We start from the raw sequence: 144,179 nt of genomic DNA, 5'->3' as shown, positions 1-144,179 counted from the left end.
CGCTATCTTTGGACAGCCTTCATCAATCCTTCCGAATAATACGTCTATATTGTAGGTTTCAGAGAGAATATCTTTGTCTGCCATTCCAGCGATTAGAAGAAAAAGGTTAAATATTACGACCAAACGTGTCTTTGTTTTATTGATATCAATTCCGAATCTTAAATTGAAATTATAATTAAGTCAAGATATGTTTCCTATCACATATGAAATGCAATAAGTTTGCGTTTTTGTTTTTGTTTTTATTCTTTGTTTACTTTTTACATTCAATATTATTGATTGAATACTGAATGAAAGCATGCCAACGCTGAACCTTTTCAAATATTGTAGAAAAGACACACATCTTAATACCAGGAACTTTTAATACAGGTTTAAAGTTTGATACTTTAGGCTCAAACAATAAATTAAATGTGCTTCCGGGACGAGTCAGTGATATAATGGGTTTAATTTTTGAAGCCTATGGGGCGACCGAGTTATCGAACCAAGCGTCAAAACCTAAATTGAGTGTTGTACTAACCGGATTTTTCAATTAATTTTGTGATTTTCATATAATTTTTGAACTTCAAGTGCATATGTATCTCCTGAACCGTGCCTATATTAGAAATAAGCAAAATATTTAGTAAAGTTGACTCTTTCGACTTTGAAGTCTGCGGATAAAACCAGATTTTTGTAAGATCCTAATTCGCAGACACAGTATTTAACATAGATCCATCATCGTGTAGATTCAAAGCGCCTTAGATATCTAAATCACTGCCTGTTAAAGAAAAAAAAAAGCCTCAATCTTCTAGAAAAAAAACATATTATAATTAATTTGGTATCTCACAGCTTGTTCTGCATTGGAAAAATAGAAAAGGCAATCGAGCATAAAAAACATAACTGATGGTAAATATTGGATTGATAGCATCTTTTAGTGAATTTAATAAAACATCTCACCACATGTGGTTGACAACACTTCGAAAAATAGCGATTGCAAGATATGTTGAATGTAAAGTCAATATGTTTATGCTCATAGGGAACTAGGTTATCTTAAAAAATCGATACATTGATGGCAAATAATGGATACAGGAAATTTATCAAAACGTACAATAAGACAATTTCAAGATATTTCTAGAATAGTAACGACATTTTTTCGGGTAAATATGATATTGTACAATTGCCTCCTAATTTCAATACTTTAGACCCCAAGCATCAATGACAAGACCAAGAATGTCGTTTTTGAAAGCTTTATGGTGTGGTATAATTCATTTTAGCCATATGTTCGCTATACTTAATTCTATACTCATAGTTGAAGGGTCTATATTAGACTATGTCTCTTTCGTTCAAATCCCTGAGGAAAGCTCACGACATATAACGAATGGTATAGGAAACAGATTATCCATAATACCTCTGAATTCAAAAACAGGGGAGATCCTGATAACAAGAAACAAAGAAAATACCAATATGTAAATGTAACCTTTATCTAAACTGATATCCAATGAGAAAGTATGCTAAGAATAGAAACAAACAAACAATTACGCTGGAACTTCATAAAGGTGTCAGCAGAATAAGGCCATGTGTTCCAGAGGGTACGGGTACGTTAAAAACTTGTTTAACCCAAATAAGCATTGTCATGTTCCGAAATGGACACACTTTAAACGAGCATTTAAGAACTTCTTATTGTATAAGAATATTAACATCAACCTGCATCTCCCAAAACTCTGTGTAGTTCGTCTGTCAGTTACCGACATAAGGCATAAAAACCATGTTATGATAAGTTCCTCAATATATCCTTAGCTGCCACATGTACACACCATAGGTTGCGGATGCAGAAATGTCTCTCTCTAGAGTGAAACAATTTACAATAAGGAGTTGAAATCATCATGCTTATCATATAGCTTGGTAAAAAAATATCATCCCCGTTGATTCTTTGGGAGAAAATATCGAGAGAGGTGATTGATGTGCGAGAGACTGCCGCGTCCTTGGTTATCAATTCAGATGGGTATATACGACGGACACGGTCAGTCAACGTTTTTTTTTTTACTACCATTTGTCATGAAAAGATGTATATGAAACTAAATTACAGGGACATCGCAAGGTCTTTGAGTGCAAATTTGAGAAACTCTTCGCTAAATTCAGCCTCACAAGAGAAAGAAACTTCCCAAAGCTTTTTCAAAATGCGGGACTGATTCAGTGACAGAATGACATATCCACCGCAGATAGATTCATGTAACAGTGTACAATCGCCGCTAAGCTCATACTAGGTGCACGACTCGACGCTGTGGTGGTTCTGTCCTTGAGCAAAACACCTTCCAATAACTGCTTTGGGTGGCATGTGACGGCCTCTCTTTTGTTGTCCAGTCAGGTAACCATAGACTTATACAAAGAGACCCCCATCTTAAATGATCCTAACTGTTCACTGGGCGAAAAATCAAGTTTCCTGATTAAAAAAAAAAAAAAAAAGGGGGGGGGGGGGGTGTTTCTTCAATCACATTTTCTCACATAACTGACTTGTGGTGTCATGCCATTAGTATCCCAAGACACAAGTGTAATAACACTATTGCCATGTCGTAAATAAGCCACTTCTTGTCTATAATATAGAAATATACTGTCCGCGTCAAAACATGTTTATTTTAATGGTAAATTGATTTGAAATATTAACTTATTTTTCAGAAGAAAAAAAATGTTTATATGACAAATAGAAACATATTCCCACTTGCGTCAATGTAATATTGAATTTACAGCTGGAAAATTCAATTAAAAAAAAAATGTATATTAAAATGTTTATAAATCAAATCATTGAACTCGTATAATGAATTTCAAAATATATTGACACTCGTGCCAAAATTGTCTATATGTAGAAAGGCAATATTATCACTTTATATTTTTTCTACTGACGTATCAAATATCTCGATAACCCGGGACCTAATCATAACTCCAGGAGTACATTCAATTAAACAAAGGCACCTAAAAAATAAGGACAGGTGATATCTTGTTTTAAGCTATGTCCCTGTAAGTCGATTGGTCACATGACTGTGCTTATCGATCAAGAAAAGTGCATGTATTTCGTCTATCGGGCGCTTGGGTTTCATTGGTAAGATAACACGCGCAACCATTGCCGATATACGCTCCACTTACATCTGGCCAGATACCCGGACTAAGATAGCTGGTATTATGTACTACCATGTCCAATTCAACTTGTCACTCGTAAAGATTTGATTAAAACCGCTCAAAACTCCACTCTAAATAAAAGGCCGACATTGATTCTTCCGCGGCCATCGTGTTCCGATCTAGTCAGACGGGCGGAGCGGAGTGCTGATAGCGCTTCAGTAATTTACTAGCGCTTTCTCCGAATGTAAAGTGAAATGGGGAGGTCGAATATCGCTCACCATGTTTATTATGAACCTGTAACAATACGATAGTTGGCCTTGGATCTGTATCTTCCAAATTGAATTTTAGATCGTAATAATTTCCCGGGAAGTGATATTTAGGGACTAAATGTAGTGCCAGGTTTTCTCGTAGGTTCCTTAACAAGACTAAAAGAAGAGGATTTAAGATCGATCTGCACTGATAACATCTCTCTGTAAATACATTCAGAAGGTTAGAGGCTATGTCGGCCTTACTTAACCCATAGAATTCCCTTTTTTCTTTCGTCCTATCTTCATAGCTTAGCCAGGATTTCTTTAGTTGTTACGGGATTGCCGTGTTCCAGGATCAGCTCGTGTAATCTATCTCGTGACCGGAATCACCTGTACAATTCTAGGTTATATGCAGGCATAATTGGTCTTTAAAATCCCTCAAGGATACAAGAAGTGTGACATTTAATTAGACATTTGTCGATCGGTTTACTCCATATCTTTCCAAATATCTTAAACATCGCCTAATTGGATCACGGAATTACGATGCACGAATGCCTGACGTAAGAGAAATTATACAGTCCAGTCGTGTCTCCATCATTCCCAAACCACGTGTTATATAGCACTGCAATGTGAAAAAAACGTTGAAACGATTCGCTGAAAATATCATATTGATGTATACGCCTTTTTTGTTACAGAGGTGATAAGGCAATATATTGTGTTAAAACTATTTTTTTTGTTTACGATAATAACCTCACCTTTTCATACACGGAAACTGTATATCATTAAGATATGGTGTGAACTTCAGTTGGTGAAGTAAAAATATTTACATCAAACTACTACGTTTGATGATAATGTCTTTCTCATATATTGGATGCGAAAGTTAGAAATTGATTACATAAAATTTCGCATTAAAATGTTAAAAATTGTTTGAAGTTCAAACTTGATTACAGAACACACTGTTGCGATAGGCGATTGAGTCGTATTTTTACCTGTAGAAATATCGATGCTAGTGATATTTGATGTGTTCGTTGTGTAAAAACATTGGTTGAAATATAACTGATAAGTTCTTTGATCAATATATATAAAAACTTCACTCTTTTCATCAATTTGTTATTTCAAGTGATAATTAGAATTGCCCTGCTATTTTTCGAGCTAATAATAGTATCGTTATTGATAAATTTAATTTTCACGATCGCTGTGATAAGGGCACATTTTGAAAATAGACCCCCGTGAATATTTGTCGGTAACAGTATCATCTGAAGAACCGATATATACACTACTGATTAGTTTTCTGTTACCAAAATACACTTTTTTAAATGTCACTATTAGACAGAATATATATCACTGATACCTACTACATACTGTAGCTGTGATGTTCTACTTAATCCCAAAACGAGCACGAGAATATACGTGAAGCCGAAAATAGCCTACTCCAGACGAACACATGGATCGACCAAGGAATAGCTACTCGACGCCATCTTATTAATTACATCTGAACACCGTTAATTACACCATGGTGCGTATTGACGTATCAAGCATGAGACTTGCATGGCGTATGTAGTTCAACATGTATTCGGTAATTCTGGTTTCACAAATGGACATTATACAGTTTAGGAAACTAACGTTATTTTTTCAGGGGAGCTCTTTTCAGTTATTATTCTTATATAATACATCTATGTACTTCTATAACTACAAGAAGGAATACCGATATTTGAGCGTAATCATAATCCATTGAAGATTAAACCAAACAAGAGCAAGTAATGAATAAACGATAGATCTACAGAGAACTCTTAAAAGTATAATAACATATATGACCAGATGTTCTTAAAGAATAAGCGTCTTCTGCTTCATCAACGACATCCGCCATATACATTTTGTGAATCCAAATGAGCAACGTCATGAGAATGAGACAGTGAGAACAAAGTATACAACAACAGAACCAACAGGCAAGATAGAGCATCAAAGAAGTTCAATGTAATTTGTATGTTGATGTTATTTTAATCTGTTCTGATGTGTCTCATAGTAATGGCCATTAAAGTTAGTCCTTAGGAATTGCAACTTCTCTTTTCAAATGTTTTCCTCCATAATCTTTTGTTCTCAGCTTTTCTTACTTGATGTGTGTTGTAATAGTTGAATATTTCTTCTTTTTTATATAATAATACATTGCGGGGAATGTTATGCATTGTTCATAGAGACGGGTTCACTTAATATATGGATAAAACAGCGATTTGATAGGCATTGATTTTGCTGTTTTTTTTTTTTTTTTTTAATCTGATGTATATCAGCTGTTGATAGTCATTATACAAATAGGCACTACATCGACAACCAGGATAATACGGTCAAAGTCTATATTGATCAGAAGAAGTTTTTGCAACATTTGCATCAACTATTTTATTATACAAACGAATCACGTTATCTCGAACTAGATGGGACCACGGAAAAACTTCGAGAAAACAAAGTATTCGATTTGCGTGAGTTCGATTATTTTGCAGGAGCCGACGAAATGCTTCGAATTAACAGGGTTATTGGGGTTATACGAGTTCGAGGATCGACTGTTTTCTATTTCATTACTCTAGTGCCTATTTCGGTATTTGTCCATGCACATGATGATGCTGTTGAGAATACGTGTACCTTCTTAAATATTCTATCTATGTTACGGTACATATTCCATGGATATTGCATATTATAGAATATATATACTGTAAGTAAGCTGTACGAAAGGAGACTGTTGCTGGTAAAACATATATTGTTTGTAAACAATGTCTGTTGTTCACAAACAACGTGTCCTTTCGGAAAGTAACGTATATTGTTGATAATAATATTGCTGGCGCCCCTGCAATACTCCGGAGTTTCTTCGCAAGTCTTAATCTTGCTTTACTATTTAATTTGATTTCAGAACATAGAAAACTTAATTATAAGAAAAACAATAAATGAACGAGGGATAATACGGAAGGGTATATCTATTTGAGACAAAATGAATTATCTGCAACAACGATTCCCTAAAATGTTGAGACAAAATTGCAAATGCAAATTAAAAATTTAATATCCAGTGGGATAATTTGTTATTCTTAAACAAAAAAAGTTCACAGCTTCCATCACTAGACCACCACACATGAAACGGCAATATACTTTAGCATGTCTGCAGGACTTTTGAGTCTCTCATAAAACTAGTAGGGTTTACCTCGTTTCCGGATTCGGTTAGAACTAATTTACAAAACGTCCTGTTTTCTTACGACCAGCAAACGACAATAACCTACAGTGTGCCTTAACGATCAACCGAACCAGTCTCGCTGTTGTCTGCCGCTCCTTGTGTATCCAAAACGATAGCAAAGAAGTATAAGAGTTTGCAAAGTCCTGATATTACATTTTTTATGATTAGTGATATAAAAGGGTTTTAACAAGTATCATTCATGTTTTTTTCTTTAAATAGGATAATCATATTTTTATTCAATGTGTGCCGAAGATAGCGTACCTAAGTAAATGTAATTGTTCATTGTATAAATAAAGGAAATCAGATGTTAATACAAATTTATGGTCGGTACGACTAAGATAGGTTCAATTACAAAGACATGATTAAGACAGACGCAAAAACGTAGATGATAAGACTAAGAGTGGTTCAATCAAGTAGACGCTAAAAAGATAAGTTCAGTTACAGAGAAGGTCAGCATACGCTAAATTACATAGGTGTCAAGAAAAAGATAGACGTTATGACAAAGGTAGGCTCCCTTACATAGACGTTATGACAAAGGTAGGCTCACTTACATAGACGTTATGACAAAGGTAGGCTCACAAAGATAGACGTTATGACAAAGGTAGGCTCACCTACAAAGACGTTATGACAAAGGTAGGCTCACTTACACAGACGTTATGACAAAGGTAGGCTCACTTACACAGACGTTATGACAAAGGCAAGCTCACAAAGATAGACGTTATGACAAAGGTAGGCTCACTTACACAGACGTTATGACAAAGGTAGGCTCACTTACACAGACGTTATGACAAAGGTAGGCTCACTTACACAGACGTTATGACAAAGGTAAGCTCACAAAGATAGACGTTATGACAAAGGTGGGCTCACTTACATAAACGTTATGACAAAGGTAGGCTCATAAAGATAGACGTTATGACAAAGGTAGGCTCACTTACACAGACGTTATGACAAAGGTAGGCTCACTTACACAGACATTATGACAATGGTAAACTCAATTATATAGACGGCAAGACAAAACTAGGCTCACAAAGATAGACGTTATGACAAAGGTAAGCTCACAAAGATAGACGTTATGACAAAGGTGGGCTCACTTACATAAACGTTATGACAAAGGTAGGCTCACAAAGATAGACGTTATGACAAAGGTAGGCTCCCTTACACAGACGTTATGACAAAGGTAGGCTCACTTACACAGACATTATGACAATGGTAAACTCAATTATATAGACGGCAAGACAAAACTAGGCTCACAAAGATAGACGTTATGACAAAGGTAGGCTCACTTACACAGACGTTATGACAATGGTAAACTCAATTATATAGACAGCAAGACAAAACTAGACTCACAAAAATAGACGTTATGACAAAGGTAGGCTCCCTTACACAGACGTTATGACAAAGGTAGGTTCACTTACACAGACATTATGACAATGGTAAACTCAATTATATAGACGGCAAGACAAAACTAGGCTCACAAAGATAGACGTTATGACAAAGGTAGGCTCACTTACACAGACGTTATGACAATGGTAAACTCAATTATATAGACAGCAAGACAAAATTAGACTCACAAAAATAGACGTCATGACAAAGGTGGGCTCACTTACATAGACGTTATGACAAAGGTAGGCTCACAAAGATAGACGTTATGACAAAGGTAGGCTCCCTTACACAGACGTTATGACAAAGGTAGGCTCACTTACACAGACGTTATGACAATGGTAAACTCAATTATATAGACGGCAAGACAAAACTAGGCTCACACAGATACATAGACGTTATGACAAAGTTAGGCTCACTTACATAGACATTATGACAAAGGTAAGCTCACTTATATAGACGTTATCACAAGGTTAGACTCACTTACATAGACGTTATCACAAAGTTAATCTCACTTACATAGACGTTATAACAAAGGTAGGCTCACCTACACAGAGGTTATGATCATTGTGGATTCATTTACATAGACGTTATGACAAAATAGACTCATTTACAAAGACGTTATGACAAAGGTAGGCTTACCTACAAAGACGTTATGACAAAGGTAAGGCTTACTTACATAGATATTATGACAAGGGTAGGCTCACTTACACAGACGTAATGACAAATATAGGCTCACTTACAAAGACGTTATGACAAAGGTAGGCTCACCTACACAGACGTTATGATAATTGTAGATTCATTTACATAGACGTTATGACAAAGGTAGGCTTACTTACATAGATATTATGACAAAGGTAATATCATTTACACAGACGTTATGACAAAGGTATGCTCACTTACATAGACGTTATGACAAAGGTAGGCTTACTTACATAGATATTATGACAAAGATAGGGTCACTTACACAGACGTTATGACAAAGGTAGGCTCACTTACATAGAAGTTATGACAAAGGTAGGCTCACTTACATAGACGTTATGACAAAGGTAAGCTCACTTATATAGACGTTATCACAAAGTTGCGCTCACTTCCATAGACGTTATCACAAAGTTAAGCTCACTTACATAGACCTTATAACAAAGGTAGGCTCATTTACACAGACGTTATTATAAAGGTAAGCTCACTTACATAAACGTTATGACAAAGGTAAGCTAAATTACATAGACGTTATGACAAAAGTAGTCTCACTTACATAGACGTTATGACAAAGGTAAGCTAAATTACACAGACGTTATGACAAAAGTAGGCTCACTTACATAGACGTTATGACAAAGTTAAGCTCATTTACACAGACGTTATGACAAAGAAAGGTTCACTTACACAGACGTTATGACAAAGGTAAGCTCACTAACATAGACGGTATGACAAAATAGACTCATTTACATAGACGTTATGACAAAGGTAGGCTTACTTACATAGATATTATGACAAAGGTAATATCATTTACACAGACGTTATGACAAAGGTAGGCTCACTTACATAGACGTTATGACAAAAGTAGGCTTACTTACATAGATATTATGACAAAGGTAGGCTCACTTACACAGACGTTATGACAAAGGTAGGCTCACTTACATAGACGTTATGACAAAGGTAAGCTCACTTATATAGACGTTATCACAAAGTTGCGCTCACTTACATAGACGTTATCACAAAGTTAAGCTCACTTACATAGACCTTATAACAAAGGTAGGCTCATTTACACAGACGTTATTATAAAGGTAAGCTCACTTACATAAACGTTATGACAAAGGTAAGCTAAATTACATAGACGTTATGACAAAAGTAGTCTCACTTACATAGACGTTATGACAAAGGTAAGCTAAATTACACAGACGTTATGACAAAAGTAGGCTCACTTACATAGACGTTATGACAAAGGTAAGCTCATTTACACAGACGTTATGACAAAGATAGGTTCACTTACACAGACGTTATGACAAAGGTAAGCTCACTAACATAGACGGTATGACAAAATAGACTCATTTACATAGACGTTATGACAAAGGTAGGCTTACTTACATAGATATTATGACAAAGGTAATATCATTTACACAGACGTTATGACAAAGGTAGGCTCACTTACATAGACGTTATGACAAAGGTAGGCTTACTTACATAGATATTATGACAAAGGTAGGCTCACTTACACAGACGTTATGACAAAGGTAGGCTCACTTACATAGACGTTATGACAAAGGTAAGCTCACTTATATAGACGTTATCACAAAGTTGCGCTCACTTACATAGACGTTATCACAAAGTTAAGCTCACTTACATAGACCTTATAACAAAGGTAGGCTCATTTACACAGACGTTATTATAAAGGTAAGCTCACTTACATAAACGTTATGACAAAGGTAAGCTAAATTACATAGACGTTATGACAAAAGTAGTCTCACTTACATAGACGTTATGACAAAGGTAAGCTAAATTACACAGACGTTATGACAAAAGTAGGCTCACTTACATAGACGTTATGACAAAGGTAAGCTCATTTACACAGACGTTATGACAAAGATAGGTTCACTTACACAGACGTTATGACAAAGGTAAGCTCACTAACATAGACGGTATGACAAAATAGACTCATTTACATAGACGTTATGACAAAGGTAGGCTTACTTACATAGATATTATGACAAAGGTAATATCATTTACACAGACGTTATGACAAAGGTAGGCTCACTTACATAGACGTTATGACAAAGGTAGGCTTACTTACATAGATATTATGACAAAGGTAGGCTCACTTACACAGACGTTATGACAAAGGTAGGCTCACTTACATAGACGTTATGACAAAGGTAGGCTCACTTACATAGACGTTATCACAAAGTTATCACAAAGTTGCGCTCACTTACATAGACGTTATCACAAAGTTAAGCTCACTTACATAGACCTTATAACAAAGGTAGGCTCATTTACACAGACGTTATTATAAAGGTAAGCTCACTTACATAAACGTTATGACAAAGGTAAGCTAAATTACATAGACGTTATGACAAAAGTAGTCTCACTTACATAGACGTTATGACAAAGGTAAGCTAAATTACACAGACGTTATGACAAAAGTAGGCTCACTTACATAGACGTTATGACAAAGGTAAGCTCATTTACACAGACGTTATGACTAAGATAGGTTCACTTACACAGACGTTATGACAAAGGTAAGCTCACTAACATAGACGGTATGACAAAATAGACTCATTTACATAGACGTTATGACAAAGGTAGGCTTACCTACAAAGACGTTATGACAAAGGTAAGGCTTACTTACATAGATATTATGACAAAGGTAGGCTCACTTACACAGACGTTATGACAAAGGAAGGCTTACTTACATAGATATTATGACAAAGGAAGGCTCATTGACACAGACGTTATGACAAAGATAGGTTCACTTACACAGACGTTATTATAAAGGTAAGCTCACTTACATAAACGTTATGACAAAGGTAAGCTAAATTACATAGACGTTATGACAAAAGTAGTCTCACTTACATAGACGTTATGACAAAGGTAAGCTAAATTACACAGACGTTATGACAAAAGTAGGCTCACTTACATAGACGTTATGACAAAGGTAAGCTCATTTACACAGACGTTATGACAAAGTTAGGTTCACTTACACAGACGTTATAACAAAGGTAAGCTCACTAACATAGACGTTATGACAAAATAGACTCATTTACAAAGACGTTATGACAAAGCTAAGCTCACTTATATAGACGTTATCACAAAGTTGCGCTCACTTACATAGACGTTATCACAAAGTTAAGCTCACTTACATAGACCTGATAACAAAGGTAGGCTCATTTACACAGACGTTATGACAAAGATAGATTCACTTACACAGACGTTATTATAAAGGTAAGCTCACTTACGTAAACGTTATGACAAAGGTAAGCTAAATTACATAGACGTTATGACAAAAGTAGTCTCACTTACAAAGACGTTATGACAAAGGTAAGCTAAATTACACAGACGTTATGACAAAAGTAGGCTCACTTACATAGACGTTATGACAAAAGTAAGCTCACTAACATAGACGTTATGACAAAATAGACTCATTTACAAAGACGTTATGACAAAGGTAGGCTTACCTACAAAGACGTTATGACAAAGGGAAGGCTTACTTACATAGATATTATGACAAAGGTAGGCTCACTTAAACAGACGTTATGACAAAGGAAGGCTTACTTACATATATATTATGACAAATGAAGGCTCACTTACACAGACGTTATGACAAATATAGGCTCATTTACAAAGACGTTATGACAAAGGTACGCTTACTTACATTGATATTATGACAAAGGTAATATCATTTACACAGACGTTATGACAAAGGTAGGCTCACTTACATAGACGTTATGACAAAGGTAGGCTCACTTACACAGACGTTATGACAAAGGCAGGCTCACTTACATAGACGTTATGACAAAGGTAAGCTCATTTACACAGACGTTATGACAAAGATAGGTTCACTTACACAGACGTTATGACAAAGGTAAGCTCACTAACATAGACGGTATGACAAAATAGACTCATTTACATAGACGTTATGAGAAAGGTAGGCTTACTTACATAGATATTATGACAAAGGTAATATCATTTACACAGACGTTATGACAAAGGTAGGCTTACTTACATAGATATTATGACAAAGGTAGGCTCACTTACACAGACGTTATGACAAAGGTAGGCTCACTTACATAGACGTTATGACAAAGGTAAGCTCACTTATATAGACGTTATCACAAAGTTGCGCTCACTTACATAGACGTTATCACAAAGTTAAGCTCACTTACATAGACCTTATAACAAAGGTAGGCTCATTTACACAGACGTTATTATAAAGGTAAGCTCACTTACATAAACGTTATGACAAAGGTAAGCTAAATTACATAGACGTTATGACAAAAGTAGTCTCACTTACATAGACGTTATGACAAAGGTAAGCTAAATTACACAGACGTTATGACAAAAGTAGGCTCACTTACACAGACGTTATGACAAAGATAGGTTCACTTACACAGACGTTATGACAAAGGTAAGCTCACTAACATAGACGGTATGACAAAATAGACTCATTTACATAGACGTTATGACAAAGGTAGGCTTACTTACATAGATATTATGACAAAGGTAATATCATTTACACAGACGTTATGACAAAGGTAGGCTCACTTACATAGACGTTATGACAAAGGTAGGCTTACTTACATAGATATTATGACAAAGGTAGGCTCACTTACACAGACGTTATGACAAAGGTAGGCTCACTTACATAGACGTTATGACAAAGGTAGGCTCACTTACATAGACGTTATGACAAAGGTAAGCTCACTTATATAGACGTTATCACAAAGTTGCGCTCACTTACATAGACGTTATCACAAAGTTAAGCTCACTTACATAGACCTTATAACAAAGGTAGGCTCATTTACACAGACGTTATTATAAAGGTAAGCTCACTTACATAAACGTTATGACAAAGGTAAGCTAAATTACATAGACGTTATGACAAAAGTAGTCTCACTTACATAGACGTTATGACAAAGGTAAGCTAAATTACACAGACGTTATGACAAAAGTAGGCTCACTTACATAGACGTTATGACAAAGTTAAGCTCATTTACACAGACGTTATGACAAAGATGGGTTCACTTACATGGACGTTATGACAAAGGTAAGCTCACTTATATAGACGTTATCACAAAGTTGCACTCACTTACATAGACGTTATGACAAAGGTAGGCTCACTTACATAGACGTTATGACAAAGGTAGGCTCACTTACATGGACGTTATGACAAAGGTAAGCTCACTTATATAGACGTTATCACAAAGTTGCACTCACTTACATAGACGTTATCACAAAATTAAGCTCACTTACATAGACCTTATAACAAAGGTAGGCTCATTTACACAGACGTTATTATAAAGGTAAGCTCACTTACATCAACGTTATGACAAAGGTAAGCTAAATTACATAGACGTTATGACAAAAGTAGTCTCACTTACATAGACGTTATGACAAAGGTAAGCTAAATTACACAGACGTTATGACAAAAGTAGGCTCACTTACATAGACGTTATGACAAAGGTAAGCTCATTTACACAGACGTTATGACAAAGATAGGTTCACTTACACAGACGTTATGACAAAGGTAAGCTCACTAACATAGACGGTATGACAAAATAGACTCATTTACATAGACGTTATGACAAAGGTAGGCTTACCTACAAAGACGTTATGACAAAGGTAAGGCTTACTTACATAGATATTATGACAAAGGTAGGCTCACTTACACAGACGTTATGACAAAGGTAGGCTCACTTACATGGACGTTATGACAAAGGTAAGCTCAATTTCACTGACATTATGACAAAGGTAGGCTCAATTACACAGACGTTAGGACAAAGGTAGGCTCACATACAAAGACGTTCTGGTAAAGGTAGACTCACTTACACAGATGTTATGACAAATGTAGACTCACTTACATAGACGTTATCACAAAGGTAGGCTCACTTACATAGACGTTCTGGCAAAGGTAGGCTCACTTACACAGACATTATGACAAAAGTAGACTCATTTACACATACCGGATGACAAAGTTAGATTCACTTACACAGAGACTAAAGTAGGACCAGTTGAAGTTGCGTTAATATTCGGATGTGATCAATTAATGATATATCAAGACTAGGGCAATCCAAGCGAGTAGTTAAGAGTATGGTAGACTCAAATACTTTGACGAAGGTAGATTCAATGACAGGCGTTAAGACTAAGGTCATTGAGACTAATGTAGACTAGTGACATAAAGATCAATAACAAAGATGCTAAGATTTAGGTACGCTCCATTATATTATCTTTAAGACGATGCGAATCAAGTTGCTCGAACATACAGATCTGATAACTAAATAAGGTTCAAATACACAGACGCTAAGACTAACTTAGACATAGAAACAAGATATTTAGAGTCAATTCGATTCAAAAGACCAATCGTTAAGGCTAAAGTAAACCCAATTCAGCAAGCGTTAAGACTGATGTAGACTCATTTACATAGACATTCAGACTAAGATATGTTTAATTATACAGACGTTAAGACTAAGGTAGGCTCAATTACATAGACGTTATGACTAAGGTAGGCTCAATTATATAGACGTTATGACTAAGGTAGGCTCAATTATATAGACGTTAAGACTAAGACAGCTCTAATACACGGACATTGGGACTAAGCTTAATGCATAAATGTCAGTTTTGATTTTTGCAGATGGCAAGTATTTAGAGATGTAGTACATTATAAACAAATATCTTACTGTATCCATAACGAACTGGCCACGAACAGTCCCCATGAAGTAAGCTACAAATCGTCCCTTTGTCCAGCCAGGAGTGCTAAGTCTACATTATCCAGACGTGTGACAATCTGGTGATAATTGGAGGGAAACCAAAATCTTGTGAAATATAAACTGTTTTCCTCCAGACAACTTATTTTGCAAATCCGTAAAATTAGAACCTATGTAGCGAACCTTCTGGGATGTAAAAACCTTAATCGATGACGGACGGTATAACAGGCCGTCGCACGCGGTCGATAAGCGTATGTTAGGATGTCGTCATCAAGTTTCACCATCTAGTTTATATTACATAAATGGGTCACAATCCAATAGAAAATGGTAGGAGAAAATGAAGATAAATTCTTATTGCAATTTCATGAGGTAAGCCCTCACTTTAAACAAATTAAAAACAGAGGAAAATTGGCAAGCGTCGAGACAAGTATAGATGTATAAATAAATTGTACATTGAAACTCTTTTAGATCACTAATGAATTTTCAGTTGAAATGAAAATATAATCAGAGAGCGCAATTATTGAGCGTAATTCCGTAATTAGTTGGGCGAGAGTCCTCTATTCTATGGTATAAGTTTGAACGAATTATGAGAAACAAGATACCAATGTAACATAGCATTAAGGACATCAATTTTCATTATTCTTTTAAATCATTCCGTAAGACTGGGTATGAAATTGATTTTCTTATCCGCTGTTAGCATGAAACTTACACCTGATAAGGCAAGGCCCTAGTCACTTCATACAGATTTGCTTTGTACTTACATGACTAATATCCGATCATGGCAATTTACTATTGTACTGCTAAATTACTTCCTAAAGCGAAATTAGTGGAAGATTTAGATCATTATGAACTTGGAAAATATTCTGCTTATTAAGAATGCACAACGTTACAAAGCAGATAGGAAACACGCTAGAGATGCACTTTTAAACTTACATGAATAACACATTAAAGATGCAGTTATATAATTGTAAGCACAGACGAACCTCGCTATCTCGAACTCGTATAACACAAAGATCCCGTTTATTTCGAAGTATTTCGTCTGCCATTAGCAAATCTTTCACCAAACATTTGATCTTACATACTCTCGAAAAATCGGATATCTCGAGGTTTTCCAGTGGTCACCCCACCCGCCAACAAAACGTCCAGGTACGGACAAATACATGCACCGAGATAGCTATTTATTTATTTTCATTATTAATATATATAGCTCAATGTATCACCTGCAAATCGGATGTCCTCACTATTCAAACAGATACATGTTTTTGTATAAATGTACATTAAATTACTTATACTAATTAGGAATAAAATATTTAAACACGTAAACACACGTACTTGCCAGCCACTTTCAATATCAATATATACAGACACATATGTTTTAATTTCAGGCTAATTGGTCGTCATAACAAACCAATGTTACTTTTTCAAAGCTAGAGAATAATACACACTTGTTGTCAAACAAGTAACACAAACTATCTAGCACCATAAATCAAGTTTATCAACATCGTCTGCTAGATATACGCTGACCTGATAGCGCCAATGAATCCGATTCAAACTAAGTATCCTTGTGGTCGCTGGGATGTACATTTTATTAGACAACTTCCGCTAAGGAATTTCCGGTGTAATTTCAGATTCTGAAAATAACGTAAAGTGCTTGAGACGAAAATGCCAACTTTCCCGATGAAACACGTCGCTCTGTGCAATTTGACCACGAGCCGCATAACTTCTGAATGATACATGCATGTCATTACATATAAGATGTTTTAGAAAAATGAAATAAAATTATTTGTTATTTCTATCAATAAGATTTTTTGACACATTCATATTTTTATATATGAGATTTGAATTCATTTCAATGTAAATTCATGCTATTTGTGAGTGTCCGTGACACTTCATGGTTGATTTCAATACATTGTGGATAACAGACAAATTATTACATCGCCCGTATAATAACGTGTTTGAATAATACGGGAACTGTTCGTCACTTTTCATTAAACATCGGAATGCATGTTTGAAAGCTAGCATCCAGGGAAATACCAGCGAAAGTTAGAATGATGTTCTCCAATCTCTATATCCCGGGTCTATAAATTTCAATTTTATGTGATCTCTAGTAAACGGTACTTGTGTCTATCTCTTCTAATTTTCTATTCCTAACTTCATTTGAAATACTACTCTATTTATAGACATAATTGAGCAGATATAGTCTATTGTTCATAGAATCAGCAGCTACCGGAAAACTTGTTTATTCAGCCTAGCAATATCTTATACGAAACGTCAAAGGGATGTACTTAATTTGTAGAACTAGGATTGTAAATCCTTACGTTGAGATCAGCCATGCTGTTTACAGTTGTATTACCTAAACGAGAACAAGAAGGAAATATTGACACAAAGAGCGAAAAGGAGGTGAACTATTTTATGTTAATCAAGTAGTCCTCACCCTCTAAAAAGTAAAAAGAAAGACCCCCCCCCCCCTAATTCACGTTCAAGATATTTACTTTAAACTTTACAACTGTTAAGTTTTAAATTATCTTTTAAGGTTTTTCTTAACAACATTTGTTACAGTTTATTACGACCATGGTACTATGAAGTATGATAGTATTACAAATTTTACTTCCTCGTGGACCAAGAAACATCCAAAATGCACTGGTACACACTAACACTATTTCAGTGAGCCTGTCTGTCGGTGTTTCCTTTAAGATCCCGGATCTATTTGTCCTTCGGTAGTATACTTTAGATCGAAATCATTAATTTATAATAACTATCAGAATGAAATTCAGAATTAGATTGTCATTGATATTAAGCCTAACGGCCCATCCATGCACAAGTATAGCAGATAATGGAACGGAAATCAAGGTTAACGACGGCGATATGGGGATAGTGGCCATTATTTCATTAATGTTACTTAATTTGTAAGCACTAGCCATGTCTTGCCACTTATCATACGTGATTATGTTCCCGAAGCTACCTCACACGGCCGTTTCGTTTGAATCGCCAGATCAGTGGGGATTTTGATAATATTAAAATATAGGATCTTCTTTGAACATAATTCTTTACAAATACTTTACATATTTCATATGCCTATTTAGCGACGGAAAAGTGAATATACCTGTGGATGTAATTGCCAGTCAGTTGATCCTGTATAAACTCGGGTATATTTATCTTGTTCAAATAAGCATAATCCTAGGCATGTACAATTTATAAACCTGATTTGTAAATCAATTTATCCGAGTATTTTTTTAATCTAATACGTATAACATTTGTATGATATAGATACACATTGCATGCATGTCAATGTGTCTGCTTTTACCGGCCTTTGCACAGTTCAAGGTTACCAGCCGACGTCGGTTCCTTGTAAATAGCTGATGGCTCACTAAAGAAAATGTGATAAACTTGTAGCGTACTTTACAAGTCTACTGATGTATGTATAGTGTTGTTGTCAACGATACAACCATGACTGCGCAGAAGGTCCATGATTACAGCTCCCTGAGGAATGTGACACTCCCTGAGTAGGTATCAACACATCTTTCTACCTACTAAACTGTCACAGACTTCGGGAACAAACAAGCTATGTGTCCCTTTTGGTTATGATGTGATGTTTGAACGTGTTATAAATATTTTCATTACAATTCCATTAATAGACATAATTACATACAATTGTACAATAAGATATTTAACTTTGACGGACAATATTCAACTGGTGATTCGCCAATAAAACCACATGCTACAAAATGTACAAAGACATACCTGTGACATTAACGGCTTAAATTTGTCATCCATAGGCATTATACAATAAAGGACGTATTTAATGAGAAATGATAAGGTTTCAGTGCTCGTGGCAAGAAGTCCTACCAACTGTACAACGTTATATTCATTTCCGATATCATAGTGGTGCAAATGAGACTTAAAACAGCTATGTATGTATAAAAAGGAAGTGTATTAAAATTTGAAAAAGAAATAGAATGGAGTATGTTATATATGTAGTGTTTATAAATCAATAGTATTTTGAACTTCCTCTATAGTATGTATTTGTATATACATGTAACGATTATATTCATTTCAATTTATTTTATCTAACCATTTGAATTTTTTTCTTGTCGGATATTATTTGTCCTCAGAATCAGTATTTTAGTTAATACTAAATTTTAAAAAAGTTGTACTAGAATACATTTTGAAGGTGTAGACTGTAGCGACAAAGTGAACGGTTCCGTTCTGAGGCAGGCAGAAACAGCTGGTAGGATTTTTGACTTCCAGCTCTAAAAAATGATAAAAAAAAAAATCAAAACGAACTGGAAAAACTGTTATAGTCTATATTTATCTTCATCTTCACCAAAAGGAATCATTTCACAACAAATCATGAAACAATAATGTTTACTTCCATTCCAAAAGTACAATGAGAATAACTGTTTTAAATTTAATTTCGATATGTAGATTTTCAGTTTTCCAGTACAGAATATCAAAGCTTAAACAATGATTTACATGTTTGAACATAACACATGTTATAACACTTTCCAGTAGTCGAGATTGAAGTATTTTTAAATTGTTAAAGTAGCTGTTTCTCTGTGTGTTAACATTTCGACATAATTACAATCCAAACTCCATGTGAGTAATGTCACTTTCCCAACGATACCACAGTAATCAATAAGCGTACCACCAAGTAGATGTTTCCAAGGAAGAATGTAAAAATGTCTCCGTCATTTTCCTCAACTTTCCCCTCTCGAAATCCTATGTTGTAAGTTTGTCCGTCAGCTGCAGACATCGTGCACGAAAATCGGGACAACAGGGATAAGCAAATTAATCTCCTTTTCGTTTGGGAACGTGACATTACTAACGTGGCCACGATTTACAGCGCACGATGAAGAAGAAGACGCATTCCCTTCCGAGACACCTGTTCTTATTCTCCTTCAGCTTTTGCAGTGGTTTTCCTTGCAGGTTTGATAATCGAACTCTGTGATCTGCCTGCTTTCCATGATCGTAAATGGCGATTATATATGAACCAAGTATATAATATGTTGGTCTCTGAAAAGAAAACAAAATATTTTTTTAATGTCTCCATTAACACTGTGTCGCTTTTTACTTGACTAAACCGTTCACCCCTGTCCGGAAGTTTTTTTTTCTGCTCCCTGGCAGAGGCGTACTGTCAGAGACGCTGTGGATCAGTGTAGTAGCAATATAAAACCGCATTATCACAGAAAGTCTTGCACAAACACATGCACCCACCTCCCATAAGCGGAGAGTTCTTCTTCAAATAATTATAATGATATATATTTTCAGTGAACTCCGTGTTTTATCGACTTTCTGTATTGAGTTATTAAGATTATGCTAACAAGCCGATATTTTCTTTGTTTTGACTCTGTTATGCGCTCATATTTTCTTCCTTTTTATATAATCTTTATGGAGACCCTTTCTTTGTGTAGAGCTAAAGGCACTCTTGTGTTGCTATGAATAATACATTAAAATTCAAACGGAACAAGACTCATCATGAGTGTAATCTTTGAAAAAAACAACATACGAACATGCAATTTAAAATAATGAAATATGGTTTTCGATAGCTTTGATCACATCTTTCTAAATTAGACTTGATGTTAGTGATATACGCTGCGTCATCGGAAACTAGAGCATTTAAACAGGAACAGAATTAGAGTTACATTGTCTACTGCAAAGATTACGTAATATTTCATTTGTGTTTTGATAAGAGACCAATGATCGTTTCTTATTGAACAGTCGATATGCTTCGGAGAAATTCTGCACTGAAACATCAGCATCAAAGGGACGAATCTATGGCATCTCAAAAATACAATATTGTAATGCGTTGTTTATGATTTATGTCGAATACAATTCACTCGAGGGCATAGTGATTGATACATATAGAATGTCCCTGTAATACATCTTTCTCCAACATCAAAATTCTCGGACATTTCATGATTGTTGTAAATTCTTCTCATGCAAACTCACACTCTTCTATGCAAACTTTCTATAGACTGTCTCTCAGTATATTTGGCACGAATAACTATCATTAGATTATAAATCTCTCTTCAACATGTCACAAGGGTTGACTCCTGAAAAATCAGTAAATTCATTTCTAAAGATTTTTTTTTAATTAATCCTGTACTGCACAACCGAACATCCATGTCCTTCCAAGATTGTGCAAAAGGCACACAAATGACTAGCACCTTTTATTACAAATTTAGAATTAGATTAGTTCCGGATAATGAATTAAACTGCATAATACAGCTGTTTCTCGAGTCGAGGTTTCGTCAGTGATGCAGTGGTCATACGAGGAATTGACTGAGGGTAATCTAAATCGACCAAAAATGTTAAAATCTAGATGAGGAAGGTATAAAATGAATAACTATGTTCACTGCTAAGTAAATTCTCCTATAACAGAGATGAAAGATGTACATTATATGGTTCACAGATTGATTCTAACCTATATTAAATGTTTTGCGTTGCAGCTGATTGAGAGAAATTTCCAATCTTTTTTCTCAATGGTCCTTCCGGGTAGTGGTACTACCTAATGCCACGTGTTAGAGGTGAAAACAAATACTGATTGATGGAGTAATAGAGGTGATGTTCCGGTAAATGGGACCGCCTTTCACAACCATCTCAGTCACAGAATGGGCGGTCTCCTTCACTCGCTGAAGGTTCCAATTAACACAGAAACACATGTCAAAACACAAAAATAGCGTGGGAGTCCTATCAAATTTCCCGACAGGTTACGAGTCACTAACTTCATGATTGAATTACTTGAGGACTGATTAATATTTGGCCCAACCTTGATATGTTTAAAGTAAGAATGCCAGTAGTTACAAGAGACAATTTCGTGTTGTTAAGATAACTAACTCGTTAAAAGGCACACTCAAATCGGAAGCACGTGTTCCTAAATGCGTGACATTTGACTCCAATTAAAGATGAATATCCGATGCCATGGCCTTGGTAAAAGGCAGAGGATAGCAAAGAGGAGAAGGAGAAAAAAAAAACGAGGAAATACTATGGCCAACCGTAAGTAACTGAAGGCAATTTAACGATCTGCAATGCTGTTTATGACCTCTACAGCAACAAAATATATTGTGTGCATGGCGTTTACAGTGTACATGGCTCCTACAGAATCCTACAGTCCTATAGACAATGCTGAATACTACACTTGATTACTTACTCCCGTAAATGAAAGTGTGTACTGGCACGATAACTAATACTTCAGTCATTGACGAATGGGTGGAAAATAATCCAATTTATTATAAATAATATGATTGCAGAATGAAAAGACGCAAATGCAATCTACAATCACGCAGCGAAAAACTCGGTAGGTCGACATCGTGTTTGTAAGAAATTGGTGATAATTCCATCAGCGACTCTTCATTGGAGGGTCTCGAAATTACGGGCCAAATTACACGACCCGAGTCATTTGATGAATATCAATAGTTGTTATATAGCTGAATTCACCAAAGCTAGCTTGGCTTACAGCTCATCTTGACACGACCGTCAACAGTGATCCAATTTAGCACTAGAGGGAAAATAGAATCCTCCCGATTATGTATTACGTAAAAAAACACCCACGAACATTCATATCAAGAAGCTGTGGTATTGAATACATAACCCATGACCACTGACCTTTACTAGATCGTGCATTTAGTTTCGGTTTAAACACACGAATGATTATTGAAAATTGCACGCGTCTCGTATCTGTGCAGGTACGATCATTCTTAAAACATATTTTTCAAAGTTAATTATGACAACGGTATATATCGAGCCGCACAAATCAACAAATGACCACCAACCTAGTTTGTAATCTGGGAAGGGATAATTTTCCAGATTGGAAATGTTCTCATCAAAGTTACATAAACCACACAAACTGAAATAGATTGTTCGTCTCCCCAGTGTTCTGCCACTAATGGGCAGTGCTGATTGGTTACTTCGCCAGTCAGGCAACCGCCGGGGTCGTACAACTGTTGCATGTTGTCTGATAAGTAAAATGTTTTTGGTATACACTTTCAGCATGAGAATGGACAAATAATTGGTCAAAATGTATATCAGGTCCCATTGCGTCTTGAAATGCTGCTGTCATGTCATTCTCTCTCGATTTCAAAATCTTAAGTTTATAAAGACACATGAAATGTTCCCTCCCATCATCGCAAAACACCTTTTTATTAGTGTGATTTACCTGTGAAAAGCAGTCTCAGCTCTAATGGCAATGAAATGACAAACTAGTATCTCTGTATCAAAACGCTCTTCCATGACGTCTGAGGAAGGTATTGTGTAGCTGTGTCATTAGAGTAGCTTGGCTGTCACTGTAACAGGCGCTGACAGTATTGCAGACGATAAAGACAGGTGTGATATCATCGCCAATCATCGTTTTAACCTATATATCAAACGTCAAGAAATTTCCGCTCGAATTAGATCTGTGTGATAAACAGAAAGATATCAGCTCTTACAACTTGTGGATGGTTATATATAGTCTAAACGGCCCGTCCTGGACCGCGTGGCTGATACATACGTACAATACCAACGCTTAGCTCTCAGCTATACAGTCGATATTTGCAAATGAAAACTCCCTTTTCACGTTTGAACGCCCATATCCCATACATGCGTGAGGTATAGAAAACTGATGTTACAGTGTCGTGGCGTGGGCAAAATACAAGCGATAAGTCGGCACAGCTATTACATCTCCGATCAGCTTGGATTTACTCTCAAAAACAGGATTCCACTTTTTATCTTTTCTCAAGATTGGTATGACTTTTTAATCCTTGAAATCAACGACAAATATTGAAAATAGTATATATTTTGCTTGTAGAAAACTTATATAATGGCAAAACATGGATTCGCGTGTTTTTAATAGGGGACGACGGAAGATCGCGCTGTGTTGTGTGCTAGAACTACATGGATAATTATGTGATTATAAAGCATATGAAGTTGTTCTACGTTAATTTAAAATGACTGCGGAGTGGTGTGTGGAATTGAAGTTGCTGTCTGTCGCTTTCATCGGATTATTCTCATCTCTCATACTGGGGTTTCTGTCCAGTACAAGTGGTATGTAACAACTCACATTATTGTTTTTTTCTTTTGTTTTGTAGTTTTACTATAATTCTATTTAACTGCACCTACTGTAAATTGAATATCACATTTTCAACGTCTGTTAAAAGTCAAACCTCAGTAATCAGTAAAAGAATGCTATAATGTATTTGAGCGGAACAGATCGGCGAAGGAGATCTTAGTGCCTTATGCAAGAGACCAGAGTGCCGAGACACTTAAAACCAAGTATACTTTTGAATTTCTTAAAAGCAGCTTATCCTGGCCAAAACAAATTTGATTACAATCTACCAAAATAAGTGACCAATTACTTCTACACTGTGTATCACTGTCCATTGATAAAGGTAATGCTATTAACAGACATTACCACGAGTGACCAGTGACGTGTATTATGATGCCTTATCATTCCTTCTTATACTGACCACGCTTCACATGATTGAATACAATTTATTTTTTGTTACATACCTTTGCCAATGAGTTTAACACCGTTAATATAAAGAATTGTCGAGATTTACTATCTCCTTTTAAATTAATAAGGTAAAATTCCTTCACCTCCTCCGTTGTAACTCGCGTGGTTGGCCCTGTCTCCAGGATAGTAGACACAACGCAGTATCATTTCTAGTCCGCTTCCAGTCGTCATCCTAACATTATCACGCACAAAAATGAACATTCTATTATAAATCCCTTTTCAAGTACTGACGGAATTGTGCATTCAATTAATAAAATCAATGAATTAAGAAGACAAATAACTTATCAAATTTCTTTTTATTTAACTGTGAAAATAAAAATTGAAGATAATATACACGTACTCACAGACTGCTTTGTGATTTGTATGTTTAACAAAAATTTAATTGTTTAACAATGAAGCACTTGATATATGCTTTCGGAAATTGCCCAAATAAAGCCAGTTAAATCCTTGAGTGTTAATATAGAGTAAAATTCTAGTTGTTCCGATGGATTTTGCAGCAATCAACGCTAGATAAAACCTGAAGTTCAAGATAACTAACCATTGATAAAGACACATTCCTCTTGCCTGCCATCACATTGCAGTAGACAAAACAGTAACAGTACCGTACTTTTTGATAGTGTAATAAAACGGTGGGTGGTGATGTGAGTTTTTTTTATTGTTATGATACCAGGATCTCTTTGAACCAAACTGTAGAACAGACTTTCTTGACAACACCTTTTTTCGCCATTCTTTCATCAAAGAAACTATAACATGAGCAATTGTTTTGAGATAATTTATTGAGCTGTGTTAAATGAGACAAGTTGGTCTTAAATCGGGAACAGCACATTGGAATGATTCATGTGGAGTGTTTGTTTTGAGTGTTAACGCTGCTGTTTCACACCTTGAATGAATTAACTCTAACGTTTCTGGCTTTAAGTGTCCTCTGGAGATTCTGGGCGATATACGGATCGATGTTGTCGTGTCCGCGACCAGAGGACAAGTATGTTGAGTAGAACTTGTTCGTCCGTCTACAGATTCTGTGTGTCTTCATGATGTTGACAATAACATAAACACAGCTGTTCTACACTTAGCATACATGTACACAGTGCTGCTAGTCTGAGAATATATTATCGACAGCTGTGGCAGGCCTACTTAGGTTTTAATATAAACTTAGCAATATTTATCTCTAAACACTGATAAGATGGTTTTTTTTATTAGATCAGGTGACTAGTTGAATTATGATGAATATACATATATTTTTTTCAAAGATATGTTGTAATAACTAGTACTCAGTGTTGCAGGTGTGTCATTGAAAGCCGCGAAGTCCTGATGCATGAACCCTTGCTAAACATGTCGGATATTTTTTCCCCCTTGATTTTATTTTTGTATTGATAGATAAAATGCAGTAACAGTATAGTATCACTGATGACATGAAGGAAACTGATTTTAAACAAATTGTTAAAAAAATAAAAATAAATGAAATATATTTCAGGTTTTAGTAAATACTGTTTAATCACGTTTTTCGGAATAATTATAATGTAATATAATTACGTTAAGAAATACACCTAGCTACGTTAAGATTAGCTCGGCACAGTCGGAACTGGTTCAAGTCTTTTATTAATCAAGATTTTGCTTTCTATGTGAATCTGCTCTCCTCCGCCTTCGAGGCCATTAGACGGCGGGAGCTCGCGCTACGCCTAGCAGTCCCAGACTCCCATATCAATGATTCAACTCCAAATCAAATGTGGATACAAATAATTAATTTGACGTATCTTAGTCTCGAGGCTGAGGTCAAGTGGCCATCTGCTTAATTTCCTAACAATCGCGGTTTTCGCTGTGATTGTACAAAAAACACGTACGTGGATAGCTCGATACAATTTAGTATTTGACAGAGAAGAGATAAAGTTTATTGTTTTATTGATGATATCTTATTTTATTTAATTTTTTTTTTTTTCTATTTACCTGTCGTCATTGAGTAACCTATTTTTTTATCAAGCTGTTTCTATGTATTTTAATGAAATGCACGTTAGACGGACATTAAATCCACATCAAAGAGATTGTACTGATTAATTGTCCGTGTTCTCGTTCTGATACTACCCTTGACAGCCCTTTAAAGTCCATTTCGATTTTACTTTGTCTACTAATGTAATGAAAAAAACTGATATATAATATAACGGTTTTACATTCGTCTTTCGGGGGTATATTGTGAATATGATATGTCAAACAGAATATATTTACAAATATCTTGTCCTGGACTATCTAGATATAAATTAGGCTTCAGGACTAAAATTATAACTAAAAGTCCTAAAATCAAATAAAATTTATTTTCCAAGATTTTTTTTTATTTCATAAAGAAATGTAAGGCTAATTATGATAGATAATATCTAATAGACTTAACATTTAAAACAATGGTCTTTGGTCCAATATCACAAAGGAAGGTCATAGGAGTAAATGTAACAGATAAAGATGAAAGACTTCAAATTTTGGGACTGAAGGTTATAAATATTCTATTTTTTTTTTTGATCAATTAAGTTTTATTACAAGTGAACAATACATATCCTTTGACGTGATATTATGAACAAAAGTTTTTTTCCCTCAAGTAATGTCATCATTTTTAGGTTTTCTCTTATTTTACTTTATTAAACTAAAAATAAATGGAAACATATTTGGACTAAATGATTAAGATATGGATAATAAAAGCATTTTCCTGTACCGTTTCAGAATACATGGTTTGATTCTGCTTGTACGTTTTGCCGGATACCCAATGTAAATCAAAGTGTAAGGAAATCTATGTTACATATATATGACGATGTATGCAGATAAAGAGGCCAATATAACAACAAGATGTCAACAAAATACAAAGTCAAATTCAATAAAGTAGACCAAAATACTAGCATAAGAAAAAATACACAGAGACTCCTTAAAAAGGACAAAGTGAATAGGACCAATAGTTCCAGGAGGGTAAGCGTCTTCTGTTTCCTTGATTTATTTCATTGAGATCTTTATGAAAAACGTAAAATGCCCATAATGTTAATATAATTGCGTCTCTTGTGTTATGAGTTTGATTGTCACTTAACGACATGGGAACCAGGACCTTGGATATCATCGAATCCACCACAAATCGTAAAACACAGTAAGTTGGAGATGCAGGATGTTACTATTCAGAAGAAGAAAATTCACAATAGGGAAACTGAAAATTGAAACCAAAAGTCCTGCCACGCAACTTTGTGGCAATTTGTCGAAATTGAGACGTCAATAAAATGTAAGCACGGCGAAATTAAACACCTAAAAGATTTACGTTTTGAGAAGGTCAATCAGTCTGAATACTGTATATTTTATTTCCGTTAAGATGTCGATCTTCCTGATATTTCACAGTGAAGCCTAGCGGTAGAAGACAAACTACGGCAGGCTATCCAGTTAATGATGACAGGGTATGATAGATAAACGTTCAGTTCAATATGCATATTTTCAGTACTTTTCTTAGATGTTGAGTACACAAAAATCGAAATTTTGATATCTATTTCAACCCATTTTGATTTCCATCAGTTGTCCCCACATCACTGACGAGTCCTAGAATGACGAAACAGTGTATGATGCAAGTTCCATTAGAACATATACTGTATTCATAATTCTACATTCAAATTGAAAAGCGCTGTTCACATTGATTCATCGTTTTGTAAATCTCAAAACTATCTATATAACTATTGTGTTTAGAAAGAAATCACCCTATTATTTATTTATTTTCTCAATGAGATCTTTATGAGAAACCAATAACTCGGTGAATGTTGTCAAAATTGTTAGGTAGGCGCTATGACAAAGCTCTCCTTACCTGTCATTAGACTCGATATTCATATATTAAGAATGTGCATTCAATGAAAAAAAAAAACGATATTATATGAACTTTCCATAACTTTAATTATTTCATGAATGTGCTGATTTGTTTTATTAAGTCTAAACGCCAAAATTCCAGTTTATTATTACCTTAGTGTGATTAAGGAGTATTATTTCAAAGTGATATAGGAACGACATTTCAGTAAAATGTACACTGAGAACAGCACCACAGAGAGTACTAATAGAACATTGAAGAGTCTAAACCGGCTGTTTACTGGTTCAGTATTTGGTCAGTTAAATTTATTATATATCCGTTAGCACCATTTTATCTACCATGGACCCTGTATCCTGACTGTTTTGAGGGACCATTAAGTAAACAATAGTAACGGCAATAATTATATAGATTTTTGATATCGTTTAGAATAATATGGCTTTGTATTCTGACTATGCAGGAAACAACTTGACCAGTACTTCTATATATGAAGCTTTTCATATGGAGAGTTTACAAAGGCATTGATTTCACTGGAATTTCGCTGTAATTATTTCATTGTTGACATATTAGCATACTTATGAAACATTAACAAGAAGAAGATGTAGAAACGGATAACGTAGGGTGACAGAGATGTGTGAAGTTCTGTCCATAAATATTTAGGCTGGACATAACTGCCGAACTGATCGCCTTATCAGTAAGTGGTCTTGACTTTCGTGTATAAAAGATGACCATTAAGAAGTTCATACACAATAGTGCGCCATTCTGCTGTCGTGTTTCCCATAATCTCGTAGGACCACGTATGTTGCATCTCTCTGGACGTTATATACATCCAATTGGGCCCCTGGGAGCCAGACGATAAATTTGATTGGTTTAGTTTTATTGTCCGCAGACGTCGCCCTCTAGCCCTGCCCTCACGCGGTTCGCCCTTAGATCGAGGCTAGCAGCTCGTGTTGTTAGTTTATAAAGTGTTAGCGATGGCTGCACATATCTGTAAGCTGTCTAGGGATCTTGGGTCTATTTATAATGACAGTCTGTATAATAGAATACACCAACAAATTGGAAGCGAGACACAGCGTCATAGTGTTAAATGCGTTTGACCCTTACTGTCGTTTTAGGGCGACACTTGGGACATAATCATGATGAAAAGAAAGCTCCGTGTTATGTAAATAGCCATGCCTGTCACCAGTACCTGTGTGATATTGGTCTTTGCAGAATCTTGCTCAAATCCACTCATTGCATATAGCGTAAGCACGTCTATTATTCTATGAGGGCAGTGGTCTGTCTGGCAACTTGTGTTAATACAATTGTGCCGGTATCAGTGGTACAAATGGTCGGTGAAACGATAACTCCATGTACAGCACATAGCGAATTGCCGTAATTTGTTTGTCATTGCCATAAAGGATAAAGTAATAGTAAAGAATAAGAATATATTGACTTAGATAATTTTTGCATTCTTTAATGTGACCAGGCACATTATTTATTTCTAAAATAAAAGTGTACCGTCCCGCTAACATTTTCACAAACATGTTTTTATTTTATTAGATGTGAAAAATGTCTCTGAATTTGATGAAAATTTCAATTTTTTTTTCTTCTTTTTTTTTCATCCAACATATTCTAGTATTGGTGTCTATTCACCTTATTACGATTTTTGTACAAGGCGTTGTCACCAAATGGAGAAACTCGTAACACAAGATTTCAAAAGATGTGTGTTAATGAAAATTATAGGGAGGTTTTTCGATGGACATAGTGTTCTCATTGAGAATGATTATATTTCTCTATACAATATGAAGCTGGATGTATTTGATGCTCGCTAATTTTGTATGTTCCCTTGTTGTATATCTTGTTCTAATTTGAGAACGTGACATTTCTCGCTTGAATTTACCAAAGTTTACATGGTCTTCGATGAAGAAGGAGAATATATTGTCCTATTATCCTAATGTTTTTACAACAGTTCCCGTGTAAAACTCTCGTTTGTTCATATTTTGGCGTTGTTTTATTAAATCAGAGTTTGGATTATGATTGTGTTGATATGTTTCTACTTTTCAGTTGTTTGTTGTATTTTCAATCTTTGCGCATTCTGGCGAATATTGAAATAGTTAACCACCTGTGGCTATTCTGGAGATAGTTTAAGAATTGTAAAAGAGAACAAAGCGTGTATCTGATCTTATCTCAAAGACGCTTTCATTATTCAATATATTTACGGACACTGGTTTGAAGATCCCCCTTTAAGATTCCTTGATAACGTCACAGCTCTTCAATCTCTTAACCAACATGCACGTCACACGTAACGCATGCGCCATGACCGTGTCGTAAATCAGAATAAAGGTATCTAAGTGCAAACGAATTCAATACTTCCGAATGCAAGGTTGCCTGGAAATACCAACTCGTGCTAAAGTGAGCAGATTGTTGACCAGGTCGATTCTATGTATTACCCGGCGTACGGATATTACTCACCTTTATAGATTTGTAATGAACCTATGTTGTACATGTGTACTATGGCTTTCCGTTTGTGAAACCGAGTTAAAACATTGTAAAGAGGAACATGCTAAATCAAGCTATGGGGCTTTCACAAAACCCAACATCGGTGTAATATAAAATACATACCATACACCCCTTAACTGGGGTACAATAGTAAATGTACAATTAACACGATTTCGTATTTGGTCATAAATTCCTTTTTCATGTCGTCTATCTGTTAGGATCTGTGAACATCTCATATCATTAATTCAACATCCTATCATACTAAGACTGGCGATATGTTTCTCATATAGGTTTCATATCTTTGTCCTTGTAAGAAAACGGTGACCTCTCAAGCGTCATTTTGGAGCGCCGTCAAATAGAATAACATAGCCTTTTGGTGACATGACAGCACGTGGATTCGGTCACGTGATCTTGGTATATAGCTCACAAGACAACCATTTAAGAGTGAACTATTTTACATACTGTTTCATGTAATTTGGCGATACGGTCTACTTTAAGTTGTGCTCTGTTCTTGTTTATATTCTGTATTTGGTGACAGACTTATAAATGTAATGAACGTATCGTGTTATTGATATGTATATCATTAGTTTTGTTTATGTTGTTGTTGGTTCCGGTACAAGCGTTTAGGACGCGTTTTAATTACATGCATTATTCATCTTTCTCTATTGATTTCTAGAAGTTTCATTCTTTTTTTTTCTTTAAAGAATTATCCTCGTGGGAATGTGTTGATTGTAACGAGAACGGAGTGTTCAACTCTGCATATTTTTTTTTTTTTTTTTTTTGCGGGGTGCAAACAGAGATATCAAGTCTATATATGTTCTATCATACTTGTCTGCTCGATCCTGGAGAAGTATAGTATAGGGGCTATTGTTAGATACGCAATACATTCATTAGAAATCATGGACGCGACACATTCTTTTACATAAGCCGCTAACCTCGATTTTTTCCTACAGTCCAACAAGCAATGACATCTTTACCCTAAACTGTGTGATTTCAATTTCTTTGTAGTGAATTTTTCATTTATGGATCGCATCATAACTGCATCATCAACCTATGGCTCTACCTGTTGATTTTATATTCAAGAGCCTTTTTCCCAATATCATAATTTCCGTGGCAGATGTCATCAATTGACAGACAAACTCATCACGCATTGCTTCAAAAGGTACAGTTCGTCATAGTCAGTGATTCCGTGGCTGTATACTTTGTTCTCATTTGAGATGGTGCTAACTTCGATTAATAAGATCTACATGTCGAACGTCATCCATGAAGCAGATGGTACTTATTCTTCCTGAACACCTGGTCTTATTCTCTTTGTTATTTTCAGGAATATCCGTGTCATTCTTTTGTTTTGTTGATGTATTTACCCAAGCTTTTATGGGAATTGAATCTGTATTATGGTTATGTTGACACGTTCGTATTTTTTTTTTATCCTCAGGCTTTTGTCTTTCTGTGAAAACATGAATACTGGACATGAATTCTTATGAAATCGACACAACAATAATAAATGCCATTGACTGTAATCTATGCATTTTCTGTTTAATGGGATGTACAATGTCAGTTTGCAACGGTATTGTGTTTTATGATACTTTTTATGATATACACATGTGTATCGTATAGACTGTCGACTGGTTTGAAATGTTTTATTAAGAAAGTGAACCATGATAAAATGCTGTAATATCGCATGCCATTATTGGATGTCACATATGTCCACATGGTCCAAGTCGTTGCCAGTATAGAGGTAGTCGGTGGGTAGTAAGGTTTCCCTAATGCTGGCTATACGTGGGTTAGCAGAGGTTTTTAATTTGTTAGTGTCTTTACAAACAAATAAATTATATAAAGCATGTCAATTAAAGACAGCTGGAGAGTAAAAGGTTCGATAACCTATGCAATTACGATTGATTCGTGATGCTAATAAAGGACATTTTTATAATAGCTAGCTTTGGTTATGCTAAGGTAAGAAGTGAATAGGATCGAATTTGTGATAGGTGTGACTTACAAGGTCTAAGAATGGTATCAGTTAAGTAAGTAGTAATTTAATTAGAACGTTTACTGGCTAGTGGTAGATCAACGGTAAAAGCTAAGCGCTTATCTCTGGTGTGATGCCTTAGTTTAGTTGAGCTTTGATTGTGGTTAAATAGTGGTTACGCTTGGATCTATCAGCGTTAGAGGTTCAAATACTTTGTAGTAATTAGGGTAAGGTTATTTGTACTAATTAAACGTTTACGGAGGGTCAGTGACTATTATGTGTAAACCTAGTATTGCTGCATGGTTGTGAATGGTAGTTACCTTGGTATAATTGTTAGTATTTTAGTGTTACGTTTAGTACCAGCTCAAAGATAGCTGACTCAATGACGAGAACCTAGTGACCTCATAACAGCTACACACAACCACAATACTACCGTTTTCATGATAGCGTCAGACGTTGAACTTAAATTCGTCGGGGATGGCTTAATTTAACTGTAATATTCTTTAATATTTCAGTTGCTGCTATTTTAGACGATTTTATATTGACTGCTTGTCTCTACTGTATCATTCTGAATGACTTGATTGTACGTTTAATGACTTTAACAGACGCCTACTATAAACAGTATAATATATCAATCTACCTGTATTATCTACCTGAGCTCATTAATACAATACCTGTACAGGTGCGATTTTCCCTTTACGTGACCTAACAAACCACGCATATGCAAATCTCTAGGGAACCTTCACAGACTCATCGATAGATAATTACAAAGGTTTCCATTTTATGTGGATATTGTAGTCTATGCGTAATACTGGGACCTGCTCCCCCCTAGGGTTCAAAACGAGCTGCTCGCGGAGAAACATGTAATATTCATTACTTCTGCTTACCTCTGTTCACAACCGTTGGTCTTTATTCTTTTGAGAAAATGCAACAAACGGGTTGGTGTTGTATACAATTGCAAGATAAGAGTAATTTCCCAATTTTAATATTAATGATACCTAAATTTATGTACTTCGAATAATCATGAAAATATATAAGATAAAATGGTTTAAAATGATTACAAAATAGGACATTTTATATAGATATACTGTCGTCAGCACAAATTCGAGAATGTCAGATGCAATATAATCATGTGGTGTATCGATTTTTTTCTTTTCCCTTTTTTAATGTTTTGACACCCAAGGCTTGCTATCCAAAAGTGCAACCTTAATCATGCAAATACAAGCTTTAACAGACCTATTACAATATCGCCATGTCTTTTTCAAACATATTTGGTGTTGGCGATTATATATATTGCCTGATGGTGATGAAAGTGTAACGGCACTCCAACACGGTGAATGCTGTTCTTGAAAACTGTTGAGTATCATTGTCGGCAGTCATCAGGAAAAATTCTGCAATGTTCTTCCATACGTAAACATTTTCAGAAGTACAACCCGTATACATGTATCATAATATATATGTACTTTTCCTAAATTTCGGAAATATTTCGATAGGGGTAAGACAAATGTATTGTGCAAAATTCGACGTGAAAGAAATACCATCAAGCCATTGACAAACAAAACACTTATGTGCTGTGCCTGTCTTTCTGTGGATCAGCAGATTCCAACTAATGACAGTGCATGTGATTACGTTACTATGGTGTTTGTGTGTCGTCACAGTGTATGTGAAATATGTCCTTCTACAGCAAAGTTACGTAATATTTTCACCCTTTCACAATATGTATACAGTATTGTGACTTTCCCTTGATGCTAAGGAAACATTGTATTCTTGCCATATTGCTGTGATATTTTAGAAATAAAGTAAGAAATTCAATGGAACACATCGCAATAGAAATCGATATCAATGATTATAACACTATGACTATCTTTCCCTTCATGCTTCAATTTTTCAGACAGCTTAGTTGTTATGAATGATTGGGAAAATTATCTCTCGTCAAATAGCCTGTTAATGACTACTGACTGAATACATATCATAATATATTAATACAAACGACCTTCATGACTCTGGAATGTATCCTAAACGACTGAAAGGCTCGGACTGTCGCTTATATTTGTTTAAAAACATTGCAAATGGCAATTAAAGCATCAACACATCTGCAATTATCGGTTCTGTGCGTTTTGAAATATCATATATAGCTTGCACGCTTTAAGCTGAAGAATCTTTCCTTAGTGCAAATACAAATTACCCAAATATACATTTTTGACAGCATTCACATATTTCAAATCAGAACGCCATTCAATAAGAGTTGACGTTCCAAATAAATACGCTATACAGCCTCAATAGCATTTCTTATCCCAATATATCCGGCCAACTTGGCCCGTGTATAAGATCTTAATATCGAGATTGAACAGAACGTGTGGATTTCTAATAAATGGCTGTATACTTGTATGAAGTGTCTGTGAATGATTTAGGTACTGTGACAGAAGTTGGTATCAATAGCTTCATGTATACCCAAGGTTCATGTCATAGTGAGGTGTTTGTCCTATTTGTTAGCCTACAGCATACATCGTTGCAGCGAGATATTTTTTAACGCATACGCTTTAGATATGTTATAATAAATATGCTGTTATAAAGCTTTTGGATAAAAAAAATGAGTGTTCATAAGTCATTCTTTTTTTATTCATATATCTTTTTTTTTTGTTTTTTGTTTTTTGGTTTTTTTTTGTTTAATGTGGTGAACTTAGAACTATACTAGTCCTGTTCTGCTGTAATTGTAAAGAATCCTAGGCTTGCTATCCAACTCAGATGTCGACTCAATACTGACATCTAGTAGACTTATATTATACCGATAGGAAGTCAATATTCTACTAAACAACTACATCCCAGTCCACAAAGGGCACACATTTCTATACGTTGATATAAATGTATTTGGTCCGTTTTCTTATGTCATGTGAACCTACTTACCAGTAAATCTGTGAAAACCGGCAGTGTAAGAAAGCCTGCTAATGTGTTCTCAATATTCCATCAATATCTTTAAAACCTACTCTTTCTCCTAAAAGCAGTATTCATACAACTGATACTGATCTTGTCGACAAAGCAATCCATCGAACTTGTCCCAAATCTACTGACGACCTTGGTTTTCAACAACCGGTACATACAACGCCAAGGGGTTCAGACATCTAAACCTACAACCGTGTTTACATCTTGAAGAAGTTAAATGGATTCTAGCTTTCTACCAACTCTACCTATCGCGAAAGCGAAATGTAGAAAAATGTTTTAATTTACTACGAAGTATACTTCTGGAAGACCAAATGATCATTGAGTTTAAAGGTTTAGACGTATTTTCTTAATCAATGTATTCTGTAATCTTGTATCACTTCCCAATCTGCAAACTACCGGGGATTTCGAGGTCTAAGTGCCATAACAGGGAAATCTACTCACGTATACAGAAAGGAAACCAAACCTTAGCATTCCGAGGTCTGACTTTACTACCGAATATAGCAAAATGAAATCAAATCCTAAGGTTCCCGTTCTTTACTTGCTAATGAGTATACCTGGTGATAACGAGTAGAGAATGCACATTGATACCGATGGGAAGAAACAAGAGGCTACAAGGGAACCTTAGAACTTTGTCAGTGGAGAGATAATGATGATACGTTTGGTACCGGTTCTTGCCAAGTTAAAAGGATAGTCCATACAAGCTTTACCTTAATGATATATCATTGTATAAGAGTAAAATTAGCATCAACTAGTGATGCTTAATCACCACCATTCCCAGACATCTAGGCACAAACCAGCTAGACATTTTATGCTTATGAAGAATGTCTGCAACCCCCCCCCCCCCCCCCCCCCCCCCTCTCTCTCTCTCTCTCTCTCTCTCTCTCTCTCTCTCTCTCTCTCTCTCTCTCTCTCTCTCTCTCTCTCTCTCTCTCTCTCTCTCTCTCTCTTCCTCCCTCCCTCCTTCCCTCTCCACTCCTCTCTCTCTCTCTCTCTCTCTCTCTCTCTCTCTCTCTCTCTCTCTCTCTCTCTCTCTCTCTCTCTCCTTCTCTCTCTCTCCCTCCCCCTCTCTTTCTCTCTCTTCTCTCTCTCTCTCTCTCTCTCTCTCTCTCTCTCTCTCTCTCTCTCTCTCTCTCTCTTTCTCTCTCTCTCTCTCTCTCTCTCTCTCTCTCTCTCTCTCTCTCTCTCTCTCTCTCTCTCTCTCTCTCTCTCTCTCTCTCTCTCTCTCTCTCTCTCTATTTTACATTATATATAATTATATACATTCTGTACAGTTTCTCCGTCAAATAGGTAAGTACTTCACCAACTGTTTGTATATAATTGATACCCAAATCGCAGTTTTAAAAAAATACATAGCGTCTCAGCTTCTTCGGGTAGTTGATATATGGAATATTGAAACATTTTCTATTCAATATAAGGAAATATATTTGGTTAGGTTGTCGGAATGATTGTAAAGGTGCCTATTTATTTCATGTGTAAATATTGACAGAGTCAATGTGTATCATTACCAGCTTGACGTTCTTTCCTATCGCTGTTGGGCCGACTACCACGTACAGCCTTTTTTATATCCAAGTCCCTACAGAATCGCAATACACTTTTACTAATATCTCTCGTGTCCTCGGGAAACACTAGCAACTTGAATCGTACTCTGTTATTTCCTGTAAATCAATATAACATTGGAAATATCTGTCTTGTAAAAATGTCAGCAAACACATTATTTGAAGCAGACATGCAGCGTATTCTCTCCAACGTACATACATTACTTATGCCACATACATCAGACGGGAAGTAAGTCTGAATATGTGTTCAAGAATCGATTCCAATTTTCATTTCTGATAAAGATCATATATATATATATAAACTCGGACGCATTCCCAAATATAAAATTAGAAATAGAATTAAGTTCCACAACCTTCCGTTGACGTCACATTATAATCTCTATCTCGAATGGATATAACAATCTATAGGTTCTAAGTCTAGGTATAATAGTGGGCGAGAAAATTGGAAATAATAATCTATCTAATGTAAGTTACCTGGTAGTAGTTACATGAATCGCAACAGAGGTGGATCTTTTCACTCTGTACACTACCACGACCTATTCCAAACGGAAGAAACGCATTCATGCTCTAGTTTTGAGAGTTTTTTTTATAAAATAAATGTTTCTATATCGGCTGCATTTATATAGCGTATCACGTCTAGCGAATATGCTCGTATCACTGGATTTTATTGCAGATCGACCTTTAAAATTCTCAGACAGGGAAACATCTTCCAATGAGCAGACCCGTGCTAGCATTTCCTATCTATACCAGGACTAAGTATTCCAATCCATACTTAACTTTGTGAAAAAAAAGGTATTTTAAAATTCCATGTGACTTATCTTGAGGCTAGAGCATTCTTTAAATGTTCATCCGTTCACAGCCCGCGGCTAACGTCCGACCTAATCAAGCTAAGTCTGATTGACTTGGTAGGCTGTAGACAGACACGCGGGCTGGAGCGCACGTCTCAAACCTGCTGATAGGAAGGGCAATGACGTACACTTTCTTGGGAATTGACTTTGGTCCAACCACACAAGATAAAAATTGTTGAAATGTTCAACCCTACGTTTCAACAAAGACATAGACCTCGTCCAGAAACCTTTTCTTACTTGAAGCCATGGCTTAGTTGGTATATATCTTAGATGATGGTTTGTCCGATGTGAAAGTCAAATTTATAGCTACAGTACTTACAGGACTGGATAAAGTATGATAGAAATTATCAAAATTACTTGAAATTGTAACGACAAACATTCCACATCGGCTAGAAGCTGGGTAACTAGACCCACCGAGAAACACAAATGCCCGGGATATTCAAATCAAAGCAACAAACATCTCAACACAGTTGCAAATTGCGATTGGTGAAGAAACGAGCGATAGCGATGATGATGATGATGATGATGATGATGATGATGATATGATGATGATGATGATGTCGATATCATCACATTGGTGTTTCATACCAAAACAACTAATAAGAAACAGTCTTTACGTGATCCATGCGGGTGCGATACATGTGATGCTGGCAGTAACTTATCACTGACTTATAAACATATCTACCGGTCAATGAGAAGTTTTCACTACCGGAAGTCGATAAAGAGAATGGTAAAAACATGGACTTCGAAGTTTCAAATATCGATTTACCTATCACAACGGCACTTATGCTATTTTTATTGTTGCTTTCGTATAGTAATGCATTGTTCTTAGTCTAGACACACTTTCCGATTACTTTATCGATGTTTTACGTTCTGTTTCTCAAGTATAAGACAAGCTTTAAATATGCAACTGTTATGAAAAACGCTGCTTCTACTAAATTGATACTCGTGTAGAACTACAAATTCGTAAAAGCTTAAAGGCGATTGTTGGTGTTGTGTGATCCTAGTCAGTTTAAACATCCCCCTAAGGCTTCGCTATCCTTTATAATGATTAAGACGGCAGAGGGTGTGGTACCTTACCAGAGACACGACATTACTCGGTTACCAAAGTTTTGCTTTCAAGATAGAGGATATGTGGGAATGTTCAGACAATCTATGAGAAGACGATGCAATGAGAAAAAACACGCATATAACTGTTCGCTTTCATGGACAAAACAGTGAATCTCTCATATATTTTCATATTTGCAATAGGAGGAGAACTGAAACTAAGGAAATCAAAGCAGATGACCCGGTATCTTAACCGGACAAATAACGTGGTCACTTGAAATATGAAATTATATATAAGGCATGTCAATGAAATTCGACAAAGGTAGACTTTACCACTGGTGACCTAGACAGTTGAATCCTCCTCCCCTGACAATGGAGCAATGAATGAGAGGAAAAAAGAAACAAACTTTGATGATAAAACTGCTTACATCTCGCATCAAACAGACATTTCGTGTATTGAATATGGGATTATTTTTTCTGTGAGTTGTCAGACGCTTTTCCTATATAAATACATCTAAAACTCTGTATTAAGCTAATGGTAGGAAATCGTCTTTTTTTCTCCAATAAATGAACGCGCTTCACGAAAGTGTCACAAATGTTTCTATTCTACATAATGTTTTCAATGAAAACAGAACATCAATCAGAGTGATATACAAGTGGGGAAAATTCGGACAGTCAGTAAGAAAGGATGCTCAAGATATCCGCTCCTAACCAGCAACCTTTCAAGAGCGTGTATATGCATCACTTTCTTTTTGTCGAATGTCACTGTTAGAGTACGAAAAAAAAAAAAAAAAAAACGCTAATTGCCTCCTTCTACATAAAAACATGTGATTTCTCCACTCTGAACTACTTCCTTCTCTTGTTATTAGAAGAGTGGTTTAAATGAATGGTAGTGAACTATCATCAAACATATTTTGTGAAAAACCCATCCAAATCAAACATGAAATATATTGAGACCGAAATCATAAAAAATAATCGAGTTTCTATTGACAACATAAGGATGGTGATAAACTCCAACTGTCTATTGGCATACCTATAGGAACTAGCTGTTGTCCTCTGTTGGCGGACTTGTGTGTTTGTGTTTCCTTGCAAAGTTCATCACTTTTACTTCCAGATGCATGGATGACGTAGACTTTAAATAACAAGATATTTATTGACCACCTCCACCGTATATACTCACCAGAAGTTTGAATCTAGACCATGACTGACACTTCTACATCATCCTCTTATCTTCTATGTTATAATAAACGTAATTTCGATCCCCCTTTAATGAATATTCCATATCTGGATAACTACCATCCTGCATCCAAAGCATACATGTATAACACTTAAATGTCAAAGTTGATTTGAAGTTCAAGGACTTGTACCCAATATCACGATTGTCGTGCAAGATTACGTCTACTGACAAGCAAACTGAAAATAACACTGCATTTCAAGAGATGCACGTTGGCTAGAATTATGGGGGAAATTTACAATCGTCATAGTGATCTCAGGAAAAACAATCTACTTCTATGAGCGATTAAAAGCAGTACGAGTTTAATGCTCATTAGTTTGCCTGTTTCTTCTGTTGTTGTATACTTTTAATCGTTTTAATAGATAACATTACCTACTTTAATTGACAAAAAAAAATACATGGCGGATGTCGCCGATAAAACAGGAGACACTTTATCTCGGGGTCATTTTAACTTCTTCTTTACTTTGAGAATGATTAATGAGTCATCAAAAAGGGCACTAGGTAAGACATGCCGCTAAGATATCCTGACACCACATTCATTATTTCTACAATTATCATTGCCGTTTTGTTGAATCGATTCGACCTCATACTCAAGGGTTCATGTAGGACGCGACCTTGAAATAATTTATTAGTGATACGTTATGATGGCGATTGAATATCCCTTAAGCAGGCACCTCTTGGTCATGTTTTGCAAGCAAACCTAATCTACACGTTATTTCAACGCCATCGATTCTTATCGTGTTAACGTTTGGTGTGCCTTGACACCTGCAGTAATTATACCGTGTTTTGGGATTTATCTCATTGGCCAGACCCTCGAATCAACCCATGCGATGTCACAATGCTTCTTCTGCATTGTCTAATTCAAATTACAGACTATACAAGAGGTTTAACGCCGAGCCCAATATACAGCCAACTACACTCAACGGTCATACCATCCAACAATTTAGTAGAAAAATCTAATTTCCGTTTTAAACTGTAGTGAATGTGGCAGGAGTAATTCCAGCGAAATTCGTAACATTGTCTACGCATGCACCAATGTTGTGTTTCTTGACTTTTTTCTTTGTTTAATACAGGCTTAAATCCCTTAAAATGGAACTGTGAAACTCAATTTAAAACAGCAGTCGAGAAACCTTTCAGCAACACGCACACAGAGGTAAAGCTTAACATATTGGGTTGGACGTGGCAAATATTCAAGCTCACGAGTTTTGAGGGAAAAAACACTAGAATGGAATACGTTGTATCCTTAGGTCTATAAACTTTATACAGAGAACAATTTATCTTGGTCCTCCAAATTTTTTATATTATATAATTCATTTCAACTTAGAAATAAACTCTGACATTACATGTGTAATAACTCAAGCAAGAAGGAACAATGTTGTTTTCCCGAAGGTTTAAAACAGTAACTTTTTTTCCTTTGCGACATGTTTTATCAGTTTGTAGCGCTGCCACTGTATTACAAAACTAAACTACATATTGACAAAGTTCGCATGTCCATATTTCAGTTTGCTAAATTGCCCTTTCTGTGTCTTGCTCTCTGCATGTAATGTCAAAGTGATGTGACTCTCCTATCCCAAATAGTTGTTGGATTCAATGAATGTGCTTAAAAGCTATTTTATACTTATGTATGCATACATTCTTCGAACATATGTCATTATAGTGGATAAGTCAATGAGAAATACCTTAACATATTCTCTTACTCGTGTTTCTGTAGGCTCATATCGTGTATCGGTTAAATAGAAACATCTGAGTGTTCCCATCACTGTTACGCTTAATGGTTGTATGTATCTGATTATCATTTGATGTTCCTTAAAATTCTTTCTGATCATTCAAAAGTCGCTATCTTAAGCCATCAAACCGAGAGGCAAGCGTCTGACTTATATATGAGGATCTTGTGCATACATACATATATTAACCTAATTGCACAGGTGTATATAGTAAACCATGATCAGCTAAGGTGTAATGCCCAGGTAACAACATCCACCTCCTCGGCAACCCCGATCTTCGATGATGCACTAGATGACTTGTTGTGTCAATTAATAATTAATTGTATGTAATTTGTGACTGAAATTGTACAGCAACAACGTTTTCGGTTCAATAAGGACAATCGCGATAACCGATTTCACGGTATCAAATAGGTTTATTAAATGTTATGTGATGTATTTCTAGCAATGAATTGCAAATAAAATTTCAATGGAATTTTAATGGCGTCTTAATTGCGAGAGAATGAGACACTTGGCCTGATCAGAGAGCGACACCTGTAGTGAAGTACAGCAGATTATTATACAATGCTTGTGTCGGCAGATACACGTGGAGAAATGTCGGGAATTCAGGTATAAGAGTTTCCATATACACTGTTAAGAGAGTTATCTGTAACACTTATTTAATGTTGTAAAGGTCTGTGTACCCTTTCTCCAATCACAGCAGGGCACTGTATTGCCTTCAAGCAGTGCAGTACAATGGAACGGTAACCGCTTTGATAAGTATAGACAGCACATACTTAGTAAACATAGCGATGATCACTGAAGTTAAATTAAGAACATGTTAATGGCTCATTAATGTCAAATGACAGTTGTGCTACAACAAACAAATGGCTATGCTATATCTTATCTTACAAAGATTTACATGTAAATCCAGTAGATTGTAATGGAAACTTTAACAAAAATGCCAAAAGGCTAAGGCGAGTTCAAAGAAAAATATAAATAGTTGCTGTTTGAAACCTTTGTTCTTTATTTAGAGAAAATAGAAATCAAATTTTCACACTTGAATATATTCGTCTTGCAAAAACAAACGAATCAATATTTCTACGTGTCCACGAATTCAAAACAATTATTATCAGTTTTAAAGGCGATGCCATTTTGCAATTAATTCACAACTGCTTTGAAAACATTGAAAGCTGATGCAATTTTTTATGCAGCTTGATGATAAAAGTGCAAGCTATCTGTTAATACATAAAAACGCTTCTATTATCGTTTTGCAGCTCATCTTTACTATACGTAAGCACTAAAGTCATTCTTGGAGGAAGCAAAAATCACCTTTAGTGTTTAAACAGTTATCGGTTTAGGAGAGTGCTCAGTACAGGATTGTTTACTCGTTTTATTTTTTGATAAATATTGCAGATATTTTGTAAAATAAAGAAAACCATATACTGTAGAATTTTTTTCCCTCAATTTTTGCTCATATATCAGTGAAATAAAAGTGTATCCGAAAAAAAATTACAGAAAGATAGAAAAGGAAAGGAATACTTTTTCTGTTAGCAATGCCATTCCGATAAGTTTGTCAATGATTAATTTCTGATTAATTAAAAGTTTTTAAATCTATTCGATAACAACGTAAATGCGTTTTAACTAATTGCTCGACTGTTACCTAATGATACACGTAGTGAAATTAAAGTAGGTACATTCAAGAAACCAAACAGTGGTGAACATCTATAACTATTAATCATTAGATATGACGGCCGATGTACCGCTAAATCTGATTGGCTGACCTACGATAAGACTACAGGGTATGTTGAAACATCTAGAACTACTTACCGCTAGATATGATGGCTGATGTACCGCTAAATCTGATTGGCTGACCTACAATAAGACTAAAGCGTATGTTGAAACATCTAGAACTACTTACCGCTAGATATGAACGTACCGCTAAATCTGATTGGCTTGTGTTCGTTATTTACCATCTTCCTGTGTATCAGAATAGGTAAAGCGTGTGTAAGTTATTTATTTACAAAATGAGATAAGAATGAAACTCATTGTAATTTTCAAGTATAAACTTGCTTATGTTTCTTTTCGAGAAAAACTGTCGTTAATCAAATAGTTCCATTCCTATTTCGGAGGAAATTACATTTAATCGATATTCAAAAAACATATTGTAAAAGTTCTAGTTGAAATACGAACACATCCTACACTATAAAAGTTCTCATTTCTATGAGAAAGAGAGTAATGTTTGACGGCTGTCGCTATTAAACGAAACTGCTGGAAAGATATGTAGTTGGAAACATGGCGTCGCAGGCGCCCATATTAACAGTCTACCAAGGAATTCGCGGGGCGAAATGTAGTCCATTCGTTTTTGATACATAAATACGTAAAAAATGTTTAACGTTTGGACGATGTAGGAGACGAATTAGCCTGAAGGCGGTACCAATATAAAACAAGGTTATATAGGATGGTCGCCTCATCAAAGTTAGCCCAATGGAAGGATTTACGAGGTACAGATAGACGAGGAAATGTAATTATTGGAACGAGGACTATATTACGACGCGGAGCAACATAATTTGCAACAGTTGTTGTAATCAATAAATTTACTGATACTTTTCCTATTCCTATAAATACATTCCGAACAAATAGATACATGTTTAAAAGCTTAAGGAATAACATAAAACACGCTCAAGTCAAATGGTTGTGATGGTTTTCATTTTCCTCGACGACATCATTAATGTATATCATATTAACACATACGCATAATAGCTATATAATATTCGTTGATGATTTATACTACGTCAGTGGTAAAATATGTCGACCACGGGTCTGATGTGGTTATTTTGAAAGGATAAAAAAGAATCTTTCAGGATATATTTCAAATTTCCTGACACATCAAATGGCATATTTTCCCTAAAAAGTGGACATGAACTCTGGTACTACTTTTCCTTCGGAATTTCATGTATTCACATCAGTAACGCCTCTAAACCACATCATCAGAGAAACATATAGGATCCTCTTTGTGCTGAGGGCGCTTTCTCGGAAAAGTGCAATTGTGAATTCAACCGTCGTAGTCTTCTTCTAGTACGACGAAGAGAAATATTGAAACCGGAATGTTCATGAAACAATTACATTATCATTTCCATTTAAGATCATCTCATATTATCTCAGAATCGCTTTCAATTCTGAATGCAAATTAGAAAAGTAAATTACAACGTTACTATGTTTTCCCTGTAATGAAACATCCCAAGTTAGAAATTTAGATCACCGTACAAGTTTGGAATTTTCTTAAATTACAGGTTTCGATCTCCAGGGAATTTTGATTTTAAACATTTAAATTGTACACTTTTTAACCTTAATGGTATTTTCTCCACCAAACGAGTTACTACACACTCTTTACTCTTGTATCATTGAGGCACTGTATTGGTGAGCAGACTTTTGAACGATTCGATTGCAAAAGACGAGAATGTTGAGGGATCTTTTCATCGATTGATAATCAGAAAATCCGTTGATATTGCGTTTGGTATTTAAGTAAAGTTAGAATCCAATGTACTTGCTTCATCTTCTCTCTGGGTCACGTGATGAATTTGATCTTCAATTGGTGTTCGGGTGGCGAATTGTTAACGCTCTCGCTCTTCACCAAGATGTCAGGCGTTCGATTCCCCGAGCGGATGTGAAAAGAGAATGAGGTCTACCTCGTAGGATTTCCTCGGAGTGTTTAAGATACCTACCAAGTAAGACTCCTCGTGCGCTTCTTTCCGAGCCGACAAGACTGATTTATATTAGCCGATATTTGTTTTTTATGTTGTAAAAAGAATATATTTAAGTTTATATTTATTTTGCACTACAGTATAAACACATAATTCTCTTTTATATCTGGCCAATGTGTAAACCTTGAAAAAACACTAGCTGCATTTTTCATCATCAATGTCTCAGTTCTAAATCTAAAACAAAGAACACATTGCAGTATCGCCTGTTCTGGGTTGCTAAGTATGAAGGACAAGCGTTACCTGGGGGGATTAGCTATGATCAAGTAGAAAGGCAATTGGCAGCACAGGAAGTTTAGAAAAGCGGAAAGTGATATGTTTATGAAATAGTTTTATACACATATGTGGTCTCTAATCTTATTACTTCCTATATTGCCGTAACCTCGCCTTACAATTCGAGATCCTTTCATACAAACATATATCTATATTGATTTTACGTTCTTGCGTGATGAAAAATCATTTTCATGTATCTATTTTTTACGGAAATGACGTAATTAAATTGTTTTAATTTTTGTTCAATCCTTTTGTCTATTTTTTGCAATAAAATTGATTCAGAATAAACTACATATGACTTACAGATTAGTAAACCAGAGGTCCTGGGTTCGAATCCTAGCGGAGGCATTGCAATACCTAATGACCTCTCTTACAATGGCGCCCATGCAGGGACCCGAGAATTATACTTTGTGTTACTTTCACAGGTACCGCTTTAACCCTTGAAGCCTCTGTGGTGATGAACGGTAGTTTAAATAACGGAATCCTATGTGTTATATATGATAACACATTTTATTTTTATTTCCAGCGTTACAGCACCACTATATAGTAGAATAACGCATCAACACTTGGCATTCCCTCGCTTCCAACTATTGATTCCATAGTCCGGATATATCTAGGGCTAACGGAATCGAAAAATCATGCGACAGGTGTGACTAGATTCATAGGGAAATAGCAGTTTTTGATCTAACCTGAAAGGCAGATTATTGTTATTTTTCATGATTTATTTTTATCCTAATCATTGAGCATATGGTCGAATTCTAATCCATACCCACACCTTCAATAATGACCATATACCTAAGGTGTCTAGAATAAACCTCTCCATTCTACTTTAAACTTTTTAATCTGAAATGTTCAATACCATCATACAGGGACCGTGATAACTCTATCGACAGAGGGAATGGACCTACGTACTGCCCACTGATAATTCGAAGTTATGTCGGATTTTGTGTTTCTTGGGACGCTGAGCAACAGAGCATTCTATGCTGCCATGATTGTGTCTTTCGGCAAGATACTAAACAGCTTGGTTCTGGGTGACATGCGACGGGTCTTCCGTATGTTGTTCAATGAAGTAATTACCACCTCCATGTAAAATAAAGAAATCCAGTCCCAAAATGACCATGGCGTCCAGCGACATATTCAACAGTCAGTCCTCAAGGACTTGGTATATTTCAAAGTGTTTATAGTATAGACAATTCACGTTTGTGGCTTGTAAACTATTTTCCTATTTTACGAAAACTCATTAATATTTTGGAACTTCGTTGCTCATGTTAATTTGCTGATATGTTTATATATCTACACACATTGCCGTCTTCACTTTTACACATAACAGTCGACATGTATAAATTTAATAGGTATTGATGATAAAATTAAAACTGGACATGTTCTTTTGGAGAGAACAACATTGTGGACTTGCTGAGTAGCTGTATTCACGGCTGTCAATGTGCATGTATCATGATTCATACCACAGGCAGGCAGACGCTGGCGCGAGTATTTGACGGAGCATGTATAAACACGAATAAGATCGATAACTTTTATGTTCTTAATTTGGCTAGTTTTATTGTCACAACTAGTTGTAACTCTTGTACCAACTGTATCATGTATTAACGACATAGAATATGTAAACCACATAACTGAATATAGAATGACGTTGTTGACGTAATGGAGGCGTATGAGCGCTGACCTAAGCCAGGCAGGCGTCTCTTATATGGAGGTGTCTATATATTGTACTGTATCTCTGTATCATATCGAATATAGTAGTAATTCGGAAACGACTTGCATTTTTTTAAAATCAAGCTCGATATTATATCTATGTGATAAACTGAATTATTTCTTAACAACATGAAAATTGACGGCTACCTTATATAATATTTTATTAGACTGACAGGATGATCTTTGACTGAAAGAACATTTCACTTACTGACGGAAATTATAAGGCGCATTGAGTAGTTCACGACTGTTTTTATTTTAAATAGATTCGTAATTGGATTTTTAAACCTTTTTTGATAATGCAAGGTAATAAATAATTGTATTTCTGAAATTGTGAGTTTTGCGTATCAACTAGCTTCAAAGTTCCTTTCAACTTTGGATGGATTTCTTTTTTAATTTTTGTAGAAACAGAATACAGTACACACTCCTGTTTTTCTTTGTGTAACCTCTATATCTGAAACGTAGTGTAATATTTTATGTGGCTCCTTGAAGTATAGTGTACTTTAGTTTTAAAGTGTGGTATCTTTTTTTCCTTGTAAAATTTATGTTACCCCTGCAATTTAACCCGGTCATTCGCTCATACATCTTGTTTTTTTTTTTCACACAAATCCAAAACTTGTCGTCTAGCTCATCCGAAAAGGTATATTGGGTGTTGTTTATGCAATCATCTAGGTTTTTCGAGAAATGTGGCTAGATCTCGATATATATAAATATCTATATATTAGCATTAATTTTTCCTGCCTGATCTCATCAGAAACAATATGAAATATTCGAAGGATGACGTGTACATACTTCTAAACTAAACTTGATGTTTTCGTTAGCGCTGCTTTTATAGTTTTGAGAGCTTGGCATTATCTAAAATTATACAGAGTGTACCTGATAACATTCACCCTCGCAGTAGTAATATACGCTCCCGCATCGAGTAGCACCCTAGTGTAATCAATGGTACGGCTTTTATATTGTCGGACCATCAGATTCTTTAAGTTTTTTACATATATTGTTTATTCTTTATTAAGGCAGTACTTAAATGCATAAGGTTTTTGCTGGTTAATTTAACGTTTACAAGTGTAGCCTCTACTGGTTTACTCTTTTCAAAACTTTGGATGGTAACATGAATGATACACATAGAAAAAAAGTCTTTTGTCAATGGTTATGTGGTTAAAGCTCTCTGATGATCACTCCGTGCATTGCTACGGACGATACATTAGTTAGATAAACAGTATGTTCTCGGTAAAATGCATTTAATTTCAGAATGAAAGTTGAGGAAGCACGGAATTTAAAATCGCTTCGATAAATTTGCACCTTATTGAAGCGCCTTTTCTCTTTGACTTGAAACTGTCTTAATACTAAGGCAGCTTATAATACCGCAGGGCTCTTAACAGGTCCAAAGCGGTCACTAGCTAAGTCGCGATATCGTTGTTAGTCATAAAGAAGGAGAAATCAGAAGCAATCCACTTCACCTGGGAGCCGTTCTCTATTCAAGTGTTGCAATAGGATTGTAAAAAATCGACGACTTGAAACAAAACTAAGTCTATTAGGCACTTGATTGTCAGTTAACACTGTTTTAGGCGTACAACTGAGGCTAACCTTGAGTTTTATTAGGCTCGTCAATTATCGCCACATGGTTAAGTGTTTAACAGTCAATTCTTGTAGTCTTTCATTACATTTGAAACACAATTTCAATTGATTTCGCCGAAAACATTATGTGTTTCCTAATTGTATAAAGACATCTTGTCTGTCTTATTTCTTGCTTTATAAAATCTGTGCCAGCATCAAAAAGATATCTTTGTGATAACTGACGAAATATTTGCTTCTTTATCATTATAAAATCTATTGAACAACGCATTCGTAAATTAATATATCATATGTACTTGATACGAACACCTTTCATAATAGAAATTAAAGAGAAAATTAGTAATATTTAGAAAACACATCCTTCACACATGCACGCGGGGTAATGCACAAGATGATTGATCTCAGGTTTATCGCGTGCATATTGCGTAAAATATGTCAAATAAGAGTTTGTAAAATGATACTGCATACAAATAGCCTACATTGTGAATAAAGCCTTTGTTTTACACGTCTCGATGTTTTCTATTTACCTAGTAGTAAAACTATTATAAGACAAGTAATATCATTGATCTGTGAAGTTTATCTACCTTTCATTTGACGCGAATTAACCAAGAAAGAGGATTGCGAGTTTAAGGAATAAGGCCTTTATGTGGACCAGCATTGGTGTAACAGAGGTCATTATTTATTACAATTCCTCCGCTAGGAATCGAACCCGGGATCCCTGGTTTACTAGTCAGACGCTCAACAAAGCGAATTAAAAAAAGAAGTTCTCTCTAGCCGAGTAGTATATTGCGGCTAGTATTTTACCACAGTTACATTGGTGTAATCAGACATACGATATGCATGTACATTAATATGTACATGTACGTATGCATCTCGAACTTCCCATCACGACCTTTCCTCTGTATATATATCCCAAAAAGTAGAGTATGGCATTGACATTTTAAAATGTCGCCACAACTTTAAATCATTGATGAAGTCATGGGTTAAGGGCTGTCAATCGGAGAAATTTGATGTATATCTTTAGATAAAAGTGTCACAAGTTATACCTATACGTGTGATGGAAGCGAATGGGGAAAATGCATCCATGTTCATCTATCAAGGCTCTTTCCCCGTGTTTTATTTCCCTTGCCACCAATACTTGACGCTGCAGCCTTGAAGTGTGTTGGAAACACAATTTTATTCCAAAAAATGTTCTTCTACTCTAAGTAAGGAAAGAGGCATATATTTCTATTGCAGTTTGCTACATCGAGGAAGAAGGAGAACGATTCATCTGTGTGTATGGTATCCTGTTAAAAGGTTCCCAACACTGAAATCGTTTTACCCTCAAATCAAATAAAATCACAATTATTGATTTTTTAATGGAAAAATCAAGAATCCAAGGAATATCTAATATATGTGTTTTCATGTCTTGTACAATTCAGTAGATGTTTAGTTACAATATCGGTACTTCATGAAAATTCAAACGAAAATGTTAAATTTACTGTAGACGTAGTGTAACAATACATTCAGATGTATATAGAGGCAATGTTATAAATGAAATAGTAATATGATAATTTGTAACGAGTTTATTAAATGCATCAGCATGTGTTTCGGTCCCAGCACTCTTCATTGATTATAACCTTTTTACTAATCGCTCTGTTCCACTCTCCTTCGCCATTAAACAAAATCTCTGATAACTATTGAAGTAAAGAAAAACACGAAAACTCCGTTGTTGCTCTCAATGATGAATAACTTGTCTGTGGTATTTGCCACATTTAACTCGGGTTTTCTACAGTCGCATATTAACACTTTTCCCCAATGTCGGTCAATATGGCAAAACATCAGTTGAACTTCAATAACTAGTACTATAAACCCGCCATTTAGTCATAAACTGATTGGAGTAAATTTATATGATGCTGTCTTTTTTAAGTGTTTCCACCTTTGCAGTTTATTCTTAAAGTTCGTACAATTCTGAAATTTACAAAACCAGTACATCAGTACAGCACTGAAAGTGATAATTCAATAACAATACTACCAGCATGTAATTCTTTAACAATTATACTTTTCATTTATCACAGAAGCCTTCGCTTAGAAACTTTTCATTAATCTTTGGGGTTTTTTATTTGTATTCTAGGTGTTTTGGTACACGTGATTGCGTACATGTGGGTGTCAAACAAGGTAGCATATGTTCTTTAACATTCTCCGACTTGTCAAACACCTAACAATGTCTTTTAAACCTTAAGTAAAACACCTCATTGATATTTTTAAATACATGTCTGTTAAACTGGTGATTGATTTGCCTAGAACGTATCGATAAGTTACTTTACATGGTATTGTAAGTAGGGTTTAACATTGGAAAATAATTTGATTCAAAATCATTTCTAGATTGACTTCTACAATGTCCGCTCTTAGGTCATGTAATAATATACGATAATAATTTTCACTAGAGGACAAACGTTTCGAATCATTGTTAAAATGGTGCCTCTTCTCTATATGATTTTACTTAATTCATATATTGTCCTAATGGAATTCGACTTCGGATTATGGTCTATATGTCGACATGTTGGTATTTTCTTGATGTTTTTAGTACCACAATATGACAACAAAGAGTCACCACGCTTTCAGTACCGACTTGTGGAAGGCAGAATAGGCTTAGATTGTATTTTCTAGCACATTCAAAGTTATGTTTTTTTTTTTTTTTTCATTCTTAAATGAAGATTGATTGAAAAATCGTTCAGACAAAAAGCTTGAGTTCCTCCATGAAATATCACTTATTTGAAGCTTTCCAGATAAAGAAAAAAATACTACAAAATTACAGCAATTTCAATTAAGGACGTCAAAATGGTTGTAAAGAACATAACTGCGTTTAATCACAGTTCGCCTCAATGCCGCTGACATGAAGGCAACGTTAGTACGTCGCGTGATGAATGTGTGCCCAAACACCACATTTCCGGAATTCCTGATATTACCGGACGCCATGACTTCACGTTAGTGCTTCCTTTTGAAATCCGGAAACATTGGTTTCAATGAGATGTTGAGCAACAGTTCAGGTTCTTTTAACAATCGTGAAATCTGCGGAAAGGAAAGCACTACTACATAAATTGTTTCAAATTTTAAATGAAGAAAACAAAACTGGCTGACTCGTTTACCCAGCTATTTATTGATTTCAATTTGCTTGAATTATACCAGTGTGAATTGCAGTAGAAAATATTTGGGGCCTAGGAGTTAAGAGTTTTTATCTGTATATATGGAACCTGCCACCCATCTACTATAAATCATAAAGTAGTGAAAACTATTATAATTCGTCTGAAATAAAGTTGGTGGCACAGCAACGTTCAGTGTGAGTACTTGTTTACTCGTATGTTTCATGTTTATAAATAATGACCGATGATCTGGTTATCAATATACATCATAAAATTCACCCTAGTACACACGATTTCTGGCGTGATGAGAATGACATCTGTCCTCCGATACCAATTGGAATAACAGAGGGGTTGATTTCCCCTTTTTATCTTTGATATTTGCCAAATACCTATGCCAACAACGAATTCGGCATGGCATTGCCCTCGCTTTCACGCCCTCCTCCCACTCATTTCCTCAAATCTTCGAACTCCCCCTTCGATAAGTTGGCATTTGAAGCTGTACTTGTCAAATTTCGCCAAGCCTCGTTACCACTGCTACGAACTTCTTACAGAATTAATGAACTTACCATCCCGATAAACCGCGGTGGTATGTAGAGAACAGCTATAAAAATTTAATGTAAAAAAAGTGTAAATCTCGTCACAGCATTCTTACGTATTCGCTATCTTGAGTCTGATGTACCGTTTATTCACAAAGAAATAACAGAAATAAGTATCAAGAACACAAAAAACAGAGAAACAAAGACGAGTTGCATGCTGAAGTCTTCGTAGATAACCCTAATGACGCAGGAAGGTTTTTAATTGGAATAACATTATTTCGTTTTGACGTTTATGATATATTTCAACAAAGCCATTTATTTCGTAAATTGATTAAATTAGATTTCTATCAAAGGGAGTCTAACAACTATTTTAAACAAACGTTTGTTTCTAAATTATCGTGTCTATATACATAAATAAGTAAAGATTCGTTACAAATGATTAAATGATTTGTAAAACTAATGTGTTACTTTATCCCTATAATAGTGGGCTGTTCTTAATGCATAGTTCACGTATTACTGTCTCAAATACCACATTCATTTTCTTAAATATTTCACGATGATGAACCAATGCCCAGCATAGCTTCTCCGCTGGAGGTTGTACTTACATCTCAGTAAATCGTTTCAGACTGTCCCAAATATTGACTGTGACATGCGAATAGATTACAAAATTACCAAACTCGTGTTAATAGTACATTTGGCTTAGAAGCACGGCTATAGGCCCCACACATCGGTGTGAATTTGTAGAGAGAAAAAAAAACTCATAAGAAGCGCTTCTAGAAAGGTGCCCTCTTGGGGTAAACACTTGCACTCTTTAAGGCTTGGACAAGTTGATTACTGATACAAGATTGATGTTTTGAGTAGATATCTGAGTATGATAGGTTACTTGTATATGGTATGAAAATGTCGCAAAGCACAAAAATATGAAAAATACATATGCGATTCAACGAGCAAGCTTGAATGTTGATCCGTCTGAAAGAAAGACAACAAATTGAATCACGTGTCAGTGGAACTTTTGTGTTTTATCCCTCTGTAGACTGGGTCTAGATAGTTATGACAGAGGAGCAATGTCTGTAGTCTGTTGTCGGAAAATTAAGGTCGTATGACCGGCAATTTCTGGTCTGGTAATGGTCAGTCACGCCATACCTTAACCAGGGCGAGAGCTCGGGCGATTGGTAGTAATTATTGAGGACACGAAAGTGACCGGAACATTTCTGTAAATTAGAAATTCATTATTTACTTATAAAGACAACAAGAATTATTTTGGTGACATTAGCTTTTGCTACTTCATGGTAGGGAAGTTTTATCTTCGCTGTTTGATGTAAAACTCGAAATAAACAAATTATTCTATATTTGTTTCTTACAAAGATAAGATTGGTTATCCAACAACTATACCATAATTAGAAGTTAAACCCAGTACTTCATTACTACTGCTGGCGGAAAAAGTGCCGTCTGTTGGTGGTTATTACAGCGTCACGTATACGTGAGAATGAATCAGATACAAAAGCTTTAACTACACGTGTTTGAGCACACAATGCCCTTTCGTGGTGACTTTAATGCCACTTGTCGGTAAAAGGAAAGTCATTGTATTTTTGCGCCATCTGTTGGTAGAAATAGTGTCAGTTTATCCCTGCTTTACTGGAACGTGGTGGAAGAACCTGCCGCTTAAAAATCGTACCTGTTGGTACAGAATGTGAAATTGTCTTGCGGCTTTAGCGCCGTCTGTTGGAAGGACCTCGCCAACTCATCGTATTATGGTCAGAGCACCGCCTGCTGCTGCAGCTATTATCGGCGTCTTGTATTTACGTACAGAATGACAAGAGCTATTCAGAATCAAAGTTTGTGCACGCTATAGGCATAGAAAATCTTGCCCCGGTTTAAGTATCTATCACACATCGGAATCTGAGGTTCAAAGTCCTCTTCTCTATAGAGATAGCCTTAACATTAGGTATCCCTTTCCGTGTCCATCTTTATTTCCGCTACCCACATAAAGATCATTCGACATAGTTTACGATGGATTCACATTTAAATGTTCTCCTCTGCTGTAAACACTTTCGCATTTACGGTTCCCAAGACGAACCGTATCTTTTGGTATGTTTTCTTTTATACTAGGTAATTTTCTTTTATGTAAAGGTCAAACTGGTTATAATGTAGAAAATGTTTTAGATGAACTTCTATTCATTATTTTTATACGTCGTCTGTAAACATAGCAAATCTGAGGGCAGGTTTAATATCATTACCTTTACTGGTTGACCAGATAATTAGTATCTGCTGTTTAATATTGAAATTGTGGCATTCATGGCGTCATGAACCGCAAATTATCACAGGACATGAAAGAGTAAAGGTATGCTTCCGGCAGTTCAGACCATGTTAACATCGGCTGGAATTCTAGATGAAAAGCTATGAAAAGCTTGTTAATATCACATAACGGTTTAAGACATTTTCTTCAAAGTTAATTAGGTCGTTTTCTCCCCCGTTACCGGAAATCATGAAACATGTTCCTAATTTTGCAATGGTTTTTCTGGAATCGTCCGGACAAAGAGTTAATGTCATGATTTATAGGAAAAGATATGGATGTGTAGGTTCATTTTGCTGTTCAGTAGATGTCTGATAGTGATGGACTTTGTCCATTTTAAATCTATTAGGTATATATAGCGATTTCAATCTCCTCTTTCCTTGATATTGTCGGAATAAATTCGTGTTCATTGGTCTGGCGTTCCGCTTTATTTTTTGTGCAGACCCGTTGTCTATTCCGTATTTTACCGTTACCCTTAAGGCCCATGTTTGGACGTTTTATCAGATTAATGTCTATAAAGATTTAAATAATGAGGAAAACTGTGCATATTACATCAGTCACTATCTATAAATCAACGGAGAGCTTATAATATCTGTTAGTATATTAGCTTTATTCTGTTAAAGTACAGGTCGGGTTGAATGGTTGCTTCCCGTCTCACCGCGTGGGACTATTTGGCGAGGCGCATGCATAACTGTATAAATGTACTTCGTGACTTGGATCACAATGCTCCTGTCAAGTCCAAGTGTGTACGATTGTGTGATAAAATATGAAAGACATGTGCGACCTTTTATATCTATTACGGATACAGAACAGACAATATACAGTACATAAAAGAAGTTAGATCGTAAAGTAATGTGTAATGCATGTCTGACGAGTCAAGATTAATTCGAAATGAGAAAAGAGGTATTTGGAGTTTATTACATGCGAAGGGATGTTTACAATCGCACTTTAAAAAACCAACAAATTGAGAATGTAGGAATTTCAGAAGATTTCTATTTTCAGGAAAAAAATAGATATCTAATCCAAAATACACGGTTTTGTAACTGTATGATGTGACGCGTTTGTTACTAAAAATAACGTTAAACATTCGTCATTCACATGCTATGATCATTTGTTTATACCAAAAATACACATACGAAGGTGTTTATACAATAAACAAGGTATATATATTTATGTTTGTCATAAACATATTCTGTGCTTATATACATATGATTCAAAAGGTGGTCATTTGCGACAAAATATAAGGGATTCACCGAAAACATGTTTTTCCTGTCTTCAGTTTCAGCGAATCAATAATTGTACAAAATAATTTTGTAAAATTATCAAACGGATCTCAATCAGTTTGGCTCTCATACATATAAATGATGTCAGACGAATACATAGTACCTAAAAGTAATCTTCCTCTCGTTACAATATATATATATATATATCTGTGTTAAGCAAGTGGTGCAATATGGTTTTGTATCTAAACATTTATGTTCCATCTTCTGAGAATGTAAATTCTTCAAGCAATTATCGGATTTTCTGGTATCAACAATAAATATACTTTTCTTAAACAGAAGATTTAGAGGTGAGGAAAGTTTGCTTACACATTTTATATATACATGTATGTACGAAAGTCGTGTAAGTGGGATATAAGCTACCGTGAAAAAATCTATACAAAAGGGGTTTTTTTCTGTGAAATACAAGGTGTATATAATTAACATTTCGAGGTCATTTGAGTGAGAGGTAAGACGGCGATAAAACATGTTATATTACGAATTCGTGTCAACGAGACGGAAGATAAAGATTAAACACTTTCACTTACGAAGTCATGTCAATGAGATATAAGGCACGGTGAAACACTTTGTATTACGAATTCATGTAACGAAATAACGGCGAAAGTCTTTATTTTACGAAATCAGTGTAAAATTTTCTATACGAAAGATTTAAGTCGGATATCAGGCAAGGCTTAACATTTCATAATACGAAAGTTTGTTAGTGGGATAGTAGGTACAGTGAAACATTGTCTTCACGAAAGTTTGTTAGTGGGAGAGGTACAGTGAAACATTGTCTTCACGAAAGTTTGTTAGCGGGATATAAGGAACAGTGAAACATTGTCTTCACGAAAGTTTGTTAGTGGGATATAAAGTACAGTGAAACACTGTTCATAGGAAAGTCTGTTAGTGGGATATAAAGTACAGTGAAACACTGTTCACAGGAAAGTTTGTTAGCGGGATATAAGGTACAGTGAAACAATATCTTCACGAAAGTTTGTTAGTGGGATATAAAGTACAGTGAAACACTGTTCATAGGAAAGTCTGTTAGTGGGATATAAAGTACAGTGAAACACTGTCCATAGGAAAGTTTGTTAGTGGGGTATGAGGTACCGTGGGAGCACTGTCTTGATGAAAGATTGTTAGTGGGGTATGAGAAAGGGCGGCGAAACACGAAAGTTTGTTAGTAGGATATACGGAACGGCGAAACACTGTTTTCACGAAAGATTATTAGTGGATATAAAGAACGGTGAAACATTGTTTATACGGAAGTTTGTTTGTGGGATATAAGGTACAACAAGGTTTATCAACGAGCACTAATTCTTGTTCATTGTACAACGTCGTGGAATAGGTGCTTCTGTAAACAAGCAAAACCATTGTAAATGTATAGTTCATGTGGAGAATGATTTTCTGTATTAGATAAAATCGTCCTATTACGAATAGGAAGATACATGTATATTAAATAACTATACCGAGAGACGCTTTGTCGATAAATAAAGGACCTACCGTTTACTTTGATTTTCCTTGCAGATAAAAAAATCGACGGAAATCAGTTTAAATCCAAAAAATGGATATTTTCACTGGCTTTGATTCCGAAATTTTGAGAGGAAACGCGTTTTAAGACATACGCTTTGCAGCCAAATTAAGTTACATACCAGACATAGAAGCCATAGCGATCATTTTGTTTCTCCCGTCATAGCCGTGATAAAATGGGAGGCAGCAGATTTGTATATATCTCCGTCTGATCGACTTTTTAATCTAGATTTTTTATCCAGTAAAATTCACCTTCAATTGCCCTATTTTTATCTATAACATTAATAAACCAAGTAGATTTTACAAGTAATTCAATAATTGTCGAATTTTTATACCCTAATAGTTACTTTGCCTACTACGTACAGGCTATATATTATAATGGAGTTTTGTCGTAGTGATGTGGAGTGTATGTATAGGTAGATTTCATGTTTTTAGTAGTATGTAAAGTTCTTTTATGAAATATCTACACCACCATACCGTGACAAAAATCAATAACTTACAAGATTTTATTAAGATACAACATAATCGTTTTAAGCTTTGACGCAGTATATATTAGATTGTCCAGTGAAATTAGTCCTTGGGATTTGGCACGTTTTAGAGCATACACGTACTTGATCAATTCAGGAATTACTGGATTAATTATTTTCAAAAAATGAAGAAAATTAATGAATGATGGGACTAATGTATATGTACCTCCATTTCAAGAATTTTCACCATCATTGAATAAGTTTCTTAACGCTACGTGATATATGCCCTTATTATCAATTACGAGACTTAGAAGAACGAAACAGCTATATGATGTAGTATCACTGGTGAGACCTAGAAGGACGAAACAGCTGTATGATGTAGAATCACTGACGAGACGTAGAAGGACGAAACAGCTGCATGATGTAGAATCACTGACGAGACGTAGAAGGACGAAACAGCTGTATGATGTAGTATCAATGACGAGACCTAGAAGGACGAAACAGCTGTATTACGCAGTTCTATTCATTATCTGGTTCTTACTAAGTTATATTGAAATTTTGACTTCTTTGATTTGTGTGCAATCTTCTTAAATAGAACTGTTTACGAATATTATTAGATAATGATGTTTATCGTTATTTCATCTTATCAATATATAGATAAAAATCGTACCAAAATTTTCGCCAATTGTGTGTGTGTGTGTTCTTGATTATTTTAACATTAAGAATTTAACTTGTGAAAACGGTAAATCCTGTGTAGTCAATAACATATTTGCTCAACAATTGCAATTTCAACATTGGTTTTATCGACAGAACGCATGTGTAAATATAGTTACCATTCAAAGATTGTATTACCGTGGAAACAACCCAACATAACAGTGGCACGTATAATGTGCGATTGGATTTCCTCTGAGAAACGAATCCATGGATCCTTCGACAATACTAAACGTCTGCTAACCTTGTGCCCTTCCATGGCTGTGACAATAAACATTATTTGTTATCATAATTGTTCTGTCTGAGTAAAGTTTCCACAGTATTTATATAGAATCTCGACGCGTAGAAGCTGAAAACAAAAACTGAATACAGAGACGTTTTCAGCATTATAAAGTGAAAAGTTTCGAACTTGACCAATAATGATAGGTTCTAAATCAAGCTTATAGTTACTGAATGCAATTGGTTTTATGGCTAATTGACCTTAACAGAAGAGGTTCGGTCTATAACACAACTGTTCGATGTATGACAATTGAAAACATCCTTTCTGCAATGGTCTCACTAGAAAATAGTACACCATAGTTATATAAATGATGTAGCGATGCTACGGGAACATTTAAACTCTGTTTCTTAGGAACGAGCCTTTATTTTATTTTTTAACAGCTTTTAACAGTGATATCGCTCAAGTTGGCGGCGGGAACGGAAATAAAATCTGACAAAACTAGATGTTATGAGGCAGCAATGCACCGTTTGTGAAATGCAAACCACATGTGCATCTTTCTGAATATTTCTAGAAACAATAATGCTTCCAGAATTAAACGCTACATGGATAAAATAGGACGTGACAAGTTTCCATTAGTATCGGATGTTTTTAGCAGGTTTGTGAGGAATTAAAACAACATTTGTTAATGGATGGCTCAGTAGAACGGACTTGCTTATCCGCCCGTCTGGGTAAGGGATTACCTAGATTAGGGATGCCGCGACCCACGTTATATCATAGCAAGACATCACACAACAAGGAATTCAGTCACGATAGGATATCTCGTCCCCAGACAAGGGACCCAATAATTTTCAAGCAGTTTTAGTAGCACTTTGAGCAATTTCGAATGCAGTAGCAGTAGACAATATAATATTATAATGTAGTTTTACATTACGCTGGAACTCTACTTTCACTGGACACTAACCGGAAAAAAATATGATTTACCAGCATATTGTTTCTAATTTACAATGTAATTACATCTTTTCTGTCATCGCTAATTGGAAATCACAGAACAAATTCAGGAGAAATTTTAAATATATAATATACTTCCCTCTCATTATTAACACTGTTTTTTATGTATTGTCCAATAAACCGGAGAATCATGAAGGCGCGTTCGAGCGATATATACTTTACAATATGACCTTGTATTACAGAATTAATTTCTTTTTGTTCTTCCATCCATGTTGCCCTTTTTTCATTTATTATTGACAAAACTTATAGAACACCTAGCTTTTCTGTTCCATCGCCTCAGGCCATGTTACTGGGAATGTCCCAACGTGGAGGACAATTGGACAGTGTATAACCTCACGGCTATACCCAATGAGATATCTCGTCTCCACTTGGTCTAGTATTGTTCATTAATACCATATATGCATGTTTGAACACGTACAATGTTCTGGTAAGGAATTTCCAAAACACTATTTTTAATTCCATATGATGCCACCAGGAAAAAAAATCAATTTTCCTTGTGTTTGCGTCTGGAAGTCTACGTCCCATGCCTGACTTTTGCTCCAACTTGACGACACAGATATAAAACAAATTTTGTTTACGCTCTGTAAAGTAAACTACACATGCTATTCAAGATGATGTTTCTAAACCAATATTGAGGTAAATGTTCAGTTAATTGTAACATGCTAATTTGACATTTCTCTCGTTCTACAAATGTATGGATTCACACTGAAATGGGCCAAGATGTTGCTGGTTGATAAAGCGGAAATTGAATATATTGTCTATTTCCTAGGACTTGGCAGATTGTGATAGGTCATGTAGTTGCCAGAAGGGAATCCAGTGCGAAGAGGTTTACACTTTCAATTCCGCCTCCGCACAGATGCCATAGAACCTAAGTCGTATCCAAGATCAACAGGTCGCCCAGCGACGTAAGTAGCTTTGGGTCGACCTATAGATGGCGCTGTAAGTACGATGTACAAACTATTAGATCAGAAACTACTGGCACGTGCCCTATTTGGAATAACTGGTCATTGTTCAGTTGACATCTACAGCGCATGTTTCATTTATCAACTAACCATGATAACCGGTCCTGTCCGATCCTACTACAAATGTACAATTTCTCTGCCAAAATCAATCACAATGAGCGAGTATAACGCTGATTCTACGTATGGCGATGAAGTTGGTCTAAAAGCTGGTTTGATTTTAGAAATTTTGGAAAAAATGAGAATTTACCAACACCAATCGAGATTTAGCTATGACTGTTTTATAAAAATAAACGAAAGTGAATTATGTTAGATCCGGAATTGACAACGAGATACTATTTTCAGAACGCATTTAGAATACTGTTTTCCACAACTGAATGTAATTCCATGCTCTCCAATTCATCTTGATTTAACTTGCATTAAGGAGTGAGACAGATATCCGTACTGCTGCCTTGAGGGATGTTAGTCCGGCCGTAACTTGGTTTCCGGGGATACATAGAGGCCAGCATTAGAATACTCTCTCCGGAACGCCATCAATCCAGATCACAAAAATCTGGTCTTCTTTGCAAATAATCAAATCAATGGTTACATCCTCCGTTGATTGTTGCACAAATTAAGATATACAGTTACTTTCAATCCGTGACCAGTAGCATTTTTCCGGACTCCTGTGTCAACTTCCAGTCTCGGCTCACAACGACTTTCTTTGTTTATCATGCGTAACTTATAGTGACAAAGTCATGTTTACGTTGCACAGCATACACATAATTGGCGACATTTATATCTCAATTTGTAGATAGAAAGTGAATTTCAAGGAGCTCTGCTTATTGGTTATATATCTCTATTGACAGAGACTGGGTCATAAATCATCGGCAAGCGTTCACCCGATGGGACTAAACCATCGGTCGCACACAACGTCTCGGCCACAACGTGGTTGAAGAGAATATCTAGCAATACAATAACAATCAGTGTCCAATGTTGTCCCTAGGTGGCGCTTTTGCATGGCCAGACAAGATTAACTCTACCATTATTTCGCCCGTATTGATTGCACTCGTACCGTCGTTATCACCGCCGTTCAATTAAAAGTCCCCTCGAGTAGTAAATATCCTTTAAAATATATATACTTGTTATAACATTGATAGATTGAATATTCAAACATAGGTGACAGTTGATGTTTATGTATAATGTATTTCTGGAATTCAACTCGATATGGACATGTCTCGAGGCAATATTTTAATGTTTCATAGACCTAGAATTGTTTTTTGATGATAAAGACTGTCATCATGACATTACACGTACGATGCGATGATCGACACCTAGTGTAGTACGGCAGGAATTGTCTTTGCCGTAAAGACTTATTAAAAACTAATGAAAAAAAGAAGTAGTGCATTAAGAGATATGTTGCCCAGAGGCTATTGAGAATATGTTACACACCAGGTGACGTTAACAAATAAAACTACTATACAGAGTTAAAAATAATAATCTAAATTAATGTTGACGTTCGAATTATCCTTCCAATATTTTTTCTACTTAAAATTTTTAAATGATACTATAAAATGTTATTTAACATTTAATTCGAACTACATTTCCAGATATTTCACTGTTTGTGTTTACATGTATTCGAAACTTCACACCAAGGCCTTGTGAGTTAAAACCGGTATTGATCAAAGCCACACTGGCGTGCATTTTTGCTTAAGGCCAAGTGTGTTGGGAGCGGAACATTCTGACATGAACATGCTTCCGGTGATGAATGGGCTGACGTTTCACGCCATTGCATTATATATCTGCTTGAGTACGTCAAACTGAATAATTAAGGGCTCTGATCACTGTTTACTGTAATGAGTAAGTGTGTTACTGCCTTTAAGCTTCTGCTTACCAATTACATCTGTCCTCACCTTGAACAGCGAAATACCTGTAATATTGCTGAACGTATTGTGCCTATAAAACTGCTTGCCGTCAGACTCTTGAAATTTTAAAAACACATGAAACTTGAAATATTTTAATAGTCTCTATAGACGTTTATTACCATTTTCGAGTGCGGGAAAATTAAGCTGATAGAGAAATAGGAAAGGGCAATTCCGTACACAAGAGAATATTGCAGGCCTAGTGTCTCTCTCGTATGGATCGTGTTTTCTAACTTGTAGCACTATAATATACATGTAGTATCAAACCTCTGATGGACTGAAGTAACACATATACATTACGATTTACCATACATCTTTAATTGGCGGTCGTAATATTGTCATAGTTGTAATTTAATATTAAACAAAAAAAAGACGTCATGTCATAAAGGCCGATCTTGCTTTGCAACTTTGATGACCCGTCTTTATTTTGTCATTAACTTTGTATGGATAATCGGACATGAACAGACATTTTTTTATATCCTCGCTGTATTTATTAGAGACGTATATAGTCTTATGATTTTCAGAGAAACTAGGTGTCACCAATTCGGAAATCAAGTAGAAGAATCTAAATATCCATGAATAATTTCAAAAATGTCTCTTGAGGGGTTAACTACTTTAACGGTTTTCTGGAATAGGGGAAATATACCCCAAATGAACATTATATCTTTAAAAGATACCACTATTACAATCAGCGGGTACACATGTTTGCTGAGTTTTATCTCCAGAAACATTTATTTTTTGTTTGAATTAACCATACGAATGATGCAAGGTACATATCAAAGCTTTAGAATTCAAGAACAGAATTCAAGCATCTATATATATAAATATATATATACTTAACCCATAACATCGGCAATTAGACCATTTCAGGTATTCAACAGTTTTATGTATCGGGTAGTCTTAACTGAAAATGAAATTGATTTATATATTATGAGCTAGTTGTCACTATAAATATTAGTTCAAACATTCTAATATAACACTTTTATGCCAAACCTATAAATTCGTTTGACGGTATAAGTTTTTTTCTCATTCGAGCGTAAGATACATACACGCGACAGTTATAGCATCGTTATAGTTTACTTTTGGCTCTGAAACCTCAGGAACGACACTGCATCGTAACAAAATGTCTTTTATACGAAGCAGACCGTCTATTCGTCAAAAACATAACAATGAAAAACAGAAAAAAAATGACGGATTTTTTCACTCTCAATCAATTTGGCATGATTTTGCGCATTTGTATTACATGTACATGCTTCTAAGAAAGGATGAAGCTTCCTAATATGCTCATCATGTAATTAAGATACTGCATTGGAATCTGTAATTGAAATTCCAGTTTAAACTGAAGATCGATTATGAATGCATTTTTATTGTGAATCACATGATCGCTTAAAATGTCTGGATCGTTTACGTATTGAGACTAGGGGTCCAGGCTACATGCCAAGGTAAGGTAAGGGAGTGGACTTGGCCAATGAAATGCATGACTTGCAGTCGTTGTTAGTTCGGGGAAACGATCGTGAGGTGTAAAACACGCGCGGCGTTCTTTATAATTTACGTGCTATTTTTCGGTATTCTGATTGTTCTGTCTGTCGGACGAAAGTAAAGTTATCAATGTTTCAACGAAGCTTACGATACATATCACCAAATGGGAGACTGACAAGCATCTTTATGATCTCAATCACTCACCGCAGATAAACGTTGAGGTCTATATTTGCTATGGATCGTTGTTAGCAGTTAACACTACGTTTCTAACGTAATTAGCCTTTAACCGTAATTAGTGGTTGTGATCAAAGTAAGCAGGAAACTTAGGTGAGGAATTCGGAAATGTTACGCATAGTTGACCTTGTAAAATAGCACTTCCACGTGTTACTCAAGACCATATGTTTGGAATAAACATTTACACTGTCAGCAGGAAACGTTTATTTATCAAAGATAGAGAATATTTTTTTTGGTAAAAGATATCTCATACTTCCGTTCATATTGCAGTTCCTAGGCCAGCTTAAGCTTTGACGTCGTCTTGACTCCGAAGACACGTGTTAAAATGTTTTACGGTAAATTTTGGCTGCAGTACCTCTTCTCAAATTCAATGAAAAAAAATAGAACATAAATGTCTATATAAGTTTGATTGTTAACCTTGCTACCTGATCATGTTCACACACTCCCGCTCTACCGACGAGCTAAAAGTGGTAGAATATCATAGCATCGTCATTGATTTTTTTAACCTATAACTCCAGAAATGTTAGGTTAATGTCATAAAGAATAAAACAAACCTTTGATGACACATGATATATTTCTATTTCAATATAATATAGGTCCATACTATACGCAAGGGTTCAGTGATAACTTTATGATATTATATATGATTGGTTTAGTCTACTACCAGCGAGATCCGTGTCTGTGTATTAAGGGATATTCTGTCTTCGGTTTGCACATCAATCAATCATACTATTTATCCTATTGGCTAATTGTCGCTTATGTATCAGTTGGATTTCGATATCTATCCGATCGTTAACATCTTGAATGAAATTTTTGCTTCAACATTTTATCATGAATTTATGAACAGACATTATTAGTAAAAAGAAGAAGAAAAAAGAAGAAAAATAGTGTACGTTCCTATTTGACCGGGAGTAGATCGTGCATGATATACGTGATTATGTTGAACATCTACTCCTTGATTTTCCGGTTCTTGTGAAATCAAAAGGGATGACGTATCTCATATAGAGTATTTATACAGAAGAAGGAACCGATGCCAGTGTCCAATATAATTATCGTGTCTACGCATACATTCAAATGAACAATCGACTACATTTAGCAAGTTCGGAAGACGCAGCCGAATGCTTCAATGTAATCCTTAGGAGTAATGCTTTGTTGGAAGGACCCCTTAGTGATGTATTGACTTGCCGTTGTGGTCAAAATGCCTCATCGTTCTAACAATTAAACGCTATCTAGTCTAATAGACAGCCAAAACGGTTGATTGGGAAATCCCGTGTGATTCCCAGACCATTAAAACTCCCGCGTGACATGGATGTGGCGGTTTTTGAAGTCGCTTCATTTGTGTATTCTGCCAATGCAGAAGGACAAGATCAAAGACATTATATTGGCTATTGACTCCATAGAGAAGGTCTAACAGTTGTATTTTTTATTGCGAAAAGCAAAGGAATGGCCCAATTACTACTATCGTGACCTGCTATTTGCGAAGATCGGGAATTTTTTCGGTAACAGTGTGGTGTAAGGGACAATTGCTAGTCCTCTGGCGTATTACTGTTGTAAGAGAATTCAGATAATAACAAAACGAATCTTTCTGAATACGGAGCAACAAAGTGGCCATGTATGATTTATCTGTCCATTGTACAAGCTACAGATAGGAGAGGGTACTATTACAAACTTAAGCCACATGCAAGAGAAATTTATCACCAAATAACAGAAGTTGTTTAATATAAGTTCAATTCGCGTTCTCAAATAAGATATAAGATTATACAGATGTATTCCAGAGTTAATCCAGCACGCACACCAACAAAGAATAATGTGCAAAATTTCAAACTTCATAACGCAGAAGGAAATAGAATATTAAATATTTCACAATGAATTTCTGATGGCGTCAAAGGAACAAGGTAAGGGATTCATGCGCTAGATCCGTCTTTTAGAATAACGTATCTTGAATTTCGCAACTTAGATTTGTCCCTTGCTGATGTCATATAATGACATATGCAAACTTCGTGTCTAAAGCCATCACTTATTCTGGCGTGTTCAAATGTAATGTAAGAAATTTAAAGAGGTGAATGTTTAATAAAAAATCAGGAAGGAAAGAAAGAAGGGAGAAAGGAAAGGAAGAAAAGAAGTCAAATATCAAAATGACATAAAGTGAGACGCCGAAGTCTAAAAGTCACACAGAAATTGTGGGAAGGTTCTAATGTTAATGCGAAATGTTTAGATACCAGCCAGTAGGGACGACAAGCTGAACATCGTCAGGAAAGAGGACGGTGTCTCAGTAAAGTGTATGTTGTTAAAGAGAGGGAATGTAAACAAAGATGTAAAGAAGCGACAGGTAATTGAAGTCAAAGTTTAAATGTCAAGCGGTACGGCATTGTAACGAATGGTTGTATTATTGGTTAATCGTACCCATCTGGAAATTAGGTGTGAACAGCATGTTGTCAGATAAATTCCAATTTTTATCAGTGTAAAATTAAAGTTATAACAAAACTCTGTTCCGTTATCGTATTCGCTTATTGTATCAAATATGTGTTCATCCAAAAATACTCCATTATTGATAATTTTAGAGATATTTTGTTTACCGCAATAACATGAGACTTGATTTGGGCAAAAGAAAAAGATGTACATTTTCACAATACATGTAAAACTAATTTTCATATATATCTTCAGATGACAAGCCCAGAGCGTTACGTCAGTAGATTTTGTCCGTTGTTTGCAGATGAAATATGTAAAGCAATCTAGATTTATCGATAAGTTACCCACAAGACTTAATGCAGATTGTTTCGTAATTACGTTTGAAATTATTGCAAATGTTCAGATAAAGCATCCCCAGCTTGTTGTTTTCGTATACGTGAATACAAGGGGGTCAATCAATTACGCATATTAGCAGCTTCGCCGATCTAATTAGCCAATAGCTGTAGACGAAGCCTCTCCGTAGCGATCTATGGCACGTTCTCCTCTTGCGCTGCCAATGAAACGATATTCTCTGGTTTAATTGGCCTAATTAAATTCTAACAATTATCTGAATGCATTTTCCTATGTGATTATAAAATACAAACCGATCATTACGTAAAGACCTTGGAAAGAAAGTTTTCAGCTCTCCAATAATTTGATGTATAGGATGAGCGGATCTCGACGTGATAAATACTGAAAGTTTCTGGTCTCCCTCTCTTACATAACGCTACATATTGGCGGCATTACTCTGTAACACAGAAAATCAATTAGACTCTTGAAGTGTATTTATGATGAAATTGCAGTACCGAACGGGATAACGTATTCTCCTGTTGGTTTTGTCTCAATTTTTGATGTTGTTCAATATTTTTCTTCCTCGACGCGGTACACACGTCCATCAGTGATATTAATGAAGTGTTTAATAAAAGAATTGAGTTGCCTTTACAGCGGAAAGTTATACATAGGTCAATAATCGATATCAAACGACAGATCAAAAGATTGATCACACAAACAGTTTGTTAATATTGATTTGACATATACCTTAACGGCAAACACAAATAATTTCAATATGTACATAACATCACAAACCAATATTTAGTTTAGTCAATTTTATGAAAGCAAGTTTTCAAGTTTTTGCGTTATTGGTGATCTAGTAAGCTACCAAATTCACGGTTCGTAGGAAATCCCCGCCAGACTGCACGTGAAGCGCCATTCAGAGATGTAAATATAGACCTTTTTATCAAGTATGACAATTTGGTGTTGGGTGATGAATACTGCTGAACTTCCATAATGATGTCTTAAGGTGCGGTATATGTTGGTAACATAAATATCTAACAGCGGAGTAAGCGTGTTTGACCATCCCTGATGACCTGTTGATTCCTGTGGTTTTTTCTTGTAATGCTTTTGGATGTGTTTGGCGTATTATGTAAAATACAACGCTTATTTATATACCACGTATGTAAAGGATTTAATCACGACAATAAACAACAACTCTGCTATATATATTTGTACACACCTTCTTTATAGATCGATGTAAACCCGATTATATATATAAGATTGTATATGCTGATGATAGCTCGGCAGCCTTGCCCCTTTATCACGCCCATGATAACACATCTAAGTATTCGTACAGCAAAATTTACGATAGATACTGGAACAACGAATGCTCTCAAGGTTAAATTTCACTATAATTCCCGCAGATGCCATAACGTCTATTTCAAATCACTGTGTTTCTTTCTTAACGTTATTTTAGAATGGCCGCGTAGGATTACATTTTCTCATGTCTAGCAGTTTGTCATAAACAATCTTGGGAGTTTTCCTCCTGCAAATCACTATAGTTTATGGTTTCCATATCTTTATAATGCTTCATGTTAAATTGTGTTTTGCTTATTATGTTATTCAAAAAATTAAGGCAATTGTTCTCGAATGTTGACATATGATCGAAGAAAGAACACACAATTATTGGTCCGTTTTTGTAAATGTAGCTCCTTCATCGGGTAGCCGATTCATTTTGTAAAACATCTATCAATCACAACCATGATTGCTCTGCTTATTTCATTTTTTTTTTTTTTTTTTTTCATTTCTGTTTTGAGATTTTGCGTGCCAGCGTTAGCAAATTCTGTAACGTACAGAAAACAAGTAAAGGTTCACGTAGCTATTTGAAATATATCGTGATAGGTGACTATTACCGTGCATGTCGCGTATGGCTGAAGTACAACTTAATCATACTTCAAAACTTTCCTTTTGAATATTGGAATTTAAGATGTCGAATGTAGTTTCGTTTATCAATCTTGCCTTCGTTATGAATTACATCCAGAAATAGGTCTGATCAAAAACGTCAGTGAGCTTTTACTGCCATTGTTTTTAAGACATTTCGTGGCAAGAACCATCTGGCTTCAGAATATCAACAACATGTCAGTAAGCATTTTGTTACAAGTAAAACCACACGTACACAGCATCATCATATACATTCACGCGCTGTCTTAGCATTGTCGCTACCAAATCTGTGCTTTCCATCAAAATTATTTTTATAGAAAGCTTTTGGATAAATTTCCTGTCAGATTGTATTTAATATTTCGTTGAAAATATCGATTTAAGATGTGCGAAATAATACATAACGCGAGCAAAACTGCAAAATGGGTTTTATTACGCATAATTCCGTATTGTAACAGAATTTCCTGTCATAGCACCAGAATTATAGACAAGCACACACCAAGGTCAAATTTCTTAGATTTTCGGTGGAACAACCCTGCAGGTCCGCCTAAATCCACCTCTCCTGCTGGTTTGTCTTTTAACCTGTGTTACATGTACTGTATATATTTAGAGTGGGCAAACCTTCACAAAGTGTGGTGAACAGTAATTATATTTATGAGTTCTTTGGTGATTTAGAAAGATACGGAACGAAGAGACATATGTCTTCGTTTAGTTGCCCTTCCATTAGTAGATCGTTGCCGCCCCTTTCAAGACGGCAATAAAACACAACATACTACGTGTAACATAATGAATGCGTGTTCTACGCCGGCGGTGGCTGCGAAATACTTGTGATTTCCAAGTACCATATCTTATATCAGATAAATACATTTTGATTAGAAATGTGGTGGACAATTCACAGAGACCTTCCGAGTATCATTTAGAGGATTATAAAATTTTCAAAGCTGTTCAACTGTGGCTCGCAGAAACATAACTCAGCAAGTTCATTTGGCTGATTCTGATCTGTAGAAACAGAAAAAAGATAATTTGTGTATTGATGTACATAATTACCATGGTCAATGGAAGACTATGTACATTAAAACAACAATTATTTCCCGAATAAAGTAAGTTGTTTAGAATTATTGTCGTTTCTCATGAAAACGTTTAAGTATTGGAACTATTAGATATCATTAACAAGAATAAGATATATAATAATAAAACAACTCATACATATTTGGAAGGCACGCAAACATATTTGCTATACTTAATTTTTGAATATCAAATGGTTTCTATGAACTGTGTTCACGTGTCAAGTCGACATTAATATATTTCTTTGTACCATTTTATACAAACACAGACATAAAACATAAACCAGCAGTATAAATGGAAAATTGGAACCCTTCATTGGAGGCAACACTACTGTATTTGGTAATCGAAGTGTTTCCCATGGTAACACTAAAGTATACAATTTTTTTATCCGTTAAATCATTGAAATATCCTAAACCCCGTCCTCCGAAAGGTTAAGATCGATACAATATTGGCCATTTTCTATCATCGATAGAATAGCTCTCGTATTGTTGTAATTGTATTCGTGATGCGCTTTTCACCGTCAATAAACGTTCAAGGTCACGTCTATACATGGCCGGAGTTTTATTCTTCTACTTATTTCTAATAAGGCCATTATCCGTAATTGTCCGTTCGTCCCTCGATACCACATAGCCCTTAATTGGTCTGTTGTCTATTGTGATCTTCGTTTGTATGCAAGATCACGTGTTCTTCATTATCATCAATAGTGACATCTGTTGAAGAATGACTAATATGAAATAAAACGGTAATACGACAAAATTACAGAGCAACTGAAGAGGTCCAAAAACATTGTGAAGATAATATCGTTTCCGAATAGTCCCTACATCTGTGCTCTATTGCGTTCGCGCTATTCTGAACATAAACAATACAAAAATGTTCCAAATAATATACAAACGTACGGTTTCGCTCCATCATAACCTTAATACTTTATGGGTACCATATACATATATTTTCCTAAACGGAAACTCGATCCCTTGGGATTCCTAATGGTACAGTGTGTTATTTCAGCCGTCGATTAAGAACTGTCAGTGATCAATAAAACACACAGACATGCTTAGGGTCAAGAACGTTGGAACACACAACTCACCGAATGAATGTATCGAAGAATGGACTTGGCAATTTGATGTAGATGCTGTTCGTTACATCGCCATCGGATGGTCCTACTTTGAACTACTCTTATAACATGTATGTATTCCACGTGTTGTGTACAATTATAGCTACTTTCAGCTTTAAATGGTATCACCTCCCATGTTTCACTCATAGTTAAGAAAGCTAAATGGTAATACATAGTATATGGTAATATTATTGGGCGAAAGGAATATTTCCACTCTTTGAACATTTCCAAACGGGCAAGACATTGGCAACATTTATCCTGACAACGCGAGTCTTTCAATTCATTTACTTTATCCCACATACAAGATATAAGCGTATGTCAGGTGCTAAAATGATAAATAAACCCGTGTTAATTACGAGATATTTTAACCAAAATAAAATGAATCAATAAAAATCTCCCTTCGTTGAGGAAAAATGAAATTCCCAATTGTTTGATATGAAAACCTCACAGCGAAGATATAATGCCTTGCTATACAGATTGTAGTAATAACTGCCTATATCAGTGTTAGCTGGAAAAAGAGTTTATTTATACAATATGAGAATTCAATTAAAAGTTTAGATTGTTAATCGAGTTACACAAGTGTTCATTGTAACTCAAAATTCCATGTTCATTGTAGCGTGTTCTTTATCTGTAGTTTGTCAGTCTGAGAGCTTTCATTCAATTAAAGATGCACTGGTGGTAAAATATGTGATCGTGAATTAAACTGAGGCGAATTCCGTTAACATAATTCAATCCGAAGAGTAAATATACAGAAGAAGAAACGTAAAATGATTAAATATCTGGTTGACGATATCTTCGTGGAGATTGAGGGTAAGATCTTCCATCAGGATTTTGGTATACTTATGTGAGCAAACAATGCCCTCTCTTGGCTGACCTGTTTTAATTTTCATGGAAGTTACTATCAAAACAGATCACATAGATCTTTCAGATATATTGTGTTGGCTTCAAATAACAATAAACATGTTGATCATTTCCGTCGTATATACAAAACAGAACTGGATATCAAGTAAATTGCAGACTCCTAGCTGGGAATCACCGTTTTTCCTGACTTTCAGCTAAACAGTGTCGGTGTGTTTACTTTACGTATTGTGAATTTTCCATTTCTGGAAGGCAACATCTCTAAATTTCATGGTGTCACATTGATTCGATATTCAAGGGTTTGTTTACAATACCACGATTTTTTAGCCTCCATTGTAATGATTAAATACATATGTGGTAAAGTGGTAGGGGGCATAGTGGTATCGCGCTCGTCTTTTCGCCTAGCCATCCGTGACGGACGTGAAAAGGTATTGGGTCATCTGAAACACTACGTGGGTTTCCCCCCGATGCTTTGGTTTCCTCCCACAGAAAGATCCCACATGCACTTCCTCCCGGGTTCACTAGAGTGATAAATATGAACTGTTAGATTACATATACGTAAATGTTTACTCTAATTAAAGTCGGTTATTTAAATTGTATCTTCTTGTGATTATTTCATTGAATGTTTACACTGTAACCAATGAATTGCGTAACAAGCGTGCAACATTCCAGCCCAGCTTATTTTGACATGGATCACGTGTGATTCATTAAGGTGATAACTACATTAATTTACATGTGTTCGCACTCGTGACAAGAATATCGAGTACACATGTAAACTATCATATCCGGTGCTCGTACCAAAACAACCTTATCAGTACCGAAACAGACTGAAATATCCAGTTGTATCTCCAGATGTTTATTTGGCGATACGATGTTTATTTCCGGTAAACTTTATGTTTGAAGCTGATCACTTCCGAGATGCCAGAAATGTCCACGCCCTCCTATAGAAAATGATTGTTTTTATATTCAACCTCTTTCAAGGAAACGTTTACCGATGTCAACACAATTGGTATGTCAAATAATATTACACTGTGAAAGACAAATCTGCTCCGCATATCTGAGAGATTCACCACCAATAGAAAATATGCATACATCTGCAGCTACATGATATATAGCTCATAGCTCGTATCTATATCGCCTCTCTTACATTGGGATCATGACTGCAATAAAAAAGCAGGGTGGCGGGGTTCTTGATCAACTGAGTAGGGACATATCTGATTTCATTCGATATACGTCTAGTCCAGAAGGGTTCCGATCCATTACGTTACCTTCGGTTCATCTCGGGTCGAACCGGAAGTGCGTTAGATTATCTTGATATTACAATACGTTGCATGTAGCAGAAAGGTTATCTGAAATACACATTGAAAACAGAAATCAGCGTCAGTGTGCAGGAACTGTATCGTTCTTAATTAAAACTTGACGAGAGGACATTTCAAAGTTGAAAACATGGTATAACGTTATCAGTATAAATTTGAACAACATGACGTTCATGTGTCTATGAACATCCATTATCGTAATCAATTTGACGAGACCATATCTAGAGTGAAAAGAATATTTGGAGATTGTCCACAGCGTTACAAAAACACACAACAAATTCTAAAATCAGGTGTTTATTATTCAGCAATGATGAAACTCTCACATTACTTTGAAAGATCTTGACCTAATCGCGCTTCCACAGTGACCTTGACCTTTGTGTCACAGATTCAATGGTAAAGAATTGAATACGTTTCAGGGGATTCTGAACTGTGATAAAATATTCTTTAGCCAAACTAAATGGTATATGGGCGGCGGAACTGAGATAACTTTCATCGGAAGCATCAAGGATGCATTACCATTCTTATCACTTGTTGACAAGGTACGAGGTTACGACCTCAAGTAGTTGTACGGTACCACCCAGATTACTCCTTACAAAATGTCTACATATCTCTCGACAATATCTCTACATGAACACTACTGGGATGTTGGATGCAACTGAGAGCTTTTTTTCACAAAAGATAATGAGGAAACTTTTGAGTGAAGGGTCAATCTAGTTAGACTGAGTAATTAATGGTTGTGTTTTTCACGAACATATGCGCTTTAACTGTAAACTGGTTCATGTCTCCCGACAGCCGTCACCTGTTAGGGGTATCAGATACTGATAGGGACAGTTGTTTATGTGTGAGGGAAAGGGTTGGGCACATCAACTTTACTGTCTTTATAATATATATATTCCAATACATAATGTATTCACCACTGATAGCGCATGCTACTTATCAATCTCTTGTAGTCAAGACGATAACAACATGCCTATCTAAATACTTACCATCGTGTTATTATCCACTTATACTCACTGACATATCGGACATTAAGTTTGATTGAACGAGAACACCATCACTTAATTGTCATGTACAAACATTTGGAGCAAATACCAAGTTTTAACTATAGAATCAACATTAAATTAAGCACTGTCTCCTTAATTGTCATGATGTATACGTATACTGCTTGAATTCAGAGTTTGATAATTAACTTAGCATCTGATGTGTTGATACAACTATGATATCTTTATATTTAAATTTAAAGAAAGAATCAAATTTCGTTGCATCGTTTTGGAGAGAGGGCAATACTAGTGCAAGGTTGAAGAAGATAACATTTTATTTGTTTCATCACTTCTGTGTCTAAGTTAGCCTAGAGACCTTTACATTCAGATAACGTGTTTCCTAATAGTGCCTTTTGTTTAGAAAATTTCACTTTCTTGTTGATATCAATTGTGTTCGTGTCTTTCGTTGCTGTAAGTGTCTCCTGTCTCTAAGGTTATAATTTCTGTTTGTGAATTTTGTTTTGTTTCTAATTCTCTTTTTGTTCCTTTCCTTTCGGAATATTTCGTGCCCCGTGATTATCTTTTGATATATTCCTCATTTTCTATTCGTGCCTATTATTTAGGAGCTGTTCGCTTCCGGTTGCAGCCTTTTGTTTTGGAATTGCCTGTTGCCTGTAATTGTCTTTTTTAATCGTATGATTCTGTTTGTGACCTTCTTTTGACGTCACTCGTTGTTGTTCGAGTTTTGGAGACTCACATATCATGTTTGTGTATTTTATTTTTTTGGTTTTGGTCTTACAGCTCCAATAAGTGTCTATTATTTTGCTTCCTTTCTGTTCTAAGTGACGTTTGAATCTAGATTTTTTTCTTTCCAGTCCGTGTTTTTTTCTTTTAAGTCTCACGTTTCCGTTTAGAAGTGATTTTTGACTTGGGGTTTGCCGTTTCATTCTAGTATCCTCTGTTGTGAACTCTCGTAGACTTATTTTAATTGCTGCTGCGTTCTGTATTGCATAGATGCATTTGTATTGATGCGCCCGGTTTCTTGTGTTTTAACTCCTTATTAAATATCGCACCTCCGTTGTCGATCTCCGGATGTTCTTCACCAAGCGTATGGCATTAAGCTCAACATCATAGGAACATAGCAACACCATTTGTTCGCTTATTTCCTTCCACTCCGTCACCTATCCTTAATAAATTTTTAATTCATGGTTATACATGACATCTACACGAAACCATTTTTATCTGTCATAGGACTGTTGGCATCTGTCTGTTTTGTGTTTCTTAATAACATACAATTCGTACACCAAATGTTATGGAGCCTATCTCAGAACTAATCCGATGTCTCAGGAACGAGTACTCAGCGCTCCCTAATTTTATGACCAACCTTAAATAAGTCTGTTTAGCTAACTGACGTGCTGCCATATGTTCGTAATGTAATATGATAACACTATACAATGGCCCTTAGCCTCCACTCCATCCGTGGACACTTTTTATCATGTCATCTTAACTTCTACAACAAGGACGTTGGCCTCAACACAAATTTCTCCAACACATATAATAATGCAATGTATCATTAACAAACCATATTTTTGCTTTATTCCAGATGTCACAAGCAAGCACTAGGATACCACAGTTAAAATTACTTATACACCTAACGAGAGATATCCTAGGTCCCCTGAGTGATTCTCAAAGGGGCAAACACAAATCAGAAACTATTTGTTTTAATCAAAAAGTTGCCTTTAATCTTATATGGTGTAAAAGAATTATCATTATAAAGAATTCGACTGGATGTACCTATCAATCAGCATTCTATCCTCTTTTTATAACTGAAATTCCCTCCAAAAATCTAAACTTATTAACTGCCCAATCTTATTTCAATTGACGAAAGCATAGGAAATTTGCAGTGACGTAGCAAATGAGCATTTGGCAGGTTACATGTATATCATAATGTTTTATTATTACATACTTTAAGTATACAATGTAGATGTTTAACATTTGATAAAAGTTCATAAGATGCTACTGTAGGCTGTATTTCTATATGTGGTGTAATAGCATGCAGCATGGTGCTGTTTTTCGATAATTGCGATATGTCTATGCGAATCGCTGGTGTAAACGCCTGAAAAATAGGCTTTGAATGATGCTCACCATCTCTATCTAATTGTCGATATCTTTCCTAAAAACATTATTTAACCATACATGTTCTCCGTCTCTTGATTTTACAGTATATTTCAGAATAGTAAATTAACTATTACTGTTAATCTTTTATATAAATTAATGATTCAGATATTTTGTAAAACGTTATTTTAGTGAAACACTTTCAGCGATTGAAATCATGAATAAAATTTCGAATTCTTTCACGATTAATCCGCCTTTGATCTGAAATGAACAGCCTCGATAAATTTAACGACATTCCATGTCTTTTCAAATCAAGTCACGTGCGAGTTTTGATTTTCTTCCGTCAGATCGTTCCAAAAGAACACATTAATGGCTTCAGGAATGTTTGGAGCAGAATCGCCGATTTCCTTAGACGTGCATGTTCGGGGCTTCTACTTTACCATCATTATCTCCAACATATGCCTTTGCAAGAATTATAGCACATACAGGGTTCTAGTAACCTCCTGTCCCACGCACAGGATGTATGTCTATTACAGAATTATAAATGCCACCCTTTGCAATCCTGGACCAAGTGTTACCGGAGGTAAAACAACCGTGATTGCTTAGGATTTGATATCCTGGTATGCTTGTAAATTCTGAAATGACGGAAAGCATGTATTCTTGATAATTAATTACATTCATTCGAATAAATTGAATTTCAAAGGAATCCGTTTTTTTCCTGTGTCTGTGATTGGTCGTAATCGAATTACGTAATACACGCACGCAGCACACGCCTTGAAAAAGAAAACGTAGTAGTTCTGTTTTTTGTTATATTTTTTAGCTGATCATTTTTGATGCATCAAATAGTCATTTAAAATTCTTTAACGATACACATGTGATTAAACACATAGTCACCAATGAACCTTAACTGTCAATTTTGCACTTCGTTTTCTCTTGGCACGGAAGTGAAATGTGTTCCTTAAGTATGTCAGGTGGTTTTGTTGTTCATCTTTCCTCCACTTGAGAACGTGCTATAGCCATTTGGATTTACCGAGGTTTACATCGCACGTGTTGGCGGTGAAGCAAAAGGCCCTTATTCCATGGGAATGTTTAAGGATTTCTGTACAAATCGCCTTTGTCTTCATAGTGCGTCCGCTGTTCAACGATTTTTGTATTTCAATTAATATTCAGTTGGCTTTTTTTAATTTTGGGGTTCGTTTACGCTGGAAATTGTAACAAATATATCTTTTTCTTTTTATATATAATTCCTTTTCCTTTTTTCACCGCTACCCTTATTGTGTTCCAAACATTACAATAAAATGCACAGTGCTAAAAAAGATGGTTTAGCTAACATTATCTGTTATAAACAATATTGGTTCTAGTGTGTTTGTTGGGCGGTCCATAAACACATTACAGGTACCTACACACCTGCATTACTTATCACTTACGACATTATAACCGCAACCGCTATGTAGCAGTTCTAACATTATAAAGGCTTTAATAAAAAATCTCACTTTATATACATGTTCACATCTGTCAAGCTCACCTGTTCCGAATGCATTTTGTTTTTGTTTTATTAAATCTTATATTTTCTTACATTATTTATATATCAAACATGCTTACAAGCATAATGTGTATTTAAGAGGGTTTTGTCAGGATATTTGATGATCTGGGAGAAAATATTAAACTGATATGTTTATGAAAACTTGGACAGTTCAGATGTTTTTCTTTTTTGTTTGTTTGTTTGGTTTTTTTTTTTTTTTTTTCGGAATTCGGCTTTTATGAGACTTTTGATGAAATAGACTTAATAATCTGCTAAGTTGAGCTTTCCTCCGCCACTTCAGATGGAGGGGCTAAATAAGGGAGATTAAAGATATTCTGTCTGGTGCTTCTTCATTTTTCTTCCTGTCAATTTGAATAAAAATTTTTTACCCGAATTGATGAATGAAGGATGTGAGTACCAAGGCTGAAATAGGGAAAACAGTTATGACTTAATTTTTGTAGTATTGTAGGAACTATGAAATTAAGAGATGGATTTTTATTCTCCAAAAACTACAGAAGGTGAATATATTTTTGTATAAAGAAAGTTAAACCACCATGACAGCAAACATGAAATTAACATGTTAACTTCGTCTTCTCCTATTCACAGAAAGATATTTTAATCAAATTTGGTCAGCAGCATTACTGGGATTTCTATAAACAGAATTTGTGACCCACCTGAGGGCAAGGTGAGCGTATTTTAAGGCTGCGATGGGCAAGGACAAAGCAAATGACGGAGGTGTTCGAAGTAAAAATATCTATGTATCAAAACCTTAAGTAATCAATATGACGGGGAGAGGTCTACCAATGTATTCCTTTCTAAAAATAACACACATTTCAGAAGGACCACGTTATCTGGTATTAACTATGCATGGAATTCTCAAACTTTGGAAAATTTGATATAAGCATTTCCAAGACTGTGAATGTGTTTCAATAAATATTGTTTAAAATATCGTGCCTTCAGAAATCATCACAATCAAAAACAGATAATCTTCGGTGTGGGAAATATTTTAATATTCATATTTAGTTTGAAATACACTGTATATATATTACATGTAATACAAAACTGGAAGTCCTTTCCCTTCAAACAACAATATGGATATTTAATTACATATTTTATCTCTGCAGCTAGGAGCTTTAGTTGTATGGAAAATACATTATCTATAGCGTCGAAGTTTAAGAATCACATTTTATCATGTACGATAAAACTGGAAAGGAAAGGCACCGAATCCTTATAAACCAACACAATTAACTCAGAATTCTGTGTTTTTATTTATAAAGTTTCTACGTTTCATGTTTTGTTCACGACGAACTGCATTTCCACGGTATATGGCTAGACGTGATTACGTTTCCAGGTGAACGCTCCATTGAGAGTGATTTATAACAACTCCGCAACTCAGGAATGCATTTAGAAATGTCAACAGATAGTGACTGCTCCCAGCTAATCATCGTGTCACGAAGACACCTGATGAGGTTTCGACTTTTAGGAGCCTCGGTGTAAGAGAGTGAAAGCGAGGCCCCCGTGGTGTGCTGTCACAAACATCGGCTGCACACAGATCATTTCCTTCATACACAGCGTAGAGCTCTCGGTCGCCCAGCTTTACAAAAGATATCGTTCTAAAACACAAAACAAAAAAATACTGAAAAGGGACGTGAACTCTATCCGTCATGGTAGTCATTTACGTCGAATATCGTATCAACGAGTTATCTTTAGCGGTGTAGATCGATTTTCGCGTTTCTTTGTAATGTTGGTACTGGCCGCGAATGGCCATTATTACATTAAGTCGGCTGGTTATTTTGGCTGAGGTTGGACCTGTTGGGAGGATCTTTTGTAGAAACTACTTTGTCATAAAACTTTGAATATATCATAGGAAACATCACGGAATGGTTTGTTATATATGTGCAGAGCGCCGTCCCCTTTCCATCCGTGTGTCAGTTCTACATAAAGCTCAATGCATTTCACCCAGTCATCCATCAAAGCTGATTGATACTGCTGTTAAAATGTAGACTTGATACTTACATCTCCAGTCAGAATTAGGAGCTGGTCTCGCTTAGGGGATACATTGTGACTTCCTTTTTTTAAATTCCCCTTGTAAATCAAGAAACGTAAAGCATGGAACTGCGTTAGCACTGTTTCCTAGATAAACCTGCTTTAGACAGACTACAATTAAAATGTATAGCAGAGACTCTTTTAAGCACATCAGTTATCGCCTTCCTGTCAATGTCTAATCCTACACAAGGTCGGCGGCCTATCTCTCCTAAAGGGCAAGGTCCCGTAAGTTCATATCTCGCTCAACCAGAATCGTGTTTACTGCCATTATCGGCTAAAATCTAGATTTTTGTTAGCTTAATGTAATGTAACGTTTTGCAATATAATGTCTTAGGGGCATGCCGGAAAAAATATGAAGAGGCCCGATCGAATATGTTGTTTTGGTATTGAAACTGAAAACTGGACACATGTAATTCAAAACTCATTTTTTTTGCAGTAAGTGGGTTACATAGAAACTGTTGCGGTAATTTTGTTATTAACTCTAAATCATGGTGAAATTCCGCAGGTCAAGGCAGGTATGCAGAACAAAACCTAATATGCACATTTCTATTGGGAACGTTTTAAATAGCCGTATTTTTGTCTTGTTCAATACGAAGGTGACTTTTTCACGCTATATATATATATGTATGTGTACTTAGGAATGAGACATTTCCCATTAGTGCCATCTGTGTTTGTCCGGTGGTGGTGGTGGTGGTGGTTTGTGTGTATGTGTGTGTATGTGTGTGTGTATGTGGGGGTTGGGGATGGGGGATGAGTGTGTGTGTGTGGCAGTGATGTGTGTGGTGGTGTGTGTATGTTGTGTGTGTTTTTTTTTATTTGAACCTTTCAGTATTTGATACGAGTGCTTGTATCATTCCAGATGTTAGATCTGTGTGTCAAGTGATTTGACCCTGATTTCCCCCTTTAAGTTACCCGTCGTGTAAAGAGCACTGGGGCTGTATCGATTGCACGTGCTTGTGCTTTGTGGTGATATATGGCAACCCCCTGAAAGGGTCGACCGGACCCCATGCCAAGTCCGCTCCACGTCACTAAACATGAGAAATGTGTCTCCGGAATATAATAACATGCTGTCGAGTTCATCTTTATGATATCATTACATATATATATTCATTTTCATTCTCCTAAAACAACCCATACATTATCTTTATGTGTCGACCGAGATTGTTCTTCGGATTTTTTTCGCCTGCGGAGTCGTACAACCGGTGATTAATACCTAATATTGCGTGCGCCATCAATGGTCACAAGACAAATAGACATTAAATCCGTCTTTTCTCTTTACGTCACGAAATAACAAATGGATTAATTATTGTTCTTTCTTTTTTAAAAGCTCAAACTTTATTGAAAACTTTAGATGATGAACTTCCCTTGTACTTTTCATACTGTATAGGTTTGTTGGTTACAAATGTGTTAAATACAGTCTCAAGGATGGTTTGTGCTGCAACAACTAAGGTCATGGACGGTTTATATCATTACAGCCAGCGTCACGGACACCTCATGATAAAAACTGACACGAAGGCTGATATTGTCACGGACAGCTTGAATTGTAACGGCCAATTTAACCATCACTGACGACTTGTTTTTGTAATGGCAAAGGTCACGGACACCTACTGTTTTAATGGCAAAGGTCACGGACACCTCCTGTTTTAATGGCAAAGGTCACGGACACCTCCTGTTTTAATGACAAACGTCACGAAAGCTCATCTTAAATGGTCAACATTACGGACATCTCGTGTTTTAACGGTCAATGTCAAGATGGCTGATATTATAACATTTATCGTTGCAGACGTTTGAACTGACGGCCAGTGTTGTTACGACTACCGTTTCTGACGACTTGTGTTGTAACGACCAACATTGCTGACGACTTGTGTTATAACGACCAACATTACTGACGGCTAGTGTTATAACGACCGACATTGCTGACGGCTTGTGTTATAACGACCAACGTTGCTGACGGCTAGTGTTGTAACGACCAACATTGCTGACGGCTTCTGTTGTAACGACCAACATTGTTGACGAGTAGTGTTGTAACGACCAACATTGCTGACGGCTTCTGTTGTAACGACCAACATTGTTGACGAGTAGTGTTGTAACGACCAACATTACTGACGGCTAGTGTGTAACGACCAACATCGCTGACGGCTTCATTTTGAACAACAACAAAATCCCCACAAAATCACCCTGTGTTTGATTATTGTTTAAATCTAATAAGATTCGAATGTGAATAAACTTACCTTTCTGTATTATGATACCAGTTACTCTTCGCAAATATGACCAACACCAAAACATTGCGTCCTACATGTTACTAAACACAAATATCAACTCTTTTACTATCTCCAACGTGCGGTTGACAAATCCTTAACCCTTGCTCTGTCGTCAGAAATCGGATCATCTTGTCTATAATTGAAATAAATTCGAATTCAAACTTAATCACTAGTGTGGGTCCTAACGTAGCAGAGCTACCCAAGGGAATTAAAATAACGAACCGTTCCCTAGCCATCACCTTTTAAATAACCTTAAAACTGTGAAAATGTGAACAAATAAAGTAATTTGTTTTCATAACATGAGCTCTGTCTATCGCTTGAGCTTTACATGTACCTTGATACATATATGTAAGTATTATTCTGGCATTGTATATATATATATATATATATATCTATATCTATATCAAGGTACGAGTAAGGAAACAAACTGAAGCAGGAAATTGCTGTTATAATATTAAAGAAAACATCAACCTTGTAATTTGTTACAATGTTGTTTTAGTGTCTTTTCTGACCGGTTTTCTCTCTTCCTCTATCAAAACGGTTTATTCTTGGAAGGCAATACTGTACTGTGTTCGTTAGAGTTGTTATTTGTATATTAAAATAAGTTTCTTATAATTTTTACAAGAAGTAATCAAAATGCATTCTGCCATTTGTAAAACAATTTGATGTTTTAAAATACATGTGTCTGATATTTGGCCTGTAGAGTTCTCATCCTTTTCCTATCAAAATCTATTTAGTCTGGCACTTTCTGTTGCATATTAACCTACTTTCAAATTGGTCACGTGTTTGCATTTATTATTCATCTGTTGACATGTACGCTACGCATTCAATATAAATGCACGTTCTACCTGGCCGACTTTGCTAAGGTACCAGAGACCTCCTTGTGTCCAGGTTCGTGCGTAAGCATCACGTACGGTGCTATTACGTCACATACATATATCTTAGACCTTTCTTATATCTCAATGAATCATATGTTCATGGACATTATAACTGCGTACATGTACATGAACATCACAGACTTTGCCAATCCGGGTTCGCAGACTTTGATATGACGTCGTAAACCCACGCTAATGCAGTTCGCTACTACAAAAATACGTACGTGGCAGATATTGTCAAACCATAACATACCTTGCACACCCATAAAATGAAGGTCTTGCGTGACAAATTTTGGTATTATATGTTATGCGTATATTACTGACTTTGCTAATCTTTCTCAAAATTCGTTACATGTATGACGTCATAGACCTACAACAATGTAACTTATGACCCTTGTCCGTCATAGACTTTCCCGTACCGTCGCAAAAATACCTTGCTTCGTTTTCACAGACCTGGTTTTCTACTGCGCATGTCAGGCAATTTTCAAAAGCATTGCAGACGTTGTTACGACATAACAGACCTGTTAATATATGTACTAATTGTTCAAAGTTAAACGTAAACTGTTGGGAGTTATATTGAAGAATGTTAATCCAATATTTGTATTTGAATATTTGTATTTGAATTCAATAAGATAGTTAGAGAATACTTAATATTTCAATAGAATCTTCACATATATATAACACATGTATTGTATGTGGATTTCATTCGACAACGTACCTGTTTCTTCCGCAATATTTCAGTGCAGCTCATGTATATATGTATATCGTCTCATCAGAGTCAGCCTGTGTTAAGCCGCGTCATTATTAGACATGGCCAACCCTTAAAAAGTGTGTGAGTTAAGAGTTCTATTATTGGTCTGAAGGAATATAATGAAATAACAGTTCTAGTACCGTGAAAAACAACTACCAATTTAAATTTCCGTCCTAAGTACCATGGAGACATATTGTCGAAATTGATACGTTGGATCGTACAAACAGAACTATATACACTGTCGACCATTGATATCTATGTTTGATATGAGCTTGACAGAGTGATTTGCAATCGATTATGTGCATTATCAATCTACGGAACGGTATGCATGATTAGGTACTGAACTGAAGATCCGGGATCTGTGTATGTGCTATTGGTTAACGAATTAATGGATTTTAACTCCAATTTTCCAAAATCAGACCTTGCTCCACATCATTGTCGGTGTAATTGTGTAACTGGTCCTCCCAAACGAGAATGGCACATAAGTCAGGGCGTTAGCCTTCACGTACGTAGTCCAAGGTAAAGATACGAGGAATATGCGCAATGTGTGTGACTCGGCGCTTCCTGTTAGAGTCGGTTTTTGTTTCTTTTGCTGGGAAATGAACCAGATTGTGCCAGGTAGGCTGTGTCTTTCCTAATCTCTACATCCCACTCTCTCTCTTCACTTCATACTATTTCCTCTCTGCTTACTTTCCTCGTGAACTGAAAGGCCGTTACAGTTGACGCAAACCTCGCTAAATAAATAAATTACTCAACACACATAACCCTTTTTCTCTGGAGGGCGTGCGACGGGCCTCCCATATTGTGATCTTTTAACTTTCGGTTATAGTTATAATGTAACTTTGTGATATGCATTGAGGTTATCATTTGTTTTCCTTGTAAATCCAGAAACCCGACGTATCAGCGTTAACAGTTGTACCTCGTCTACGTAATATTAAAAGAAAAAAATACCTCAGTGCTAAAACTTAGGAAGTGAGTCATTTTTACGTAGGCAATCTAGTTTTAAAAAAATAAATAAACGAAAGAAAAAAAAGCCAGTATTGTGGAACTTTAAAACTCTTTCTTCAAAAATATATTTTCAAAATCCTTCATCTGTCGTTATTTATTGAGCGTTATTTATTTGTATGTTGTACATGATGGGTGCTAATAGTGAGCCGCTTGTTAGCCTCGGGTTGTGCATGGATAATAACAAATGCCACATACATATACATTTCTCACATACAGTGTGTCTACGTATCTAATATATGTACGCCTGATATCCAACGAAAAATAAACAAGTAGCGTAAATGTTCAAGTACATGTACACAATATGTTTTGTTGGTCGAAATCCTTGTTTAATGTAGCTGTGAATGTCTTTTTACATGTACATTGTTTCGGCCCTCTTATAGACATTGCTATTCCCGACAAACTCAATTTCGTCCCAGCTTTATGTAAGTGTGTCGACGGTAACAATGCATATATCAGGTCGATTTACATTTTAATAGAGTATTTATGCTTCAATTTGTTATTTCATTCTACAAAGTCAGTGCATAAAGTTCATGGAACATGGTCGTGGAAATGTTATCGTTGTAGAAATGGGATTGGTGACGTCACAATAATTGTGTTTGTTTCATATCTATCCCATTATTGACATCCACTAACCAGATCATATACACCGGGAATGTAAATATATTATATTGGTTTTGTTTTATGATAGATTTAGCAACAAGATATTAGTTGTACAATTCAATGTTTTGAAAATATCGCAGGCATTATACAGTAATATCGCGTATAAAAACCATGTACATTTTGTATAGACAGACATTTCAAAATGGACATGTCGAATAATATATGTAATCGTTGTTTGTTTAACAAGACTATTCGAAGAGTAGTTTATTATTTTTTTCCTTAGCGAGTTTCGATAATCATTAGAAAAAAATATATCCCTCGGATGTTTGTCGTTAATACGTGGAAGTATTACCATAAATGTTCACAACGAGTAATCCAATTGACAAAAACAAACAAAAAACATACAAATAAAACAAACAAAACAGAAAAAACCATAATAATATTATACATAGCACAAAAACCCTTTCCTGACGCCATCAAAGCATTTTCTAGCGGTGTCTCCGATGACCCTGAGGTAAGATGTAGCTACCGACAGAAATTCTGCCTGTCCTTGACCCTTTGGTTGACCTAGGCCTTGTTTTCACCACATGCCGGTATTTGAGTTTTGTTTACTGATTTCATCGCCGCCTGAACAGTCAGGGTCATTTTGAGGCGAAGACTCCTGGTAGTTTTTGCTACCTCAATGAAAAACATACGGGAGACCCATTGTATGCTGTCCACAGGAATAAGGGTTAAGTGTCTTGCCCAAGGACATATTCATGTCTAGACAGACCAGTTCGTCTGTCTTTCAGCTTCCTGACAGAGGAAGACAAAAACGAATAAAACAAAGAAAAAAAAAAAAAAAAAACAGAAACAAAAAGAAAGAAATTGCACATCGACAGAGAGCGTCGATCTTTATGCTTTGGATCTTCAACCGACTGAACTACCGCGGCCTCGCCGGTAATTAACCAGACAATGCATTGTACGTGTATCAAAGTGGTCTGTCATATCTGTCGTCTTCTTCAATGGCGTTCTGCACGTGCTTTTACATGTAAATATTCAATTATAGCGGTCTGGTATTAATAAACAACGTTTTCGCAATCTCTCATGCAAATAAAAAGCATCATATGATTATAAGTGGCTTCTGTTTATCAAGATAAAATCTACTCTTTCGATAAAGAAAAGAGACATTCGGAAGAACAGCTGGCATTCTTTGACCGCCCTTCCTTGATGTTTTAGTACGTTTCGTTTGTATGGTATGTTTGTTCTGTTGATCTGTGATGTAGAATGTTAGTAGCGTACACGTAATACTCGTGTTCAGTTTTAGATTCCATGACAACCATCATGCCCAGGGCGAGAAACGTCCTTTCAGAACTCTAAAAACAGTCATACGTTAACCTGCCATACAGTTCATCGAAGTCCTCCCCAGTCACACCTTACCTCGAACTTGAGTGTTTCACTGATGAAATTATGACCCAATGATTCCTTTTTCAGAAGTGTTCCCCGTTTATCACAATTTCCTTGTGGTGTACTCTAAAGTCTAGGACTGTGTAATTATCGCAAAACAATAAAACCGTTAAGCGATTTCACCGTAGTAATCAACTCGCACAACCAATACTCGTGCTTCTAATATGGTTGTAGAACTGGGGACATTTGCTAACAAAATTGTAGAGTTATTAAGTTCACATCAGCAGCTGTAGCACTGCGTTTGTTTCGGAATTACTTAATTGTTTCAACGATTATCTAACTTATTTGTATTGAAAAAACAAACACTGACAGATACGCACCTGTAGCAGATGGTGAATAATTGAGTAGCTTTCTTTTTATAAGATGCAACATCTTACAAGAAATAAGTAGTGTTATATACAGAAACCTAATGAGATGAGGTTCTGACTATCCCCATAGGAAATACGTCCATGATACACTTACCGCCACGTCGGTTTGGTAATATCCCTGTTGTCGGAGGTCGGAATGGATATCATTCCTAAGATATTTGACGACTGTACACTTTGGACACCACGGTCAATATATGACCCCCCAAAACACAAAGAATTTACGTTCAATGTCCGATTTTAGGTCTTAGATGGAGGACGGTTTCCCGGATCCCAAGGGATACTCGTCACGGAAACAGTGACGGAGCCCTAAGTCTGTGAGGTTTCCCTGGTGTATCGGTCACGGAAACAATGATCAGAGGCCACGGCCCTGGTTCCCATGGGAACTCCCGTCTTGGCGAGGACTCTAATTCGCTATGACATGTCTAAAGTGTTTGGAGCCGATAGAATACAAACGAAAGTAGTCTTTATAAGGTATATTAGCTATTGCATATATATATGTACGTTAGTATTCTGAAATACTGCCAATCATGAGGTTAACGTCCTTTAACTGAATTAGGCATTCTTACATGTATGTGAAACTGCAACCTGTAAATTTTACTTATTATTGCAGGAACCTGTTTTTGCACCAGGAACATTTTTTTCTGTTTATTATAGACGTACAGCTACAACTAGGTTTCATCAACCAGCCTATATACCATATTTAGCCTCCCTTTAAAATAAATAAAATAAAAACAAATGATACTCCGCACCACTGCGCTCTGATTCAATACATTGCCCACTTTAAAATGGCTTGTTGTCTTTGACAAATAAAGTAAAAATATAAAGCACACGGGATCTTTCATATCTTTGTACATCTGCCATTCTTGGGCTACCTGCTCGTAAAAAGAAATACTTTACTCTCTATGAGGTTGGCTGTCTCTTTGAGCAGTTTATAGACCAAGTATTTTATTGGTTAGGAATGATAAGCCCAAACGCAGAAGACAATTACAGAGAGCTGACTTCGCAACGGTGACAAGGTAATGACAAAAGACATGGTTGTCATGAAACGTATAATGTTCCGAACTAACACATTCCTTCAACCGCTGTAAAAGCTGTATGTTACTTCAAAACCCGTTATACTCATAAAAATTTCAAACGAAAAAAGTCAACTGCATAAATTACTCTCAGACAAAACTTAAACGCTGAAGAAGATGTCAAACCATATGACCTTGAGGAACCTATTTTTTTTTTTTTTTTTTATATTTTTACGGATTTTATTGTTTTGGCGCATGCGCACTTTGGCGGCCGCGTTGACAATGTCATGCAAATGACGGTTTATTGAATTAAGTTTTTTCCTTCAAAAATCAAAAGGACAATTTCCAAGTCGAAATAATAGGTATTATAGTTGTGTTTGGTTATGGAAACTAATTCCAGCAAGATAATTAATATGACTTACATTTCCTTATTCAACACAATGTCTTTATCTATCGTTGCCTTCACAATATGTGTGCGTTGCTTGTTGTTTGGACCTGGCTAAACATTCGTTGATTAGTTGACAATACACTATACACATTCCCAAGGGTGTATTCGAAAACATCAAGCTTTGTGCCGTCCCTGTTTAACATTCCTTCCTTATCTCCCCTTACACTCGTGATCTGTAAAGATTCATTCGAAAATAGAGACTTTGGCAAAAAGCAATTTATCGGTCATATTTTAAAATCTTCGTAGACTTCAAAGAAAAGAGAAGATAACGTAAGGTGCATGAAAAGCAACACTTTTTGTTAAACCTATTATATCATGTTTGAAATCTTTAAAGCGACCAAGTTTATGATTTCTGTTAAAATTGCTTTTAAGTAATATTGAAACTCAGCATATTTTGCGTTCATAACGGAAAGTAACTGACATGTTCCAATTTTTAGCAGCGTGTATAATCCATTCATGTTAAGAGAAAGAAACAGGTTGTAGCCGTCAAATTTCTTTTTTTTTTCATTTGCACATCGATCATTTTGAAGAGAAGGAGAATTGATTTTTTCGGGATATCTCTTTAGCTGCAAAATGATATGGTTGTCAAAACGTAATCTAAATCCATTGCTATAAACGGGAAAGTCAAAAGACTATCACTAATTCTTACTAATGAACGGTACCCTCTCTACAAAGAAAGAAATGGCCATGAAGTTTATAGAACAAGAGCTTCCCTGATGTCTCCAGATCTATCAAACTCCTCGCATCGCGTCTGCGTAGTGTTTGTTGATTATCAAACCAAATCGAAGCATTTAGATTGGATGTTTCTATGTCTGTCTGTAGTTGACTGCGCGGCGACACGGTAAATACACAAACAATAAAAAAAATCCACGCAAACAAACTCAATAAAAGCACATAAAAAAAAGAAAAAAAGGGGAAAAAGGTAATAATAATAAAAAAAAAAAAAACAAAAACAAAAAAAAAAAACAAAAAAAAAACGAAAACGTGAAAAATATTGTTCTGGTTAAAGATTTGTCATTACAAATTTGTATTGATGACATATATATTTTTAGGGTTTCTCAGATAATCTAGGACGTGTATGTGTTTATATGAAGTTTCTTATTTAATTTTACATTCTCAAACTACGTTATTGTTCGGTATCCCGTATTTATGAGACAGTTAAGATAAATATCGTTACGATTAATTGAGAGGTATTAGTGTACGAAGTAGAACCATCCCATGTGTACTTCGATGTTGTTGTGGCACCATAGGCTTACATGTAAGTCTTACAAAATTAAAGACGTGTCTTTTCTGCAAGAATCATTAAGGTGTTATAGAAAAGCCACACGTATTCTTTTTAGGAGCAGTTAACAAATTCAGAAGAATTATTTCAAGACCCTGGTTATTTAAAACCTCAAACCGAGAGACCATATTTATGGATACAAACTCGCCTCATAATTAGTCTCTTGTCTATTTCTACGCCTTGGTAACAGCTATATGGATAGCTACCATAAAGTTTCACCTCGTTCGAACAATATCATACAGCTGCATGATCCAACAAATCTCCAAATAAAGTTTATCCAAAATGTTTTGAGTTACGTAATTCTCTTCTAAATATAGATTGTTGTCGGCTTTCGACCGTTTAGGGAATTCTAAGTGTGCTGTATTCGCCAAACGCTCTGAATTGCGCCGCTTTATAGCAGTAAATGTTGTTTTATTGATATGTATAAGAATACATCATATTTGATATAAAACCTTAGTACACAAGTGACTTTTATCTCTCTCTGTCTCTGTCTGTCTCTGTCTGTCTCTCTGTTTGTCTGTCTGTCTCTCTCTCTCTCTGTCTCTCTGCTGTTTGTAAAAGCATGTAGCAATGTGTTTAAATCACGTGATCGATGCTCTGATGAATGAAAATAAACAAAACATATTTTTCACAACGTTTTAGTCACAAACACAGCACGTGTATACTCTAGCATTGTTGCACGATATATTCGCGTTTGGCTGACGATGTCTGTTACCACTATCAGACAGAGCAAGGCTAAGTGACCCAACTAATATTGATCTCCAGTCATCAGATTTTCTACTTCATTGCACATACATGTTTATAAATGCCCAAATCAGTGTTTGGAGTTGTTGACAACTTTGTAAAATACGTTGTCAGCGAGTCTTTCCCGTAATGTCGTTACTGAAGTCTATACTCCGGATCTTAGCGTTGAGGCCGACACCAAACACTGCATCATTACTATTTACATTGTTACAAAATATTGTCTGGAGAAATGCATTTTATTACATTTCAGATTTGTAAAGAGAAACAACTTCTTACGACATCTATTTTGATTTTGTTAAAAAAAAAACGACGAAACAATAATGACAAATGTGTCGTGAATATTCAATTCAGAGATGACGAAATGGTACAGTTCCGGTATGTCCACGTGACAAGGATAATTACGGTATTGACCATTTACTGACAATCTCCCGAGTCGCCGTAACCAGACAACAGAAAGGACTTTTGTAACCCCCATTGACCTACGCTTCACCGTTTCGGAGATATTTGTAACTTGTCCCTTTAGCGTTGAAAGAATTTATGATGTTGTGAGGAGTTTCTAGAAAGTCTATCAGTGCATTGATCATACGTGAAAATAGCCTTGATATTACCTAATGGTATACGCACGAGCTAATCCCTAATGACGCCCAGAGACAACTGATTACGCACGAGGTCACAAAAGGGGAAATACTCCTATCTCCACACTTGGACTTGTTGCTTTAACTCTGGGTGATATTGCCTCTAACTTCAGGCTCCAGCTACAACAGGAACACAATTAGCCAATAACGACAGCCAACATCACATGCCATAACTGTCACCTTCCCTTAGCTCTCCTCAACCAATCTCCGACACAAATATTGAAAAGAATTTCGCTTCTGATTATATAATGAGAGGTTTCACCTTTATACAGTGAAGAAAGTAGAGCTGTGTCCAGAATCAATAATATCTGAAACCTCAGTCATCGTGAATTTTCTAATAACACTAGTAATTCGCAAGGAACAGTTTTGTCTCGTTTGTTATGGGAATAACTAGCACATGCGAAGATTTATCACCATGGCGAGTGGAAGTGTGAAGATGCAGTGAATTAATTAAAAAATTCCTAATTGAAACATTCTTTATTGACAATATCCTTTCTTGTTTGTATTCCACAATGCAAAATCCTTGTTGTTTGAGAAAATGCTTTCCAAATCGCACACATTCAACATGTTGAAATACATTGCATTGTGATGAATTGCACTGCAGCATATGTTATGTATTTGTGGTTTGAACATTTACCCTTTATTGGATTAGATATTATGTTTCCACTATTTTATATTATATTCTCCTATTTATAAAATACACATTCATGTTGCCTATAAGTGTATTGATTTAGTAGTAACTGCCATTGGCGTTGTCCATATTTAAATGGAAATTACGTCATATACTTGAATGAGCGTACAATCAAGAAACAGACCTGAAACTTCAGGACGGTTTCTTAAATAAATTTCCTATCTGTAATGACATTTAATCTAGGTCTCATTATTTTTGTCCATACTTTATTTTGAATCAGTAATTGACTGATGTCAAGGTAATTGATTTCTGAATTTATATAACAGAAATAGTCATGAACCTCAACAAAAATCATCATTTTAGCATTTAAAATGTTGCTTAACAAGCTATCTATTATCGCTTTGGTAGAATTTTTCACTGTAATCTACGATGGAAAAAAGCTAATTTTCTTGGTCTATATTTTTTATAATATGTTTGTTGTGTTGGAAAGAAGATCTCTGTATTCTCTGATGATACTTTTCGTATCTTTGCTTCGTTCATGCAATCATTAAAACAATAAAGGGATGTTGGCCTAACGTTCTCGCTCACTGAAAACTCTATACTTACAATATCTACGTACAATCATCACGTTTTACAAATCACATTACCACAAAAGGTCTTGAAAACAGAATTACTAGTTTTGAAATCGCCCGATTAACCCTTACCTCGATACATGTAATTTCATATTGTGTTTGGTTTCTCTTTGGTATCGTTCTATTCTAATCAACGGACGGGTTAAATGGTTAGTCTGTGGCGGGATATTTGGTATTATAACCCTCCAGATACTGTCCTGACTCCAAATGATCCATGTTTTCCTCTCTTTCCAAATATAACACATCCCGAGATGTCCATCAAATACAAACAGGAAATGATAAAGAAACAAAAAGTCCCTGCTTTAATTACAACGAGATTGGATTTTTTTCTCGCTCGATTCATCGCAGTGGATTGCTAGCTGGTGACGTATACTAGACTCCAAACAACCGCCGAGAAGCATCCCACTGTCGGCTAAACAGGGATGTGACGAGTTATTGACAAATATATGACCTGTAAAAGGAAGGGTCAGAATTGACAAATAGAACATAGACGCGCTGTTTATATATCATGTTATGATACATTATCAAGCCCAATCTATGATGATATTAAATCTAGATGCAAAATGGTATCTTCATCATTTATGAATTGAAAAATAACGTGTATGAAAATGTGCCATTTCCTTGTGGGAACCATTCTATTTTTCATATTAATCTCATTATGTTTGCTGAATGTTAATTACAACACAACCGTTCTTGCTAACTCTAGCTAAGCTAAGTTGAAAGCACCCAATCGAAGAAAGTTTAATCAGGAAATGTCTTCTAATATCAATAATTTGCTTCCTAGTGCAGTATAGATTTATAATCTTAGATCATGGGGAAAGCTTCAATATTTATTTATTTACTTTTTTTGTGTGGTTTCATTTGTGTGAAGTATTTCAATTTTGCGCTATAAAATGAGCTGTCCTGTCAATTTCTAGATTTTCTGAAATGCGCACAAATGGCACAGAAATGGGTTCAATACACCGTTTTTGAAATGAAATATATAATAATGGGCTAAGCTTACCATCAGGATTCTTCAATAATGACGCACTCTTCGGTAATGATGACAGTGGCCAGAAATGTGGAGCTCCAGAACGAGAATACCAGAGGAAAACCTATCAACGATGATTCTGCAAAGTACATGTAATACTAATTAATCAAAATTAGATTGATTCTATCTCTTATAGGAAATATCCGTAAGCACTACATGAATTAGATTGTAATCTGACCAAGAAGGCAAAACTAATCTTAAAACGTACTAATTAGACATTGCAGGTGCACACTCCAATATCACAATGCATTGCAAAGCGGTTAAACTATGACGTTGAACTTTATTTTCACACAAAAATAATCAATTCGTTCAGTTTTATCGAATGTTCTGAAACTACAAACCAACGGATTTTTTCGCAATCACTGATGAAAAGATATCTTATATGAGAAAAAATTCTGAAACGTCTTAATTAGATTTGTTCAGATGACCCATCAAGTCGATATACATGTACTTTTACTGCGAACTTTGGCAAGAACAAAACCAACTTTCGCTTAATACTAATCTATTTAAGGACATAGTCATATTGGATTGTTTTATCAATTCACGAATATATTGAAAGTAGTTAAACTTGTTAGCAGGTTAACAAATAAGACAGATAAAAAATTGTCTTGACTACTTTGACAAAATATCTCTGGCATGAGTGTTGTGAGACGATAATCAGACATTTTTATTTTTTTACGGATATTGTTATCTATCACTGGAGGTTTTTTAAAATGTATGAGTCGACATATAAATCTATCTTAGATGACTGACGACGGATCCTCTCTACAAAAGACTGTAATTAAAGTAACATTGTAATTTTTATCCCCCTGGAAACAAGAGTAACAGATAAGCGATAGCAGTGATAACACTGATAAGTGACACACTAAAATCACGACTTCACGAGATTTTGTAAGGACTACAAGAAATGTCACCTTTCTTTCATTTGTTAAATAAAAAACCGATTCAGAGATTTTACAAACGACACACATGTGAATAGAACCTTTTGGTACAAATTAAACAAAGACACAACAGTTGATATGCATGACACAGCTGTTTCGTCCTTCTAGGAATCTTCAGTGATGCAAAGCGCCAACATTTTGAAGCCTATGAGGCGACAGAGGAAAATCGAAAGAAAAGTCAAACACTAAATGGGGAGGTGCACAAGCGCAATAGTTCAATTGATTTTAAAATTGTCATATATCTGATAATTTTATAACATCGTCGAGTACATGTGTATATTTTGAACATACTTTTCTTACCTATGAATCATCTACAGAAGCGAACCATACACAGTGAAGATATAAATGAATCAGTATTCGATCGTCACAGACATATAAAATTCAGTAAAAGGTACTTTTTTCAGAAATTTGTCGTAAAATTGTGGATTCATAATAGCGAAATACAGACTTTTCTGTGGTTCGCGTCACAGTACGTGTGCAAACCAGTTCATCGGTCAGACAATATAGCCTTGTTTTAGTCTAAACAATTTGATAATGTCACGCAAGAGTATCCATATTTCAGCCATTTTATGCTGGAACGTGTTTACGTGGTAGGTATATAACTATTATAGCGACTGTCCGGGTCGTTTACCGAGGAGAGCTGATTGACAATAGAACTGTAGACAACTGATAACCTGTAGAACAATGTTTACAATGTCTGCCTACAGTTGCCATTCCTTAAACTCATCAAAGGCACCATATTTCCAAAAAAAGATATTCATTTCATTTTCCTGAAGAACATTGTTTCTTAATGATGCTAAAGGGGAAAATTCCGACTAGCTACATACATACATGCATGCATGAAGTATTTTTCTACTCCATAATTTTTAGTGTACAGTACTTTTGTTTACATTGTTGATTTCAATTACTATTAAAATCTCTATTTGTATCAAGTATTCACCCGCTAGGCCTGTTTCATATGAGATGTGTGCTTTGGCCGTCCATCATTTACCACTGCCTTGATCACGTAATAATAGCACTTAAGGACATCATATCACACTACGTTATCACATATGGCAATGCAAATAAATAAATAAATACCCAAGAGGGCATCGTTTCTTCAGTAGGCCTTAAATAGTCCATTAGGGAAAACAAATCATTCGCTGTTGTATTCGTCCGCAACACAACAGTCAATGAACCGTGAATATTTCACAATTCATCTGGCTCATCAGCCGTGCTAAATGTTGTATGGCATTTTGAAGTATTAATTCCATTCCAAGGCTGTTAATATTGGTGATATATGTGTACAGTGGCGCGGATTAATACACACTGATAGTCATGTGACAGTGATGGACGACACTGGTGGACTTAATAGAATGAACACATACTGCTATATTTCGTCATACTTGTCATAACATTCTCTCATGCAATAAAATACATTCTTACCGTCAAAAATATGAAAATAAGTAATGTTATTAATCACGGATTGGTTTCAATGATTCACTAAATTAGGAGCGTTTCATGTGTATGATTCTAATGAGTCTGCCCTCCATATACAGTGACTCCATGTCCACACATCGGAGCTAATGATTTATATGATTTGGTAGTCCTATCATAATAAATGTTTATCTATACCTATATAAACGTTTTTGGTAAACACATTTGTCGTCATTTGGCATCACTTAAAACACTCTGGCGTGATCAGAGGATTTGCACTTTACTCTGTGTGCACTGTACCAGTTTGATACATGCACCGACCTCATTGCAAAAATCCGAGAGAGCCATACACCCAGAACTTTCGGTCATTAATATTTCAAATTGATTGTTTAGAAGTTATTTTCATTATCTGTCATGCTTTTAACTTCAGCATATCCATATGATTTCAAACAGTGTCCAAATATGTTGGGTTGGTGATATTTTAAGGGGGGGGGGGGGCTTCGTCTACTTACCTCATGAAGATATATTCTATTCCATTACGCAATATGCAGTCGGACGTGTTTGATTAGTTGATTGATGGTTCAATTGTTGTATACCTTATTCTCATTGAGTAGGTGACCTTACTGACCAGAATTTTCAAGGCTTACCTTCCGGAACATCTGGACTGTATTTTTTTCAGTAGTCAACATATAAATCATTCTTCTGTTCATGTTTTGCCTTAGTTGAATATGGGTTTGGATGTGTATGCTTAATGTTCTCAGGTTGGCTGAATTAGCCAGATGATCATGACTTCTTTATCAATAACAGATATATTTCACTCGTTGTTTTAAGGCTTTAACATATATTCAATATCTTACTTCAATTCGCTCAGTATGATTCCATTTCAATAAGGTAGAAAATATCACCCAGAATGCTGTACCAAGCAAAATTGCTTATAGCTGTAGCAAACCCATTGATCACTATGCGTTGCAATTTCAATGAAACCAATACGATTGCTCATTCACTGTATAGCTTTCTGAATTAAGCTGATGGGAGACAACTCGGCCATAATCTACTTCAATTGCCTGGTGGATTCCTATTGACATTTCGTTGTGATGACTTTAACTCGCATTGCCCGACTACTTCGTCCCCAGTCAGTTCCTTAACGAGCTCATGTCTATTCCACTCTGTGATATTCTAATTCCTTTGACAAGTGAGACCTTCGCTTCTACTGAATATTGATAGTATTAACTGAAAGTTTTCCTAATATTGGATACAGTGAGACGCTAAATGGATAAAACCCGAAGAAGAATACAGTTATTGAAATAACATGACAGTAATGTTTTGATCTAAACGTTCAAAGAGTATTGTATAAAATTAGATCTTATTTCTTGTTTACTGTGCGCCGCGTGAGATGTCCCGTGTGTCGACTAACCAATCCCATTATAGTGACCAGACCGGATTAGACATACCAGTACCGGATCTCGGGTTATTTCCCTTTTGAAATAATTAATAAAATTACAAAGTGGCTTATTTTTCATCAAAATACTAAACGAATTACTCATGTAAATGGAAGTATGTTACAGGTTCACAAATATGAATGTACCATCTTTGCTTGTAAGGAACAATCTGTAGGTTTATACTCGAATCGTTAGCAAGATATTCGATATGTTCAGCCCGCCAGTGTGGTATTCACTGTCATCCAATGTGTATCATCACATAGTTAAATAAGTGAAAAAAGGCATGCATATCAGTGTTTCTCATTTTCGAACTTGAAGGATTCAGTCAGTGTTACTTTCAAATCGAGATCCACAAAATTGGAAATGAAGTCTATTTAGGTTTGAAATAGTTTTGTTATTAAATCTTACGTGGGCAAAGAATCGGGATAATTGAAGCTATTTCGTTTGCTAAAAGAAACGTAAAGACCAATTTTTGTTTAATTTCACTCGACGAACATAAATTTGGAGTGATATAACGTTATGGATTATTTGTAGATCTGAGACGTCCTCAACCAGACGGTGTTACTGGCGTCGTTTTATTATCGTGTTTTGCATGTGTCGTAAATTCTAGATAGAAGAGGTAATATTTCGTTTGATTATTGCAAATAACATATCTAGTTCCACCAAATTGAAATTCATCGCAACAATCGATTTTGAAAATGAGGAAATAAAAATGAAAATAACATTACGGTGAGATGAATAATGAGGAAGTGTATGTGTTACTGTTGCAATTTGTAACACTTTGATCTAGTCGTTTGCAGGTTTATTGCTTTGCGTGCAACAGATTGAAAAATTCGAACAGTTGTCATGAAATTATAATCATATCTCTGTAATGTGATTAAGATTTTATTACGGTATCAAAGTTAGGTCGGTCCTTTCTCGCTTGACTTGTAATCAGCCATTAGTTATAAAAAAAAATACTCATGCATAAATGTATAATTGGTAACAGATAGCAGTTTACGATTTGATAACACTTCTTGTTTTTTTAATAACATTGCAACGTCGGTATTTTCTAAAAAATGATAACTCAAAGTCGAACATGATCTATTAACACGGATACCATTGAACAACCACGTGTAGATAGCGACCAACTGTTGCAAAAGTGCAAACGTCTTCTGTTCCATCGATGACACCCTCCATGTACCTTTATACGTGTCCATCTAGTAAAGTCCCATTATAACATCAGAACCAGGTATCTGATGACGCAATATTGACGTCATTTCCCCATATGACATCATGATAAATTTCTTCAAGATCCTCGTCAGAACACACATCTCGCAAACCGCAGCTGCAAGTGTATCCGTAAGCTGTCGTAATCTATCATGGAATTAATTCATGATATTGAGAACGTGATCTAGCTGTTCCTGAGAATGTAAGCTATGAAGGAAAATGTATGATTGAAATCAAGAAAAACACAAAGCCAATGCTGGCATTGTTTTTAATGACAATTACGCAAAATGTTTTCTAGATATCTTCTTACAACGATATCATACTTGATTCGAAAACAACAAAGATAAAACCGACATGTTAACAAAAGCTTAATTAAAACAAAAATCGATGAAAGCAGGGCGAGAAAGATTTGCATGGAGACTCCTGAAAAAGACATTATGACTTGGTATTCCAGAAGAGTAAGTGTCTTCTTTAAGTGAAAAATTGTCGTGCAAATCTAGGTGACATAGGGCCATTCAAGGGCTGACGCTATGTACACTGTATGAGTGAATGTGTCGAGTGCATATGTTCATAGGAAGTCACGATGTGTGTAAGCACCTGAATGAACTGAAGACGATCTTACAGTACTGTCACTGTGATGTTTGTCGAGTAGATATTATTCTGGCAATGCGCAAACCCTTTGATGCACTACCCGAGGACTGATAGTTACAAAGAGAGCATTTACAACCATTCTTAGAGATCTGGCATGACTCAGCCAGGTTGGCTTTGGCGAGACCAGAGTAGGTTTTTTTGTTCATGAAATACATTATAAGTATCATGCTAAACATTCTACCAAACTTTATTATCAAGTTGCAATCCTTACACGTGGCATGTTTGTATCCAAAAGTCAGCGTTGCACGATAACTTTCCGTGTAGTCATTGAAACATTGCCACGTGTTCTTTTGTTTACTTTTTACGAGAGTCATCATCAGACATCACTGTACTTACAGTGATTAAACTCCGTGTTTCCTGCGGTTTGTTCATTAAATTTCACAACGTTTAGGACAAAATATTTCTTATTCGGTCTGTTGTATGTTTGCGGATTCCGTGTTGTCAGTCACACATAAATTGAGGTCACTTGACGGACAGTAAGTTGAATGTTATGTGTTTTAGAAGTGTATCGTGCATGCCAAAAGCACACGAAAGCATGCCTCCATAATACAAATTATATGGACTGGTGTATGCACATATAACTATGTCAACATCTGATAGCATCTGATATCCGAACTCGTAAATCTTTATTTTTATTTTCATGTAGACATTGGTTTACGAACATCATGGAAGTGTTTAAACGATTTTACAATTTTCCGTTAACGTACATTTTTAGATTGTGTGCAGTATATGATTAAGGCTTTATCCTAGTTTCAATATTAAACATACGGTGAAATTGACAGACCCATCACATGTGTAGAGGAAGTTTAGTGGTAAAACGGTCGTCTTTCGTATTATCTAATTCAGTCTTCAGCATGTGTTCCATTTCAGCAACTTTTATGATTCCCTGCGGAACACCTCGGACACGTACGTCGATATGCAGCACATAGAATATGTCGGGGTGTTGGTAAACGCATCCATACTTGTCTCATTAATTCATATCTTAAATTATTATTCTATTAGAGCGTCGATATTTTGAATGTTGAAACTAAAAACAAGCATTGACGCCAACACCGATAAGAAAACGCCAACAATGCCGGTCTAATTTACAAGCGTTGGTATTGGCAATGTTTAGGCCGTCATCAAATTGCTATCAACTCCTTTATTGCGGGTTCGATGAATGCAAACGACCTTATTCCCCGACGTATTCCGCATACGATCAATGTCTCCTTACTGTAGCAAGACGAAAATATGAAACATCAGAGCCGAAGATATCTAGTTTGAATATTCCAGATCTGTACCCGATTTTCTTTTTTAAAAATCACATGATCTATTGCTCACACCAGTGTCTGTATCCAACAACACTGGGGGTTGAGGGTAATCTTGAATGGATTGTAAGAAACAAACTTAAAACTTAGAACAAATGTTTATGAAACTTTAATGAACATGGATTCGGTTTTTTCGTGAAATTTGCTTAAATATATAATACATATTTCTGGTTTTCACGAAATATATTGCTTTGATCTTCCAGGTTCTATTCACCAAATGTCAGACGTTACAACTAAATGTCACATTCTCATAAACCATGCTTCATAACATTGGCAAATTAATTTGGAAACAAGTAAACAGACGGAGAAACGTGGCGCCAGTGCATATATTGGCATTGATTCGGGACGTTGGTATTGTGAATGCCACAAACTTTCAATGTAACCCGAACTTTTATAACGTCGAATTGTTTTGAACATGTGTTTATTGGTAAAACATTACGTATTGTCATAAGATAAATTGTTCAACCATCCAACAACATTCCCTTTATGATTCTATGCAATCAAACATTATAACAATCGTTATTACGTGAAAAAAGGTTCTGCCATCTGGCCAAAATGTTTATTCATAATTTGTTATGAAAAGAATGTATGAAATCATTATGACGTTTTACATTTTCTGTTATTGTAAATAAAATCATGAAAAGGGAAATTCGTTCACGCGTTTGTACATCAAACATTATTAATTCTATGAAACTCAATTCGATTTTAAGCAAAAAGTTGCACTATAAACCACTTTAATCCGTAAACGGAAATACTGAACACTTAATATGAGCAACGACTTCCAAACAGCCTACACATACAAGGCTTTGTACATGTATGGATGTAGCGTAAAGGATGCAATTAAATTAGACATACAATGCAACAAGAAGTGAACACTTGTTGGGGTTAATTTGTTTACGTCCTAATAAGCCTATTACAGCCAATAAGCGACGAGTCGATAGACAATGTACTTTAGGTTTTCTAGACAGAATACATTTGATGTCTTTGTTCTGAGATCCCCAAGATGCAATACCAACAGATCTCGTTTGATGGCCGAATTCCCTTGATTACGACTATTTTATTGTCAAGACAATGTATTGTCACTCATAAAACCCTGTATGCCAGTGGTCTCTTAACGACCAAATAGTCCATTCTGTCAACCCAAAAGAGTTAATATTCTAATACAATTGTATTCACGTCATGCAACCAATTTATATCCGTGGTGGTATAATGCGAAGGGTTTTGATACACATAACCCACTTCGAATGAGAAAATAGAATTTGGATACTTTCATCACGTGTGTACTATTGTGTTTGGTTGTGACGGAGAAATGACCATCGGTTTACCATTATATCCTACAAGAAACATACAATAACGATACCGTAGATTTACTGGGTGCCGTATCCATTTGCAAATTTACCACATCATAAATTCAACAACTTCTGATTAAAACCACTATCACTATTACGTAATGATGATGCACTACAACAACTGCACGTGAAGTACAGCCATGGACAATAGTCCCAGTGGCACTTTTGCTGGTCCGACGCTCTTTTGAAGTCTAAAATAGATGTAAGAGGCGTGAAGGTGTCACGTGGTTGCGTGTTTCTCGACAATAAAAAAAATGCCGTGATTTCTATCAATGCTAGAGAATACATGCATGACAATCCCATGATTCTGTTGTGTTCATTAAATATCTTTATTGAATATATCACACTACAAAGGTTACAGCATTGTCATAGCGCATACATTACAATATAAACAAATGTAATAGATAGATATCTTTAAAATTGTTTTTACATATTTTAAGTAGAATCTGTGTAGCTTGTAAATTATTGATCAAATGTGTTTGTTTGTTTTTGTTTTTTGTTTGTGCTTAGACTATCTATCTATTTATTTATTGATTTAAATATAACATCATATTTATTAATGTAATCCTTTGTATTCTGTTTTGGATTCTGACAAGTTGCAAACACATTAAGCAATCCAAGCGTATGCATTCCCATCTTATGTTGTTAACGAAAGTATAATCTGTTTTAACAAATCATTTCAGAACACTCAGCGCCAACGCAATTGTAATTGTGAAAACGCAATTCGATGAAACAACCGAACTATGAGTAAAAGAAATATTTACAGCTATAATACCTCATCAAAAATTCTATTTCATTTTCGATAGCATAAGATTGCTTCTAAGGACTCATTATGTTTGTAATTTCACGTGACGACTTCCTGCTCTGTAGATTAGGACAGATCTTCTTAACAGGTCTTGCGTTAAAATAAAGATATTTATGCAGTATCAGTCAAAAACCGATTGACGTTCAGTGAAGTTAGAGGCGACATGTATCATCGTCTTTTTTTATGTAGCCATTTACTCAAACTGTAAGCTAGTATTGTTGTTGTCGACATCTCCTTTTCATCTTTTGATTAACACGTGTTACTATATTTTCAGCCTTTCCCGAAGAAGACAACACAAAGATTCCCTTTTTCAATCCACGCCCTACCAACGTTTCCTATAACACTGGTGAAACTGCCGTCCTCTCGTGCTCCGTAATGAATGTTGATGCTAGATATGTAAGTATACGTCTTGTCTTCACTGATATGTACGTTTGAAAAGGGTATTTGTCATTGCAATGAGACACGCATATCCTTCACAAAAATATCAACTACAGTAAATTGTTAACATTTTGTGTCTTCAATCCCTGGTACCATCATCATAGACCATTGACTTGGAAAATTCCCAAATATCTGAAAGGAAAATAACGTTTCAAGCGCTTGTCAAAGTGGCCATCTGGATACGCAGCAGTTGGTCAGTATTGAACAGGGACAAGGGGGACCACAGTATCTCTCTCCACATCTATAACCGCGCGTTAAAGCTTAGTCGATTTGACTACAACACATTGTTACAATAGCTTATACTTTTTTTCTGTAATCTTTTTACCATCTCGTTTTAACGTCTCGTTTCGATCTTCTACAGGCTACGTTATAAGAACTTGTACTCTATTCACATTACTTGTTTGAGGAAAAATTCCCGAAACATGTTGTGTCAGTTTAACCTTTCTTGAAAAACTGGTATCTACCACTTCAAGGGTGGCTTAAACCATCCCAGAGATACGATCGGAAAGTAATACAGCACCGTCATAATCTATACCATGATTGTAAAACTCCTAATTGATAATATCGTAAAACATTGATGACATTCACGACGATTCTAAAATGAAATAGTCATTTAATGAAAGTTTTACAAAACATGCACGTCTAGGCGGTTGTAGGTTGTCAAAATGTCAAATTTACATTAACATATTACTACCATGGCTTTTATGTACAATATGTCTGTCGGGAGATAGATATTACAACATTACGACACGAGATTGGTCGGTTAGTGACTGGCACGACCACGGTGTAGCACATCTGCGGGTACAGTGGACAGGTGTCCTCTCATGACAAAGGCTAGACAGACAAACTAAGATGCCATTTTTGCAATCACGTCTCTACTAGTGCGAAAAGGACCATACAAGTGACATGACTCCCAAGAGAATCCAAGAGCATGTTGATGCCACCGGCAAAGCTTAGATACCACTGCCTGAACTTAGAGCCGTAACTGGATGCCATACAATCTGACATTGACCACAAGTCCGTGTCACTCAAACATGCATTGTGTAATATCGTACTGAGACCCGCACCAACCCGAGAATCCATTTTTCTTGGCTTCTTCCCAAAACGCCCAAAAGAAGAAATATCTACGTAATGAAATGAAAAAAAAAATAAAAAAAAAATAAAACGGAACTCGTCGGTGTTCGGTGTCTTTACCGCCCCGTAAAATATCGTCTCTGTAACGCGCTATGTGGTCATATTGTATATTACATATTACAAGAATTGATCGGTCGACAGCGTTGTTCAGAATTGTCCAATGACGTGACCTTTATGAGGAAAAGGAAACAGGGCGATTTATCGTAGACATGGGCCCTATTAATCCCTCTATATAACGGTTAAATCTCGAGTGTTTTTACTCCAAAGACATGCTGAATCGGTCATAAATATTAAAACATGTTATATATCAGTATGAAATGTGATTGCAGGATTACTTTTAAATGCTTTCTATATACTTAGCTTTAAGCTACCACACACATTTTGTGTTCCCCATGATTTCCTTTTTTTTTTTTCTCAATATTTTCGCGTGCCATCTTCCGCTCTAGACGTAAAGCTTCTCCAGCACGCGCGGGAACACGCATGAAAATTCCATGTTTATCTCGCTGACCGACAGCTCCATCAACGAAAGGCTTCTATGCAGGAACACTTCCTCTTTAGGATTTCAATCGCGTGAAGCATGTTTCAGTTGCATGACAGGTTAAAAAATCTATACGGACGTGATGTGTTTATAAATATATATATATATATATATATATATATATATATATATTAGAATTAAGATAGAATAAATGTAGAGGGCTTGATTAAATATTTACCTTTGTCTCGTCATAAAGGGAAGTAAATCGTGCCTCACCAAATAGTCACTTTTCTTGTTCATTCAAGGGAAAGACTTATTCTTTTAATTATTATAAAGGGTTATGCAAGGCCTATTTATCTTTTTGTCTAGGGTCCTGCAAAGTATGTGTTTCTACCTTAAATATGGGTTTGGTGTAGTGGAAATAACGGTTAGTGAAGAAAAAAATCATTTACAGTCAACATCACGTTACAAGTCTCGTTCTGACGGTATGTTACAAGCACGTACATTTTCCCCGAAAACGTGCGTGTCCTTTTGCAGTTTGCGGTCAGTCACTGAGCAACTTTCTGGCAATAAGCCTTCTGGTCATGCCCTAGTGTACGACATGTGAGGGAAGAGCTATGTTTTGTTCTGGTCGCCATCACGCACATGGATTAAAACTTCCTTGTGATCCTGTAATATAACGATCGCTTCGTGTTTATACACAGCTATACCCACAATTGTGAAATAGTGGAACCGACATGACACGATAGAGCTGTTGTAACGTCTGTGCAGGGGGTCAATTATTGGTCTGCGCACCTCAAGTACCCCCTCATCTCCACGTCCACCAGACTTTTACAACCAACAACCACCAAAACATTTACACATCACAGCCATTTACAATAACCCGACTCGCTTAGTAATGTACACAGCTCCCGCCCGGCTACTGCACAGCAAATATGATACCTACAGTTTTCATACTTTTGACTCGCTGCTTATATATCGCAAATTTCATAAGATCGGATCTCATACAGCGATAAACATGTATATGCGTCATCAACTGCAATATCTGCCGAAAACCTCGCGACTTCCGCGTCGCTGGACGTTATCACTGTAACTACTTGTTTATAAGCAACTGTTTTGAAATTCGTGGCGGTACACAACATGTAGTTTACATTGAACGAGTTAAAGCTCCCCACCCACTCAATGCATTTCCAAGTTAAATGGAATCAGATTGTTGATGGACTCAAACTGGACACCCTTCAGTAATAACATCACATCTTCTATAGTTCTAAATCAACATCGGCATTGGCGTGTAGCCCATTTATCCAAGATCTCAAACATTGGTAAAGTCATTCTGTTCCTCTTGCCTTCCATAAGAACAAAGTCATGGTTAAATGCCCTTAAAAATATATATATATGGATTCTTTTTAAATGATGATATTCAAATACAAAGGATAATGACTGTTTTTATAACAAACTCATACTTTCATAAATGGAAAAATGATAATAAAATCTCTAAGACAAATCACCTTCGATTGTCATACCTTGTCGATATATAAGTAATTTGGGAGAAAACGCCGATGAATAGCAAGTTTATTAGCAAAATCATAACAATGGAGATGCTAGTACTACAAAGCGGATTGTTATATATAAAATCTTATATATTTAACAACAGTCGTGACACAGTGTACCAGCTTATGTATAAAATCTTGTCCTGTGTAGCACATGACAACTATAATCTCCATGATGATATTCTACATGGGTTTGACGTTCGAGATAGATGTTATGCATAGCACTAACAGCACGAGATAATTCCTTACGACCTAGGGATTATAACACGAATGTCGTTTAAAAGCTGAATTTAGCTATATTATATATACCGCGATGTTTCACGGTTTACATTACTGCTTTATGTACAAATATATGTTATGGTGTGGCGTTACATACGTCTGTAAGATAAAAATATACAAATACATCAGTTGTTAATGTGAATTTATCTTTTTACGAAATCAAAATTATATAATTCACCGTAAATGATTGAGTGTCGAAAATGTCAAGACATCAACTCAGGGTCAAAAGCGGTACAATTACGCTTTTCCTATTTTTGTTTTGGCCGGTGCAGCTGGGAAATAGAGGTCTTTATAAGCTATGTGTGGATAATACTTTATCTTAAAGTGAAAAAAGTTTGTTCTGTCGTTAAAACGTGACCATTATGGAGGAATATTTAATGCTTTTAAAAGCCTGCTAGAGTTGTGACGTTGTAATGGCCCTGTACAAGAAGTAGTCTTAAAGTACCTACATCACATTCTAGTCTGCGTTAGTGGGATTGCCATAGGAATTTCCTACACATCAAATGGTTGTACAAATAATGTGTACATGTTACCACAATCGTAATCAAATCCAAAACCAGTAATCAACGTCCTGGAATTGAAAGCTTCTATCAAATAACATGATTATCATACAGTGAACTGTATCTTCTGATAATCATTGCTGCTGTAGATATTTTCGTCAACTTTCCCGTTTATTATGCAAAGTTGAATATTCATCTCAACATATCATATCTGTTTATTAATCGTGAAATATCGTTTTATTACAAAAACAACAGCAACAAAAGTAACCTTAACGGGAACATAGTCATAGATTTACACGAAGACTCCTGAGAAACAATTAGGAAAATGATACCAGGTGTTTAGGAAGGGTAAGGGTCTTCTGCTTCGTCGCCGACATCCGCCATGCAAATCCTGGTTAGTCCAAGTACATGCAAGTAATGTCATGTTTCCAAATGAGACCTCGATAAATAACAACAGAACCAACACATATGTTAACGAGCACCAAACAGACATGACACAAAATACTTTTCCTTCAGCTCATCATGAGACAAAACGTAAAACTTCCCTATCATTTACCTCAACTACCAACTTTCGAAAGCTTGTTTTTCGATTTTGTCTTCCAATTGCTAATTCTTGCACGGAACTTGTGTTTTTGAGAACACGCCCTTGAACATCAAATCAACTACGATGTTAACACATTAGGTTGGGGATGGAGAAATGTTGCTATGCAGAAATAAAAAAAAAATCACAATAGTGAAATTAAATTCAGAACACTTACTTATAACATTTACATCCGGAATAGGTAAAGACTCTTTATAAACAACGCCAACATATACAAATAATTATTCACGTGTAAAACTACACTTTACATCTAGATTTGGTATAGCATAAACATTTTGTGTTTTTACAATTCACGTAACCTTTATCAGAAAAAAATACAAGTGATGTTACTACAAAAAATATACACTTTTACTATGCAAAAATATCGCTTTTCTTCCCTTCTGTTTATATGCAAACTCACTGATGTTCCAGATTAAGCACTGCCCGTGGCATCCTTTAACAATTTTGAAGTAACGTTCTTGACAACCAGTTTCAAGCTTTCCAAGAAGATAAACTCAGCTGTCACGTCGCAAATTAACCGGCGGGAAGGCACCATTCCCAGCCGGGAGCTTCAAGCCTTCATCGTAGTGCTAATTACCACAAGGTGTTCAGAGATACTGCTATGGAATCTTAAAAAGACAAGGATCCTGTTAAATTGATTTCGACACATCGGTCTCTCACCTTAAGTCCCAGGACGAGTTTATGTATTAATTAAAGACTCGTGTGTCGGCTTACATCAAGTGAGAGGTGTTCGTTAAATAGATGACTGTTGACAGTAAGGATATGTTCAGGCTTATCTTACCATGCACTCTAGCGAATCTCTAAATGCCTCATTTAATCCGTCAATTAATGTATACATTGCATATATAAAACTATACATATGTATGGTGTTTATCGGTAAGAAATTTATCAATTAGGTCATGATGTCGTTACCTAGTCATTAACACAGCCGCTTGAAGATGGCCACAAGGCGTGAAAATGTTAGCGGACTATCATGTTGATTTTATCTTTTTAAAGTATATATGTACAACATATGTATGTATAAAGGAGAGAACATCAGTTTCCATTAACTTTGGTTATGATCTGGGTACCGATTACAGCTCTTTTTAGAGGCAAGCTAAAATGACATACTTGAAATACTATGTTTGATAAATAACCGTCGTGTTTTCAATTTGTCCTTCGATTGTTGGGCGAAAAAGACGAAAATAAAACCAGGACGAATTTTTACAGTGTTGCAGTATATAAACTTGTGATATATTTTGTGTTTTGATAACTGAACGGATTACCTCGAACATATAATAATTCACTATAAATGTTATGTGAAAAGAGTGTGAAATCACGTGATAAATTAGGTTTTGCAACTTTTGCAGAAAAATATTATACACGTATCACATCATCACTTATTTGATAAACAAATGTAACAACAATTTAACATCTCCAAGAAATACGAGTGAATTTTGGAAAGAGAATCGGTGTCATTTTCACTTCCACATTACTTTGTCAATTCAGCCAAGGACTTTAATTTGTATTTGTACGTATTTTCCAGCAGGTTCAATTTAATACAATGAGTTGCCAATCAACCTTCCTTGCGTTTCTAACATGCTTATGCATAACTATGATTGGCGATGGTGCCATTTTGACCTATATCAATAACATTACCAAACAACACGTAGGGTAATGAAAAAATATGGCTTGTTCACTTTTCTAGCCTAACCTTACAATACAGACCAACGCCGACTATTGAGGACGGAATGATGTTTAGTCTGTTACCGATAGACTTAGTCATATGTGAGCGTCTGCTCGAATCTGATGACATTTGCGTAATGGAAGGCAGTCTCGACTTTCTTTCTCATTACGTTCAAAATAAATAAGTTAGCACCATTTGGTAACGTTTTCAGGTTCTGTAGGGGAAATGAATTAAACCCTTCGAACGTCATGTATACCTGACCATCGTAATTGGTCACTATTCTTGCCTTGCTCCAAATTAGGAGAGAAAAGCACCTGCTTCCCCGTTATAGAGAAGACTTTAGTTCACATAAGGAATAGATGGACAGGTCCAAATAGTTCTACGAAAATGTCAACCGAAGTCATTGTAAAGTTGTAATGCATTTAAACTTTGACTTTCTAAGAGAGGAATGTGTGTGAAAAACATGTTCTGTTCTCAGCTTAGGCGTAACAATGATAAATGGACATCATTTTTTGGTTGTTTTCCCGGGTTATCGTAATGTGAACAGTCCGTGCCATTTTGTGGCGGGGTCACCTGGTAGTAGTAGATGACAACCTTAAAGAACAACATATGAAAGGTCGATCGCATGTCGTACAGAGCAATTTACTTTAAGTGCTAACTGCCAACACCTAAAGTACAAATTTGTTAATTGGCAACACTGTTAAATCATATCAGTTAATATGTTAATATTTATCACATCTCGAGTTAATAACCTTATTTTGCAAATATGTCAATCATAGGCCTCGATGTATCAAACAACTATTTTCATCAGTATACACATGTCAGGAATATAGATCTATCGGATCAAATGACTTACAGACGATACAACAATGGCTTGGGTTACAAATTTCATAACGGTGAATATCATAACGACATATTTACAAAGGCAATGCAATGTCATTGGTACCATTACAACAGTTTCGCAACAGTAGAAAGAGTACGTGCGAAAACGATACATACATGTTGTATTCTACCGGAACAATAAGTTGGCAACTAACAGACAAACACAGGTCTTCGAGAGATGCAGGTTGATGAAGGATACGGGCAAAGTTTACTGTCCTTATAAGGATTTCACGAGGAAATATTCAGCTCCTAGCGCAATAAAAAGTTGTTCGTGTATGTTGCTCGTTTGTTAGTTTCGCGGTTGTTTATCACGTTCTCAACATGTTCAGTACGAAGCCGAACTCAGGTAACCAGCCAAACAATAGTAATCTTTTTATTCTGAAACGTGTTCACTTTCGATTGTCAACAGCTTTACTAGATGAAGAAAATGGACATAAAGCTTTTGATTTATATTTGATCTTTGTCAATAAACGAGTATAATGATAATAAGCGGGATGTGTCTAGTTATATCCTCTTTAATGTTGGTAACTGCACAGATGTTGGGGTCAGTGAGGACATTTTTCTGAGGCTTCCAACACATGTAATATGCTATTATCCTAAACGAAACACAAAAGTACGAGTACTGTCTCATCGCTCCCATATGTTCCAAAGTACATTTCGATATTGTAAAAAAGCGATCGCCATCCTTCAGTTCCGGTTACTTAGTCTTCCAATCTGATATACAATATCATTATATCAATGTCATAAGATATTTAGACCCATTTCACAAATCAGTTCTACTATCGCTTAGAATCCAGAAATAATCAAATACCTCTCAGGCACAACTTTAGTTAGGTTGTTTGTTTTCCCCTTGACAAATTTGAAAATGGTGTACGTCAACGTCAACAAGCGATGTCTGTTTATCTCGAAGAATTAACTCGACATATTGATATTTTTTATGATGTGTTATCATATCACCTTCATTTCACAATTCTAATTTTTGTAATCTTTTCATAAAATCATTGGTTTTTTTTTTTTTTTTTTTTTTGGGGGGGGGGGGGGGGGGGGGTTCTAGACGCCTTTAAACAGAAACACGGGTCATTACATGATGTATAAAAAAAAGAAAGATTGTCTCAGCAGTGCAAAGTTTCATTTACAAAAGTGTTTCAGACCAATTAATTTTAACGTTAACGGATAGTTTGTCTAATAAAGTTGAATATTACATTATCTGCCTTTTTTATGAAAGGAAAATAAATGCCACTCTCTTTGGCATAGCTTCATGTTAGTCTTAGTTTTTGTAAATTTGTTTTATGAGAAACGCAAAGAATTACTTTTAGAGACCAAACCTAGGTTTTCTTTTTTTCTGTGTATATAACCTGCATTAGTTGGAAAACACACGTTAACGACGAGATATGAATGGTAGCTTTGGGTTTTACGCACGTCATAGAGCTAGCTATTTTAATGCGCTTTTTAAATTCTATCGACTTTCTTTCATTTTCTTTTACGTTGCAATGGGAATTTATGATCATTATGTCCCAGATATAACCATTTCATATTTTTCATCATTGTTTGCTTAAGATGCACCGAAAACCTGCATGTTCAACGACGAATTACCGACAGTGAGCGATGAAGCTTGCTAATTATTGTCGTTTTTTTACAATGAGATATCCGGCGATATTAACTGGGTCCAATTGTGTTCATGATGCAAGCTTGGAAACATACCTCTTACACTTCATACTAAATTCTTAAGGCGCGACTATGTAGTATTTGTTCGTTATGACGTCATGACGCCCGTTAGTACAAATATACATAATGTATCATTTCTACACTGTTAATGTATGTCTATACCCTTCCCAATCAACACTTTAGTGCTGTTTGTTTAAAGAATGTAAATTATAATACTCATTGTATTGGTCAATACTTTTCGTATGGAACAATTAATACTCCGAAATGTTTACTTTATAAAATATGATTAACCAATTAAATCTAATCTACTATCGAATTCTTTACATAATTATTTATAAATTTCATTGAATTCCCATTAAACAAATATAAAAACAACAAAACTGACCACAAAAATTCCTGAATTCTGTCAATGGAAACGATAAGAAATTGATTTCATAAAATAAAGATATAAACTAGTTTACACTCTCAATATTGAAAAAACTCAACTCATTTGCTTTGTAACGCCGTCTAACTTCACCGAAAGACTGCTTGTATTGGAACTGATTCATGCGATAACTGAATATGCCAGAGCGTCGGCAAAATATTTAAAAAAAACTCAGCACTATATATTGTTAATTACGTCAAACCGTTGACGTTATGTAAGAATTTCGGTGAAGAGGACCCAAAACACCATACCGGTAATACTCGTGCGAAGCCGGCAAGAATATCGGTTAAAAATCGTAACTGATACGAGATCGGCAGAAATACGCGCTTTAAGCAAAACCAAACCCAGTTAAATAATGTGGTGAGTATGAGCCATTACCTCTTGGTAAATGGGTTTATTTTTTTCTAGATCTTGGCGTTTCTTTACTAACACTGTCGGTAACATCAGTCAAACTGCAATAGAATAAGTCAGCGTAAAGGCAAGCTGTAAGCAAACTACTTCGTTGTATTACTGCGATCTTATAAATATGTCCTACACCCAAGAAGTCTTCAAATATATGGACCAGTCACGCTATTTTCAAAAACATATTATTCCCCGAAGAAAAAACAGTATGAAACGTATTATCTTACCGGCAACACATATATAGATATTTATTTCTTTACTCCCATGAAATTCTCCCACAAGAGTATCGGGAAGAAAAAAAAATAGTCGTCTTCCTAATTGTTTCTCGGTCGTGAGGCAGGTGCCCGTTGCGTATTTATTCAAACCTAAGATTGATAATTGATCCTAAACCATTTACTTTAGTCCCCGTGTAAAACAACCCCGTAATGCTCTCTACTGTCGATAGATCACTTTCATTGGAAGCTGGCTTTCTGCTCGTGGTTTCCACTGCTCCAGTCGGCTCAGCCTTACCTGGTCTCTGTCAGGATGTGCTCGACAATGCTAATCTATTTAAGAGCATTACGAATTTCACTACAGGCACATTTATCTCAATAAAGAAGAATTTATATAAACACAGGTGTTTTGCAATCATTGTCCTCCCTGCAAGACAGCATGGCGGTACATTTTGGATATCTCGACTACAGTTCGGCACAAGGTCTTGTATGAAATAATTTGTCCCGGTGTCTGTAGTAATCTATTTACTGATATGATTGTGTTATACCTATCATATTATGTACATATAAAGTTGTACATATAGACACATTAAACAGACATCGGTTGACAATGCAAGACTCATTGATATACTTTGTGTTGTTCACATCAAACTGTTTACAGGTAACAATTGTTAAGTGCAATTGTTCACAGGTACAGCTAATTGTTATCAATGTCTTGTTTAAAGGTACAGCATGCTTGTTATCAATGTAATTGTTATCTTTTTACAGGTAAGCTAATTGTTATCAATGTCTTGTTTACAGGTACAGCTAATTGTTATCAATGTCTTGTTTACAGGTACAGCTAATTGTTATCAATGTCTTGTTTACAGGTACAGCTAATTGTTATCTGTGTCTTGTTTACAGGTACAGCTAATTGTTATCAATGTCTTGTTTACAGGTACAGCTAATTGTTATCAATGTCTTGTTTACAGGTACAGCTAATTGTTATCAATGTCTTGTTTACAGGTACAGCTAATTGTTATCAATGTCTTGTTTACAGGTACAGCTAATTGTTATCAATGTCTTGTTTACAGGTACAGCTAATTGTTATCAATGTCTTGTTTACAGGTACAGCTAATTGTTATCAATGTCTTGTTTACAGGTACAGCTAATTGTTATCAATGTCTTGTTTACAGGTACAGCTAATTGTTATCAATGTCTTGTTTACAGGTACAGCTAATTGTTATCAATGTCTTGTTTACAGGTACAGCTAATTGTTATCAATGTCTTGTTTACAGGTACAGCTAATTGTTATCAATGTCTTGTTTACAGGTACAGCTAATTGTTATCAATGTCTTGTTTACAGGTACAGCTAATTGTTATCAATGTCTTGTTTACAGGTACAGCTAATTGTTATCAATGTCTTGTTTACAGGTACAGCTAATTGTTATCAATGTCTTGTTTAAAGGTACAGCTAATTGTTATCTCAATGTCTTGTTTACAGGTACAGCTAATTGTTATCAATGTCTTGTTTACAGGTACAGCTAATTGTTATCAATGTCTTGTTTACAGGTACAGCTAATTGTTATCAATGTCTTGTTTAATGTCTTGTTTACAGGTACAGCTAATTGTTATCAATGTCTTGTTTACAGGTACAGCTAATTGTTATCAATGTCTTGTTTACAGGTACAGCTAATTGTTATCAATGTACAGCTAATTGTTATACAGGTTATCAATGTCTTGTTTACAGCTAATTGTTATCAATGTCTTGTTTACAGGTACAGCTAATTGTTATCAATGTCTTGTTTACAGGTACAGCTAATTGTTATCAATGTCTTGTTTACAGGTACAGCTAATTGTTATCAATGACAGCTAATTGTTATCAATGTTTTTTTAACAGGTACAGCTAATTGTTATCAATGTCTTGTTTACAGGTACAGCTAATTGTTATCAATGTCTTGTTTACAGGTACAGCTAATTGTTATCAATGTCTTGTTTACAGGTACAGCTAATTGTTATCAATGTCTTGTTTACAGGTACAGCTAATTGTTATCAATGTCTTGTTTACAGGTACAGCTAATTGTTATCAATGTCTTGTTTACAGGTACAGCTAATTGTTATTAATGTCTTGTTTACAGGTACAGCTAATTGTTATCAATGTCTTGTTTACAGGTACAGCTAATTGTTATCAATGTCTTGTTTACAGGTACAGCTAATTGTTATCAATGTCTTGTTTACAGGTACAGCTAATTGTTATCAATGTCTTGTTTACAGGTACAGCTAATTGTTATCAATGTAATTGTTATCTTGTTTACAGGTACAGCTAATTGTTATCAATGTCTTGTTTACAGCTAATTGTTACAGGTACAGCTAATTGTTATCAATGTCTTGTTTACAGGTACAGCTAATTGTTATCAGTCTTGTTTAATTGTTATCAATGTCTTGTTTACAGGTACAGCTAATTGTTATCAATGTCTTGTTTACAGGTACAGCTAATTGTTATCAATGTCTTGTTTACAGGTACAGCTAATTGTTATCAATGTCTTGTTTACAGGTACAGCTAATTGTTATCAATGTCTTGTTTACAGGTACAGCTAATTGTTATCAATGTCTTGTTTACAGGTACAGCTAATTGTTATCAATGTCTTGTTTACAGGTACAGCTAATTGTTATCAATGTCTTGTTTACAGGTACAGCTAATTGTTATCAATGTTTTTTTAACAGGTACAGCTAATTGTTATCAATGTCTTGTTTACAGGTACAGCTAATTGTTATCAATGTCTTGTTTACAGGTACAGCTAATTGTTATCAATGTCTTGTTTACATGTACAGCTAATTGTTATCAATGTCTTGTTTACAGGTACAGCTAATTGTTATCAATGTCTTGTTTACAGGTACAGCTAATTGTTATCAATGTCTTGTTTACAGGTACAGCTAATTGTTATCAATGTCTTGTTTACAGGTACAGCTAATTGTTATCAATGTCTTGTTTACAGGTACAGCTAATTGTTATCAGCTAATTGTTATCAATGTCTTGTTTACAGGTACAGCTAATTGTTATCAATGTCTTGTTTACAGGTACAGCTAATTGTTATCAATGTCTTGTTTACAGGTACAGCTAATTGTTATCAATGTCTTGTTTACAGGTACAGCTAATTGTTATCAATGTCTTGTTTACAGGTACAGCTAATTGTTATCAATGTCTTGTTTACAGGTACAGCTAATTGTTATCAATGTCTTGTTTACAGGTACAGCTAATTGTTATCAATGTCTTGTTTACAGGTACAGCTAATTGTTATCAATGTCTTGTTTACAGGTACAGCTAATTGTTATTAATGTCTTGTTTACAAGATCAGCTAATTGTTATTATTGTCTTGTTTACAAATACAATTTTTGCTACCAATGCCTTTTTTGCACAGGTATATGTCCAACAGATTTATTCTGATTTCTTGTTAACTGGATAAGATGCATTTTCACTTGAACAGCTGTTTTTATCATTATCAATTTGCTTCAGATTAAAGATTTAGTCTAGGAATGAAAACGTCTCATTGACTCTATCAAAATAATTGTTCATTGAAAAAAAATCAGGATTTTATTCTGTAAAACATCAAATTTACAAATGAAACAAAGCCTGCGTTTTGTTTTATGAAATCCATACTTACCGTAATGTCATTATGATCAGTTTGTAAGGTGTAGGCACTACCCATTTCCTTATAAGGCAGTAATAATCAACCGCAACAACTGTTTACATTTACTCAAAACGCGACACGTGAGAAAGCTACTCATATTTAAACTAAAACAAAGGGATTACGAATTCTGTTTAAACTCATTAGGGGGTATATCGTGTGTATGTTGTCTATAACATCATGTCTTGCCTTTGACATTTCCTTTCAATCCTACGTGACTGTCTCTGCGTCCGTATGTCCCTAGGGGTAATTTTTCACCGAATGTCCTTGCACCATATCAATAATCCCTATGACTTGTGATGTATTGGACGACACGCCTTCTCCTCCTCGCTTTTATTGACCACCAAGATGATGTCCCAAAGCGCATCAAAACTCTCACAAATAATGTCTGTATTCCTATAGTTTATCACGTGACTTTCCCCAGGTACCGCGTGATGTCGTGATGACCGTCAATGTGTCTGACAGACTACTGTTTACTCAGAAGCTAGCCTTAATGTAAAGTGCAGCTCTTTAAATCAACAGTCGACCGTTAATAAATCTAAGTTTAGCATTCTTTGCTATGTCATTTATATAAAAAAAACATCCAAATTCTCCGCACGTGATACCAGACTAAGAACTATTCTATCCCTATTTCATAATACCAGACACGGAAACACGATCACGTGCACAAATGCCAGAAGTTAAATTGGCGAGCAGCAGTGGTATTTTATTTGTCTTCTCTGGAAAAGTTCTAATAGTCGTTGTATGTCAAGCTAATATTGAACATTTACTATCCAGATGTTGCTTAAATAAATACTCCAGATGAATTAAATGACGCCTACGAAAATGATAATGAAAATACACATGATCTCGGATGACATTCGATGTCTGATGATGTTTGCTGACATTTTATCATGTCTGGTGACGTTTAATTAAGCTGGGATAGGAATATTTTAGCTTCATGCTGGTATAAAAAAAAATGCAAACTGAACGAATGTGCGTAGCAGCGTGGAACTAACGCTATTCTGATCAGCGCTCAGAATTATTTTCTTTGATAAGTTTCAATAACAAGGATTTTTTTTATAGTATATTGCTTCGGGTGACAGTTTACATGGCATGACCTCACGTCATTGACAGCTCATTCGCGCCAATTTCAGTAATTCAAAATTCGTTTATGAGTGGGCTCTTCACAGTCCAAACGGATATGTGTAGTGTCACACATTGGAGGGAGGAACTCAAAGTGCACAAACCTGACAGATGGTTTGTTTACGTCATTAGTCGGAGATCAAAGAATGAAGTTTTGTGACAGTGGCTAGCAAATCATCTTTGACCCTGATACAACAGAAAAACCTTTTCTACTTCAAAGCCAAAACTGCCTGATGAAGTGTGATATCTGATGACGTTTGCTGTTTGATGACGTAAAACGCATGCTGACGTTTGATGATGTGTTATGACGTTTGCTGTCTGATGACGTTAAATGCATAATGGCATTTGATGATGTGTAATGACGTTTTGTGTCTGATGACGTCAAATATACACTGACGTTTGATGATGTTTGATGACGTTTTGTGTCTGATTACGTTTGATGATGTTTGATGACGTTTTGTGTCTGCTCATAACTGTTATCTCATGACGTTTAATATCTGATGAAGAATTATGATGGGTAATGATGTCCAGTGACGTTTCATGTCTGATGACGTTTGATAATGGCTGATACTTTTTATATACAGGTACCTATCACAGGTTAATACAAATGATATACATTATGAGCATATATAAACGAATACGGACATAACTAAACGTACAATGAATACTGTGGGTTCAGAAGTAATTGCAATTGCTATTCGCAAGTGATCATCAAACGATGTGATAGGTGGCAGATTCTCTTTGATAAGACATTGCCTCCCGGCAATTCCAACCTCTTCAATTAATTTTGTATCTGTTTTTTTTTAAACGTGTTTTCCCAAAATGCTTCCGAAACAGGTCACAAATATTTTTTTCACTTATGCACTTTTATCCTCATCGGCCATTTTAACACCATTCAAGTTGGAACAATTGGCAATGAATACGAATACTAGTGTCGACGAGGGTGTCAAGATAAATGCGATTTAATGTGGAGAGGAAAAACGAAATTACAGATAGGATTTTAATCAACACTAGTAATATAATACCTTGTGGTGTGAACGAAACCTTGTGGCGAGGCGTTTTGTTATCGAGACTGTTTGTTGTACGAGACCCTGGATATCCTCCTTTCTGGTATGTCTCAGCTATTAATAGGAGCCTAAGTACCACAAAATTGATTATGATGATCGATGATCGCAGCGCAAAAGCAAGAAATTATCAGATTTTAGCACAAGATATACATCTAAGAATTAAGAAATAAAAAAAAAATTAACGTAATGTACAGATGGATGTGGAACTTTCTCTATACACAAAAGTATTGTTTCATGTTGAGTATTTTTATTTTTTTATTTTTATTTTATTTTATCAGACATAAAATTCTAATTTGATAATTTGTAGCCATCAACTGTGTAAAATGCCACAGCGATGGAACCAATGTGACTTTTTGGCGCCATCTTGGCGTTGTCAGCGTCACAAATGGCAACAGCCCATGGCAGTTGAAGTAAGCTGTAACTTAAATGCATAACAGATTTAATAGTAATGCTGTGCTTTTAAATTCGACATGTACAATACTGATCGATCTGATATTCTTTCCAAACGCATTTCAATCCCAAAACGTTCGTCCCCTATTTCATTTCTACATTTTACAAGTACGTTTGAGGTAATGAGATAAAGTGACGTACCATTAAGATTTTTGAGTCCTAGAAAACCTATAGATGCCTGTACAAAACATACAGATAATTTACTTCTTGAATGGAAATGTAGTGTTAGGTTCCGATTTACCGGTGTTATTAGTAAAATAATGTGTATCTACGTGTGTAAGGTGTATTTAATACCCCGAATTATTAATGAATACATTCCCGCAAATCCAAACATTTCAATAATATTTAGAAAGTGTGGTAAAATTGACTAGCACATAGAAAACGCTATTAGATATCCGGCTTTTTTGCATTTGACATTTAGAGAATGGCCAACCACCATACACAGTTGTAAGATCACACAACGTTACACGATGTGCGGTGTGCGACGATGTGCGCACGATATGCGCACGACCTATGCGCGATGTGCGCACGATAGGAAAGTTGGACGAAATAAGCTATCGCACATTTGTACGCAAGTTGTTTGGGTCTGATTCTATGTTTGTTGATTTTAAATTTAGAAATGACTTACAGATAAGTGTGGATATCCATTTATGTGCGTACCAAGTGTGCGGTGCGTTATGCCTTACCACAACTGTACTTAAGAGGTTGTAAACGCTGAAAATACATGTTGTTACAGAGAATAGGATATTAGTGTGCTACGGCTGATAACAAAGTAAACACAAGCTATGCGAGCAACTGTGTCAGCAAAACGTATGGACATGTTATCAATCTTATTGTTTAAATAAAAACGAATTATAAGTCTCCAATCAATATTCAAATGAAAATGTTAAGCAAATACTCCTAAATACGTTGCACATGTACCCAAAAAATCAGTATAAAAGGGTTCTTGTTCCGAAATCCAGGAGACAGAAAATATTGAACTGTATATTTATGTATCTTCAATAACATTCCTTTCATTTCCAGGTTGTGTGGCGGCGAACATCGGAGCCTAACCCAATCAGTTTCGGAGAATATATCTACAGTCCGGACCCAAGATTCAACGTCACCAGGAACCCCCGAAGGCACGAGTGGAATCTCCGGATCCGGGACGTCCGACTTAGGGACGGGGGTGTATATGAATGCGCCATTTCATCGCGGAAGAAATACATCCGCCACGTATTACTCAGGGTATACGGTACGCAATACTTTATATATATAATATGTAGTGAACACAAGGTTACAATGATATAATGTTACACTCAGGGTATACGATAGCGGGGTATATGGTAGGCTGCAATGGTTTACTAAGGGGAATGATAGCTAAAGTACTGTATTATCATGTGTTATTGGGTGTGTACGGAAAGGTACAGTATTATAGTGTATCACTGGAAGTGTACGGTAGAATAAAGTATTATAGTGTATCACTGGAAGTGTACGGTAGTGTACAGTATTATCATGTATTAATGGTGGTGTAGGGTAGTGTACAGTATTATCGTGTAATACTGGAGGTGAACGGTAGTGTACAGTATTATAGTGTATCACTGGAATGTGAACGATAGGGTACAGTAATATCATGTATAACTGGTGATGTACGGAAGGGTACAGTATTATCATGTATCACTGGTGGTGTAGGTTGGGTAGAGTATTATCGTGTATTAATGGTGGTGTAGGGTAGTGTACAGTGTTATCGTGTAATACTGGAGATGTACGGTAGGGTACAGTATTATCATGTATAACTGGTGATGTACGGAAGGGTACAGTATTATCATGTATCACTGGTGGTGTACGGTAGTGTACAGTATTACAGTTTATCACTTGAATTGTACGGTAGGGTACAGTTTTATCGTGTATTACTGGTGGTGTAGGGTAGTGTACAGTATTATCATGTATTAATGGTGGTGTAGGGTAGTGTACAGTGTTATCGTGTAATACTGGAGGTGAACGGTAGTGTACAGTATTATAGTGTATCACTGGAATGTGAACGATAGGGTACAGTAATATCATGTATAACTGGTGATGTACGGTAGGGTACAGTATTATCATGTATAACTGGTGGTGTACGGTAGGGTAAAGTATTATCATGTATAACTGGTGGTACACGGTAGGGTACAGTATTATCATGTATAACTGGTGGTGTACGGTAGTGTACAGTACTATAGTGTATCACTTGAATTGTACGGTAGTGTACAGTATTATCATGTATTGCCGGAAGTGTACGGTAGGGTACAGTATTATCATGTATTACTGGAGATGTACGGTAGGGGACAGTATTATCATGTACTACTGGTGGTGAACGGTAGGGTACAATATTATAGTGTATCACTTGAATTGTACGGTAGTGTACAGTATTATCATGTATTACCGGAAGTGTACGGTAGGGTACAGTATTATCATGTATTACCGGAAGTGTACGGTAGTGTACAGTATTATCATGTATTACTGGTGGTACAAGGTAGGGTACAGTATTATCATGTATAACTGGTGGTACACGGTAGGGTACAGTATTATCATGTATTACCGGAAGTGCACGGTAGTGTACAGTATTATCATGTATAACTGGAGGTGTACGGTAGTGTACAATATTATCATGTATTACTGGTGGTGTACGGTAGTGTATACTATCATCGTGTATTCCTGGGGATGTACGTTGGGTACAGTTTTATTTGAATTGATTTCCTTGAACGGTAGAGTACAATATTTCCCTGCAATACTAGGAATGTATTTTAGGGTGCAGTATTATCATTTATCCTGCAACTAGCACTGCCGTTATCGGAATTAACCTGCCACCTATATTTTTGCTGTATTCGGCAGCAACGGAAAACATCTGTATCTTAGCACGTGAGGTAATTCAACAGATTGACTTTCTGAATTTACTTTAGAATCACGTTTAGTAATTTAAATAACTGTTGAAATAATCAATTTTATACGTTGTAATCAATAATTTTATTTACGAAAATTCATAAAATCGCTGTCATATCCGTCGATGTTTGGAACTACATTTCAACGCGGAGCAAACATTTTGGCGTGCGTCATCAGGCAAAATTCAGCGTAACGTCAACGACACGTTAACAAAGATTGAACAACAGCACTTCAGAAGTTTTTGATTTTCTGATTGTCAGTCAATGTTGCAGGACAGATAGAATACATGGCCAGTGTCTTCAAAGATAAGCCGTATTTTGTATCGGGACAGAAAGACATAAGTGACTCGCCGCTCTTGTCTTTCTTCACTCTCGCCAAAATACAGCTTATATTTTAAGACACTGACCATGTATTCTTTATGTACTACCGATGGTGTACGGAAGAGTACACTATTTATGTTGGACTTAGTATGAACGCTAGAGTACCGTCTTGTTAAGTAGAGCTGTCGTTCGGCAACTACTTGTATCCCCCCCCCCCTGTCTCTTTGACTTTTTTTCTATTACTCATCCTTCTCATATAAATCTAATACAGTATTTACCATGCATCTACGTTCATAGTATTAAAATGAATACAAAAAATAAGAAGATAACAAATCCATCGATTACAATATATAGTGATTTAAATACATCGTCACATCAATTTATAACAATAAAGAAAACAGTTATTTCTTAGAAATGATTAAGAAATAGACGTGATACTTTGCAAATAAAGTAAAGAATGACTTGTTCCATGCAGTGTCAAAATATAAAATGTAGCGTTCTTTTTTACATGGTAACAATATATTTGCAATGTCAGTGAAATAGGAGGTTGAGTCATTTTGGATATATTAGAAATGGGGCTTGCGTCAAAGTTAAAATTTTCTTCAAAATACACTGTTATTACTTAATATTGAAAGCAGTTGATCACTATAATTCAATCAACACGAATAGAAACGGAATGGCAATGTTTATAATAATTATGACCCCTGGTATATAATGTTCCGACATTATTTTTAGACATTTGTATTTATTGAATTAAAAAAGATAAGTTTTTGTATCAATTATTAATGTACAAACGGTATATCTTTCACTAATTGTGGTCAAAACTTACCTCTCTAAAAAAACAAAGTAAGTAAAGAAACAAATGAATATTACAAAAATAAAACATCACAAAAACAAAACAAAACAAAAAACAAGAAAAACAAAAACGAAAAAAAACCCAAACAAATGAAATATTTATTTTGTACATCTATTATTACCTAACGTCGTTAAATACAATTTTTTTCACGTGGTCGGTTACACTCAGTAGTGTAGGAATCGACCGCTGATTCAGAATACAATTTACCACTGAGTATTTGCTAACAATGATATAAAAAAAAAAAAAGACCTATACCACTTTGTTACAGTAAAGATAACCTTGGCCTGCCATTATCATAGGAAATACACTATAGGTTACTGGGACCATCGATAGTGAGAGAAATCGCGCCAAAATATAGTAATTCAGAAACTCGTAAGTAGGTGAAGTAATCACAGGGATGGCGTTATCGTCAGTCGGTGTGGCATTCCTTGCCTGGCATTCTCTTTGTCTAGACAAAACAATAACACGCATATAAATTATATAATATCCTTATCAATTTGGTTCAATGAGGATATAAGGAAAATGATAGTCGATTTTTACGGCACATCTCGTAACGATTTATCTTGTTAAGATCTATGTTGTTATTTCATTTGTGTTTATGTACAAAACATAACTTTATTGCGGAAGGTTATTGTTTTTGTTTGTATATGTTGATTTCTGATAAATGTTCTACGCGATGAATTATTTGCTCATTTGTTGAACAATAATAGTAATTTTCGTTATGCCCTCTTTTCATTACGATATACAGTTTGTTTACTACAGATAATTTATCAAGAATCATATTCATAAATATAATGTAGCCATGTTAAATGATAATACTCGCCGGAAATTGACTTGAAATAAGTCCTAATTTTCATGCGGTACTTCTATCTAAGTTAGGAGTGAGCCAGTGTCTTCTAGTGGCGACACACCTTTTTTTCTCCTGGCATACGCTATATATACAAAATGAACGACGTTGTACATTGTATCATCCCTTAATTATAATAGACTCAAAATAAACATTCTAAGGTTATCTGCCTATAATTTTAACCTGTAATTAAAATTTCAGGGTGGTCCTGCCGTTCGCATATTTTATGTAAGGATAATACTTCACCGTGTTAAAGCTAGGCGTGTACTACACGCATCATACGGATACCTACACATGTATCTTTTATATGTGAGTGTGTGTATTCAATAAAGCAATAACGTGATCATGATAATTATTAATTACCAATACACAGATTATTATACAAGTAACATACACAGAACACCAACTAAAGCAAAATTGCAAATTATAATTGGCAATATATCCTGATAAGCCCTTCAGCCGGTTGAACCCCGAAGAGCCTTTTGGCTTATGAAGGAAAATTTAAGGTAATGTTCCACAGATGGAAATTCGAATAACAATGCTGAAGTAATTCTCAGTTTGGTATGTGAGGTAACCATGGATTGTATACAAAATATTCTTGTAGTCCCAGATAACAAAAAAAAAGATGTCAAATTCAGAGAACAGCAGTACATCGTTGACCACCAACTCTACTTCTCAACAGTTCGCAATTCAACATTTTTATACATATATAATATATGGATATTATCATTTTGCAGTTATATATTGTCGTGAATATGTAATTTGTGTTTAAGCTAGAATTGTAAATATATCACCGTCCTTGTGAAGGCGACTCCAGCGGATACATTCAGCCTATCAAGCAACGACCATCACATTATCAATCACGTGATCAATGTATAAAAAATCATGTGACTAGTCATGTGATATACATAATATCAAATAATCCCCTAACGTTTTGCAATTTGTTTGTTTTATCTCGTTTCTCAGTGGCCCCCGAAGGAGATAAAAGTGACATGATTCGGAAAGGTGATTAAAAGACAACGTCATTTTTTCTTTTTTCCTTTTGTCTTGTTATTCACCCAGCTTTAGTAATTATTTAGTTCAATACTCCCGTAGTTCTCCATTTTTTGTATACTTCTCGTCAACAGAGCTTCCGATGAAAATATTATTGTGCCATATCATTTCAAGTCCATGTACCCACACCCTTGCATACTCTATAAAGAAAATATTTAATAGAATTAAATGAAAGTATTTTTTTGCATAGTTTTGTGACATTTTTCCGTATTGAATATTGTGATAAAATTAGGGATGACCCCTTTTTTATTGTTTGTGTGTTTTCTGTCTTTACAATTTATTTATATGTCCCAGCAGAGTATAAAATAAACTAAGCATTTATATTTTTTCGATACATTTCATAATACTAAGGAACGCGTCCAATACATTCTTATCGGAGAAGATGAACGTATAATGAACTTTCTTACATTTATTATATTCCCTATAACAACACATTTAGCAAAAACTACGTTTAAAACGTATCACAGTGGTGTAGATCAATATCAACTCTCTGTTGCCATCATGCTTCATAGTCAGACTATTTTCCTAAAACTACATGAACCTCTAATAACCATTTTATCCGTTCTCCTCTTCTCTTGTTCAATGCTGGTATTTTTTAGGAGCTGTTCTGTTTATAGACTTCATTTGTAGCGTTCAATCTAATCTAATGTGAGCATGAGATGAACTTCATTTCAATCTTCTCGCCAGAATGAATTGCTAAAGACACTAGGGCATTGAATCTGCAAGGATACAATATTCGACGCCGTAGTCTTCACCAATACCTAGATTAACCGTTACTTAGCAGGTTTGCTGAAGTTTCATTTCGGAGTCTGACTTTGTCCTTTAACAGCGGCTGTTTAATTCCTTTTGTTTATGCTATTTTGAAATTATGTTACGTAAACATAATTAAAACAAACTTCATGACATTTGCTGAACGCAAACCGATGTCCCTTTGGCATTTCCCAGTAAATTAAAATAAATGAGGCTGCAACACCAACTTTCATAGATATCCAAGGTCGTTCGAACAACAATCTCACACTTACGATTTGTAACCTGCCAAAAGTCGCATGAAGGCAAGTACTTCACACACAAAGGAAATTGTATTAGGAAGTACATAGATATAGGTAAAAGCCAATATAATGTATTTTCATATATGTACATCACATGACTTATACTATACATATATATCAAGTACCGTCTATTAGTTTATATTTGTTAGGTCATTACAATATGACCCGTCCAATATAGATTTAAGTACGATATGACCCTAAACGAAGTTATCTTCACTTCAGCACAACTCTGCATGACTCCGCCCTTGTCGTCTTCAGTTACACTTATTTTTCATTTCATTTTTTTTTCACATAAGCTTTAACTGTTTCCATACAAAATCACTTCGTGTATAGCACTGCGATTATGGTATTTTACAGACATAATCCTTCATAACAACAGTTGTTAGGGACAATAATTTGTCTAAGCAAATGCCAAGGAGTTCAGCAAATAAATATAGTAGATATTGATATGGAACTAACTGCAATATGATGATATAATACTATGAATAATTTAGCAACACTTGTTTTATGGTTTTGCCCATTTGCACGGATTAGCTTCTAATAAGGTTTTATTTCTCACATTTCAGAGCGGCCGACCACAGCCAAACCAAGTATGTACTACTTGCACGTGTAGGAACCCTCTTCTTGTAGAAAATAATATAAGATACATCCAGATCTAGAATAATATCCGGTCTAGTTCATTTAGGCGTTTGTGCAAACTCAGTCGGTGGCCTGTAATGTAAACGTTTAACTGAATTAGACTGGCATGCGGTCACTAGACCATCGTATCAGCGTTTTACACCCTAATTATAGTGCATTGTACCCCCGGTAATGCTGTGACGGGTGGCTTCATAATAGCTTATTACCTGCTTGCTAAAACTATTTCACTTGGATTGGAAACTTTTCCATGTACAATGTTGATATATATGTTCAAACCTTATATTGCGAAACGTTCATCATTGTTCAAATAATGATGATTTCAAAATCTCGGCACGTGTAAATGTTTATTTCACAGACTGTAACGATTCGTTTAAAAAGACAAAACAAGGCTTTTTGTTTTTATTGGTGAAGTTTCGAGTATCATTAACAGAATGCATTTGTGTTGTCATTGTTAGAAAGTTTTGAAATTTTGTAGTCGACATCGATGTGACTAACGTTACTTATCGTATTTACCCGTATTGGCTCGTCAAGATCACGTGATACACATCAAGCGGACATCGACTTTAGAAGCAGTCACCACGTCAGAAAGCGTGTTCCTATATGCCGAGAAAAGGGATAGATTTCTGTCAAAGTGAAATAGGATTTTATATAACTTTGCAATATCTCTAAGCAATACAACTCAATGTACATTTGTATCTAATCAGATAATTCCAAAGACTGCAGTCCTTATTGGTTATCTCCCTTCTATATATACAGTATCTAGTGTAGGCAGTCACAAAGATGTCGGTTGGATTAATCAAGTAGAAATAAATAAACTTAAAAAAAAACAACCATATTGTTGAGATGTCTTTGAGAGATGGAATCAGCTTTATTACTGATCTCTTGTGTAAGTATTTCGTACAGCCCATTTCGACGTCTTCTTTTGCTATATTTATTTGATAGTAATGACGCGCCATACCAAATCAAACCGATGTCTGTGTTGACTGTATATATTTTATAATACAATAAGTTTACATCAAGATGTCCATGAAATATTTTTTTTATTTTTGCAAACTATTTCGTTGCATAGACAGCTTCTTAAGCATGCCCCTTCTCTACACTTCTTTCTTAAATCTATATTCTATTCATTTTCATTTCTTCGCTGTGAAGTAGTCATAGTTTGCAGTGCACTACAGGTTAAGTCCACCGTTAAATGCCCTTCAATTTTTCAGCCGTTACAATGGCAGGTTCAAAGTTTGTGACCAAAGGGGAGACAATCCGATTACAGTGCAATGCTACGGGCTCATATCATGCCCCTGAAGACATAGACTGGTTTAAAGATGGGAACAAATTAATCCCGAGTGTTACAAACAATATAAAAATTAATACTCAGCTTACATATGAGAAGCGGATACTTACCAGCGTGCTAGAGGTACAACACACTAAATTAGACGACGCCGGGATTTACGTGTGTCGCAGCACGGACCTGAAGATCGCCAACAATCATGTGCACGTGCTGGATGGTAGGTCAAGGTCATCTTTTCTTTCTTTTGATTGTTTCGCTGCTTTGCTATGATCATTTTGCTTTTCATGCCCTGTTGCCTTTTCCCATCCTCAGATTTATTACAATGTTTTTACCACCGAATACGAAGGGAACATGTGCAGATGTGTGATTGATCACGACAATGCGAAAATGTCCTGCATTCGTTGTACGTTCGAATATCAAAACATGTAGCAAATGCAGATAATCTTGCAGGTGCCATAAAAATCATACTTACAGTGCGTTTTGGAATGAATGCAGTGACAAATGCACGTATTACGTGGTACGTGGTACGAAGGCGTGTGACAAAAAAATGATTGATCATGTGCTATAGTCGAGGCGAAACAAATTCAAATTGAAATAAACGCTCATGACAAAACTTAGCATAAACTCATAAGTGTTCAGTAATTGAACACCATAACACAGTTGTGAGTAACAACATATTAGCAAACAAAAAAGCAAGAAATAGATGTTTTTACACAAAACCGTATGGTAAACGGAGTTACGTGTATGTAGGGGAAAGGCGGGAAACCAATTATACGAATACAGAGGACAAACCGATCGAATCTATAAGTGTCTGAGTGAAAACAAAAAGGCAAGAGACGAGGAGTTTACAGACGAATGCTTAAGCGCGATAATGTAAGCAAAAATAAACCAACAATACTTATGTTAACTCAAAATGAAGTTTAATGTGATGTCTGTAACTGTACCACTTAACAATTATCGTGTACACTTGGTGGATTGGTGTGAACGCATTAACTAAACGGAACACTCTCTCGACAGATAAACATATTCTAAAGGTCACGTGACAATGGTTACAGCGCCTGACAATCACACCTTACTGTTTAGTTTTTGTAAAGGTATAACAATTGTTTTTAAACCTCATCTAATATTTATTTTATGGCAACAGCACAATATTTCTATGTGAGCAAATTTCCTTTCGTTTTTTTTTCTCTTGTGAAAGCGTAGTAGAGAACGAAATACGTTATTGCGGTGCATTCGAAAACATTAAAAATGAATATCTTCGTAAATTTAAGTATTGCTGTTGAACAAATTTAGTGACTTATAATTGGGTTTTCGTTGGAAAGTAAACAAGCATAACCAACGTTGATGTACTATAAGGCGTTATAAAATTGTCTGTGTCCGCTACTATAGAAAGCAGTGTGTTACAGGTGCATTTCGTGTTGTGTTGTATTAGTGTTACGAACATTTTATATTTTATCATCCGGCAAAAAAATACATATATGATTTTGTTTATTTTATGTCCTAATAGCCCGGATCATACACTTTGAAAATATATCCCAATATCGCATATATGCATTGCACTGTCTGTGTTAATTTACTTATGAAGCACACAAGTCCGTAGAATTTTTATATTTATATATCGAATTATGATGTACATGTATTGTGACCTTGTGACAAATACAGTCCATAAATCATCACATTAGGACGTAGCCAGTTCTCATTACCATTGACGTCACTAAAGTGTATTAAACATTTTTTGTTGGTGGTGACAAGTGATGATATTTATAAATTCATAAAAAAATTAAATCAAACGGATATTGTTTAATATGATAGGACATTTATACTAATATACGTGAAATAACACATTATACGTTCCTGACAAGCACTACATGAACCTCAGAACACTGACGTCATGGAAAACTTGCTAATGTTTGTTATCGTATGTATCCCTGTTGTATCAGACATTTTGTTGTGGTCTCATTGTTGTAACGACGGTCGTCAATGTTGATGATTCACGGCGATCGTTTCTATCTAGCCTGCTGGTTGTTATAGAGATATTTCCTCTTGAAATGCACGCCATAATTAACAATAAACAGCGGTAAATCGTAAATACTTAGTGTGTTTGACCCAGCACGATTTTCCTTAGTAGAAAATGCATTGTATTGGTTTTACAGTCTTGTTTTAATGATATATGATACATAGTTTTCTTAGGAGCAGGACCTCATTTATATTCACGTGTTATTATTATCTTGATTGTATCTAACAACGATTTCGAAATCGTTTATCAGTAAAACTTATTGTTTATTTTTCAGAAGGGACATCTCGTAAAAACGTCAAAAGAGGTGAGTCAATTTTTCTTTTTTTCAATACAGAGTTAGATTTCAAGATGGGAAGACTTGGGAATATTAATTCATTGGTGTCAGAACTATTCTTATATCGAAATCGGCCAATCATCACTTTGGCATTGGTCGATAGAACAAGGGTCCCTGGTACATTTTGTATTGTCTTAATAGTTATAGACATTGTTGACTGGGTTCACGTCATCACTGTCAGGTTGTTTGTTCAGAACTATTTGATTTCAGTGGAATTGTTTTGTTTATTGATTTAGTATTCCCTTTAGAAGCAACAAAAGTATTCATAAAATTCAAAGAAACATTTGGTACTATTAACACAAGCCAGAGGGTTAAGGACATTGTTTTCACGGAGAAAATTTGTGGCGCATAAACAACAGCGACTGGGTGGAGACACTGAAGTTGAGATTTGGCTTTAATAAAACCTCCTCATTGACATGGCTCTTCAATTTCTTGTCACTTTCAACGAGAAACTCGGTCCCCGTCTCATTTATTAAAAAAAAAAAGAAAAGGAAAACTGTTCATACTGCAGAAGTGTAATTGATTCGATCTCGTATCTAGGCAATCCTCGATAGTATTAATACAGATGTAACTTGGTACAGACTACAGCTGGTAGAGAGCTAACACTGCATATACAAACGCCCGCTATAGAAAGGAAACCAAGCTGTCAGAAACCACTACCCATAAATATATTCGATATTGCAACCTAAAATCAATCAAGTTGAGAAATGTATATATATATATATTTAACATATGCTGTCACTAAGTGTTATGAGTTTGGACCACCAGACGTTATCGAATAGGACTATACATCCAACTCCGAATTCGCAGCGGCAAACCTATGATGTAAAAATGTGCCTTTCGTCGGTTAACGAAATCTCACGAACGATAGAGCAAGCTAGTCAGACAATGGAGTCAAACGTTAGAAGCTGTTAATTTTGTATGAGATAAGAGAAATGGAAAGGCACTAAGAGACACACAAGTATGCTGCGTGGTGCTTGCTGATACAGCCCCTGTTGTCGACAACACGGTCGGCATCATTGGAGACGCTTACCGTAATATTTTTGAGGCAAGTCCTCTTTGTAAACACGCTTAAGAATCATTTTTTACTTCTGTTTCTAATTGATAGATTGCTAGAATAGATTGCTAAAAGATATGAAACAAAATTTAGATTGATCATTCAGATTTTTTATTCGCGAATTTTAATCTTATCTCTTAAGAATGAATAATTAAAACTGTTTTATAGATATAAAATCAATCAAGGAATAAATCAATTGATTAAATACAAACGATTAAACGAAACATATTTTGTCATAATTATTACTTGATTATGAAAAGTGTAAACAATGAAACAATGATTTCATATATATACGTCATTGTCCGTTGATACTCGACCACACTGGTCACAAATGCTTATTGTAGAGTGTTTTTCTCTGTTAACTGTGAGTATATTCTTCTTACGTACAATAAAACTGCATACTTTTTGTATTTTCGTAAGATTTTTTATACTTATTCTATAAAGTACTTATATTAATTTTCTGAAATAGTATACAATTGATAACAATGAAATTTAGTTGATATGTAAATTTAAAAAAGATACAAACAAAACAACGAAAATATCACGTTTTCAAATGTATATGATTGTAGCTACATTATAAGTGGATGTTGTTTTGAAGCGCGATGTTTATATTATAACAGTATATTCCAATATAAATTATCCGATCCATAATCTAACAATTGTTAAAATGATAGCATAGTAAACAAAATACACGCATTTATATGGTAAAGAAAGGGAAAGTAAAGAATTTCATAAAAAAGTATTTAATCCTTTACCTAAATAGCCTTACCTTAAATCAAAACTGTTACTATATTATCGATCGAGTCAATATGACGTCACTTTTGAACTGTTATTCGTAACGTCACATTTCGTATCTATGCAAAACATTTATAGAATAAATAAAAATGCTTATGTTTTGCAACTTGTGTTTTCCACTTTTACCTGTATATTTGCTGGACATGTAACATTCACCACAATTTTACAATATATATATATATATATATGCATACATAGATATTTCGTTCTCACTAAATGATAGACCAGGATGATCCATACCTTCACAGCAGGTTTCAAATACATTTGAGTACATTTGATAGGAGCTGAGCGAATGTAAAAACAAATGTCATCGGGTGTTAATTTCTGTTAGACGTTTATTACAGCAAGCTGACGTCATCTGATTTTCGCTACTGCAATATTTTCCATTTTTTTCCTTCACTGTTTAGAACAATTAAATGATCTTAATAGGAGATAGCATTTCCTGTGACAGTCGTAAATTTCGAGACATTCTCTAGTTATCAGTGATTAACTCAAAAATGGGTCAATATTCTATGTCTGCTGTCAAACTCTCCATGTAAAAATATATTTCGTTCTAACAAACAAAATTTGGAGAAGTTCCTTATCGCCTCACGGGACGAACATGTTTTAAACGAAAAGACATAACTCTTTAAAAGTGTTGTCAGTACCGAAGGAGATATGGATAAACAGCGTCGTCAAGAAGCTTTCTCGTCGCTTTGTTACTACTGTCATTAGCGTCAAGGGCTATGCCTTTTACATTGTTCTTCCATTTACATGAAGTCCCATATTTCCTTTTCTTATTTTATCAGCAAGACTGAGAATCAATTTGGCTGCTGAAACATTACCACCGATGACTCTTGTTAAGACTTAGAACGACGTTCCGTTCTATCCATTTGTGAAAATCGTTGTGGTGATTCAAGTGGAGAAGTACCATATTATAGCTCTCCAACGAAGTCAGGGATTTAAATATCTTTCTGACGACCGTCTATTGTTTCTTTTCCTTCGTAAAATACCTTGTAATATCAATTCTAACATACACTAATTTGGTTCTGAAACAGAATCATGGTCTTTAATTACGTCAAAGACACAGAAATGGTAACAAGGAAATAATTTATGTTTAATGACGTAATAAATATTCCTCTGAATGGAATTTGTTTATGTTACATGTAGCGGTAATCATGTTAACACAATTGTAGCTCAAATAATCAATGGCGTAAATCATTGCTTTTAAATAAAAGATTAAACACACGCACGCACACACACACACACACGCACACACACACACACACACACACACACACACACACACACACACAAATGCTAATTGACGTCCAATTAGGAGAAGGATACTTTTTTTTATAAATGTATGTTCTTATGGTCTTACATCAATTTTGCTAAGACCTTAAATTTACACAGCGAAAAGTCAATATGGAAATCACGTCTACACTTCCGGGAACATTTTCGCTGTTTTTCCCTTACAATTTAGCTTTGTCTATTCGATAGCGTCGTTTATAATCAATATCACTTTATTTAGATAAACGGTTTCTTCTATGCATCTATGCTTAAATCTTATTTATATCAGGATCTATTTTTTTTCTTTTTATAGTGCTAATCGCGGGAAGTTTCCAAGGAATAATTCTCTCTTATGTTAATGTGCTTTCGATGTTTCTATTGCTTGCATATATGATGTCGGCCACTCAGAAAAGTGGCGTGCATTTTCCGTCCGATTATCAATCGCTCAATTCTAGTATATAAACGAAGGTTTGTTTGTGAAGCTAAAGCAGATGTTCGCAAGGTATTGTAACATATTGCAAACAACACTCACTAAATATGAACCACTTATTTCAAAGGTTGTCAAATGAAATGTATTCCTCTTGGAAATGTATCATACTAACATTCAAACATGACTCGGCCTTCAGCAGACCTGCCGAAATCAGAACTGCGATGTTTAAAGCAAAGATATATTTGCCAAAAAAACATTTAAGTATTTGATACAGTCATCTGCGTGTTGTAGGACAAATCATTTTCACTGGTAAATAGGTAGTTTAACCGCATCTTTTTATATTTTATTATTCTTTATTTCATTTGACAAGACAGGTAGGAAACTAGGTTTTACATATATATGATTACATTGTATGTACATAGCATTCTCCAGTAGATTCTACATCTCACTATATCAAAATGTGCAGATTAAATAGTCAATGTCATTGTTTTTTTTTTATTTTCACCAAAATAAAATAGTACAAAATAAAAGATGTCAACGAGGAACATTTGCACAAACAACTGATGATACAAATGAAAGTATTAGAAAAATCTCTTAAGATAGACTTGAATAGTCTAACTCCATGACACCTAATTCAGTCATTGATGTGTTTACGTTATTAAGGCATATTTACCATGATCGAAAAAGTCTTTGAAATAAGAAAGTTAAGGAAAATGTCTTCATTTCTGCCAGGCATATGGTTATAAATAGATGCATACGCCAAAGGACGAGCATTAATAGATTATTTTAATTTCTCTGTGATATAGTGTGAAACCCGAGATTTACTATTTTACAGTTTAAAGGAGGGCTTAGTATTTACATAGCACTGTCATTGCTGACTTATTACAAATGTCACTATACTGATGATATCAAGTGATGTAAATGATAACATTTCTGTAAGAAAGATTCGCCTGAGAAATTTTTTGCTTGATAAAACTATGTACAAGGCCGATTTATCTATCCTTCTTGTAGAAACAGACATGCATCTGCCCAGTGTTGAAAGAACCCTTATGCTGGTTTAACGACGTTTTTTACAACAAGATGTCGTGCTCAGTTTGTCTAGTTCTGCATCTGAGCTAAATAACATTTGTGCGATATATAATCAACAAAAAATAGAAGAAACATTAATCAAATTAACCTTTCTGAGAAAATCGCAATGCCAAAGTGATGACTTTCCTTACATTCCATATATATCTATTATGAATTTTGATATATGTATATGTATATGGAGCATATAGATATAATGTATTTATTGTGTACATGGATTATATGTACAATGTATACAATGGTATACAATCATATCAATATAAAATGAACATAATTCAACGTCGAAATCAGTGCATTTATCATACTATTCTGAGCACCATCTTTCATTATTAAGATATTTTTCATCTTTTAATGGCTGCCAGTGTCCGGTATGAACCTGAACTTACTTTCCCCTCTCGCATGTCTTGTAATGGTCTTCCTGATCGTTGTCGGGTGCATAATTGGCCTATCCATTCACACTGTCATCTGTTTCTACATCTCAATCGACAAAATGTTTTCTTTCTTCTTTGCATGATATTTAAATCTAACTTTAAACAACCATGAGCTTTGCATGATTACACTTGTCATTATTACACTTGATAATTTAATTGCAATTTGTAAAAAAAAATGCTAATATTTTTCATAAACATAAAAACGAAATTTTTTAAAACACGTTGGAATCATCAAATGCCTAATATTTCGGACTATAACAGATACTTTGTTTTCATTTTAAGATTTTTGGAGACGTTCTTCAGTCTTTCTGTCTACGAATTGACTTCTTATTGCTATCAAATGTCTGGCCTAGTTATATTGAATTTTAGCAGCCGAAATCCAGTATATTTTATCACACTCATATTATCACTGCTTTGTGATGTCATAAAGGGATATCACGTGATTATCTCAGTAGCAAGAATGTCATACCTTGTCTTATAGAAGGGATTTTTGTGTAATTTGTTCGCTTACTTTCACCTAAATATCAGTTACTGTACAGCTGATAATTTTCACGGGTCAAAATTGTTGACGTATTTCTTTCAACGACCGAATGATATCGAAACGAAATGAAATTCAGCGATATAGATGCCAAAGGTAATATAGCATATGCGTGTCTCGTATCATTACACGAAATTTAGCGATCGCATTTATACACCAGAAAAATAGTGAAGATAACATTCTCGCAAAAATAACTGGCTATACAGCATTGGATGGTATCCATTAAAGATTCTATTGTTAAATCTGGTAAAGTGATAATACATATTTCATATCAACATTCCCCTCATTTTAAACATAAATAGTAAATTTGTGTAATGTCCGCCATATTACTTTGACATTAAAGTCAGTTGTTCCTTTTTACGATTTCTTAACAACCCATGAGACACTAGGAAAACATTTCAAAGACCAGACATGTCGTTGACTCGTTCGGCTGCAAACAATACCGTCTATAGGATTCCGGTTTATTACACAGATATGTCAGGATACAAACATTTTATTTAAACTGTATTTAGTTAATCGACATTCAATATTAATTACACTGCAACATGTAAATAACGATTTTAAGCATTTCTATCATGTTGTAATAAATACAAATCAACCTCTGCTTGAAACCAGTTTAAATGCGCAAAATCACAAGATGTCTACTTCGACGAGAAATTATTTATATAAAAATCAATACCTTTGATGTGTCTGTGTTAGTGATATAATTGATCATAAATGCTTTTTCACTTCATACCCGATTGACGAAAGGTCTAGACTAGCTTGACTGTGCAGTCATATTTAGGATTCATCTTTTGATGATAAAGTAATGTTCAACTGTAAAATGAATGATTAAGTTAGCAATGCTAAGAACGGGGTCCTTCCACATTGCTCTTTGAAGTCAGTTGTGCATGCAAGTGGCGTTCTGTATGTGATAGCATGTTCAATCTCTCTTCGTTCTAGTGTGTGAATTACCCTCCTCAGAACAACACCATATGTAATAATCCTCGACGTATTTATGTGTATTTATGTTATTTATTTCTTCTCTTTGTATATCATTTCATAACGAAAATATTTATGACTTGACTTTCTTGTCAAGCATTGTATTGTGTGACGTCCCGTTTTACTTACATCGTTTTACACGACGTCTGAAAACATTTCACAACAGACGTTCAGAAGTGATAGATTCTGTCTCAGGTAATGCGGTATTAACGTAATTACCCAATTTCAATATGAACAAATATAATAGCGGTTAAAATTAAAATGCGATTTGGTATATCTATATGTATGAGAGCGCTTCTCTGCCACATATGAACGTGATGAACACATTCTGTTGACTAACATTGATAAAATATCTAAACTACGCTTTGTAATTATCATCGTCAAATCTGTCTAGAGAGGACTTATTATGACCACTTCCTGTCTGGTGTAACAACATTCTTCACGTTATATATATCATCTTAATTCATAGTTAGGCTGTATCTTAGATTGTTTTAGATTTTAAAAAAGATATATAATTATGTATTTCATTGTGTAAATAATAATTAATTCCTTGAATCAGTTCATCCTATATGAAAAGTGCATATCCATCGCAAATTAATACATAACTTTGTCCTTGTAGCATTATTTCAATATCAATAGAAAACAATAGACCTACAAAGTACATACCTTCACTCTTTTGAACTGCTGATTGTCTGACAAAGTGCTGACTGCAAGATGTTGACAGGTATCTACTGGTGTTTTACAGGTACGTCGAATGGTGGAAAAAATCACTGCTGCATAACCTTCTCCAGCCATTTTGCAGGAATATTAGCTGTTTCATTGACTTTAAATTATCTGATTCAACAACTCGCAAAGACGTGACAAACCATATAAGGACAAAGAAAGCTCACCTACATGTTTTCACTATAACGTCCATATAATATGCAAGGGAGCAGCCAGTAACGATTTCTTTTCATTGTGTTGGTTGTTTCATTTCAATTAAGCCCTGAATTACACTATCGTTATACGTTTGCTGGGTTATTCTTACGACATAATTAGTTGCATTACATCAATACTTTAAAATCCCTGTTTTATAAAGTGATAGTTTCCAGACTTAGATATGCTCAACCAAATCAGAAAAAAATGATCTTGTTTATATATCTCTTTTGTACGCAAGTCATAACACAGTTGGTTAGAATTGATCATTCATACATCATATGAAGCTAGACAGTTAATATGGCTCGGAATATGAACATGACGCAGGTCAGTATATTAACATCTTCGAAATGCAAATGTTTTTCTTTCGAACTTTACTTAACATCTCTGTGAGCATGGAATATATGACGACAAAACCGAAGGTAGGCAGTTAGATATTCGTTTCACCCAACAATTTTTTTAATTTGACAAGAAAATGTTAAATGAACTTTTCAATAATATGTACTGTTTGAATTAGAAAGAAACAAATTCCAGGCCTGAGAAGGTAATATTTACGTCTAAGCCATTACGTAATTCCGTTACTCCTAATCAACGAGATCACATAGATGCGTGATTCACTTCTAAACGCGTCAGTGCGAATCATCCGCATGGTGGCGCATGCAAAACCTTTGGTTTTGTCAGAATCCGTCCACGGGCACAAAGTGATTAAGTAGATCGATAGCGCAGCACTTGAATTTCGAAGTTGTTAAATCCCAAACGCCTGAAAGAAATCGTAATACTTACTCTGCAGTAATAGATATGTGATATTAACTATACTTCAGTTTTGTTCAACATTTGTATATACAAATATGTATTCAGTAAATTATTGTTATATAAATATGTGTGTAATTAAGTTCAAATAGAATCTTGTGTATTAATTTGGTTTTACTTTTCATAACTAATATTATTATTTTCATGAATTGTGTAGTGTAAAATGCAATGAAAATTCATTGCATGTAAAGTATACGTGATATATGCCTTCACAATATGTTTGGATCTTTTGTGAATACTAGTATGGTGTATGAATGTGTGTAAAAATGATAGTTATAATAGATAAAGTTGTTGTAAATAGTGAATACGTGGATGGAGTGACGTATTTATATCAACAAGTAGGTAACGTTCCGGAGAACATTTTTGAGCTTTTCATATAAGTATGGTAGGCATTTATAGTTTCTGAAACGAAGGAAAACATACAAGAAAAAAACATCAAAACGTATTTTGTATTCATTCATTTTATGATAAACAGAAACAACATCATTGGGTTATATTCTCATTACCAGCGATCAGGTCTAGGTGAAACGTGCTTTGTTTACATATACACACTATTCCTTATCAAATTGGAACTAAACGAAATGTGTTAGACTCTTAATTTTTTTTTCAAATACATGTTAGATATTGTCAAGAAGAAAATAACTTGTATAAGATGTGGTCTTTGTCTTTCAACATATTTTCATTGGTAATAAGATATGAAATATTTGGCATATATAATATGAATTTCAAATAAGTTTCCATAAATTAGTTATATTTAAAATGTACTCTCATGATTTACAGTTTACGTACGAAATGAGTTTGCATTAAATAAAAACAATACCTGATTTTCAAAGTTAGATTGTTCAAGAAAATTACCATCACCGTGTTGGTATTGAATAAGAATATCATTCAAGACTGTTATAAACATTTTTAATATGATTGTACGTTTGCTACAACCTCAATATAAAACTATGTAACTTAAACATGTTTGAGATGAGCACAATGAAGTTGTAGTGAAGGATGAGGATTCGCATAAATGAAAATACGTGACTAATTTCCATGGAAACTACAAATACATACAATATACATGACTATGAAACCTCTGATATCTTAGTTATATTATAATTCTATAAGATATGTTTCGCTGAAACAAATCGAATTTATCACCAATATAATCATATTCTTTTCTCGAGTTTTCCCACTTAACAAAACTATGTCCCTCTTTGCTTTTGAAATATCGCCATTTTTTATTTATTTAATTTTTTTTTATTTGTTCATTTCCATTCATTTGGTAACTTGTAATACGCTCATTATTTTACATCTATTACCGTTGAAATTTTCATTTCGTATTTTTTAATCATTCTTTTAATGCATTAAATCATTTAACCGTTACCTATTTTCTTAAAAGCAAAAACAAAGAAAACCTTCGTAAACACTACCCATTTTATTTGCTTCAAACCAAGCACACTGACCTAATTTATCTCAATCTATGATATTCTTTTCTATAAAGCATAAATCCCCACACGAAAGTTTTTTTACGTGATATTTAGAACAAAATTTATTTCATACCTTTAATATGTCAAGTTTATACGGAAACAGAGAATTTTTTTTCTCATCGAGACCAAGTTGGACAAGTAAATAATCATCGATGTATCTTTTCCATATTATAAAATATATGTAATGCTACATATGCATCTGTCAATATTGGATATATATACAAAATGTATGACGTCGTTAATGTGATAACAATAGGTTATTTTATCATAAACGTTGATGACAACTTCGTAAATATCTATTTATTTCAAACTCTTTGTATGTTGACATTCAAGGACAATAATGAAACTTGCTATCTAATATTTAAGCATATTTATCACAACATTGTCATCAGTCATATTTTTAGTTAACAGTGTTGACAGTTTGATGTGCACTTGGACCAAATTAAATGTAGTTCTGATATGATCACATAATTGACTTGTGACACATCTGAAAGTGACTCGAAACTGATTCATTTCAGCATCCATCACCTATGTAATTGCATAATACGTGAGCTAACCGTTGTTGTGGTTCACGTAGAGTACAAAGGTGCTTGGTAAGTGTATATACTATCACCTGACAACCATTGTAAGAACACATGACATGCTTAACAATATAACGACAACGTAACATCAGTTTATCAATACATCTATCATACTAGCGAGAATGATGGTTAGTTTGATGTGGAACAGGTGTGTTGAGACGCAAACACGTTATCGTCAAATATCATGGGTGCATTATATATATATATGACACAATTAACTGCAAGTAGCTGGAATGTTAACAGAATTTATAGTAATTATGAGAGGAAACACGCTGGACATTTCACATTTGCAGTCGTTTAACCAATGCGGTGTGTTAATAGTGTTTTAGCTCGTTACAGAACAAGGCTTTAGTTTTTTGTTTTTTAGATTAGTTAAAATATGTTTTAATTGTTTTCTAACCAAAGCTTTCGACGACAAATATGATAAAATCTGTTATAGTCAGGTGAAGAAGATGATTCGTGTTTTGTTATTGTGTATTAAGTAAAGCAATTGTCAAAAGAAGATGAGCTGTTAACGTTCAACTGTTATATACTTACAAATGAACTTCTTACCGACTTAATATGCAATAAATTGTTCAAATCTTCGTTTCAATCAACAGATTATGTTTATCATAAACCCCTCGTTTGCGGTGTGTTTCTTCTGTCAGTGTCTGCTCACGCACGTGACCATGCACAGCCAAGCTAGTCTAGATTGTCCCCATTAGACCATCCTGTGTTCGCATGTGTGTTAGGACTGGAAGCAATATACCTCAATACAATTGTACATCTTCATACGCAAATATATTTTCTTATGATGGGAGAAACGCATAATTGTAATTAGTTTGTTCAAATGTCAGTCAATATTCAAAACAATATGACTGAAATATTAATTTATATCAAATATGTATATAAATTGTAATAATATTTGTACTGAATCATCCTGAATTAAATTAAAATTTTTACTTATATTTGACTTTCTTTTTTTGTATTTTCATAATGAGTAGTTGCATAAAAATCCGATTCTTAAGGGTGTATCAAAGAAATCTTTACGCTCGGGATAATATTCTTGAACATCCAGTCATCCGCAGATTACATAACATAATCAACCGTCGGAGTGGTATTATTAAACCTGCATCAAATGTGGATTGAAAAGTAAGAATCACTTGCAAAGGGTTAAGGAATTCGTTGTGTTACCCATCAAGTAAAGCATCACATTTTTTTCTTTCTATTATCGAGTCCCAAATCCCGTTTAAATACCTCATTCTAAAGAGGTTAACCTCACACTTTGATAGATGTTCATAATACTTTCACTTCTAAAAAGAATACAGATCTTTGATATTGCGTGCTATATTTTCATACCTTTTTTTTAACTTTGTATTTGACTTTGATATAAAAAATTGAGTTAAAAAATATATGAGCGGAACAATAAGGATTGAAATTCTGTTTATTTGGTTCGCGTCTGAGGGTAATCGTAAGATAGATAATTTATTTTGTTTCCCACAATGATAAAGTCACAAAACATGTTCTTGAAGTCTCATTTAAAACCTTGTTTACGCTATAATCTCTTCATCTGTACATTAAAAAAAAAAAACAGATTTCACAGTGTTTGTTACGTTTTAGAATGCATTGTTCTTGGAATTCGTTGTTTATAGAAGTATCTATATAGTGCATGGATTGATTTCCCATAGTCCTCTTTAATTTTGTCTTCAAAGGAATAACATAATGTTCAGTTTAGAAAAATAAACCGATACATTTTTTTCTGAGTTTGTAAAATCCAAGATTTAGACTATCTTACCAGAGGTTCTTACCAGGATATCACACACGACACATGGTGAGTAACATATTTAAATACAAGTTTATAATTCTATGATTGCCTATACACCCAAGGCAAACAAAACATTCATCAGTATCTTATAACTGTTTCGTCCTTCTAGAACTCGTCAGGTCTAGAATATTAGGAAGCGACCACGGGAAAAGAAACCTTGACGAAAGTGATGTAAAGGTATGAATGACGGGGTAAAAGTACATTGGTTCTGCCTCAGT

General features: G+C 35.3%; 1 protein-coding gene across 1 annotated transcript; it reads left to right on the top strand.

Moving 5' to 3' along the window:
- The first annotated feature begins 24,262 nt into the window (after positions 1–24,262).
- LOC132560170 (lachesin-like) lies at positions 24,263–139,397 on the top strand. Its single transcript, XM_060224822.1, has 8 exons — positions 24,263–24,359; positions 104,225–104,346; positions 121,512–121,722; positions 128,078–128,101; positions 129,362–129,652; positions 131,727–131,756; positions 136,789–136,794; positions 139,122–139,397. Exons 1-8 carry the CDS (start codon positions 24,263–24,265, stop codon positions 139,235–139,237), a joined length of 897 nt encoding a protein of 298 aa, XP_060080805.1. The 3' UTR covers positions 139,238–139,397.
- Positions 139,398–144,179: the final 4,782 nt, after the last annotated feature.

The sequence above is a fragment of the Ylistrum balloti genome, unplaced genomic scaffold (genome assembly GCF_031769215.1).
Source record: "Ylistrum balloti isolate Yb309-2 unplaced genomic scaffold, AGI_CSIRO_Ybal_v1 Utg371024, whole genome shotgun sequence".
NCBI lineage: Eukaryota > Metazoa > Mollusca > Bivalvia > Pectinida > Pectinidae > Ylistrum > Ylistrum balloti.
Note: the sequence above shows the minus strand (reverse complement) of the source record. Positions and strands in the feature narration are given on the sequence as shown.

Bases quoted from the DNA above. Each gene is read 5' to 3' on its own strand.
- LOC132560170 (XM_060224822.1), top strand. From the start codon at position 24,263: ATGACTGCGGAGTGGTGTGTGGAATTGAAGTTGCTGTCTGTCGCTTTC. The intron at 24,360-104,224 runs GTATGTAACAAC...CTATATTTTCAG, and splicing joins GTTTCTGTCCAGTACAAGTG to CCTTTCCCGAAGAAGACAAC. The intron at 121,723-128,077 runs GTACGCAATACT...CTCACATTTCAG, and splicing joins CGTATTACTCAGGGTATACG to AGCGGCCGACCACAGCCAAA.